The sequence below is a fragment of the Sminthopsis crassicaudata genome, chromosome 3, assembly GCF_048593235.1.
Source record: "Sminthopsis crassicaudata isolate SCR6 chromosome 3, ASM4859323v1, whole genome shotgun sequence".
Lineage (NCBI taxonomy): Eukaryota > Metazoa > Chordata > Mammalia > Dasyuromorphia > Dasyuridae > Sminthopsis > Sminthopsis crassicaudata.
Genome location: NC_133619.1, coordinates 607,795,079 through 607,937,821, shown reverse-complemented (window position 1 = coordinate 607,937,821; position 142,743 = coordinate 607,795,079). Strand labels below are relative to the sequence as shown.

At 45.4% G+C, this 142,743-nt stretch overlaps 3 protein-coding genes across 11 annotated transcripts; all 3 read right to left on the bottom strand.

Annotated features, from left to right (window-relative positions):
- Positions 1-4,278: 4,278 nt before the first annotated feature.
- On the bottom strand, positions 4,279-18,073 carry ZNF436 (zinc finger protein 436). Of its 8 annotated transcripts, none has more exons than XM_074305890.1 (4): positions 18,015-18,073; positions 13,699-13,783; positions 11,031-11,157; positions 4,279-8,884 (listed from the first exon to the last, which is right to left on the bottom strand). In XM_074305890.1, exons 2-4 carry the CDS (start codon positions 13,729-13,731, stop codon positions 7,635-7,637), a joined length of 1,410 nt encoding a protein of 469 aa, XP_074161991.1. In that variant the 5' UTR covers positions 13,732-13,783; positions 18,015-18,073; the 3' UTR covers positions 4,279-7,634. The 8 variants fall into 8 exon arrangements, with proteins under 8 accessions (XP_074161991.1, XP_074161990.1, XP_074161998.1 ...); XM_074305889.1 differs by lacking the exon at positions 18,015-18,073 and adding an exon at positions 16,328-16,643; XM_074305897.1 differs by lacking the exon at positions 18,015-18,073 and adding an exon at positions 15,756-15,789.
- A 14,722-nt stretch (positions 18,074-32,795) lies between these two features.
- On the bottom strand, positions 32,796-65,324 carry TCEA3 (transcription elongation factor A3). Its single transcript, XM_074305887.1, has 11 exons — positions 65,121-65,324; positions 59,439-59,501; positions 58,080-58,185; positions 54,380-54,518; positions 53,217-53,306; positions 42,937-43,100; positions 42,421-42,477; positions 38,203-38,357; positions 37,517-37,663; positions 35,867-35,938; positions 32,796-34,906 (listed from the first exon to the last, which is right to left on the bottom strand). Exons 1-11 carry the CDS (start codon positions 65,187-65,189, stop codon positions 34,898-34,900), a joined length of 1,071 nt encoding a protein of 356 aa, XP_074161988.1. The 5' UTR covers positions 65,190-65,324; the 3' UTR covers positions 32,796-34,897.
- Positions 65,325-67,013: 1,689 nt separating this feature from the next.
- ASAP3 (ArfGAP with SH3 domain, ankyrin repeat and PH domain 3) lies at positions 67,014-135,571 on the bottom strand. Of its 2 annotated transcripts, none has more exons than XM_074305885.1 (26): positions 135,238-135,571; positions 106,692-106,764; positions 106,382-106,527; positions 104,787-104,861; positions 100,144-100,193; positions 94,431-94,542; positions 93,635-93,720; positions 93,228-93,303; positions 92,011-92,097; positions 91,724-91,833; positions 90,041-90,110; positions 89,682-89,769; positions 88,202-88,250; positions 87,759-87,952; positions 85,646-85,779; positions 85,436-85,530; positions 85,030-85,207; positions 83,646-83,731; positions 83,417-83,532; positions 83,029-83,096; positions 82,819-82,926; positions 75,547-75,757; positions 71,051-71,315; positions 69,838-69,940; positions 68,631-68,774; positions 67,014-68,437 (listed from the first exon to the last, which is right to left on the bottom strand). In XM_074305885.1, the coding sequence occupies exons 1-26, from the start codon at positions 135,370-135,372 to the stop codon at positions 68,363-68,365; spliced, it is 2,934 nt and encodes a 977-aa protein (XP_074161986.1). In that variant the 5' UTR covers positions 135,373-135,571; the 3' UTR covers positions 67,014-68,362. The 2 variants fall into 2 exon arrangements, with proteins under 2 accessions (XP_074161986.1, XP_074161987.1); XM_074305886.1 differs by having other exon boundaries at positions 91,724-91,836; positions 135,238-135,537.
- Positions 135,572-142,743: the final 7,172 nt, after the last annotated feature.

Sequence of the window (142,743 nt, the reverse complement as noted above, 5' to 3'; positions counted from 1 at the left end):
TGAGAGAAAGCACATAGATTAGTGGGAAAGGGATAAAGAGGGAGGGAAAAGTTGGGATGGGATGTGGTGGGGTATAGAAAGGTGTGTGGATTAATGGAAGTAAAATAAGGTGTGGAGCTTAATGGTAATAGAATAAAGAGAGAGGGAAAAGGTGGGGAGAGAAGATAAGGGAGGGATCCTTAGAGGGGCTCTAGCAGAGAAATTAAGTAGGGAAGTAATAGCAAAACAAGTGTGGGAGTAAAATAGAAGAGTTAGCCGGGATAGGAAAAAAGAGATATACACAAGCAACAATGATCAAGAGTGGAATTTATTAGAAAAAATAGGGGTAGTAATAACTGATTACAAAAGTCAAACTTTAAAAAGATTCAATCAAAAGATAAATTTACATTATATATCAGCCATATTAATATTGTTTTAGATCTAAGTGTATGTATGTGTATATGCATGCATATAATATCTATGTATGTAGATAAGTGACATGTGTGTAACTGTTGGGGGAGAGGGGAGAAGAAAACAGCACAGCAGAAAACAAAAGAAAATCTACAAAGAAGCAGCAAAGATGCTGTTATGAATACAATATCTACTATTATTACACATGCTCTCTTGAAATGGAAATTTATTGTTACATATTTTGAATCCTCCTTATGTTCTGCTGGACTCATGACAATGTTTTCTTTTTTTGTCTTTGTTTTTTCTTATTTTGTATTTAAGTTTTAAACAAATAAGTACATTTTAAAAATGAAACAAAATAAATAAAAATAGCATACAGCATTAATTTGTGGTTTTCTAATTCATTGTGCAGCCACAGAGATCCAGTTCCTCTTAAACCATTTGTAAAGATCCATGTGGACTACATATTGACTTAATCACTATGAATATTATCTATGTTTGATTATGTTTTTATTGATTTTGTTAAATGTTTCCCAATTACAATGTAAATTGTTTTATTGATCTGTTATTTGACATTTCTGCTGCACCGTTTGGTGGATTTAACTTGAGTGACTGAGTGGGAATGACAGAGGAGACAACCTGCTGCAATGGAGTGGGATCCCTTGTAGATGTAGATGAGTTTGCTTCGGTAAAGAAGAGTCGCCTCTTTATGTGAGACAACTTGGGGTCATGATTTTCTCCAGCTTAGTTCAATAGAATATGTGGAAAAGCAAAGGCAGTGGATGATGTCACAAATCTGGGCTGAGGCTTGTCCGGGAAATATCTACAATATAAAGGAGAGAGCCTGAGAAAGAACTGGGCATTGTGGGAAATTGGAGGTCACAGTGAGGATGATTCACTTCAGAGAGACTGAGCTGAATTTCACGTTCCCAGAGTCTCAAAAGATGTTGTAGGACATTAAGTTTATTGTTATTAAGTCGTTTTTCAGTCCTGTCTGACTTTCCGTGACCCTTGGGGTTTTCTTGGCAAAGATACTGAAATGGTTTACCATTTCCTTCTCCGGTTCATTTTACAGATGAGAAAACTGAGGCAAAAGGGTGGAGTGACTTGCACAGGGTCACACAGACTCAGTGATCTATCCACAGTGATACCTGCCATCCCCAAAAGCTAGCCTATACAAGGCACAAGCACTCACCTCCTAACCTCCCAGGAAGCAGCCTAACTACCATGTTACCTTTGGTTTGCTGAAGACTGGGATAATTGTGAGTTTAAGGCTTTTATTTGAGAAGGTCATCTATCTCTCTGGTGGCTGAGATTGAGGCCTGAGACAGTTTAGAACAGCCGCTTTTAAACTACAAGGTGATTCAAAACAATTTCAATAGATTTGCGATGGAAAGCACCATCCATATCCAGAAAATTATAGAAACGGAATGTGGGATTCTGTGAGTCCACCTTATGTTTCTGTCATCTCCCTTCTTCCTCCACCCCCAACACTTAGCACAGCATCCAGTTCATTTCAGAGAAGTAAATGTCTATAAATATAAGCATGAATGTCATTTTTACAGCAATAAACACATTTTCAATGGCTTATTTTTATTTTGTTGTTGTTCTTTGTTTGGTGAGGCAATGCTATTAAAAAGCCAATCTATCTAAAACTTTCTGCAGAAACATGGGTGAAGTTCTTCATTTGAATAATTTTGAAATGTTTACCACACCTTAGTTGGGTAGTGTGGAGTGTCTCCAGTGGTCCTTTTGAATTCTTATTTTGTGGTACCTTTGAAAAAGTGATAGAGGGATGTTTGCTGGGAGATGTTAGGTAAGTAAATGGGGAATAGAACACTGGGCTATGGCTTAGAATACCTGAGCTATATGACCTTTCAGCTTCAGATTCCTCACCAACCTTAAAGCCCTCATAATGTCTTAGTCATATAAAGCAGCCTGATATAGGCGATGTCATACTAAAATTAGGAAAGTTCATGTCACTGACAGAGTCTGGCTTGAGGACCCTTAGCTCTTAGCACAATGCCTGGCCTGTAGAAGGCACTTAATGTTTCCTAACTGGACAAGGCAGTGGCCATAGTAGCTCTACGTGACTATTAATTATAGATAAGTTACTGATCTACATTGAGAGGAAGTTCCCTCACTGGGAGGTTCCCTACATTGATAAAATCCAAAATCTGAATCAGGCCCCCATTTCTAGCATCTCCCCCCCCACACACACACACAAATAAATAACAACAACAAACAAACAAAAAACTAACCAGAGAAACTGCTGGCTGGGGAGGTATTATTATGGAACTTAAGAGTTAGATTCAGGTGCAACCCCAGGCTCTGCCATTTACTAGCTGTGTGACTTTGGCCAAATTACTTTCCCTCCTCATCTCATTTGCAAAATGAAGGCATTTGACTTAATGAAGCCTGAAGTTTCTTCAGCTCTGCAGTTTAGAGTAAGATCATTTCTATTGGTTTTCTTTCTCAGAGTTGACCCTGAAACCTTTCTTCAACAACAAAAACACCGAGAATGGCAGGAGTGTTATATGCAGTGGCAGAGGTTAACTGAACATTCCTCCACATGTTTTAGGACTATAAGAATAGCTCACTTTCTCCCTAGGCTTTAAGAAAAACTCTTTGAAAGCCACACTCCCCCTTTCTTGCCTAGGGTATCATTAGCCAATTACCATTCCTCAAACAGTAAATGGGTCTCTAATGGCCCAATGGATTAGACTGACTGCTCCTAACTAACTACATTTACAAACAACCAAAAATTAACACATCAAATAGGCTTTTGACTGCAGACTTTTAATTAGCTATTTCCCCCTCTCCCAGACTCTCCACTTTCACCCCACTAGAATTAAAGCTTTTCATTGTGGAGCAAGGAATGGGTCCAGTAATGGAGAGCATGGAGTCCAAGAAATCAAATGTCTTGATCTGATGGGTTTCGTGATCAGTAGTGTAGAACGTTGGCAAACCACAGTCTCTTTCCCCATGTGCAAAACGGGGTTACTACTTAGAAATCAGAGTATTTTCAAATTTGTTTTGGTGAAATTGATGAGATCCTGGGTAGCTAGAGAGGTGTTGACAGAGAGCCTGAATTACTGGCTACTCCCAGAGGCAAGTTGGGAGGCGCTCAGATAGGAACTCTTCAGTCTTTAAGGGGGCCTTTTGTTTAGCCCAGGTGGAGATCACTGGAAATGCCCACCCTTACTACATCCAACCAGAAAGTAAATTCACCGCCCCACTCCCACCCTCGGTTATATTTTGCCTATAAAAGGACTTGACTTTTATCTTACTAAGTTGCTAACTCCTTTATAGGGCTAGCTTAGGACTTTTCCCCTGGATAAAGCTAACTCCATGTAGGGGTTAATCCCCCTGCTAATAGCTAACATATATTAGGACCCTAATTCCTTTTCGGGTTACCCATAATCCCCCACTTGCCATGATTTAATAGGATCTTCCTCCAGTTTGTGACTTCCTCTAGGGAACTTGTCTTTTCCCTTCTTAATTGCTAAAACACCCTTTCCTTGTTATAGACAACTATGGATTTAGCCTCTTTTGTAGCATAATAAAACCTTGATTTGAAGGTCTATGCCAACAAATTCTACAAATGAGCACCTTTTTGGGTATCTGCATTTGGAGATGGGGTGGGAGAGAACTGGATTTGAATCCCATTTAAACTTAGACACATTATTTCCATACATCTCATTTGCTGCATGGACAAAATGAGGTTGGATTAGATGAGCACCCTCCCCCCCGGTGCTTGATAGGTTCTGTGTTCCATAGGCCTTTTTTCAAAGAGCCAAATCATACTACCAACCTGAAAGTTGACTATATCTTTTGTTTCCCACCCACACCAAAAAGGGAGAGAAAAAAAGGCACGAGAACAGGAAGTTTCATATGACAATTTTAATTTTTAAAAATACTTTGAAAATGTCAAGCCCCTGGTGCTGCACAGCTGGGGTTGGGCATTACCTTATGCCTGCATATCTCTGGGTGTGCACAGTGCCCTTCCCACTTGCATGAACCATCTCAGTCTTAGTGCTCAAGGGTCCTACTTGTATACATCCTGGGTTTTAGTGCTGGAGGCTGGTATTCCAAGGCATCTTCCTGAAACAGCAACACCTTTCTTTTGCAAATTTGATCATTCCCTCTCCGCCCCCCCCCCAAAAAAAAATTGGTGAATCACCTATACCCAACTCTTCCAGTTGATTTTGCCACCAGCACAGCCTTCACAAAATTTTATCAGGCTTTGCAAGCTGCCTGAGAAAAGGCAATAGTTTTTTCAAGTTTAAAAAGTAATTCATCCAAATATAGTATTCTCTGGAAATCTCCACAAAATTGGTGTCCCTATTGCACCTCTGTAGAACAGCCAACCACTTAGTGTATTATTAAGAGCAGTAGATTTGGAATCAAAGGTCCTTAATCCAAATCCTGGACTTGGCTACTTACTGGCTATGTGAATTTGGACAAATCATTTCACCTTCTTAGTCCTGTTTCCTCATATGTAGGATAAAGGATTTGGACCACAGCCTCTAAGGTTCTTCCAGCTCTAATCTTTGAAGTTCCTAGCATCTGGATGTGTTCATGCTGAGCTTTAATGTATTTGAAGCAGATAATACTAACCAGGGCTGAGTTACTAAAATGATTTTCAACATCTTCTGCATTTAAAAAGTATATTTTCCATTATAGAGTATTGTTAGAGTAATACAAATGTAGATAAACACTAGGATAACTTTTTACCAATACCTTAAAAGCAAAAACTGCCCTACTTACTGGCTCACTTATTCTCCACAACTAGAGAAACCAGGCACAAAGTGTTCAGAGTGTGGGCAGAGGCAGTCAGGAGCTTGGGGGGCACAGGGCATGCAGAAGTCACCACAGAAGAAATTTAATGCAAAACTTCTACTCAAGAAAGCAGATGACGGATGACAATGGTGGGAGCAGCACCTGGCAGAGGGAGGTGTGGTAGGGGACAATTTTGAGTGGCCTGTCTCTTATTCCTTGCCCTACCCCTTCCCCCCAAACCAAAACCTCACCAGCAGGCATGCACAAACTATGGGAAGTGACTGGAGCCTTCTGAGCCCCTCACCTCCAGCAAGAAGCCAGCAGCAGCAGCAGCAGGAGGAGGAGGAAAAGGTGTAGAAGTGGAGATTTTGGCCACCCCCAAAATGATCGGAGGTGGGGTGTAGAACTCTTGATTTTCATTACAATTATCGGGAACACTGATGTGGAACAAAATGTATTAGCTTTAGTGTCAGAACAGAGATCTCCCAGAGTAATTAGAATACTTGAGTGGCACCCCAAACAAACTAGGTGTTTCTTGAAAAAAATAAAAAAACAAAACAAAACAACAAAACCAACCCATAAAATGGGATTCCTGACCTTTTAGGAACTTATGCTTAATGAAGCTAGGCAACCTAAAGAAACATGTGTTATATATGTGGCTGTAGATCTTGTGGTTTGGTCTGGAGGTTAAGTTTCATAGAAAGCAATAGAATCCCCAGGCCCTTAAAGCTCAAGGTCACAATGATTCAGTTGAGCATTTCATTTCCAAAGGGCTTACTTGCCCCTAGAATACTCCAAATAGAACAGAAAGAATTTTTTAAAAACAGTACAACGGTCACAATACAGAACATAAAAAGTTAGGGGGATTCCTGGAAAAGAATCCAAATCTTTCCTTTTCTCAGTTCCTACCTCTCCTCCAGTGCCATGTCTGAGATTTAGGAATGGCTCTAAAATCTCACCCTGAGAGAGAGGGGAACTCAAACCACCTGTTGTAGAATTCTTCTATCCACCTGTATTTTTTTTTTTCACTTAAGACAGTAACAGATAAAAAAGGCCTGCCTCGATTTACCTGTTCTTTACTAGAATGATGTGTCCAGCTTCCTGTTTTGTTTTCAATTATAGTACTGTATCAAAATGTTCAGGTAGTCATCCCCCCAACAATCTAGCTACACAAACAAGTATATGCTAGCCTCTTACATGAGAGTGAGTCCTAGGGCACCAGTGTTTTAAAAAAAAAAAATCCATAAAATTTCTCACCCCTCTGGGTTAAATTCAGACATCCATCACATGAAAGCATGTTGGTTTCAAACCATGCTGACACTGTGTGATCCTGACAGTTTCAATTGTCTTGTAGAACCATACCCACACATAAAGGGTTGATGGTATGCCTATAAGGCCTTATGCAAGAAGTACTAGAAACCATCCCTCTCAAGGCCTAGTTAGTACTGAGGACACTGGGAATCCAGGCTCCTTATTTCTTAGATCAATCAACAGTCAGGAATCTGAAAGGGTGGAGGAGATAAAGCACAAAACACCAGTACTTCACAGGAGAAGGCAGACACCTTCCTTCCTTTTTCCTCTAGAGTCCATTTTCACCTCTTACCGCAGCTGTGGTTAGATTCCATTGCCTTGTTTTCTTTGAAGATGGTGCCCCCCCCCCAACTATTCCCTATAGTCATCCCAAAAGATAATTAGCAAATTGTGATTAATGATGATAGTAACAGAGCAAATTTTGGCAGAGTCACTTAATGGGAGCAGGAAAGATATCATCTTTCCCAAACCCCATTGCTCACTTTCCCTTTTGATCTTTTTTTCCTTAAAAGTGTTTTAACAAAAGGTAAAATATTATAATGAATAAATAGAAATGAAAACAGGAAGGACTGCAATGACTGTATCCATTGTGCAGAGTCCTGCTCTTGGGAAAGCAGAGGAAAAACTCCATATGTATGGCTATATGGGCAACTCAAGAACAAAGCCCTTGATAGGAGAGGATGTTGAATTAACAAGGCTTGTATAGGCATGGTTATTCAGGGAAGCGTTCCTGATCGCCTTCTTCTAAGGCAGTTCAACACCTATTACAACCCCACATTTTCCTTGGGGGATATATGTGAGCTAGGGGAGTGAGACAAAGAGCTGCTGGAACATTGTCATTGCAGTCCCTGGTCCCAATAGCCACAGTAGCTAGTGTTTCCTCCTGGGACTGCAGATCTTCAGTCGCTTGGTTTGTACTTTTAACTGAGCAATTCATTAATGTTGAATTTAAAAGGATTATGATTGGTTATTTCTAAGGAAGAAGCCTTAGATCAGAGCTCCAAATGACTTCATCTTCTTAGAAATTTAAACTATGACTCACAACTAGAAAATTTAACATAGTGAAAGGAGCTTGACTCAAAGGGAGCTCACTACTTTCAAATTTTCTGTTCTTTGCCAAATTCAATCCCATGTAATCTCAAGTAAGGGAATCAGTCTGTATGAACTCTCTTATGTTTAATAAGAGCTGAACTTCGACTGAAACTTTTGTCACATTCGGTGCATTCATATGGTTTCTCTCCAGTATGAACTCGCTGATGTGTGATAAGGTTTGAGCTCTGGGTAAAACCTTTTCCACATTCCACACATTCATAGGGCTTTTCTCCAGTATGTGTTCTCTGGTGTTTAATAAGATCTGATCTCTCACCAAAGCTTCTCCAACATTCATTACATTCATAGGGCTTCTCTCCAGTGTGAATTTTCTGATGTGTAATGAGATGGGAACTCCGGCTAAAGCTTTTACCACACTCATTGCATTCATAGGGCTTTTCACCAGTGTGGGTTCTCTGATGTTGAACCAAGTGTGAGATCCGGCTGAAATTTTCCCCACATTCATTACATCTATATGGTTTCTCTCCTGTATGGGCTCTGCGATGGCGAATGAGATCTGAATTCTGACTAAAGTTTTTTCCACATTCATCACATTTGTAGGGTCTTTCTCCTGTGTGGACTCTGTAGTGCTTGATAAGATCTGATCTTTCACTGAAGCTTCTCCCACATTCATTACATTCATAGGGTTTCTCACCAGTATGTGTCCTCTGGTGTTGAGCCAGATGAGAGCTTCGGCTGAAGCTTTTCCCACATTCCTCACACTCATAAGGCTTCTCTCCACTGTGGGTCCTCTGGTGCTGAATAAGGTGTGAGACTCGACAGAAACTTTTGCCACATTCATTACATTTGTGGGGTTTCTCTCCAGTATGAATTGTCTGATGTTGAATGAGGTGTGAACTTCGACCAAAGCTTTTCCCACATTCACTGCAGTCATAGGGTTTCTCCCCAGTGTGTGTTCTCTGATGCTGAATGAGATGGGAGCTTCGGCTAAAGCTCTTTCCACAATCATAACATTTATAGGGTCTTTCTCCGGTATGAGTCCTCTGATGTCGATTCAGGTCTGAGATTTGATTGAAAGCCTTTCCACACTGAGAGCATATATGGAATCTTATATCTCCATGGACTTCCTTGTGGACCAGGAGATCTGTAACTTGTTGAAGAGGATAATTTACCCACTCATCTCCAGTTAAATCTCCCCACTGTCCTTCTGACTTGTCCCCACTTTCAAAGCCTTCTTCGCATTCAGGATTCTGGTGAACACTCTCAATCGGCCTTCCTGATATGTCCCCAAATTCTATATCTTCAGATATCACCTTTGGATTTGCGTCATTCTCACTTCTGATATCAAAATCTGAAATAAAATGCAAATGTAGATATCATACAGGCTTCATGCTAGGAAGGAAGGAAAGAAAGAATTAAAGAAAAATAAAGATAAAATTCTTAGAAATCAAAACATAATGGTTAATGTTTTATATATTTTAAGTTTTAAGCTTAGACCATTCTTATCACAATCAATAAATATTTATGGAAGATCAATTATGTGCTGAATTAGCCATGCAAAGAAAAAAGTAGATTTTTTTTGTTGTCAGTTAACTTCTCTTACAAGTCAATCAAAGCTAAGACCATAAAAAATAGCTGTCAAAGATTCCCTATTCCTTCTCAGTTTCTTTGCTTTTTTAAATTAAGTTTATGAAAAGAAGAGGAAGGTAGGGAAGACACACAGTATGGCATTTCTCACATTATTGGCCAATTCAATGCCAAGCAGGCATAAAGATTATACCAAATACATAGTTGCTATCCCTAGATACTTCTACAGTCTGAAGAGACTGATGACCTTTCTGAAAGATTTCTCTCATTGACTGCACAAGGTCTTTTCCTTGTTCTCACACCTACCATCTGATCAGTTTCTAAAACTGGCCAAGGATCTCTACTGTTACATCTTTCCACACTTTCTTTTAAAGGGTCTTCATGAAGACCAAGTGATCTCATGAAAAATGCACTGGGTTTCAAATCAAACCACTGACATATGAAGAAATCACTACCTCACTGACTCAACTTATGCATTTATAAAGTAGAAGAAATACTTGTACTTTCCTCATGGAGCTATTATGAGACTCAAATGAACAATATACACAGAACACTCTGAAAATTTAATACTCTGTCAACTATTATCATTGGGGAAGAGCAAAATATAGTGAAAGGATTGACGAACTAGGGAGCTAGGAAATCTGTGTTCCAGTCAACACTCTTGATGACTCTTTGCAACCTCAATTAAATAATTTTCCCTCTCTGAGGCCTCAATATTCTCATCTGTAAAAAGGAAAAGATTGGACCAAATGATCTCTAAAGACTTTACATCACTAAGAGTTGATGAGCTTGTCTGCATTTAATCATGAATGATTTTATGAGGGAGTAGTTTATGGAACATATGACTACCAAAAGGCCATAACTTAAACATCCAAGGTAAAAAAGGGTGCTTTCCATATGTAGAAATCCTGTGAAACAAATAGCCTAGTTAACTTCACATTACACACATCCTCTTTCTCAAGTAGTTTAGTCCAGGATTCCACTGAAGAATCTTTCCTATTCCTTCCCTACCTCTGCTTATAAATAAAAGATTCTATAAGTTTCCAATCCTGGAGATGCTCTAATAGGAAGGGTACTGGGGCTATTCTGAATCCTTGGAAAAGCAGCAAGAAAAAAATGAATGTTATGAATCCTTCTAGTGAAATGGTTCTGACTACAGCTTTCCTTGTAGAAAAGGACATTTACATTCTAGTATTTAAAAAAAGGGGCACCATTTGCTAGAATATTTTATACTGTGGTCCTTATTATTATGTAAAACAAACTCTGAAACTTTCTACTATCATGGAAAGAGCCTGTGATTTGGAGTCAGAAAACTGAGATTTATGTTTTGGCATTAATAAATTATTTACTAGCTGTGGGACCTTGGATAAGTCACCTTTCCTCAGATTCTTAGTATCCACAGGTATAAATGGGGAGAAGTTTACTTGTAATAACAACAAGAAAAAAGAAAACATTCTGAAAATTTTAAAGTGCTACATTCATTCAAACTTTAGGGATGTAGTTTGTCTTCAGTCTGTAAAAGAACCCTGTGGGAAGAGGAAAGGACTGTTGATGACAAAAAAATCTAAATAAATTTTGGAATCTACAGAAGCAGTTCCCTCTCTTGTGCTGAAATGAGGCTGGATATATGCACTTTCAAAGCTTTGTGAGTCCACGAGGGCCAAAGTCCCAGGGGGGACTCCACCAGTCACACACTTACCAAGTGCTGAGAATGGAGATGGGGTCAGCAGTGAAGAAGTATCTGGAATAGAGAATCTGGGCAGAGCCCAGCTGTGCTCACCAAGGTGGGTCATTTGTTCTCCTTGAGCCTCATGATAATGATAGGGTAGACTGGGTGAGCTCCAAAGTCCCTTGCAGTTCAAAAGATCTAAGTTACAAATCTGGAAATGGAACCAAGTCAGAAATCTTACCTAAGGAAACTACATTTCCATAATTCTCCTGCATAACATCCCGGTAAAGGTCCCTTTGTGTTGGGTCCAGAGGCCTCCATTCTTCCCGAGTGAGATACATAGCCATATCTTCAAATGTCATAGGCCCCTGAAATGAAACATATCCTACTGTTACCAGAAGGACAATACCATGCTATCTGTAGAAAATAATCAAAAATGAGAAAGGACATGTGTTTGGTACAGCTAAAGCTAAGGAGGATACAAATAAAGCTGGAAAAATCTGTGAGGAAATCGTCACCGATGTTGATAAACTAGAGATTGTCAGTCAATGAATGCCCTTGCTGGACAAAATGGTACAAATCCAGAACAGGGAAGGAATGTAGGAGAAAAAACCATGACATGGGAAGGCAGAAAATGTAGGTTTCAGCCTCAGCTGAGTCACTTATTCATAGAGTATGAGTAAGTCACTTTCCCATGCTGGGATAGTTTCCTCAGCTGTGGCCATTTGGCTAGGGGACATGCTGAGAGCTATGATAGCTTCCAGCTCAGAGGTGGGCCAGAGACTCAAGAAGACAATGGATGCTGGAAAACTGGTTGGTTTGGTGGGCTTGCATGTTTGCTAAACAGAGTTGGGTTTGCTACTTTAAAATAACAGACGTGATACATGTGCTTTGATTGATTCAGCTTTTTCTGAGAAACAGAAACCTAATGAGGATTAATTCTTTGCTTTTGGTTTATTCTTTTTTTGTTGTTGTTTGTTTGTTTCATAGTTTTTATTTACCAGATATATGCATGGGTAATTTTACAACATTGACAATTGCCAAGCCTTTTGTTCCAATTTTTCCCCTCCTTCCCTCACCCCCTCCCCCAGATGGCAGGTCGACCAATACATGTTAAATATGTTAAAGTATAAATTAAATTCAATATATGTATACATGTCCAAACAGTTGTTTTGCTGTACAGAAAGAATTGGACTTTGAAACAGTGTACAATTAGGGGCAGCTAGAGGGTGCAGTGGGTAGAGCACCAGCCCTGAATTCAGGAGGACCCGAGTTCAAATTTGGTCTCAGACACTTAACACTTCCTAGCTGTGTGACCCTGAACAAGTCACTTAACCCCAGCCTGGGGGGGGGGGGGAGAAAGTGTACAATTAGCCTGTGAAGGAAATAAAAAATGCAGGCAGACAAAGACATTTTGGCTTATTCTTAATATCACTTTGTTCATAAAGCTGTTGAGGTAGTTTGCACTGATGTATTTTATAACTTTGCTATTTATACAAGAAATAAATGAAAGGTGTTTAATCTTTCCTTCCTTCTTCCCTTCTCTGCTATATACTTCTCAGTCAGAAAGAGGATCTATTAAAAAGAGAAATTGTAAAGCTATCAAAATGTTTTACCTATTAGAGAACTAGGGTGGCTGCTATAGTTAATGAATAGTGTAAAAGGTGTCTTGTTTCTATGACATGAAAAGAACTTTGATTTTTGTTGTCATTCCCCTCGCCCCACTCCATTCCACCCAGTCTTCTTGACACAGAAAGACCTCTCCAAGCCTTGCTAGGATTGGTGTCACGAGCTGCAAAAGTGCCAGTTTTCTGTGGAACCGTCCCCTGGCTTCCCCAGCTACTTCTGTCTCCAAATTAGTTTGCACTTATTTATAATTTGTGCATACTTTGCACACACACTTCAATAGACTGGAAGCTCTTTGAAAAGGACTGTTTTGGTTTTTTGTCTATCACTCAGTCAACAAACTTGTGGTGAAACGTCTCAAATTCTTGGCTAGGCTGATGAATTACAGGCACCTTGCTTTGCTGGGTCAATATTCAAAACTTGCCCTACTTGGTGAAAGAGATTCTTTGCCTCAATTCTTACCCAGCCTTAATCACTGAGTGAGTGCGGCCTCAGTCAAACAGAGACCTGCTGAAGATCTTAGCTTAAAAAGTCAAGGGTCTCCCATTGAAACCGGGACCACCTCCAACCCTCCTGATCTATGTCTGGCCACTGCACCCAGATGCTCCGGAGGGGAACGAGGCAGGTGACGTTGCACAGCCCTCCCTCCCTCAAATCCAATCCACTTGTTTCTCACGGCATCATCTCCTTAATGTAAAGGTCCTCTTTGAGACTGAAGGACAAATAACAAAGCTAAACCCAATGGCTCAGTCTAGCCCTGACATTCTGGGGCCAAAGAAGCCCTTTCAGAAGAATGAAGGGACAACTTAAGTTGAAAAGTCCCTCCAAGTTGTAGTAAGTTCTAAAGGCCTTTCTGGATCTGCTTACTTTGTGCTCTTACATTTCCTATTCTAATATTCCTCCCAGCTCTGACCTCCCGGGTTCTAAGGGCCCTCCCAGATCTGACATCCCAGGTGCTAAGGGCCCTCCAGGCTCTGACATCCCAGGTGCTAAGAGCCCTCCAGGCTCTGACCTCCCGGGTTCTAAGCTCCCTCCAGGCTCTGACCTCCCGGGTTCTAAGCTCCCTCCAGGCTCTGACCTCCCGGGTTCTAAGCTCCCTCCAGGCTCTGACCTCCCGGGTTCTAAGCTCCCTCCCGGCTCTGACATCCCGGGTTCTAGGACACACACCCCCTCCCCCGCCTGGCCATCCTCTGTTCTCACCCTTCCCCACGGTCCCCGATTCGGGGCCCGCCCGTTGGGCCTCTGGGTCTGGCCGGGCTCGGAGTCGTTCCCTCGCCACTCACCTGGGAGCCAGCCATGAGGAGGGTGGCCGCCATGGCAGCGGCTCGGGCTCTGGGCCGTTCCAAGCGGACAGACACAGGCAGCGCTCTAGGAGAGACAAGGAGACAGCTGGGAGCTACAGAAAAGCAGGCCCTGCCCACTCCCTGGGGTGACGCGGCCGGGCGGGGCGGGGGCAGCGCCCTAACATCCCCGCCCAGTGTAGCCAGCACAGCCGGCCCCGCCCCGGCGTCCGGAGACACGTACCGAGGCTGGTCCTCTAGGTGGAGGTGGCTCGGGCTCTCCCAGGGCCCCAACCTAGCTCAGTCTCCAAGTAGTCCCCGCCCCAGTAGCTCCCAAAGCCTCTACCCGGCCGCAGTCCCCCACAGCTCGGCCCCTTCCGGCTTCCAAATCCAGCTAATCATAGAGCCGAGACCCAGGAAGTGTTAGCCAATCACAGCCCGGATCAAAGGTCTTTTCCATCCCCCTCGGCCAGTGTGGCTAAAAAGAAATCTGCGCCTGCGCCAGTCCCGGGGCCCGCCGGGAACCATAGTCCGACCATAAACCAAGGCCACCTTGAGGCCAAGCGCCCCTGAAGGACAGGTTCCAGCTGGGTAGCTTCTGGTTTCGGATGCTTCGGCTCTTGGACGCTCCAAGGCGCGGAAGCTTCCTCGGGTCCTGCCCAGGCTGAGCCTCCCTAGGCACGTGCCTACAGCGCTGCGGGGGTGGGGTGGGGGGCTGCTTTACCCAAGCCCGCCCGTTTCTCAGCCGCCGCCCTGTGAAGGGACCTGAGACCGAGGGACAGCTACTCGGGCCAACGCCCACTCACCCACTCCGCCAAGCCCAAGGCCACTGGCTGGGGCTGGAAGCTCCGCCCATGCACTACAGCTCCCGGCCACCCCCACGGTACCCTCCCCAGACTACACATCCCAGCAGTCCCCTTCCTGTCAGGCCGGGGATTGAGCCGGGGGCGTGTCCAGGAGGGTGCCTGACCTGAGGGGGCGGAGCCCGGCCGGAAGGGAGAGGCCTCAGGCAGTGGTGAGGCAATAATAGTCTGAGTACCCCAAGTCTGTACAGAGAAAAAGTCAACCTGCCCGGAGCCTTAAATCTTCTTGTTAGGGGAGGGGGGAGTGGGGTGGGGCTAGAGAAGGGAGGTAGAGAGAAAAGGAACTGAGAGAGATTAGAGAGTGAGGGAAACAGAAATAGACAAAGAGAAGGAGAGAGAGTGATGGAGAGACAGAGACGGACAGAGAGACAGACGGACAGAGAAAGATGAGAGACAGTGACGGAGAGATAGAGAGACAGTGACGGAGAGACAGAGAGACAGTGACGGAGAGACAGAGAGACAGTGACGGACAGAGAAAGATGAGAGACAGTGACGGAGAGACAGAGAGACAGAGACGGACAGAGAGACAGGGAGACAGATGGAGAGAGAAGGGAAGAGACCCCTCACACAGTCACACACACAGAGGAGAACAGAGAGATGGAAAGACAGACAGCCGGAGTCACAGAGAGAAGAGAGGAGATGGAGATTCCCAGAGACAGAGATGAGGGAACAGATGCAGACGGTGGGGAGAGAGACAAGAGCCGCGCGCTCTCTCCAGCGCCTCCCTGCCCCGGTCTCCACGCCGCTTCCTCAGTCCGCCTCTCTGCTCTCTGTTTTTAATCTATAAGATGAGGCCCTCCCAGACCTCCCCCCCCCACCCACTCTGCGCCTGACCTCCCGTTTAGACCAGTCTGTGGCCGAGACCTGCCCCCTCCCCAGGGCCCAGACGTGTCCTTTGCCCTCACGTCCGTTGCCCAGGAATGTCTTTTCCGCCCCGTCTCCCTCTCTGGTGTCTCCTCTCCACTCCAGCCCCTCCCCCATCTTTTCTCCAGTACATTATTAGGTCTCCTAACTGGTCTCATCTCCCCCTTCTCTAAACTCCCCAAGTCTTCATTTCCAAATACTTTTTTTTTTCCTTTTCTTTTCTTCCCCCCCCCCCATTATTAACAGAACTTTCAGTGTCCCACTAACTCACCAAAAAATAAAACATATTTCTGGGTGACATTCAAAGCACTTCCCAGTCTTGCTCCAACCCACCTTTCCCCTGCACGCTTTCCGGACCCCGGCCACCCTGAAGTCCCCTCTCTCAGACGCCCCTCCCCAGGCCCGCCTTTCCTTCAAAGCCGGACAGCTCCCGCTTCCCCCCAGGAGCCTTTCCTGACTGCTCCGGAAAGATCCCTCAACCTTCAAGTTCTTGAGTGAAAGAGGCTCAGAATGGGGGCGGGGGGAGAGGGGGCTGCAGAGCTGGGCTGGGGCAGTCCCATAGACTGAGAGAGTGGGAGAGGGAGGGGATGGGCGGGCAGAGCCCACAGCGAGAAGGGACTGGGAAGAGAGGGACTCCCAGGCAGGGACGGCCCTGGGGGAGGGGGAGAAAGAGTCCTAGGGAAGGTGGGCGGGGAGGGGAAGGAGGTGAGAGCAGGAGTAAGCACCGAGGAGCCCCCAGAACGGGAGGGAGGAGAGGGGCCTGCCCGTCAGGGGGCAGAGGGAAGGGGACCGCCCGCAGCAAGCCTCAGAGCAGAGGGCCAGGGGCTGGCGCCCCTCAGCATCCCTACTGCCCCCGAGGGACCCCTTTAAGGGCCAGGAACTCGGGCTGGGAACGGGCCACTTACCTCCTCGGCCCAGGAGCGGAGTCGGGCGACCCGGTCCGCCAGACCGCAGCTTCCAAGCCCGACAGAACCCAGAGATTGAATCAGCTCGAGGGGAAAGGGGAGCCGCCCAGGAATTCCACCACCTTGGCTCCCTGCAGCTGTCCTTCCCCTGACCAGGGGCTCCAACAAGGCCTTCCCTCCGAGCAGCTGAGGAGGAGCCAGGCCCGGCACCGGCCCGCTGGCCTCCTGACTGGGAACCTCTCCGGCCGCCGCCAGGGTGGGAGAGGGGGAAGAGGTGGGAAAAGGCACACGCCAGCTTATTAGGGACTCCCACCCTCTCCATGTTATAAATATCTCCGGAGCCTTGGCCAGCTGCCCGGATGCCTATTGTTTCTAACTGCACAGGGGACGTCTCTGAGCTGGGAAAAAGGGGTTTTCTTTTGTTTGCAGACACTCTGATCAATTTAGTAACTTGATTTTTTTTTAATCTGCCTCGAGGCCGGTAGTAGTGTCCTTATTCTCAGGGCCCAACATTTATGGCTGCCCTTAGACGGCACCTCCCCCAGTCTCTTAGTTTTGTGGAGGAAACAAAGCCAGAGAAGAGATTTTCCTCTAGGGTACACACCCGGTGAGGAACAGGAGCGGAGTTAAGGCCCAGATCTGCTGACCACACTAGGTGGGACAGTGGAGAGAACACCAGGCCCGGGATCAGAAAGAGCCCCCCCCCCCCCAGTCCCGTTCAAAGTCAGCCTTGGGTATTTAGTAGCTGGGTGACCCAGTCACTAAACCTCTCAGCCTCAGTTTCCTCACCTGTAAAATGAGGATAATAGCACTCACCTCACAGGGTGATTGAAGATCATAGATATAAAGACTTTGCAAACCTTAAAGCTAACCCTTATTTTTAGTTGTTAGACCCTTTCCCCCCTTTCGTGCTCTTTGCTATACTGAAATGTTGGACTCCAAGCCCTCTAATCCAATCCCCTCAAGGCTTAGAGAGGGAAAGTGACTTAAACTGAAAACAAAGTAGGGGCTGGAAGAGCTAAAGGGGAAGTTAGAACCCAACATGTTATAATTGACAGGACCTTAACACAGATACCACAAAATACAGGATAATGTGATAGAAAGGCCAAAGGACATTGACAAAAACGTGGGCTCAACGTCCATCTCTGACACCATTTCACAACCTCACAGGCAAAACACTGAGCTTCATTTTTCTCGTGTGTGAAGTGAGTATAAAAATACTGTGTCTTCCCTGCTAGGTTTTTGTGAGAATCACATGAAATAATATTTATAACCTGTTTTAGACATCTTAGCCCAACTCACAAATGTCTGCTATTATTAACATCAGAACTAGAAGCAGCCTAAGAACCCAGAGGCTCAGAGCTGAGAGAAGCCTTAGAGCATAACAGGTCAGAATATGTCCCTTTCTCTACTCCGTCACCATTTTAGACACTCGGTAACTGAATTATTGCAGGACTTTCTCCACTGGTCCTGCTTCACCCTTCCTTGCTCTTAGACCCCCCTTCATACCTCCCTATCCGCTTCCACCCTCCCTGCTGACTTTCCAGGCACACATCCCAGCTTCCTAGTGGGATATCCCTTACACCTTTTATACTCAACATATCCAAAATTGAACTATTTCTCTTTCCCCCCAAGTCATCCTCTCTTTCTGGGTTCCCTAAAACCGCTAAGGGCACCACCAACCTACTTTCAGGTTCCCAGATTTGCAGTCAAGGAACATCCAGGACTCTTCCCTCTCATCTCCCCAACTCCTGTTGCCAAGACCTGCTGATTGCACCTTTATAACATCTCTGACACTGTACCCCTGATGTACCGCACATGGCTTGATTATTGCAAGGACTTGCTGGTGGATCTACCTGTCTCTCTCACGCCAATGCAGCCATCATTCAGCTGTCAGTGATTTTCCTTAATCGAAAGTCTGGCCATGACTCTACTCAAACTCCTCTAAAATCGGCGGTTTGACTTTCAAAGCCTTCATAGCCTTGCATCCTCTTCCCTCCCCTCCCCGAACTTTCCAGCCTTTCACACCTTACACCTCCCACACCCTCCACAAGGCACTAACACTGGTCTCCTTGTTCCTCCAACAAGCAGGGCCATCTCCCACTGGACTCCCTGGGAACTCTTCCCTCTTCAGCTCCTCCTCCTGGCTTCTCTTGACTTCAAGGCCCAAGTAAAATTCCACCTTCTATAGGAAGCCTTTTTCCATCCCTCTCATTCTTAGTGCCTTCCACCTGTTGATTACCTCCTTGTTTATATATGGTGGTTCAGGTGTTTTCTCCCCTATTAACCATGAGACAGACAAACTTTTACAAGTTAAAGGCCTGCTACATGTTAGGCACTACTGTGGTATAAACGAGGGAAACAAAGAAAAGTAATTGTCTGTGTGTGTGTGTGTGTGTGTGTGTGTGTGTGTGTATAATATAGATCTGTTCTCCTGAGTGGATGCCCATCAATTGGAGATTGGCTGAATAAATTGTGGTATATGAATGTTATGGAATATTATTGTTCTGTAAGAGATGACCAGTGGGATGATTTCAGAGAGGCCTGGAGAGACTGACATGAACTGATGCTGAGTGAAACGAGCAGAACTAGGAGATCATTATACACGGCAACAAGATTATATGATGATAAATTCTAATAGCTCTTTTTAACAATGATGTGATTCAGACCAGTTCCATTGTTTAGTGATGAAGAGAGCCATCTGCATCCAGAGAGAGGACTGTGGGAACTGAGTGTGGACCACAACATAGCATTTTCACTCTTTTTGTTTGCATTTTGATCTGATTTTTCTTGCACAGCATGATAATTGTGGAAATATGTGTGGAAGAATTGCACATGTTTAACATATATTGGATTACTTGCTGTCTAGGGGAAGGAGTGGGGGAAGAGAGGGGAAAATTTGGAACACAAGGTTTTGCAAAGGTGAATGTTGAAAATTATCCATGCATATATTTTGAAAATAAAAAATCTTTAATAAAAAAAAGTTTATAAATTCTTGGCTTTAAAATCTTCCACAACTTTTTGCTGCCTCTGGAGTAAAGTTCAGATTCCTTTACCTAACATTCAAAGCTCTTTAAAAATCTGGCATTACCCCCAGCCCTTTCCAATCATCTCATATTACTCCTCTCCTATACATTCCGTGCTCCAATTAAAATGTGCCATGTGCCCACCCCTTACATTCCCTTTGCCTGGAATGTGCTCCCTCCCCCTTCCCCTTTTGCCTGTTGAATTCATACCTATCCCCTAAAGTGTATTTCAAAAGCTACCTCCACTAGGAAATCTTCAAAAACCCCACTGGACAAGATTTAATTTCTCTGAGCTTCCTCATCTATAAAATGAGAAAGTTGCTCTGGATGACCTCTTAGGGTCTTTTTCAGTCCTAAATTTACAATCTACCATCCATGATCTAGCCTCCATCCTTATTTAAGGACTTTTCTCCTCTGATTTCACAAGCAGCTTTGTTGTGCAACTGTTCAATGAATTTGTCCTAATATTCCACGTTTATGATTTTTTTGTATATTTCATGAGATCAGCAATTGAGACTGAAGTCATATAAATGTTTATACACAGGAGTAGTTTAAAACACGTTGAATTGTGTGAATATGATGACCAAGCTTGGTCCCAGAGATGGGATGAAAAAGAGCACCTTCTCTTCACTGAAGTGGTGGGAAACTGGTGGGGCATTGGAGAAGCCCCAAATATAGCTTCAGGTTCAGTTAATGAATGTATCAGCTAATTTTACTAAACTTTTTTTCTTCTTTCTTTTTATTTCTTTGTTACAAGAGAAGGCTTGCTTCGTAGAAGAGCTAAGAAGGGTGTGTTCAGATATGAAGGTAATGTAAAAACAAAAACAACAGATATTAATTTCAGAAACTTTAGAGAATTTAAAAAATTGTATAATTTCTGTTTTAGAAATTTTTTTATCCATTCAGCCATCCTATAAAATCCTGGGATTTTTTTTTACCTACTTAAAGAGCATATAACAGTGGTGATGAAGTCACTGTTTCATGTGTTAAGTGCTTATTAATGTTGAGTCTTAAGCATTTTATTTGAAATTAAAATAATAAATGTTGTTCAGTCAAAAAAAAGATAAAATTCTAAAAATTTTAGGAAAAAATTGTTGAATAGGATTTAATCTTGGAAAAGACTTTCAAACATAGAATGTTAGAACATGAAATGTTAAGGCTAGAAGGGATCCTGTTACCAACGGGTAGATCACTACCCTTACTGCCATCATCTAGGGAAGTAATTCTTGTGGAGAAAGAGCCAGTAAGTCCCAATAGGTGCCAAATGGCTATCATATACAGGGTAGGCAAGCTAGCCTAAGCAGGGCACCTGAGAGAGAGAGACAGAAGGCAGCATGTGCCAGGCCAGTCAAAACAACACACCTACCTTGACCATCATGTCTCCTCAGACCCCAGTGAAGACAGCCCAAGACTTTGAAGCTAAGCCTTGGGAATATCAACACCTCCAGTCCAGTACCCTCTGCCATCATCCTGGGAAACACCCATGGAGATGCAGCCTGGTTGCTGCTCCTACAGCTGCTGTTGCTACAGCCACTAAAGACACAGAAAAGAAGTCTTTGGCTTTCTCAAATGATTCACTGTCAAAAACCGGTGTGATTTTTATCAGTGGAAAAGAAGAGGAGTCACTATCTCATAACCCCAGGATTGGGGACCGTTCCATCTGACTTGGAGCCGAAACCCTCCATATATGTAGAGTTCCATTAGCAGAGTTCCATTAGCATGTGAATTTGATCCTCTTGTGCAGCATGATAATTGTGTAAATATGTATGCTTATATTGGATTTAACATATATTTTTACCATATTTAACATATATTAGATTACTTGCCATCTAGGGGAGAGAGTGGAGGAAAGGGGAGAAATGGGAACCCAAGTGTTACAGGAGTCAGTGTTGTCAAATTATCCTTGCATATGTTTTGAAAAAAGCTTCAATGAAAAATGTTACTACCAAAAAACAATGGAAGTAGGCTCTTGGAAATGGAATAGACCTTAGAACATAAAACGTTGGAGTTGGGAGAAACTTCAGAATGCAGCATGTAGTGAGGAGCCACAGGTGAGAGCTGGGGACAGGTGAATACCAAAGGTGGATGAGCATCCCTGAAAAGGGTCAGCAAGTCCTTACACCAGAGGTTCCAGACCTGCTAGGGAAAGGAAGATGGTATCAGCACTCAGCCTACATTCCTCTAGGGCAGAAAAGAACCAAAATGCAGATAGAACAGCTCAGGTCCTAGGCCACCTTCAATGACTCCTTAGAGAGGCCTCCTGGAAAAGAAATCAGCCTTCTTCCTCCCTGACTCCCAGCTTGTTCCATTATAAAATGGAGATGATTCTTTTTTCCTTCCCATCTATCTGCCTCTACCGCTCCAATGGGTCTGTGGCCACAGGTGAGGGAGCTCCCTGTAAAGATGTGGGTCAGTACCCCAGAAATGCTTGCCCATTGTATACAGCTCTTCATAGTCCAGCCCATCTTTTTTCTCCAGATGTGGCAATATCTGGAGAGCAGGAGTTCTTAATCTGGGACTCCCCAGGGATCTGTGAATTTGGATGGGGAAAATGTTTATGCCTTTATTTTCACTAAACCAGTAATAAATTTAGCATTTCCTTTGATTATTTAAAGATATTATTTTGAAACGGGGTCCCTAACATAAAAACATTTGAGAACTGTTGGGCTAGAGAGTTGACTTCAGGAAGTACGAAGGCCAGGGTTCAAGTTCCATCCCTAATTCATACTAGACTGGACAAGTCACCTATCTTCTTAATGTTCCTGGTGATTCTCTAAGACTATACATTGTAGACAAGGAAACAACTTGGCTGAGATAGGGAGTTTCCCCATCCTGAATTAATCAAATCACCAGTTTAGTCTTTTATCCCCTTTGTCTCTCTGATGATATTGTTTATGCCTCTACTGATAGTGTAGTTCCTTTTTCTAAGGTGATATGTCTCAACAATTCAGTTAAATTCAATAAGCCTTCTTTTGGAAATTACTTATTTTTAACATTCTTCTTTTTTAAAATTTTGAGTTCCAGATTTTCTCTCTCCTCCTCTTCCTCACCTATTGAGAAAGCAATCAATATGATATCAATTATACAAATGAAATCAAGCAAAAGATATTTCCATATTAACCTTTTATCAAATTTTTATTTATACAATGTACTGTTCTTAGAACTTGGGAGAAGAGATAATAAGAATATAAATGAGATATAGTCCCCTGCCCACCCTGACCTGGAAGCTCTGGAATTTAGCTATAATACTCCTGGGAGTTTTCATTTTGAGATTTCTTTCAAAGTGATCAGTAGATTCTTTTAGTTTCTATTTTTATCTTCTGGTTCCAGGATATCAGGGCAATTTTCCTTAAAACTTTCTGTTAGGTTCTTACTAAGTGCTAATGAGATAATGAGATGATAGGTTCTTACTAAGTGCTAAGTCAGTACTTAACAATTCTCTAGTTCTGGCCTTTAGGGGAGTTTTACCCCTGTGAAGTCCTGGGGAGGAGCTTGCATGCTTAGGAGAAGCAAGTTCATTGGTTGAAGTAATTTTTCCCAGAAGCCCTTGAGTTATCCCATGCCCATTCTCTGGGAGGATAAAAGAAGACACCATTGAGCAAGGACAGAGTCTTGTCTGGGCCAGAGTTGGGGTGGCTCTCTGGAAGAAGAAGTCTCTACTCTAGGTTAGAGTTGGCAGCTTGCTACAGGAAGAAAAATCTGGCCGAGAGATTGAGTGGAGACAGCAGATCTCCTCCCAGAGAGCGATCAGCAGTTTCTGGAGACAACAGAACTTTACAACTTTCTTTTTTTTAAATAGCTTTTTATTTTTCCAAATACATGCAAAGGTAGCTTTCTTTTTTTATACATGATAAAACTTCCTTTATGTACATGGTGCATAGTTTTCTGCTTTGTTATCTTTTATTTGATCTTTGTGACAAGTCTTATGGTTTTTAGTAATTTGGAATGTTCTTTTTTTTCTTTTTGTAAATAATAGCTTTTTATTGTTTCAAATACATGCAAAGATAGTTTTCGACATTCACCTTTGCAAAACCTTGTGATCTAAAATTTTCTTTTTCCGTTTTCCTCATTTTCCTCCCCTAGACAGCAAGCAATCCAATATAGGTTAAATATATGCAATTCTTCTATACATATTTCCATATTTTTCATGCTGCACAAGAAAAATCAAATCAAAAAGAAAAAAAACAAGCAAACAATAACAATAAAAAGGTGAAAATTCTACTCTTTGATCCACATTCAGTCTCCATAGTTCTGAATGCAAATGGCTCTCCATCACAAGTCTACTGGAATTGATCTGACTCACCCCCTTGTTGAAAAGAGCAATGTCCATCACAGTTGATCATCACATAATTTTTTTATTGCTATGTGCAATGTTCTATTGATTCTATTCACTTTGCTTGTCATCAATTCATGTAAATTTTTCCAGGCTTTTCTGAAATCAGCCTGCTCATCATTTCTTATAGAACAACAATATTTCTTATTCATTTCCCAACTGATGGGCATCCACTCAATTTCCAGTTCCTTGCCACTACTAAAAGGACTGTCACAAATATTTTTGCACATGTGAGTCTTTTACTTTTTTATGATCTTTTTGGGATACAGATGCTGCTGGGTCAAAGGTGTATGCACAGTTTTATAACCCTTTGGGCATAGTTTCAAATTGTTCTCCACAATGGTTGGATAATTTCACAACTTCATCAATAATACATTAATGTCCCAGTTTTCCCACATCCTTTCAACATTTAGCATTATCTTTTCCTGTTATTTTAGCCAATCTGAGAGGTGTGAAGAGGTACCTCAGTTGTCTTAATTAGCATTTCTCTAAGCAAAAGTGATTTAGAACATTTTTTTTTAATATGACTAGAAATGGCTTTAATTTCTTTGTCTGAAAATTCTCTGTTCCTATCCTTTGATTATCAATTGGGGAATGGCTTCCTTCATAATTTCTTGAAAGATGATGTCTAGGATTTTTTTTTGGATCATGGTTTTCAGGTAGTCCAATAATTCTTTTTTCCCTCTGAGGCAATTGGGGTTAAGTGACTTACCCAGGGTTTCACAACTAGGAAGTGTTAAGTGTCTGAGAACAGATTTGAATTCTGGTCCTCCTGACTTCAGGGTTGATGCTCTATCTAGTACACCACCTAGCTGCCCCTAGTCTAGTAATTCTTAAATTATCTCTCCTCAAGCTAATTTCCAGTTTGATTGTTGTGGAAAAATATTGGAAAATATTTTCTTTCATTTTTTCATCCTAATGTTTTTGTTTTATTGTTTCTTCATTAGCTTCCATTTCCAATTATAATTATTTTTTTCTGAGCTGATTATACATTTATTTATTTTTATTAAAGCTTTTTATTTTCAAAACATATGCATGGACAATTTTTCAACATTGACCCTTGCAAAACCTTGTGTTCCAATTTTTCTCCCCTTCCCCCTAGACTGTCAGCACTCCAATATATGTTAAAGATGGTAAAAATATGTTAAATCCAATATATGCATACATATTTATACCATTATCTTGCTGCACAAGAAAAATCAGGTCAAAAAGGAAAAAAAATGAGAAAAATAAAATGCAAGAGAATAATAACAAAAAGAGTGAAATTACTATGTTGTGTTCCACTCTCTGGGTGTATATGGCTCTCTTCATCATTGAACAACTGGAAATGGTTTGAATCATCTCACTATTGAAGAGAACCACGTCCATCAGAGTTGATAATTGTATAGTCTTGTTGCCATGCACAATGATCCCCTGGTCCTGCTCATTTCATTCAGCATCAGTTCATGCAGATCTTTCCAGGCCTTTCTGAAATCATCCTGCTGATCATGTTCTTACAGAACAATAACATTTCATAGCATTCACATATCACAACTTATTCAGCCATTCCCCAACTGATGGCATTCACTCAGTTTCCAGTTTCTGATCACAAGAGGGCTGTCACAAACATTTTTCCACATGTGGAGCCCTTTCCCTCCTTTAAGATCTCTTTGGGATATAAGCCCAATAGTAACACTGCTGGATCAAAGGATATGCACAGTTGGATAACTCTTTGGACATAGTTCCAAAGTGCTCTATAGAATCTTGGATCAGTTCACAACTCCACCAACAATGTATTAGTGTCCCAGTTTTCCCATATCCTCTCCAACATTTGTCATTATTTTCCCTGTCATCTTAGCCAATCTACAAGGTATGTAGTGGTGCCTCAGAGTTGTCTTATCCAATCATAATTTTTAAAGAAGCATTTTCTTCAGTGAGCTTATGTACTTTTGTACCTTCCTGAGCACCTGGCCAATTTTGCTTTTTTGGGGGGTTCTTCCCTTCAGTGGATTTTTCTGAACTTTACTAAGCTCTCTTTTCGTGATTTTTTTTTTTTTTTGCATCATTCACAGTAGTACCAATTGAGCAGCTAGATGATACTGTAGATAGTGAACCAGGCCTAGAATCAGAAAGATCTGAATTCAAATCCAACCTCAGACTAGTTGAGTGACCCTTGGAAAGTCACTTAACCCCTATTAACTTCCCCATCTGTAAAATAGAAGAAGGAAATGGCAAACCGCTGCAGTATATTTGCCAAGAAACTGTATAATTAGATACCACTGAATAAACAACAACAGTACCCAGTTGAAGTATCCGTAATACCCATAATATTTCTGTAGCACCACTCAGTTCTATTCCTTCAATCTGTACTGCGTTCCAAGGTAAAATAACTATTTTTGGATTCTAAGGACCCTGTGGATCCTTACTACTGACACTATAGGTCACAGACTGGTGGTATATTTCTCATTAAAATCAGCCAGAAAACAATATTTAGTTCTTGGTAAAGGAGTTTACTACTATAACGAAGTAAAAATGGTAGCTAAGAAATGTCAGTCCTATAAACTTGAGGCACAGTGCCCCATGAATACATGTAATATCTATGGGAAGAATGGATTCAAAGATATGAGATGCATTTGTGACAAAGGCAACTCTTCCTTGGGAACTTGATCCAAGGGTCTGCTCTTTTACAGACCAACTCTCTTTTCAGGTGCCAGGGGCCATTCTCCTTGAGGCTATTTAATCATCCTTGGATATCTCTGTTTCTGTATCCATATCTGCCTAGAATGCATATTTCTACTCTCCCACCAGACATAATTAGTGGGCCCTGTTGTCTAATAATTCCCCTTCAAAGCTATGTGGTTAAATTGGAAGGAAGTGAGAACTTCCTTCTTTTACCTCCCCCTCCTTGGGGGTTTCTTCCCCTGGCAATTCTCAGTTTTAAATCTTCTTCACTTTGGAACTGCTGCCATTTGACTAGAGTTTTGCTATTTAAAGCCCCCCAAGCTATGGTTTAGTTTTTGCATCCAATCATAGTGTTCTCTTCTTGACATAATCAGCCAAATATTTATATCTCAAAAAAAAAGACAGCATGTTACATCTTGCTAACACATTAAAGTCTGGGCCTGCAAGACTACATCTCATGGCTTCCTCAGCTGAGGAGTATTTGGAAGGTTGATGGTGGAGGGAAGTAATATTTCCTGGCTCTAACCCTTTTTTTAAATTATTAAAGCTTTTTATTTACAAAACATAGGCATGGGTAATTTTTCAACATTGACTCTTGCAAAACTGTTCCAAATTTTCCCCCTTCCCCCAACCACCTCTCCAGATGGCAAGTAATCCAATATATGTTAAACATTAAAATATATGTGTTATATTTAACATGTATTGGACTACTTGCCATCTAGGGGAGGGGGTGGGAGGAAGGAGGGGAAAATTTGGAACAGAAAGTTTTTCAAGAGTCAATGTTGAAAAATTACCCATGCCTATGTTTTGTAAATAAAAAGCTTAAAAGGGGACAGTTAGGTGGCACAGTGGATAGACCACCAGCCCTGAAATCAGGAGGTCCTGAGTTCAAATGTGATCTCAGACATATAACACTTCCTAACTGTGTGACCCTGGGCAAGTCACTTAACCCCAGTTGCCTCAGGAGGAAAAAGTATTCTATGCTCATCAGTTTCTTGTGACTAGCTTTCTGCATTGTTGCATAAGAACCTGTCAGAGTTTGTACTCCATTAATTTGCTCATTCATTCATCACTTACTATATGTGCAATTGAAAACAACACTCTATACATTCATTTTTTAATTAAAATACTTCTTGTTTTATTAAATACTTGCTAGTGCAAAGCACCCTGATAAACACTAAGGATATAGGGACCCACCAAAAAAATTAAACAGCACCTGCCCCCAAGGAGATTACATAGAAATAACAAATTAGCAGAAACATATAAGAAAATACCTAATATATTTAAAGTAATTCCAGAGAGTACTCATAAGCGGGAAGATCAGGAAAGGCTGCAAGTAGGTGACATGGAGTAAGCCTGAGCAATCATGAGGGAAGCTGGGCAATCATGGAGTGAGAAGGGAGTATGTTCAGGCACGCAGGACAGAATGTATTCAAAGGCACTGGGCCAGGAGATAGGCTATCATGTCTGAGGAACAGGCTGGAATACAGGCTGTTAAAAGGGAAGCCAGCCTTCTGAAGCCCTGCCTTCATCTTGCCTCCCCGCCAATTATCCTTCGAGATCTCTCCTCCCTTTTGTGGCTCAGCTCCTTGACAAAGTTCCCCCCCACTTGATGCTTTTTTTCCCTTTTCTCTCTCATTCTCTTTTAAATACTCCTCCAATCTCATCGTTCAGTTGGCATTGCACTCTCCAAAGTTGACAGGTGGTGGATAGAACACCTGTCCTGGAGTGAGGAGTTCAAACCAGCCTCAGACACTTAACCCTTCCTGGCTGTGTGATCCTGGGCAAGTCACTTAACCCCAATTTTATCACAAAACCACAAACAAAACCCATTGCCAAACCCAGCAGCCTTTTCTCAATCCTGACCCTCCTGATCTCTTTGCATTCTTCTCTCTGGGTGATTATGCGAGTTCCCCATACCCTTCTTTTGACCTGATTTATCCTCAGTGTAGATCTTTATCAATGTCCCATTTAATAAATGCCTTCTGATTAGTTGATTAGTAGCTAGATGACTATAGAAAGTGAATTACTATTACTTTACTCACTATGGGTTTCCCCCAAGCCTCTGCCCTAGACCCTCTTCTCTTTCATTTTATACTATCTCACTTGGCAATAGCATCAACTCCCTTGGGTTCCATCAACTGCCTACTGTCCCTTTTGATCTAGTTAGGTAAGTCCAACTGCCCCTTGGACAAACCACATGTTTAAACAACTCATTACCTTTCTCCCAAAACCCTCCCAAGTAGCTCATAGTTTCCTGGACGTAGTTATTTCCATGTTGTCTTTGATATTAAAATATAAGCTTTTTGAGGGGAGGTAATTTTTTTTTGCCTTTGTACCTCCAAGGCTTAATACAATACTTGATATATATAGTAAGTGTTTAATAAATGCTTGTTGACTGACTGATTAATAAGGTCCTTAATGGCATAGCCTTGGAATAGCACCTGATATGGCTCTTGGTAAGAGGATGAAAGGGGGAAGTTCATTTCAAAGTTTGAATAAACATATAAATGTAACCATAATGCAGTATAATAAATGTATAATAAAGATATAAAGGCATCAAAGGAATGAAGAGACAAGGAAAGGCTTGATTTTTGAGCTGAGCTTTGAAAAATGGGCAGTGAAAGTGTAAAAAAAAAAACATATAAATGCAGCCATAATGCAGCATAACAAATGTACACTAAAGGCCCAAAGGTATCAGAGGAAGGAAGAGATAAAGCTCATTTCTAACTGATAAGATCAAGAAAGAAGACTTTTGAGCTTACTTTTGAAAGATGTGTAGTGAAAGTATAGAAAAAAACAGTAAAATATACTGATTGAATTTCTTTAAAATTGTCGCTAAACCCTTATAACTTTAGTGTTAATTCAAGCTACATTAAGGTTCAAAGAGCCCAACAAAGGTGCATTTGTTCATTCATTCCTTCTTTAAACAAACATTGGCGGAGCCCCCAGTATATTTGAGGTCTTGTTCTGTGTTCTGAAGGATATAAATATGAACAAAAATCCACAGTTGGCCTACCGGGCTCACTTCTGGGACTGAATTTTAGAAAAAAAAAAAAAAAGTTAAGCTAGGGAGCATCCAGAAGAGAGTGGCTGATATAGTGAAAGGCTGTCAGAGCCTGCCATATTGGAGCTGGCTGGAAGATGTAGGGGAGCCCCAATACATTGTAAGCTCCTTGAAGGAGGGGACTATTTTTTGCCTCTTTTTGTATCCCCAGCACCTGTAGTACCTGACACAATGTAGGCACTTAATAGAAGTGGACTGATTGATTATTGACTCTCCTCCACTATTTAAAACTATGACTTGTGGAAATGGGATTGAACTGGCTCTGCTTGGCTTTATAGAGCAACGGGTAGATATTGTAGGGAGGTAGATTTAGGTTTGCTGCCAGAAAAAAAAAAATTCTAAAAGAGACATACAAACATGGAATAGTTCACCTCAAGAGATAAAGTTACTCAGAGGTAATTGTTACTCAATGGAAGTCTTTAAGCAGAAACTGTATCATAATTGTTGGGTACATTGTTGAGGGAATTCCTCTAGAGACATGTGCCCTCTTAGGAGACTGTAGCTCAGAAATGTAAAGGGCAGGGCTAAAACTACAAATCTGGGAGTCATCCTTGTAGAACTAATTGATAAAGTCATGTGAACAGATGTACCGGATGAAGGAAATGGCTACATGTTTATGGCAAATGACCTTTAAGGCAACTTGTTTAAAAAAAAAAAAAAAAAAAAAAAAAAAAAAAAAAAAAAAAACTCTGAAATTTCACTTTAATTGTCCAAATTGGCAAGATGACAAAACTTGGGAAGAATCAATGATGAAGGGGACGTGGGAAGACAGGCCCACTGATAAACTGCTAGTAGAGCCATGGGATGGTCCAACTATTCTGGGCAGTTAGATGGTGCGGTGGATAGCATAAAAGCCCTGAATTCAAGAGGAACTGAGTTCATTTCTGGCCTCAGACACTTAACACTTCCTAGTTGTGTGACCCTGGGCAAGTCACTTAACCCCAATTGCCTCAGCAATAAATAAATAAATTTACTACAATAAAAAAGAATGGTACCAAAAAAATTACACATTGCTCTCTCTATATATACAGATATATTGTGCATTTCTGAGATTTTACACTGTTTCTGTGTTGTCTACTGGCCTTTGCTTGTTGTTCTTGGCTTCTGCAAAACTGAAAAGTGTCCCATTAAATTTCTTATGTCTTCCTGCAATATATAAAAATTATAATAGAGGGGGCAGCTAGGTGGCGAAGTGGATGGAGCACCAGCCTTCAGTTCAGGAGGACCCGAGTTCAAATCTACTCTCAGACACTTAACACTTTCTAACTGTGGGACCCTGGGCAAGTCACTTAACCCCAGCCTCAGGGAGGGGAAAAATTATAATAGAGAATCACAATGGGGAATGGATAACTATAGCATTATATCAATTATGTTACATTATTTTACTAATAGATATTTTAATATATATAGTATGTGCAGTCCCACTTCCACAAACAAAAAAAAAAGTATCTTCTTCTGTTTCTTTTTTGGAGCCACGCTTGGTCACTGCAATTTATACAACATTCAGTTCAAATTTCTTTTGGTTCTTTCCATTTACGCTGTTGTGTCAGGTGTTCTGTGTTTCTATTTCTGACTTTTTGACCTCCCATCAGTTCACAAATCTTCTCATTTTTCTAGTAATTGGAAAGTCAATGTAGACCCAGAACAGATAGTGAAACCCTTGGCACAGGGGTAGGTGAGAATCCCATTTATATTGTTAAACAGGGTCTTCCTATGTCATGTTTTTGCTTAAGTTTTTGGTCACAAGTGTGGAAGGAGTGGGTAGGAGATGACTATAAGGTTAGGACAAAAGGCATCCATAAAATACAGTAAAATAGGTTACACTAGGCCTATTTTTGTGCTGTTGTTGGACAGACCTCTAAGAATTAAAAATTCTGGGCTTACAGTCAAGTCTATTTAAAGTTTCCTTATTTACTCTAAATAAGTTATTTTCCTTCTGTCTACCAGTTCTTTCATCTTTCTGCCTTAGGGCAGGTATAGTAGATAAGAGTACTTAACTTGGGAGTCTAGAAGAGCTGGGTTCAAGAGTTGCTTTGACACACTTATTTGCTGTGTGCCCCTGAGGCAACAAACAACCCTTTCAGAACCTGTTTTCTTATTCATAAAATGGAGGTAATAAAAGCCATCAATCATGGGGCCATTAAGAATAACAAATGAGATGAGGGATGCTACCTTAGAGAATAGATAAGCTATTGTACTCTCTAAATGGGGAGGATGAGACCTGCTTTTCACTTCCGGCCCTAGTACACTGGAGACGGAGGAGATGGATTGTGATTTGTGTATTGGAGAATGGTACTAAGAAGAGATTTTAAAAATTATAACTGATTAGAGAAGTACAAATTAAAACAGCTCTGACCTACCACCTCACCCCTCTCAGATTAGCGAATATGACAGAAAAGAAAAATCATAAATATTGGAGAAGAGGTGGGAAATTTGGTACACTGATGTATTATTCCTGGAGTTGTGAACTGATCCAACCATTCTGGAGAGCAATTTGGAACTATGACCAAGGGACCATCAACTGGCCCAGCTGTGTCTACTGGGGCTGTATCTCAGACTGTAAAAAAGGGGAAAAACCTGTAGGTAAAGACATATTAAATAACAGCTTTTTTTTGTGGCAGCAAAGAATTGGAAATTGAGGGGATGCCCATCCATTGGGGAATGACTGAACAAGTTGTGGTGAACGGATGGAATGGAATACTATTGTGCTGTAAGAAATGATGAACTGGCAGGTTTTGGAAAAACCCGGAGAGACTTACACGAACTGATTCTGGGAAGCGAACAGAACCGGAACATTGTGCACCGGAACATGGAATCGGAATACGGCTCCGTGACAACATTGTACAATGATCAACTGTGATAAACTTAGTTCTTCCCAGCAATGCAAGGATCGGAGACAGTTCCAAAAGTCTCGTGGTGGAAAACCCCGTCCACATCCAGAGAAAGGACGATGGGGTCTCAGAGCAGAGATTTGTACTCTCCCCTGGGTGTTTTCCTGTTGCTCCATTTCTTCTTTTATGCTATGACTAATCTTGATATACATGTACAGCGTCTTGGAGAAGGAGGCAGGGAGACAAACTGGGAACTTGAAATCTTATTAAAAATGAATGTTGAAAGAAAACACGTTTAAGGTAATTAGGTAATTAATTAGGTAATTTAGGTGATTAAATGGCCTGCCCAAAGTCACCTGGCTAGGAAGTGTCTGGGGTCTGATCTGAAATTTGGTCCTCCTGATTCCAGGGCTGGTGTCTATCCCCTGCTCCATACTCGTGAGAATACTGATTAATTTTGCTTCTCTTTCCCCTTGCACACACCCAGCACACACCCCCTCTCCCATCCCCATTCCAAATACTACGTACAAGAATAGAAATCAGAGCCAGGTTTCTGTACAGAGTTTATTTACAGGTTGGAGAAGATGCCTGGGGTCTCCATTTCAAGGGAAAGGGGTACTTAGTGCATTCTGGGGGGGGATGACAGGGATCACTATGATCTCTTGCCTAACTCGCTAGCTGCTTGGCTTGGGCGCGTTCCCTTGTCTGGTCCCCAAGAATCAGTTGGGGAACAAGCTCATCTACCTGAGCCCCGGGGGGGCTGCTGCTTTTCAGCCATGGGCAGTTCTCCGGGGGGGACCAGAAGAAGGGTCCCCAGAAGTCTGCTTCCTGGTGCACCACTGCCCAAATCATTGCACTAATTAGCAAATGCAGTAAGGGGAAAGCTTGGAAGGAAGCCCCACCTGTCAAGTGTCCTGCCCCTTATGTAGTGGTCAGGGAGAGCCCCATGCCAGGCTATGGCTCCTCGGAGAGATATGACCTCGCTTAGGAAGCCAGGGGCGGTTCCTGATTCGAGGAGTCTCCCAAAGGCCCCCACCCAAACCAAATGGCAATAAGGGGCCATGAAGACCAGGAGAGGGAAGACTTGTGATTCATGGAGGATTCCCAGTTGTCACATAAGCCTAGACAGGTCGAGTCTAACAGAATAAACGAATCTAAGAATCAGGAGGACGTGGGTGGGTACACACGCTGATGTGCCATCAGGACCTAGGAGCCCACTCTTTTCTCTAAGTCTCAGTTTTCTCATCTGTGAAATGGCCAGAGTATTCACGCTTCCTATCTCACAGGATTGCCAAGGGGGCCAAATAGGAAGACATAAGTGAGAGGATTTTGTAATGCTAATGTGATATATAAATGGAACCTCGTGGGATCACGAATTTTGATCTGGAAGGAATATCAGAAACTAACTAATCCAGTCTTTCCATTTTATACTTAGTGATACTGAGGCCCATGGAGGGGAAGGGAATAGGCCCAATGTCATCCAGCAGCAGAGATGAGCTTTAAGCTGGTGCAGTGGATAGAGTGCTGGGCCTGGAGGCAGCAGGGCCTGAGTTCCAATCCAGCCTCAGATATTTCCCAGCTTCCCAGTACTTCACCCTTCCTTCCTTAGTTTCCTCATCTGTAAAATGATCTGGAAAAGGGAATGGCAAATATTTCCAAGAAAATCCCAAAAAGGGGTCTGAAAACTACTTAATGACGACCCCTGAATCCAAAGATTGGGATCTTATCGAAGCTAATATTAGACCAAATGAGGTACTGGTTGCTAGGTGAAGGAAGTGATGGAACAGACAGGGATGTCACGCTTGCCAGCCTGGTATTTTTGAGAAGAATTAATCGCTGGCGAAGGATTCAAATGCCTGTGTCTTTGCAGTCATTCCCCAGGGGCAGAGCCCAGACCTGGATATCTGGGGTACCAGTGCCCAACCAAGCTGTTTCTGCCATCTAGAGGATGGTATGGGGCTGAGCTCTGTGGGCATCTAGGGTACCAGTGCCAAACATGAACTATCTCTGCCATCTACAGGATGGAAAAGGGCTGAACTCTACTGTGGGCACCTGGGGTACCAGTGTCTAACACAAGCTGTTCCTGCCACCTAGGGGATGGTATGGGAGCTGAGCTCTGTGGGCATCTTGGGTACCAGTGCCTAATATAAGCTATTCCTGCCACTAGGGCATGGTACAAGGGCTGAGCTCTACTGTGGGCACCTGGGGTACCAGTGCCCAACATGAGTTGTTCCTGCCATTTAGGGCAAGTAGCTCTTCTCTGGGCCTCAGCTTTTCCCTCTATCTCAAAAATCCTCCCTCCCCACACCTTTAGATACTCCATGTCCAAAAATACCTCTCATTTTGGGCAGCCTAGATTTAATTTCTCTGGTAGTTTGGGCATTCTGTGGGAACCTTAGAGTCTGTATTTCTACTCTGCTGCAGGCAGGATCTGAGGGGCACAAGCACGGGTCGGAGCTTAGCCATTCCGGGCTTCCCAGTAAAAATACCCTTTCTAACCCGCTGGGAAAGCTGAGGCCGGAGCCGGCTGTGGATTCAGGGGAGGCTTCTCTGCGCAATCCCTTATCTGGCATCTCTGGCTAAGCCCCAGGCAGGGGCCCAGCGCCTTCTCCTTCGGCCTTGTCCAGCCACCACAGGCCCGGCCGGAGCCACTCAGCAGAACTGAAAGAGACAAAATGTGCCATTGTGGCGCTCCTGGGGCCGGTCAGGACGCTCTGTCCTCACAGTCCCAAGTCACATCTTGCCTCTGACACTCAGCTAGGGTCCTGTCCCCGGGCAGGCACTGGAACTCCGTCTGCCTCCACTACAAAGCGGACATCCTCCTCCCAGGATCGTTGTGAGGATCAGAGGAAGCTTTTATGAGGTATATCTAGTACACCAACCTGCCTTCCTCCCCCTTCCTTTCTTCATCCCTCCTCCTATGCTTTCTTGCTTTTTTCATCCCTCCTTTCTTCCTTCTGATGTGATACTGGTCTGAATAAAATGGAACGGGAAGCGTCTTTCCTAACTGTCCAGTCTCAGTTTTCTCATCCATCAAATGGGACATGACTTAATGGAATCAATTGGGGGAAAAAAATCAATCTATGGCAATAGGACGGAGCTACCTTTCCCCTGAGTCCGGGGGTCTCACAGGGGACCCTTGAAGAGAAAGGCTTCCCGCCAGGACCCTCTCCCTGTGGCTCTGCAGGGATGGAAGCTTCCAAAGTACCAGCAGAGAGCTTGGGATGGGGGACGCTCTGCGGCCTGTGTGGCCAAGCTAATAAAGGGACCGGGGTTCCTTCAGAGCCTCCCTGGCGGGTCAATGGGAGGCCCAGAGAAGTCAGGAACCTAAAGCCCTTGGTGCTCTTGAGCCGGAGAGAGGAAAGGAAGATGGAAGGAGGACAACATGGGGGCAACCCCAGATGGGAGCCAGCTTCGAACCCTAGCTTTGCTGTTCCCTCTTTGGGCAGCAACATCCTCCTCTGCAAGGGAGAGGAGTCGGAGCATCTCTGAAGTTCCCTAACTCCAAATCCTGGGACCCCACGAGATGTGAATCGGGCCCAGTGCACGCGGGCCCCACAGCCTGACTGGGAAAGGCCATCGGCCGCCTCGGGGGGCTATGGAAGCAAAAGAAGTACAGACCTTCCAGCGGTTGCCGCATTCGTTGCATAAGACAAAAGTGGTCATAGGCTCATCAGCACTTCGTGTCTGCACCTGAGAAAGCAGAGTCATGGAGTCACTCCCCTGCTCTAGAATCTCCCATGACTCCTGCTTCCTGCTGGAACCACTCGCTTCCTTCCCTACACAGACCTCTCCCACCAGCCTCACCACTTGAACTTCCCACCAAGGCCCCATCACTGCAGGAGCCACCTCCACCCTTTCAGTCCTGTGCCTTACACATAGAGGAAGTTATTAAATGTCCGCTGAATTAAATGGAAAGATAGAAAACAGTTCTTTTATTTTTCTGACCTTAGGACCTTTCCTGATGCTTTTGCCCTCACCTGCAATGCCCTCTCCCTTCCTTTCCACCAGTTCTGGGTTTTATATCCTTCGATGGACGTGAAGATGTTGGTTCCAGTCTTGACTCCGCAATTTACTTACTGTGAGGCCTTAGGCAAATCACTTAACCTCTATGAGGCTCAGTTAATTGTCTGTAAAATGGGTATAATAATACTTGCACTACTTACTTCACAGGGTTTTTGTGAAGAAAGTTTGTAAAGTGTAAAGCACTATCAAACTGTGATCTTTGACATATGTTTAAAACAAATTTTTCCAAGAAGTTTTTTTATCAGGACCCTCTGATCTGTATTGTATGGGCTAAAGGCCCTTGAGCCCTGACATCCTGGGCTCTAAGCTGTAGAGAACTACAAGAACTACCCATACTTTACACTGTTTCCTCCCAGCTCTGACCTCCCGGGTTCTAAGGGCCCTCCCAGCTCTGACATCCTGGGTTCTAAGGGCCCTCCCAGCTCTGACCTCCTGGGTTCTAAGGGCCCTCCCAGCTCTGACCTCCTGGGTTCTAAGGGTCTTCCCAGCTCTGACCTCCTGGGTTCTAAGGGTCCTCCCAGCTCTGACGTCCCGGGTTCTAAGGGCCCTCCCAGCTCTGACATCCTGGGTTCTAAGGGCCCTCCCATCCTGGGTACTAAGGCCCTCCCAGCTCTGACCTCCCGGGTTCTAAGCCCCCCCCCCCCCCAGCTCTGACCTCCTGGGTTCTAAGGGCCCTCCCAGCTCTGACCTCCTGGGTTCTAAGAGCCCTCCCAGCTCTGACATCCTGGGTTCTAAGGGCCCTCCCAGCTCTGACATCCCATGTTCTAAGGGCCCTCCCAGCTCTGACCTCCTGGGTTCTAAGGGCCCTCCCAGCTCTGACCTCCCGGGTTCTAAGGCCCTCCCAGCTCTGACCCCCTGGATTCTAAGCCTCCTTGTTGCTTTGACAATCTGTAACAATAATTGGTCTCCATGTCTTATTTCCAATTTTCCCTTGTCCATCCCTGTAGGAAAACAAGTGCCATCTGGTCAGTATGGAGATGCCCTGCACTCACTATAAAACAATGGGACCCTATTCCAGAAGTCCCAAGAAAACCTCTCCCTTCCTCACAGCTGCCCCTCTGACCCCCACAGAATGTCACTAAGCCATCTCATCCTCTCCCTGTGCCCGCAGTCCCAGAGCCCCGGTGGACTGTGCCCTTCCCCTCCCCCATTCCTTGTCTCCCAGATCTGTACAGTCCCTCTCTAGTCTAGGACAGTGAGATTCCTCCTAGTCTCTGCCTGCAGCCTCCACCCTCTGGTTCCCACCTGATTGTAAGTACAATTCTTCTTTTTACACTTGCTGCACTGGAAAAGATCGGTCGTGGTGCCCCCGGTCTTGGCCATCTGGTGCTCTCGAATGGCTTCCAGCGTCATGGCGTTCCTTAGCTCCTTCAGCTCATCACTCGCCATTTCCTGGGTGAACCAATCAAGAACACTCCAAGATGTCTGAAGAGATGCTATTTCCTATACTGCAGGGACACCGTCACCGGACGGCTCGGGCTGGGAATAAGCTGGAGCTAACAATCTCAGACCAGAGTCGGCCAAAAAGCCCTGCTTCTGCCACGGAGTGGCCGGGTGCCTGTGGCAGGGCCATGTCCTGGAGGCCCTCACGGTGCCCTTGCTGCAGACAGATTCTGGGTGCCTTCCTCGTCCCAGTCAGAGATCTCTACAGAGATCTCTCCCTCCCAGGTCACACCACGGCAGGACCAAGGGCCCGCAGCTCGGTTTTGTAAAAGGACACCATAGAGTGCCATAGATCCTCACAGGAGATGATCATGAAAGGGACCAACATCATTAGGGGTACAGGATTCTATTCTGCATCAGTGAAATTCTGGTACTGTCTCGGTATTCTGGTAGCACACGGGGGAGGTTGGGTAGCTTCCCACACTGAGCCTGCCTAACCCCGACCCAGGGCTCAAGAAAGATGCCAGCTTCAGAAACGGCTCCCTCACCTCGGCCGTCATCCTGGCAATGAGGCTGGTGGAAATGGCCCCACAGAGCACGTTCCGCCGCAAGCTGGGGTTCCTGGGGTCCTTGAGGTTACTGATTCGGCTGCGAACCCGGTTCCGATACTTCATGTCTGTGCCCTTCAGTTCTTGATATATATGTGACATTGTCAAGGAGTCACACCCGAGATAGCGGCGAGGAAGTCTCTCTGCCCTCCCACCCACGGCCCGGCGTCTAATGCAAATATATTTGGAGGCCAGGGAGTCCCGATGCTTCTCCTGGGTGACTCTGGCCTGGCGCTCTCACACCTCTCCGTGTTATTTTACAGATGGGGAAACTGAGACAAACAGGGATTGTTTTTGTTTTTTAGAGAGGAGTCTGGTGTCTCAGAGTGCAGGACTTGGAGTCAGGAGAATGGGGGCCAAGTTTCATGCCTGCCACTTACTGGATGTTGTGACTAGGGGGTGATGTGGTCGCTCCCCCCCCACCAGCTGCCATACGTGGCAGCCTGCACGGATCCCTGCTTTAGATCCAGTGTCTAATTGGATCTAAATTAGTCCAATCTCCTCCATTTATCAATGAGGCCCAAAGGAGCAGAAGCAGGACTCAGAACTGGGTTCTTTGCCTCTGCCACTGCCCCACTGAACCTCACTGCCTCCGAGGGTTGTGAGCTCCTTAGAAATCAGAGTCTCACCCCCCCATTTGACAGATAAGGAATCTAACCTCAGCTTACTCAGGGTCATCCAGGACCCAAGTTCAAATCTCCATTTTCCGCAGGCTATTTTGGGTAAATAACTTCCTCTTTCCCAGTCTGTTTCCTCATCTGTACCAGGAGGGAGTCAGACTACATAAGTGATGTCACACCCAAATAGAAAGGGAGGGTCACTAAATGGTACAGAGGGATCCCAGCTGGCTGCACGGTGACTCAAAAAACCACTTGTTAACATTATCTATGTTCTATTGTATTTTTTTTATTGTTAAATATCACTAGATTACATTTTTAATCTGCTTCAGAACACTTTTGGACAAGATGACCTTAAAGGTTCCTTCAAGCTCTAAAGAAATCTATGATCCTAATTATTCCAGCTCAGCTTCGTTCCCAAGACTGCTGGGAGGCAAACAAAGCTGGACTGTTAGATTACTCTTCTATGAAAGGAAAGGGTCAAGAACTTCACAGGATGAATGGGGGCAGATGGGGGGCGAGCTGGAGGCAGAAAGGAGAAAATCTGGGGCTGAAAATAAAATAAAATCGAGTGTTAGAAAATCTATCCATAGTAACCTTGGGGGGGTGGTGGACCTCAGAGTCTACTCTTGTGAGAAACAAAACAGCTCTGAGCAATTAGGTAATGCAGTGAAGGAAGCCCTGGGCTTCAAATCCATAATCTCAGACATTTACTAGCTGTGTGATCCAGGGCAAATCACTTAACCTTATTTGCCTCAATTTCCCCATGTGTTAAATGAGCTGGAGAAGGGAATGGCGAACCACTCCAGTATCTCTGCCAAGAAAATTTTAAATGGGATAACAAAGAGCGGGATATGACTAAAACAGCTGATCAATTAACATAGACTTCAGTCACCTGAACCCAGATCAACGTGGGTTTCGCCATCTTACCCAGCGCCTCTGGGAAGATACCGGAGAAGGAGGGGCTGGGGGCCGGGGTGGGGAGGGAGGATGGGAAACTGAGATAATGAATGAAAATGATTATGAAATCCTTCCAGCTATTGTTTGAAGCCCAGCTGGGGGAGGAGGCCAAGAGACAAAAGCAAAGGAACTGCTGACCCTCTGCTAACCAAGATGAAGCTTGTGATAACTCAGGGATGGAAAGCATTGTGCTGGTAGGAAGTGGGCTCTGAATGGGGCTCACAGTCTAGGATCCATCTGGCAGTAATTAAATGGAGAAAACAATGAGTATCAACCCAGGAAAGGCTTGGAGCCAGGCTCGGTCCTCAGTGACATTTTGGAGCAGCTAGGCCCATCTTCTGTGCCCCTTCTGGGCACCCCTCGGCTCCCCTCCCCCTGAGACTTGGGCCCCCCGCCTTCTTCTCTCTCCTTTCCAGATTTCAGGGGCAGGGTTCTGATATCAGTCATGGATGCCATGATGTACATTTAATCCTTTATGTTCCTTATATCATAAATATTCTGAGCCTTACGCCTGAATGTAGAATGAAAGGTCTGGTCACTTGCCAAAGGAACTTTAGGTATCATAGACACATAGAATGTTCAGACCAGAAGGAATCATTGACTAGAGAATATCAGAACATAAAAGAGTTGGAAGGGGGCTTAGAGGGGGCTTAGAACCTAGGAGGTCAGAGCTGGGAGGGTCCTTAGAACCTAGGAGGTCAGAGCTGGAAGGGCCCTTAGAACCTAGGAGGTCAGAGCTGGGAGGGCCCTTAGAACCCAGGAGGTCAGAGCTGGGAGGGTCCTTAGAACCTAGGAGGTCAGAGCTGGGAGGGCCCTTAGAACCCAGGAGGTCAGAGCTGGGAGGGTCCTTAGAACCCAGGAGGTCAGAGCTGGGAGGGCCCTTAGAACCTAGGAGGTCAGAGCTGGGAGGGTCCTTAGAACCCAGGAGGTCAGAGCTGGGAGGGTCCTTAGAACCCAGGAGGTCAGAGGTGGGAGGGCCCTTAGAACCCAGGAGGTCAGAGCTGGGAGGGTCCTTAGAACCCGGGATGTCAGGGCTGGGAGGGTCCTTAGAACCCGGGATGTCAGGGCTGGGAGGGTCCTTAGAATCCAGGAGGTCAGAGCTGGGAGGGTCCTTAGAACCCGGGATGTCAGGGCTGGGAGGGTCCTTAGAACCCGGGAGGTCAGAGCTGGGAAGGCCCTTAGAAGATGGAACATCAGAACCAAAGGTTCCTTATTATTATCTGATCCATTCCTCTCATCACACAGTGGAGGAAGCCAACATGAGAGATCAGGGTGGGTCCAGAGCTTACAAGATCACAGACCTCCTGCTGAAGGGACACCTCATTCACCCCTCTGATTTTACAGAACCCTGCAAGGTGAGGGACTTGCCCACAGTCGCACGAGCAATAAGGGGCTGAGCTGGGTTAGAACTCTGCTGTGTTCTTCTCTGCACCATGTTGCATCAAGGGGGACAGGGAAGGGCAGGAGGTTCCTTCCTGAATGAGGGCCCTTCCTATGTGCTGTGCACACGGTGGCCTTGTCCGGCATTTCCAGAAGAGATTACGGGTCATCTGTCCTTGGGGACAGGGACAAGTGGGGGATTCCAAGAAGTCTGCTCCTTGTCTGGCAGGAAGGAAAGGGGAAGAGCTAAGAGGAGCTGAGCAAGAGTGGGAAACAGGTTGCAGAGTCAGGAAATCCTTCCCTTCTCAGACTCTCCAATGCAGGGAGTGATGTGGGCATTCAAGCACATCTTAACATCCTCATGTCATCCCTTCTCCATGCTCTGGAGAGGAAGGACATACATAATGGAGAACACTGTTCCCAAGAAGCTATGACAACCCTTGGCTGTCCCTCCCTGCCACGCCTCTGAGTGACCCAGACCCAGGACTGCTTTGTCCCAGCGAGGTGACATCCGTGTTGGAGCACAGGGCAGGAACAGCGCCTTAGTATGTGAGAGCCCCTGGGTGAGTCACGGCCCCATGCTCTGTTCCCTCATCTATACTTCTTTGCCAAGAGGTCTCTTACAGCCCTAGATCTGTAATAATAATGATGATGATCATGGCAGTTCAATTATAAGAGGTATATAGCAATTACTGCATGCCAGACACTGTGCTAAGGGCTTTTGAATGATTGTCACTTGAATAATAATGATGATCATATTTACAATTATTATCTCACTTGATCCTCACGACAACTTGGGAAGCGGGTGCTATTATTATCCTCTTTTTACAGATGAAGAAACTGAGGCAGGGTAAGTGACTTGTGCAGGGTCGCACAGCTAGGAAGGGTCTGAGGCTGGACTTTAATGATCCCAGACCTGCCTGGCTATCACTCCCTAGAGAGAACACCTTACACTCCATTCCTGGTCCATGCAGCCCAATGGTAGCACCATCCCTGGGCCACCCCCTCTGGGGGCTCTTCGCCATGGTACTCATTTCCTGGGCCCCCTCTCCCCCTCCCCCCCCGAGCCTCCACAAGGCCAGACCGCTACAACTGGCCCGACTTCAGCTAGCTGACCTCCACGCTGCTCTGCTCAAGCAGGTGAGTGTTCTTCCCTGGCAATACCCAGCCATGCCCCTAGAACGATGGAACCAAAGGATATGATCTTCAATCTCTGATGCCATCTTGTCACAGTTGACTCCATATTCTTTGTAATCACCTAAAAAAATAAGTAAAATCCATGTTTTATCTGTATTGGCAAAGAAGCCAAGTATAACCCGGAGGAGCAGCGTGTGGGAAGGAAGGGCAGTAATGGAGAGAAAGGTTCCAGCCCCTGCTCCTCCCTCCCAGCTCCAGCAGAGGAACCAAGGACAAAATAAGGGCATTTTCTTCCTAGGCCCCAGGGAACGCTGGCTCCTGTTTTTTTCTCTTTTTCCTACAGATCAAAGTCTGAAGGGACTAACACACACCCGGCAAGCAGCCATTAACCCTTCTCTTGAAGCCCTCCAATGATGGGGAACTCACTACCTTTCCAGGCAGCCCAGTTTACACTTAGTGAGGAAGTGTCTCTCCCCCCAGGACTTAAGCCTGCCTCTCTGTAACTTCCATACCAGGGTGGGGCCGAGCAGGACAAGGCCAATCCCCTTTCCCCAGGAGGATGCCCCCCAGACCCCCTCACCATCCATCTTCAGGGCCGCTGAGAGCATCTCCACGCATTTATCCCGGACAGAGTCTCCTGTGAGGTAGCAAGGGGCCAAGAAGCAGCTTGATGGAGAAAATGTAGGGGAAGAGGGGCTGGTGGGTGTCTTTGGGGTCTCCACTTTCCCTTTGCTGCTGTTAGATCTGAGGACAGAGGAACAGGAACGGTCACAGCCGGCTGTGTCTCCCCGGGACACCTCACTCTTCCTGGGGCTGCCATCCCAGGGGGTAAGAATGCTGGACCTGGAGTCAGGAACACCTGAGTTCCAGTCCTCAGATGCATATGACCCGCGTGACCCGGAACAAGTCACTTAACCTTTATCATCCTCAGCTTCCCCACCTGTAAAACGGGGATAATAATCAAATCACCTCCCAGCGTTGCTGCAAGGATCAAATAATATATTTAGAAAGCACTTATAAAACCTTAAATCAGTTCAGTTCACTCATTTTTCAGCCGTCCTACTTTTTGTGACCCCATTGGGGTTTTTCTTGGCAAAGATCTTGGAGTGGTTTGTTATTTCCTTCTCCAGCTCGTTTTACAGATGGTTAAACTGAGGCAGGCATGGTGAAGGATCCCAAGTTGGGAACTGTCTGAGGCTGGATTCGAGCTCAGTGCTTTGTGCACTATGACGTCCCTTAAAGCTCTATATAAATGGGCGCCACTTTGGTTTTGGCTTCCACTAGAAGTGGGACTCAGGCCATCTTGAAGCTTCTGCAGGCGGGTCTCAGAAGGGTCCCTAAAGGATATCCAGGCCGGCCCTCTAAGCCATGGCCCAAGTGCTTGGGGGCCTCTCTTTGGGGTGTTAGAGGTGCTCTCCCACACTGCTGGTCAGCTCCATTGGCCAAGAGCTTCCATTAACCCTACGCCCCCTCTGGCCCCTGCAGCCACCACCCACTTTTCTGGTCCTGGACAATGCAGTCCTTCAGATACCTGAGCACAAGCATCGTGGCTCCTCCAAGACCTCTCCAAGGGTCACCACAGGACTCTCCTGGTGGGGGCTGTTTCAGATGGTTCTAGCTAACAAGTAACATTTATACAGCACTTATTATGTGCTGGGCGTGTGCTAAGTGCTTTACAGGCATTACCTCACTTTATCCTTATAACCACCCTGGGAGGGAGTGCTTTTTACAGGTGGGGAAACTGAGGCAAAAAATGTTAAGCATTTTTCTTATCTGATGGCCAGTAAGTATCTGAGGCCATATTTGAACACAGGCCATCCTGACTTAAGGCTGATGCTCTCCGGGGCTTCTTATTCTACTCTTAAACCCTTTTTGCTCAAGAAATTATTATGTGACTCTGAGTATATAGGTATATAAAATAGCTATATTCAAGCCAAAGTTTCTTTCTTTCTTTCTTTTTTAGCTTAGATTCTCATACTTATTGGTGTATAATTGGACAAAATATTTTCTTTTATTTTTTTAATTAAATTTTTAAAGTTTAATTTTAATTAAATAAAATCCTTTTATTTTCAAAATCTAAACGTGGATAATTTTTCAACATTAACCCTTACAAAACCTTGGGTTCCAATTTCCCCCCTTTCCCTCACCCCCTCCCCAGATGGCAAGTAATCCAATATACAAATATTTATTTCTAATACAGAATAATTTCACATTCACTTATGAGACCCCCATATAGGGCTCTAAACCAGTTTAAGAAGCTGGACTCTACCAGTGTACCACCTAGCTTCTCCATGCTTGGGGGATTCAAGCCATGCTTCTCCACCTTCCAAGCATCTGCCCTCTCCTTCCCTGCCCACCATCACCCTGCCCCTGATTTCAATTATAATTTTCTTTCTTTTTTCTTTTTCTTTTTTTTTGATGAGGCAATTAGAGTTAAGGAAGTCTTATGTGTCAGAGGCTGTATTTGAACTTGGGTCCTCTTAACTTCAGAACATTTCACTAATTTGCTGCCCCTTGAATGATAATTAAATCAGTTCCCTCGTTCAGTCCTTCTCAATGAAATATCCTCTGATCACCTCCTTGCTAATGAGATTAATCTGGAGCTAAGTATTGCAGAGGATAGAGCACTGGGCCTGGAGTCAGTAATTTCTGAGTTCAAATCCAACCTCAGATGCTTACTAGCTGTGTGACCCTGGCCAAGTCATTTTCCCCATTGCCTCAGTTTCCTTATCTGTAAAAACAAACTGGAAAAGGAAATGGCCAAACTAGTATTTCTGCCAAGAAAACCCCGAATGGGGACATGAGGAGCCAGAAACAACTGAAGCACAATAAATGCTTGTTGGCTAACTTTTAAGACCTGCAATGGCCACTGCAAAGGCAGGGTTGCCTGGGGAGCTCTGAGCTCACACCCACCTGGCTTGGAATCCCTATCTCCCTTCCTTCCTCTGTGAGGCTTTCCTAGATCCCCACCCATTGTCATGTTCCCTAGTACTTACTCATGTTCAGGTTGCCTATCTCCAGTAGACTATTCCTTAACCACAATATAATAATCCCTTGAGTAATTTTTTAAACGAGTCTGTTTTCATTGGCACAAGGAGCTCCTAGCAGGGAAATTCCCTCTACTGATTCAGATAGACATCTGCTTAACAACTGATAGTCTTTAGAGGACCATTCTTGGAAGGGGGACTTGAACCCAGGGCTTGCTGACTCTGAGTAAGAAAGTTCTTTATCCATTAGACAGAGTACTTACTGCTCCTCAAGCCTTGGCCACAGTAGTTCCTTAATAAATGCTTGTCAGATTGAACTGAATTGAGTTGAAATGAAATGAACTCATAATATTTGTGGAAATACATAGAGAGGAACTGCACATGTTTAACATATATCGGATCACTTGCCAACTAGGGGAGGGAGTGGTAGAAGGGAGGGGAAAAAACTAAAACACAGGGTTTTGTAGGGGGGAATGTCTAAAATTATCCATGTATATATTTTGAAAATAAAAAGCTTTAATTGAAATGAAATGAAGTGAAACACTGGCTCTTTAGGAGCCTTCTTTGGCCCTAGACCCGGTCTTCTTGTTTGAAGGTGTGCTGACCCTGCTTTGCTGACCCCCTTAATTCCAGCTCGTGCTGCTCCAGCATCCCTGTGGGAGCCCCAGCAAGTCTCTGGGCCTTTATCTTTTTCTCTAAAATAAAGAAGTCAGATCAGATAACATTTAAGGCTCCTGGCGGCCCTAATCGACCTGTAGCAACTCCAGCCAGTTGTAACCTGGATTTTTGGCACTTAGGCCTCTGGAAAACTCTGCACCAAAGGAGAGATTTATTTTCTACACACAAATGAAAGGCTAACACACAAAACACACTGACACTAAGGCCAAATAGAATCCATTGAGTCAGTAACTACAGTTCTCCTCAGAAAGCAAGCATTTCTTAAGCACCTACTACACGTCTGTCAGGCACTGTGCTAAGGGTTTTACAGATAACACCTCATCTGATCTTCCTCACAACCCTGTAAGATGAGAAGAAGAAATCAGGGCTGCTTAGTCCTCCTCCAGAATAGCAGACTCCTCTTCTGGCCCAGGTATCAGAGTATTCAGCCGCCCAACAGAACTCCATCCTTCATTCTCAGATCTACCTGTCCAGCCGTGTCCCCAATCTTGTCTCTGCAAGTGCCTTCCAGCTATCTCAGCCTGGAGGTCCAGCAGACACCTTAAACTCCCTCCGTCCAATGCAGAACTTATCATCTTTCCCCCTACTCCTTCCCAGTTACTGCAGAGGGGACCACAACCTCTTGGATCCTTAGGCTCCCAATAGAGGCATCATTCTGGGTCTCTTTCTCTCCTCTGACACTGCCCTCACTCTGGTACAGACCCTCATTATTATCATTCCTATTATAACCTGGCAGAGCTAGGATTCAAAGGCAAGTCCTCCAATTCCCAAATCCAGAGCCATTGCTCCACAAGTGCTCCCTGAGCAGACTTCTGACAGATCAGTTAATTGTTTGAAACAAAACTTCTATTCTAATGGACACAACACCACCGTTGGCTACCAGACTATGGCCAGCCTGCCTCATAAACAAGGTGGGAGGGGAGTCCTCTCCGGCTGAGGAGAATGGCCAAGGCCACTGGCCACGAGCCACATCCGAGGATGTACGGATGCTTGAGTGAGAACCAGATGGCAGGAGGATGGGGATGGAGAAGGTCTCTGGTTCTACTGGACAAGAATGACAAACATTTATTAAGCACTCCTATAAGCTGGGCACTGGGGACCCAAAAAGGGCAAAGGATAGTTCTTGCTCTCAAGGAGCTTCCAGTCTAAAAGGGAAACAATACGTTAAATTAGGAACACAGATGATATCTACAAAGTGGAAGGATGAGGAGGGACTAGATGGTCCCTTCCAGCTCTGTCACAGAGATGGATGCCTTAATTCCCTCAGTCATCCCGCATCTTTGTCTTCCTGTTCCATGTTCTCTTCTGCACTTGGGTTTTGCAGTAGGGAGAGATCCTCTGCATTCAGGCAGCTTGCCCACTCTTGGAAGCTCTAGGTGGGGTTTTGATCCCATCAAAAGATGGATGGTTTCTGTCCAGAAGCTTTTACCAGCATCTTTGCCAGTAATCCCATTCCCTTCCAATCTATCACCCGGGAGGAAGCTATTAGCAGCTGAGGGGATCTATGAGAAGGTAGAATTTAAGTGGAGGGCTAAAGGAAGCCTGGGAGTCCAAGGGGTGGAGATAAGGAAGGGTATTCCAGACATAGGGACAGCTGGTGAAGGTGGGTCAGCATAGCAGTAATAGATAAATGGAGGGAAAGAACACTTGAGAAGCTTGGGAAGGCAGGAAGAGACCAAGTGGTGAAGAGTTTCCAATGACAAATTAAGGATTTATATTTTAATCCTGGAGGCAATAGAGACCCATTGGAGTTTGTTTAGTGGGAGAAGGGGACTTTTATTTTTATTTTTGAACTTATTTAGTATTTTATTTTCCTCCAGTTATAGGTAAAAACAATTTTTTTACATTCATTTTCAAAACTTTGAAGTTCCAAATTTTCTCCCTTCTTCCTTCCCTACTGCCTTCATTGAGAAAGCAAGTAATTCAATATAAGTTAAACATATAGTCATGCAAAACATTTCCATTTTAGACATATTGTGAAATAAAACATAAACTCCGCCCCCAGAAAAAAAAACTCAAGAAAAATAAAGTTTAAAAAAAAGCATGCTTCCATCTGTTTTCAGACACCATTAGTTCTTTGAGGATGGATAGCATTTTCCACACAAAGTCCAGAATTATCTTGGATCACTATATACCTGAGAAAAGCCAAGTCAGTCACAGTAGATTATCTTGCAATATTGCTATTTACATTGTATACAGTCCATTTCACTTTGCATCACCTTCCAGAAGTTTTCTGGGTTTTTCTGAGACTATCCTGCTCATCATTTAGTATTCCATCACAATCACACACCACGGTTTGTTCAGCCACTACCCAATCGTTGATCAAATTAGTTCTTTGCTACTAATAAAGAATTGCTATAATTTTTTTTTTGTATACAGTTTTTTCCTTTTTTGTTTTTCCATCCCTTTGGAGATAAAGATCTAGTGGTGGTATTGCTAGGTCAAAGAGTATGCATAGTTTTATGCAATTTGGACATAATTCAAAAATTTTCCACAGAATGGCTGAATCAGCTCACAACTCTACCAACAATGTATTAATATCTCATTCTCTCCATCATTTGTCATTTTCCTTTTCTGTCCTATTAACCAATCTAATAAATATGATTTCAGAATTGTTTTAATTTGCATTTCTCCAATCAATAGTGAGTTAGAGCATTAAAAAAATGACTGTATTTAACTTTGATTACTTCATCTGAAAACTGTTCATATCTTTTGATCATTTGTTAATGATCAAAATTTATTAATTTTATTAATTAATGATCAGCATGAATGGCTCTTTGTTATAAGTTGACTCAGTTCTCTATATGTTTGAGAAAAGAGGCCTTTATCAGAGAAACTTGCTTCAGTTTTTTTTTATAATTACTATTGTTAACCGTATTTCTCTCCATCATATTCCCTCCATTTATTGTATTTTTCTCTCCTTTCACCTTGTCCTTCCTCAAAAATGTTTATTTCTGACTACTCCCTCCCTAATCTGCTCATTCTGTCTATTATCCTCTCTATTAGCCCCTCTCATATTCAAGTAAGATAAGATAGGTTTTTATATTCAATTGAGTGTCTTTGAGCCAATTCTGATACTAAGGTTCACTCAATCCTCTTCTCTCCTTCTTCTTCTCCTCTATCATAAAAGTTTTTTCCTGCCTCTTTTTTATGATATAATTTACTCCATTCTACTTCTCCCTTTCCCCTTCTCCCAGTACATTCCTCTTTACCCTTGATTTTATTTTTTTAGATATCATCCCTTCATCTTCAATTCACATCTATATCCTTTGTCTATTTATACTTCTAATTTCCCTAATAATGAGAAAGTTCTAAGTTAAAAGTGTCATCTTCCCAGTTTAACCTTATTGAATCCCTTATAAATTTCCTTTCCTGTTTACCTTTTTATGCTTCTCTTAAATCTTGGGTTTTCAAGTCAAATATTCTAGTCAGCTCTCAGGTATCAAGAATGCTTGAAAGTCCTTTTTTTCTTTGAATATCCATTTTTTTCCTCCTGAAGGATTATATTCCATTTTGCTGGGTAAGTGATTCCTACTTATAATCGTAGCTTCATTGTCCTCCAGAATATCATAATTCTTTAATGTAGAAACTGTTAAATCTTGTGTTATTCTGACTGTGGCTTTAAAATACTTGTTTCTTTGAACTGTTTGTTTCTGTCTGCTGGTGATATGTTGTTCTTGACTTGACACTCTGGAATTTGGCTATAATATTTCTGGGAGTTTTCATTTTGGGATTTCTTTCAGGAGGTGATTAGTGGATTTTTTCCAATTTCCACTTTACTCTCTGGTTCTAGAAAATCAGGGCAGCTTTCCTTGATAATTTCTTGAAAGATAATGTCTGGGCTTTCTTTATGATTGTGGCTTTCAGGTAACCCATTAATTTTAAAATTATCTCTCCTGGATCCATTTTCTAGATCACTTGTTTCTCCAATGAGATATTTTTCATTGTCTTCTATTTTACCATTTTTAAAAATTATTATTATTATTTCTTGATGTCTCATCAAGTCATGAGTTTCATTTGCTCAATTCTAATATTTGAAGAATTATTTTCTTTAGTGAGCTTTTGTATTTCCTTTTCTATTTGCCCAATTCTGCTTTCTAAGGTATTTTTTACCTCATTGGCTTTTTATACCGCTTTTACCATTTGGCCTAATCTGTTTTTTTAAGGTGTTATTTTTTTCAGTATTTTTTGGTGTCTTCTTTGGGCTGACACATTTTTTCATGATTTTCTTTCATCATTCTCATTTCTCTCCCCAGTTTTCCCTTTACCTCTTACTGAATCTTCAGCATCTTTTTCATAGCCTGAGATGAATTTATTTTTTCTTAGTTGCTTTTAATGTAAGAGCTTTGACTTTGTTATCTTCTCATGGATCTGTATTTTGATCTTCCTTGTCACCATAGTAACTTTCTTTCTTTCTTTTTTTTTGTTTTTTGTTTTTTTTTTGTTTTTGTTTTGTTTTGTTTTGTTTTTTCTAAGGCTGGGGTTAAGTGACTTGCCCAGGGTCACACAGCTAGGAAGTGTTAAGTGTCTGAGACCAGATTTGAACTCGGGTCCTCCTGAATTCAAGGCTGGTGCTTTATCCACTGCGCCACCTTGCTGCCCCCATAGTAATTTTCTATAGTTAGATTTTTTCTATTGCTTTTCCAGTGAGATATTTCACATTGTCTTCTATTTTCCCATTATTATTAATTATTGTTTCTTGAGTCTCATAGTCAGTTTCCACTTGATGAATTCTAATCTCAGTTCAATTTTTCAGTCTATTTCTTGACTTTTAACTCTCTGTTAAAGTAGGGCTCTGCTTCCAGCAAGAAGGGTGCACTGTCCCGAGCTTTAGGGATTTTGTGCAGCTGTTTTCGGAGACACTTCCAGGCACCTATGTAAGTTTTCAGTTTTTCCAAGTGGTATCCTCTAAGGGGATATGTGTTTATATTCTCCTGGCTTGTGTTCTGGTCTGTGGGAGACCACAAACACTCTTTTCTGCCCTGAAACTGTGACAAGGATCTCTGCTCCACTATAGCTGCAAGTTCTGGTTACTGGCACTTCTCCTCATCCCGAGATTGCTTCTTAGGACTGAGACCTGGATCCGTGTATGGACAAAGACTCCTGCCTCTGTGCTAATAAGGAGACTCCTGTAATCTCCTCCTGACCAGTTGTTTGACCCCCTTACCATCTGTGGGCAGAGAGCTCTGGAAGTAGCCAGTGCTGCTGATGATTCAATGGGTCCCAGGATTTTCTGGGTCTGGCTCTGGCTCTGGCTCTGGCTGGCTCAGCCTGCACTAGACTGTGCTCCATTCTTACTCAGGTGTGACAAACCATTCCTGCTGACCTTCTAAGTTGTCTTTGGCTGGAAAATTAATTCAACCTGTCCTTTTTTAGGGACTCCACTGCTCTAGAAATTATTTTATGGAATCATTCAAAGGTGTTTGAAGGGAGAGTTCAGGTAGGTTGCTGCCTTTTCCCCACCATCTTGGCTCTGTCCTGGGATTTTGACTTAAGGAAAATAATTTTAGCACCAGTATAAAGTGGTGGGATCAAATTTTATGGAATCACAGCAGTGATCACATATTGACTGGTTGTTCAGTTGTGTCCAACTTTTCACAACACATTTGGGGTTTTCTTGGTTCAGATCCTGGAGGGGTTTGCCATTTCCTTCTCCCACTCATTTTACAGATGAGGAAACTGAGAAAAACAGGGTGAAGTGATTTGCCCAGGATCACACAGCTGAGGTATGAGGCTGGATTTGAACTGACATCTTCCTAACTCCAGGCCTAGCTGCCCACAGAGTGGCTCAGAAAACCACATACTACCATTATCCATGATTTACAGTGTTTTAATTTATTTTGTTAAATATTTCCTAATTACATTTCTATCTAGATTGGGCTGCCCTCCAGTGTTGTGGGCTGAATGCCAGCAGTGAGTTTGACACATCTGACTAGAAGAGAGAAGGGAGGGGGCAAGACTAGTGGCAAAGCCCCTGTGCAGAAACCATCCCTCCTTCGATGGGCTCAAACCCCCTCCCCCCCAGAGCCACCAAGAGAGGGAGGCCACCTGGACACAGGAGGTGTCTCTGCTCGCATGTGGTCTTGATTTCTGCTGCCTCGGCTCTCCCATGGCCAAAGCCAAGTCCAGAAGAGAAGCATGAAATGGGAAGATAAAAAGAGGGATGCTGGGGGATGACTGAGGGAATTAAGGCATCTCTGTGGACTTGGAGCTAGAAGGCAGCTCAGAGGTCATCTAGTTCATCCTCATTTTACAAAGGAGGAAACTGAGGGCCAGAGAGCCAAGTGAACTTAATTCAATTTGCCAGGTACTTGTGAAGGGCCGAGTGCTGTGCTACTGACTGGAGAAGGATGGAAGGAAGGGAGGGAAGAAAGAAAAAAGGGAGGAAGACAGGAAGGAGAAAGGGATAGAAGGAAGAGGGAAGGAAGAAAGAGAAAGAAGGGAGAGGAAAATAAAGAGAGAAAAAGGAAGAGAAAGAGAACTAGAAAAGAAGAGAGAAAAAATAAAGGAAGGAAGGAAAAGAAAAAAGGATGAGAGAAATAGAAAGAGAGAAAAAAGAAGGAAGGAAAGAAAAAAAAGGGTGAGAGAAATAGAAAGGAAGAAAGGAAGGAAGAGAGGATGGTCGAAGCTGGATTATAGAGGGCTTTAAGGGGCAAACAGAGGAGCTTGTACCTGATCCTAGAGGCCAGAAGAAGCACCAGCTCTGTGCTCAACACTGGGGATTCAAAGCAAAGGCTCTCCAAAGTGGAACAGGTAACACATCTCTGGGCCACTAGGGGCGTCACAATGCACAGAGCTGAGACCTGGAATCAGGGAGACTCAACTTCACAAGTTCAAATCCAGCCTCAGACAGTTAGAGCTGTGTGACCCTGGCCCAGTCACTTCACCCAGCCTTAATCCACTGGAGAAAGCAATGGCAAACCACTGCAGGATCTTTGCCCAGAAAACCCCAAAGGGGGTCATGAAGAGACTGACAAACAGCTATGATACAATACAGTAATACCTGTCACTTCTCCAGAGGGGCACCCTCTGCCCAGAGCTCGGGGTGTCTGGATCTGATCCCCGCACCCCACGCTGGGCAGATCTCCGATGGGGTACCCAGTCTTGATCTGCCTGGCTCTAGAAGCCTCCATCACCCCCTAAAGGAACAGATGAGGGTTGATGAAGAGATCCTGGCCGGGAATATGGTACCTACCTTTCCACTGGTCTCTTCTGAGGAGACGAGGAGGAGGAAAAAGACGGGGAGGAGACTGTGGAGGAAGACCCTGATTCTGACGAGTCTCTCCTGGAAGAACCGAGAAGTTTGGGGTGAGGCGCTTTATAGGATGATCCCAGCATTGGATGATGGGGAGATCACTGCCCTGGGTTTGTTTCACCTCGAGACATGCTGGCTGTAGGACCCTGGACAAGTCACATAGATGCTGATCTAGTGCTATAAAGTCATAGGGAAGGCATCAACCTGTACTAGTGGGGGAGCTCCCACTTGGGATATCCCTCTCTATCCATAGATCACAGGTCCAGGCTCCATCCCTTAGCTCCTACCTCCCTGAATGTTAGGCAGGGTGGGGCCTGAGGGTTTTACCTCCAAGAAGACCCATTCCCTGAAGCTGAAGTGACCAGGATAAGGTGTGCAGATAATAATAGCAAGAATTCATAACAAGTCAGTGAATCAAGTGTATAGGTGCTATTATTGTCAGAGAAGGAAACTGACCCATTCCCTAAAGCTGAACTTAAATGACTGGGAGCTCTGAAAAATAATAATACAAATACTACTAAAGAAGGAAAGTCAATGAATCGGGCAGTACAGGTATTATTATCTGATTTGTGAGAAGGAAACTGATCCATTCCCTGTAGCTAAAGTTAAATGATTGGGAGCTCTGAGAGATAATAATATAAAAACTCACAATAAGTCAATGAATTGGGCAGCTTAGGTACTATTATCTGATTGTGCAGAGAAGGAAACTGACCCATTCCCTAAAGCTAAAGTGACCAGGATAAGATATATAGATAAAAGTAGCAATTATTATAATAATATTATAATTTCAGTCAGTAAATCGGGGAGTATAGGTATTATTATCTGATTGTGCAGAGAAGGAAATAGAGTCACAAAGGTGCCACAAAGGAAGCAAAGGTTAGAACTCAAATATAGATGGCTCGCTTCTAGATCTAGTAGGTTCCTTCCCATATTGTGCTGGTCCAGCACAGACAGTGATGGGACACAAATAGGGTCTCGATACTTCCATTAGGGAAAGTCAAAACAGAGACAGAGAAGTATAGAGCGGTCTCAGAAGTGATGGCGGGCGTGCAAATTACCGAGACACCAACAGCGGCCTCATGGAACCCCTCCTGGCAACATACCTGTCCTTTCCTTCTTCCCCTGGGCTTTTGTTTTGGGTGGGGAAAGCCCCTAGTGGTTTCCAGTCAGAAAGGTCAACCCCTTGCTCTTTCTTCTTCTCTTTTTCTTTTTCCATTGATTTCTCTTTCTTCTCAGGGGCATCTGGAAGGAAACAAACTGCAGGGTCACCTTGCTGTAATCCCCAGGTGCATCTCAAACAACTGTCTTTACAGGAGGCACTTGATGAATATTTGTGGAATGAATTCACTGCCTCAGTTTTCCCACCGTGGCAATAAGAATGGAGACTCAAGGGTCAGGGGATGGAACTAGCTAGTTAGGGATGGAACTGCTCAGCAGACAGAAAGCACCCCCTAGTGGTCACCATTCCTGGATACGTGTAGACTCCCCAGGTCATGGGGTTAAGTCAGGGACCCTAAAAACTGGCCTGGGTAGTGGGGTGAGGGAGCTGCCTGGGACAAGCAGCGGTTATCCTAGCTGCAGTCAGGGGTCTACTGTGGGCCGGAGAGTCCTGAGGACCAGAGACAGAGAGAGATGAATTTCAGGTCCCCTTCTAATTAGGAGATAAATAACCCCAAGCTTGACACTTAAAAATTACCCAAGAGCAGATCCGATTTTACAGCCTAGAAATACACCCATTGCTTTCCAATGCAGAAGCCTAGAAATCCAGAAAATCTCAGTTGGATTCCATGTGCCTCAGTGTCCCCCGCAGTAAAACAAAGCCCTTCCGGCCCTAAATACATAATCCTGTGATGTCCGAGGTCATCCAGCCTCCCTCTGAAGCTGTCCAAGATGAGCCCAAGCAATGAATAGCTCACAAGGCAGGCGGGATTCTGGGAGGCTGGAAGGCCTGATAGGGAAGCAGTTAATTGGCTCAGGGGTTGAAGACTTGAATTCAAACCTCACCCCAGACACTTATGAGCCCAGGCAAGCCTGCCTCAATATCCTCATCTGTAAAATGGGGATAACAGCATCTATAGCCCAGGGTGATCTGGAGGACCAGATGTTTGGAAAGTCCTTTTGAAAACTTTAAAGGACTCCATACATTTTAGCTATCATCATATACCAAGCTGGTCCAAGTAAGAACTATGGACCTCAGGAGAGGAAAAGGAGAGAGGTCATTATAGGGAGGAAACAGATGGGAAAAGTGGTATAGGAAGAAAAGAAAGAAAGAATCATTTATTAAGTGCTCCCTATGTGTCAGGCACTGTGCTAAGAAAAAAAAAAGAAACAAGCACTTAATAAATGCCTACTATGTGCCAGGCACTGTGCTAAAGAAGGAAAAAAGCATCTATTAAGTGCCTACTATATGCCAGGCTTGTGCTAAGGAAGAAAATAGCATTTATTAAGTGCCTATTATGAACCAGGTCTCTGCTAAAAAAAGGAAACAAGCATTTATTAAGTGCCTACTATATGCCAGGCACTGTGCTGATCAGCAGCTGGCGAAGGCCGGGACCCCTGGGAAGTCTGCTGAATGACCCCCCCCCCCTGTCTTCACACTCTCATCAGTTCCCAACTAGAGATAGAGAGGGAGATCTGACTGATCTAAACCTTCATCTCCCTGTTAAAATCCTTCCAGCCTGACTTTCTTTCCCATCTCCCTGATTTTACTCCCCCTTTCTCAAACTCACATACACACCTGAGTGAATTTTTTCTTTGTTCCTGTGAAAACAATAACTGGCATTTGTATAGCACTGGAGGGCTGCCCATGGGTTTTACACATTTTCTCATTTGATCCTCATGTTCATCATTCCCATTTTACAAATAAGGAAAGAAAGGCTGACTTGTCCAGGGTGACAGTCAGAGCCTGAGCTCCACAGAAGCTGTCACTATCTGTGTGCCCCCCCGTACTCCTTCCCATTCTGAGAGAGGACCTGCTTTGTCTCCATCTTTGTGGCTCTAACCCACAGCCTAGGCCTAATATTCCTTAATGGTCGGCCCTTTGTCCACCTGACCTGTTCCCGGTGGTTTCAGAGCAGCCACACTGGCATACGGGGATTTTCTCCCTGTTCTAGTAACCTAAACTCCCTTGCACTAATAAACAACGAAATGATTCAAGGAGGGATGAGGAGGAGGGACACCCAGAGAGCCAGGAGCAGAGTAAGCCACAGGCAGGAAGGGGCCTCCCTTCCCTGTTCAGGGCCTGCAAGCTGGAGGGACCCCAAAAGTTCTTCGTCACAAATTGTACTGGAAATAATGGCTCAGGGGGGCAGGGAAGGTCATTTAAGGATGTGCTGCCTCAGGACATCATCTGCTCTTAATCTGCTCCTGGTCTGCAGCCCATTAGAGGACAATAAAAAGCCTGGACAGAAGCCCTTGCGACCTCTGGCCAACCATTTCATCTCAAAGAGACTCAAGTTTTCTTTTTTTGGAGCCTTAATTTTCTCCACCTTTAAAATGGGGATAAATATACTTTTCTTTCTTTCTTTTTGCTGAGGCAATTGGGGTTAAGTGACTTGCCCAGGGTCACACAGCTAGGAAGTGTTAAGTGTCTGACGCCAGATTTGAACTCAGGTCCTCTTGACTTCAGGGCTGGTGCTCTATCCACTGCATCCCCTAGCTACCCCTGATAAATATACTTTCATTACCTCAGAAGGCTGTGTGATAAAAACGTTAATATTATAGCTGTTCACAAAGTAGATACTTGATCTTAAATAATGTTTTCTGTGGAATCTGGGAAAAATTGTCCTGTATGCTTGAGGGACCCCACAAAATTAGAATGAGAGATGTTTTCAATTGAATACAAAAAAAAAAAAAAAGTACTGGGCAGTCCAGTTCCCTCCCCTCAAGCCTGGCGGGGGGGGGGGGAGTGGGAGTCAGATATTACTATATGGTCCTGTGGCCCCTTCTCCTTTTGCTAATTATGGCTCTGGCTTTCAAGACCTTCAGTGGATAGAGCTGTGTGCCTGGAGGCAGAAAGACCTGACACTTATAGACACTTTCTAGCTGTGTGACCCTAGACAAGTCACTTAATTCTGTCTGTCTCAGTTTCCCCACCTGTAAAAATGAGATACAGAAGGAAATGGCAAACCGCTCTAGTGTCTTTACTAAGAAAGCCCCCAATGGGGTCACCAAGAATCAGACACAACTGAAAAGTGGCTAAATAACAACAAATTATGATTCTTGGTGTGCGATCATGAGCATATTTGTTGTACAAGGCACATGTGGATTTTTGTGTCTACACAGAAGCGTATGGCCAACCTCATAATGTCTGACTGTTAGTTCTTATGGGAAACCAGTCAGCAACATGGGGAGGTGGGGTCTATGTTGTTTTCTGAGAAGCCCCAGAGCCTAATGAATAAAATAATGTTAATAAGTGTTTTGCAATACTATCTCATTTAATCCTCATAACAACCCTCTAAGGGATATCGTTCCCATTTTACAGATGAGGGAACTGAGGCAGACAGAGTTAACTGATCTGTCAGGGTTCAGATTTGAATTTATAATGATTATTTTTCTTCATTCCAGGCCTGAGACCCTATATATTGCCCCACCTAACCAGCCATGTTTGTATGTACCTACGTGGCTAAAAGGGGGAACTAACCCCAACTTTTAAACCAATAACACAAATAAAACAGACTGCCCTGTTCCTAAGTCTCAGTGAGCTCTGTGTAGGAGCCCTTCACGGAATCAGAGGGCCCTAGCTCTGCCAGGGATTGAGGGGTTCTGACCCCAGACGGTGGGTGCACGGAGAGCTCCCCTCACCCAGGAGCCGCTTCCAGTTCTTGATGAGAATTTTGGCTAGCGCCACCACCTCCTTATCCAAGCAGTGCTTCCGGACCCCATTGACAGCAATCCCAATCCTGGTGGTCTGGAAGAACAAAAAATTCAGGAATAGCCTCCAGGCTCTACCGGGGCCCTACCTGGGCTGAAGCTGGAACAAGTATCTGACTAAGGATGCTCCCTAAGGCTGGAGAAGATATATTCAAATAGCTGCCCTACCTGTGCATCTCCAGGTGTGAACACTGACTAAAACTCTGACCCACAACCTATCCAATAACTGAGATGCTGGACCTTTTAATATCCCATCTATGGGCTTCTGCACAGGCTGTTCCCACCATGTCCACTATGAGCTCCCTTCTTCTTGCTGCCTATTAGAATCCTAATTTTCTTCAAGTCTGGTGCTAGGGACAATTTCCTGCATGATCTCTGCCATTGCTAGTGCTCCTATCCCCCTAAATTTAACTTATGATTGTCTATCAACACACACTGTAGAATGCAAGTTTCTTGAAAATCAGGAGCCTACACTCCCCTGGGAGAAATAATAGGATTTTTTCTTTTTCTGCTTTGTATCCCTAGCACTGAGCACAAGGCCTACTACTTTCTAAGTGATCAATAAATCCTTCCTAATTGATGAGCCCTGATTGAAGGCTTGACCTCCCAACAATAACTAAAGGCCTGACCCCAGTGCTAACCAAGACTTGTCTGCAAGTCATCCACAGGACAGAGCTGATGGCAAGAACAATATCCCTTTAGAAACACTGTCCTGGGGCTAAAGAGTGGGCCTGGAAAGGAGGGCTCTGAGAACTAAGGGGCTTCCCAGGAAAATCTGGCCCCTATTGTGTGGGGCAGACTGGGGAAGGGCAGGATGCTGTGTTTAAAAAAAAAAAAAAAATGGAGCTTCTGACCTCCCCTGGAAAGGACCTGACCTGAGAGAGCCTAATTCTGATGCTAATTTTCCTTTAGGGACTAGGTTCCCAGGATCCTACCCAGTTTTTCAACATAGAGAGAGTGCTCAGGACCTCCTAAAGGGCCCTCTCTACCCAGAATCCCTCCTAGAGGGCCATACACTTGTAGGACCCTCCAAATAGAATATATCATGGCAATCACTTCCCTTATCTCTTATGTAAAGCCCTTTCTACCCAGGCTCTCTGTTACAGGGGCCCCCAAACATGCCCTTCAGGATCTCTCTTAAAATGGCTCTGTCCTCTCCTAGGGTCTCTTATGCAGGGCCCCCTCTCTTTTCCCTCTCCCCAGTTTTTTCTTGAAAGGTCCCTACTTCTCCCAGGCTCTCCCCAGCAAGGTCCCCCAAACCAGGGTCTAGCCCTGTCAAAAACTGCCCACCTGCAGTAACTGGATTGACATCTTGTAGCCATTCAGTTTCTTCAGGAGATCCAGGGCTCCTTCCTGAAGGAGAGCACTGAGTCAGTATTATGTACCCTGACCTTAGGTAAATTTTAAATTACCTTATAGACAAGTAAGATAAAGTAAAAAGATAGGGTAAGTGGGAAAGGGCCTCAGTTTCCTCATCTGTAATAAGCCCCATTTCAATATTTCCTTGCAATTTATAGAGGTGGTTAGGGTAAATGTAATTCCCACTCAATGCCAAAGCTGTAAAAGATCTCATGGAATGCGAAACTAGTAACTTTTCAAGAGTCAGAATCCCAACTCTTATCTCCAGATTCCCAAATCTTCTCTCATCTTAACTCATTGTTCCTCTCCATTAAAGGGACTGGATTGGACAATTTCTGAAAACAAGGGAATACAGGGGAACAGAGAAATGATAACTATCTTCAAGCATGTGAAAGGTTGTCAAATGCCTTGAGCATATAAATCCTGCTTTTAATTCAGGATTAGACTTGTGTGACCTTGAGCAAGCTTTTTCTGGGCCTGGTTCCTCATGTGGAAAAGGTTATACAAGATGTTCCCTTAGCTCTCCTTTCCAGTTTAGATCTATGGTGCTTTGTGGAAGTGGGATGGAATGCATTCTCTCTCAAAGGATAGCTCCATGGGAATAGCAAAAGAACATTTTTTAGTTTTGAAGCTGTCCAAGAAGTGAATTACTTCTCCCTTAAGGGAGGTCTTCCAACAGAAACAAATGAATGTTTAGTGGAGCAGGGATTCCTTTTCGGATATAAGTTGAATTAGATAGATTCCATCTCAAGAAATCATCCCCAAAGCCATTTTAGGCATCTTGTATTACAGAGCCACGGGAGGCCATTTCTAGTCTCCAGAGGTCCCTATATCCCAGGAAGGAAAGTCATCTGGAGCCCTGGCTAACCTTGAACCACAGCTCCCAGCCCACAGAGTACAGCTTTTTCTGTTTTATTTTAGAAAACAACATAGAGGTTGTCAAACAAGATGTTCATACTGGGCTACTTGGAACTTACTCTAAGGAATCTCTCAGAGGATCTCCAACCATTTTCAGAGTAACTATCATTAAAAGTAAGGGCTTAAAAGAAACTTAAAAGAGGTAATAATCATAGGAGAAAAGCACTTTGAAGTATAGAATGGCAAGTCCAGGAAGGGCCTTAGAACAGAGACTATCAGAGCTGGGAGGGCCCTTAGAACCCAGATCAGAGCTTGGGGGGCCTTTAGAACTCAGGAGGTCAGAGCTGGGAGGGCCCTTAGAACCCGGGAGGTCAGAGCTGGGAGGGTCCTTAGAACCCAGGAGGTCAGAGCTGGGAGGGCCCTTAGAACCCGGGAGGTCAGAGCTGGGAGGGCCCTTAGAACCCAGGAGGTTAGAGCTGGGAGGGCCCTTAGAACCCAGGAGGTCAGAGCTGGGAGGGCCCTTAGAACCCAGGAGGTCAGAGCTGGAGGAGTCTTAGAACACAGAATATCAGAACTGGGAGGACCATTAGAATCCAGAATGTTAGAGCAGGAGGCCCCTCAGAACTGGGGATCCTTGGAACACAGGATGTCAGAGCTGGGAGGGGTCTTAACATAGAAATGGGAGGGATTTAGAACATGGAAGGTCAGAGCTAACCTGAGAACACAAATGATTTTAGAGCCTAACATGTCAGAGCTGGGAGGAATGTGAATTTAATGTATAAGATGGAAAGTCTGAACTAAAATGATCTCTCTCCCAATTCTAAATCTAATAGTCCTAGAACCTAGGGGATCATCTGGCCCAGACCCCTCATTTGGCAGTGCTAGAATGGAAGCCTCAGAGAAACTACTTGCTCAGTATCTCTCAATGTAACTCATGGAGATAATGACCAAACTGTATCTGTCCCACGAGACTTTTGCAAATGTATGTATATGACTTCAGTTCCTATATGTAGCTGGATTTCTGGATGTGGGTGACTAGGTAAGTTAATATGTAACCATACTAAGTTCAGATCCCTTTGGTACAGGAGAGATACAAAGTTTAGATGAGACATAATCTATCCCTTCCAGGGTTGGGGGGAGGGGAGATTCATGCACAGATAAATTACATCTGTTTTATAACTGACAGAAAGAGCTCCCTCCATCAATACAGGCTGAGGCCACGGTTACAAAATTGCCTAAAGTAAAACAGTTAAGGTCATTTGGCCAGTATCAGAATACTCGAACCCAGGTCCTCCTAGCTGCAAAGGTGCTTCCCTGCTAAAAAAAAAAAAAAAAATTATGTGATGAATATAACTGAAAGGTGTCTTGAAAATGTGATAGCGAATCTACTGGGAAAAGGTAATTAAAGAGGGGAACAAAGCAAACATGCTACAGCCTAGAGCATGAGTTGTTATTTCAATAGAAACATGACTGGGAAGGGCCCTACAGGAATTAGGCTCCTTGTGGATAAAGGGATGTATGTGTGTGATGAGAAGAAAAAGGAGGAAGTGAGAAAAGGCAGAGGACACAGACATTCAGGGCCTTGGAGGCCCTCAGGGTAAGCTGAGGCATTAACATACCAAGCAGAGTCTGAAATTTACTCCAGTAAAATTTTGCCAGGAATTTGATTGGACATTGTATGAATAAGGAAAATGTCTGGCAGTAGTATAGGGGATGTTTGGGAGGAGGGATGGCAAGACCTGGCTTCGTGTCAAACGGATGGCTCCAGGAACATTTTATTCTCTAATGCCAACCTGATGGTAAAAAGACCACAAGCCAGACATGGGCTGACGAGTGGAAAAGTAAAGTCTGGATAAATTTTGTGACTGCTGAATTGGCCAGGCCTTTGGAGAGACCAGACCCAGAAGCACGGCCAAGGTAAACGTAACGGCTCATAATGAGACTGATTGAGTCCTGCAGACTATATAAAGGCTGCATTGTACAGGGAGCACCAATTAGGACTTTCCTAGCACCTCACCCTGCTCGGGGGACTGAGATGCTTTCATACGAAAATACCTCCTTGGGGACCAAATGCTTGACCACAGTTATTTCTCACTGTGGCTGTAGGGCATAAATGAAACTCCAGGCCTCCTCAATTAAAAGCTGGGAAACAACCAGAGGTTTGAAACCATCCTCATTAGTTGGTCACACTGAAACTTTTAAAATGTCAGGCTAGAGTCAGAATCCCATTCAATCCCTCCCTCTGAACCTCACTTTCCTCATCTGTAAAATGAGAATCACATCTGTGTTGTCTCCTCGAGGGGTTACTGCGCCTCTTAACGAGTTCAGGTATGTGCTACATCAATGTCAGTTAATAATTATTATTCCATCCCACTGACCTGAATCCTGCGGCATTGGGAGCCAGCCCTTTCTTAAGCAGAATTTTGCTTCACTTTCCCCGTTTGATTTCATGTTTTATTCAGTTCAATTCAACAGCTACAGTGTTTAAGGTAAACAATGGCTAGGGGGTGCTCAGAAAGTCAGACAGAGCTCAATGAGAGAGCGGGCTGGGCTGGGAGAGTGTGAAGTGTCACAAAGGACTTGTACATCTGCATTAGTGAGTGGGGCTTCCACAGAGGGACTTGTGGAAGGAGCTAAACCCTCACCATGTGTACCCGTGTTTATATGAGTACACATATGTGTAATGCACTATCAGAGCCTAGAAGTACAAAAAGCCTATGGGAATACAGCCTACAAGTAAACAAGGTAATTTAAGGAAGGGCTGAGCACTCACACCTGCAGATACCAAGAGAAGCTTCAGATTAAGCTGGGCTTTGAAGGATCCTTGGGGCAGACGGGGAGGGCATCCCAGGCCTGGGCGGCTTGGGGTCAACGAAAGGGCAAGACAGTGCTTCTTTGGGCTAGCAGAGAGGTGACCGGTAGTACGGTGAAATAAAAGTGGAGAGCATCTAGTTCAACACCCGACTCCCCCACTTTACAGAGGAGGAAACTGAGGCTGGGGGAAATGACCTGGAATAAATGGCACACGGGGGAGAAGGGAGAGACAGCCGGTGTGGTAGACCCCCTTTCAAGGGCTCCGGCAGCGATCAGAACTGCCTCCAGGATAGACAATTTCCAACTCAGATTGTTTCTTTATGAGTGCGGCGGACGGCTAGGTGGGTGGAAAGGCGGGCTTGGGCTAGGACGGGGTGGACGTGTTTGAGAGTGTCTGGGTACACACGTTCCACCCACAGCCAACTTGGAGCCGGAGCTGCAACGTGGTGGAACTTGGGTCTTATTACTGTGGGAAACTTTAGCCCTCCTTCCTCTTCCCAGCCTGCAGAGCGACCCCACCCTCCGTGGGCGCTGACACGTAGTGGGATCCAGGCGAGGCTGGAGGATTCCCAGCTCGTCCAGGGCTCCCTCGTTCCCGGCCCCTCCTAGGGACCCCGAGGAAATTGACAAAGAGGGAGTTCCCGCCTTGGCGGAGCTCCGCAGAGCTCGCTGCCTGTTGCCAAGTGAGATTCCACCCCCTTCCCCAAAAGAGGCGGGTGGGGCGCTAGGGCCCCTGACCCAAGGACCTCGCTGCTCGGTTCCACCCCGCCCCTGGCTGGGGCCTCGGGGAGCCCCCCGCTCGGCCCCCGGCCCGCTCCCGCCCCGGCCAAGTTTGTTTTGGCTGTCTGAGTCGAGGCAAAGAGCAGATGGAAAGTCAAACATTAACTCCCAGCTGGGCCGCAGCTCGGCTCCCGCTCCGTCTCGCTCCAAATTTGGGAGGGGAGAGGGGAAAAGAAAGGGGGGAAGGGAGTTTGTGTGCGTGTGTGTGTGTGCACGCGCGGGCTGGAGGTGGGGGAAGGGCCCGGCTCACTTCCCCTAAAGGAATCTCAGTCTCCCCTTTCCCTTACCACCCCCTCCTCAGCCCCTCCCCCAGCCCGGCTCGCTCCACGCCCCTCCCCCCAGGGATAGAAACTTTCTTCCTGCTTCCCCGCGCCTGCTCCAGCCTCTCAGGCGGGCGGCTCGGAGCCGTTTGGCCCCGCGCCCAGTCCAGCCGGGCCTCCCCCCCTCCCCCCGTCCCGCCACCCCCAGCTAGGACGGGGGCTGGGGCCCCGGCCGAGCAAGCTATATCTGCCCAGCACCTGTTCTGCCCTTCCCCGGCCCCCGGCCCAGGGCCCCACCCGGGGCTAGAGTCGGAGAGGAGCCCGAGGGCCCCCCTCCCCCTTCCCGCCGCACCTCCCCTCGCCCTTCCCCCCTCCCATCCCGATCCAATGCAAACCAACAAGTATTTATTAAGCGCCTACTACACAAGCCAGGCCCGGAGCCGCAGGCAGGGCTAACAAAAGCGAAACAAAGTCCTTGCCCTCCGGGGGCTTCCATTCTAGCCCGCGCGCGCCCTTTCTCCCGCCCCTCCCTCCTCGCGTCTTCCCGCGCCTCCACTCCCGCTCCCCCCACCCCCGGCCGCCACGAGGGCAGGGAAAGTTTCCGAGAGCGGCGGCAGCCGGGCGGGGTCCGGGGGTCGAGGCAGGCGGCGCGGCGGCGCGGCGCAGGGCATGGCAGGGCAGGGCAGGGCAGAGGAGCCAGGGTCTCTGCGCTGCTCCGCTCTGCTCTGTCCGGCGCCGCTCGGGTCCGGGCTCCGAGGCTGCTGCGGGGCTGGGGCGGCTGCTGCGGCGGCGGCTCGGGCTGCTCCGGCTCCGCTCTCTGGGCCGCACGTCGGGGGGCCTCGCTCTGCTCCGGGCCGGGGCCCTGGGGGGCTGCTCCCCGCCTAACCCAGCCAGAGCTCACCGTGTGCTTTCTGGACACCATTTTATCCAGTTTCTTGGCGATTCTCAACAGCTCCTCTTCCTGCCCCATGCCGGCGGCCTCTGCCCGGGCTCGCGGGGCCGCGGGAGGACGGCGATGTGGCCCGGGCCCGGCCAGGGGGTCCTCTGCCTCCGTCGGGCTCCCAGGTCCGTGGCCAAGGCTGACAGCTCAGCACAGACACCCAGCAAGGGGGGCGGGGCGGAGGCGGGCCGGGGGCGGGCCCGGCGGGGGGCGGAGCTCCCGGGGCCCACTGGGCTCTCCGCCCCGCCCCCCCGGCCTGCGCGAGGGGAGGCTAATTATAGGCTTCAAGGACTAAGGAGGGCAAAGATTGCAGCCTGCCCCAGCGGGGCGGGGGCCGGGACCGGGGTGGGGGCTGGGGGAGGCGCTGGAAGGGTCCCAGGGTCATGGGTGTGGGGCTGGAGGGGCCCGGGAGAGCCTCTGCCCCGAGCCCGGGGGTTACCTCATCAGCTCCGGGCGTTCTGAGATCGGGGAATCACCGTCCGCATCTCCCGGGAATCGGTTTCCTTTGTGACCCTATGGATTTACTTCAAGCATCTAAAAGTATTCTGAGAAGAGGTCCAGAGGTTTCTGGAGAACGCCCGAGGGGGCCGGGACACACACACACACACTCTCTCTCTCTCTCTCTCTCTCTCTCTCTCTCTCTCTCTCTCTCTCTCTGTCTCTGTCTCTCTATCTCTCTGTCTCTCTGTCTCTCTATCTCTCTCTGTCTCTCTCTGTCTCTCTCTTTCTCTCTCTCTCTCTGTCTCTCTCTGCCTCTCTCTCTCTCTCTGCCTCTCTCTCTCTCTCTGTCTCTCTCTCTCTGTCTCTGTCTCTCTCTCTCTGTCTCTCTCTGCCTCTGTCTCTCTCTCTCTCTCTGTCTCTCTCTCTCTCTCTCCTCTCTCTCTCTTTCTCTCTCTGTCTCTCTCTGTCTCTCTCTGTCTCTGATTATAGGGGTCCAGGATATACACACAAACCCCCAACCCTAGGGATCCGAGATACACACACACCATGTTTTCCTTTATTTAGGACTTCCTCTGTCCTTAATTTGGGCTCCTCTACAAAAAACTATGATAGAATGTTAGAGTTAAGAGGACTTAGAGCATAAAGGATGACAGCCAAAATGGACTTTAAGGCTTAGAAGGTCAGAGCTGATCCTCCTACTCGTCGAGGTTCTAAGGGCCCTTAGAACCCGGGATGTCAGAGCTGGGAGGGAACTTAGAACCCGAGAGGTCAGAATTGGGAGGGCCCTTAGAACCCAGGAGGTCAGAATTGGGAGGGCCCTTAGAACCCAGGAGGTCAGAGCTGGAAGGGCCCTTAGAACATAGGATGTTGGAGCTGAACTTTGACCAGGACTTCTCAAAGTGTGATCCTGAGATCCCCTTTTCCAGGGCTCACATGGTCCTATAATAAAACTAAGATATTTTCATTTCCACTATAGCAAACATGAATAGATCCCATAAATCAGAGCTCTTTGGAGTCTATCTTTTTTTGAAAATGTAGAGGGATCCTGAGACCAAAACTTTTGGGAACTACTACCTTAGAAAATAAACTCTGAGAGCCGAGAATAACTTGAGAACACGGAATGTTAGCAATGGAGGTGACCTCACCAACCATCCCTTGTAACTCTCCCAATTTACAGATGAGGAAGTTGAGGTCAGAAAGAAGTCTTTTGCCCTAAGTCACACATCAGGTAGAGTCAGGGACCAGGGATCTCAGCCTTCTGACTTCTAGGGTGCAGTGCTTATACCTCCACACCCCAACGCTTTGCCTCCTCTGTCCATCACTGTGAGAAAAGGGGGTTTCCTAGCATCTGGAGTCAGAGATGGCCCCTTCCAGATATCAGTGACTTTAACAAATTAAATTAGCACAATTTACTAAAAATAACAATGATAAAGTCTTTATTCCAAGTCAGTGAGACAAAAAGTCTGAGATGAACAACATGAGAGTATCTCGGTCCTCCCAGAGGCAGGGAGCCAGCGATGTCTGTAAGGGTAGCTGGTGTAGAGACCCAGATCTCTACATAGCATCCACTCTCTGCTAACAGATTCCTATGAAGGTCCCCTCCTATCTTTTATTCCCCCTTCCAAAAGTATCTGAATGTTCGCTGGGAGTTCTTGGGGACCCAGAAGCCTTTAAAATCCCTAAGGATTTCTCATGGTAGAATACTGGACACTGGGATAGACCATAGGGAGATCTTTAATTTATTCCCTCACTGCCTCTGGGGTCACATCTACCCACATCCACCCCTTCCTTTTCCTTCCTTCCTCCCAGGCAAGAGAACTCTGAGTTGGTGAAATCAGGACTGGCTGGAGGAGGGGGATGACGGGATTCAGAGAAGGGTGACCCACACGTTCTTAGTTTCCCTTCCTCTTTTCTTCCTCTCTCTAACCTGAGTGCTGGGGGAATATCTTCCTATTTTCTGCTATGGGGGACAGAACTCTGGCTTTGCTTACCCACTGCTGGCTAAGCTTTCTGTCTGATAACGCCAACCTTGTCCCCCTTTTTTTCTTCTTCACCTGCAGTGTTCCATGACCAGGGTTTGAGGACCAGCCCCAGAAACAGCCAAGCTGGAATAATCTCTGAACCCAGAGGCTTTTTTTCCCTTGGACCTGATGGAGGAGACAATCCCTACCTTCTGGACAATGTAAGCTTTCCTACAAAATCTGAGGGCAGAGATTGATTCCTCTGTGTAAGGTTCAGCACAAAGAAAGGAGTCAAGAGAAACGTTTGTTAAATGAATAAATGATGGGGAAAACAGAGCCCCATATTTGATGGAGTCGGTGTAGTTCTTGTCTTAGGGAAAGGGAGATGGGGAAGAGAATCAGTTTTTAGTCTGTTAGGGGAGAGTCCGGCAGAGCAAATTCCAGTAACTATCCTTGAATCCACTGTCAAAGCCTCGATGGGAGAAAAAAAATTAGCCAAGACTGGCCTCTCAGCTGGGGTTGTCACACTGGTGATGATGGTGAAACAAAAACAGAAATCCAAGGATGGGAGGGGGGGGCCTGGACACAGCCTGAAAGTCCACCTCAACCCTCCCCGGTCGCCACTGCCTCAGAATGACCCCAGGTAGTCCTCTGCCAGGATGTGGTCAGCAGGAGGAATTCGGGACCAAGCGCGCCCCTGGATCGCTGATCTGCTGGGCTGACCATTGGTCCCAGTCCCAGCCAGGGATCTTCTCTGATAGGGATGGCCCAAGCCCCGCCTGGGCAGGGTATGGGAGGGGGTCAGTCCTGTGAAAGCTTCACGGAACTGGCCAAGAGGAGTCCAGTTTTGGAGCCGTCTACTTCAGTGCCGCCATCCTGGGGAGAGGAAATTTCAATAAACCAAGGCTGCAGCTTCCTGCCACCCACCTCCCGAGCCTGGGGGTTTCTGAAAGTTACCCTGGGTCCCTGGCCAGCCCCTACTCTCCCCAATTCACTCATCTAATCAGGAATCTTCCAGAAAGTTTTATATATATATACACATCTTCCCAAGTCAGTAAGCATGGCTTACCCAGCTCTGCTCATCCTCAGCATATGGAGCCCCACTCCCGTCCCCCTGGGAGCAGGTGGGGGGGGATCGGGTATCCTCCATCCGGCCGTCTGTCAGGGACTTAGTTCTTTTGGATTTCCCCTGGGGCTGGCTGGGAAGGGGGATCTGCATAGGTATAGGAGGAGAGAGGTGGGCAAAAGTTCCAGAGCGTGCCCTACTCCCTCGCCCTCATAACTGGGGGGTAGTGTGAAGCCCGTGGATGGAAGAGACCACGAAGTGTGTCTCCAGCACTCTGGGCTCACATCATCAGTAGCCACGCCAGAAGCTGGATTCCATATCCCCAACACTCCCTAAGACCCTGAGACTAGTCCCCAAAGGCTCCTCAACTGCTGCCGTGCCCTCACTTCATACTCTCAATACCATCACCCCAACTTCCAACAATTTATCCTCAGTCCCAAAACAGAAGGACAGGATTTTAGATTTGGAAGGTTAAAAATAGCTGACATTTCCATACTCTTCTAAGGTTTTCATTTCCTTACCATCACAATCCTGTAAAGTAACTGGTTATTTTTATTTTACACATGGGGAAACTGAGGCATTTAACTTTCCCAGGAAACATCTGAGAGCGATCCAGGGCTTGATGCATTATATCAAGCTGTCTCAGACCTCATCTAGTCCAACCTATAGTCCCCAAAGAATCCCCACTCCACCCACAGAGACGCTGTCTCTCCAACAGCATTCTGGTCCACTTATGGACGCTTCTCATTGTCATGAGGCCTTTCCTTGGATCCATGCCAAATTTGTCACTGCTCCTTCTGCTCATTCTTTGGACCCGGTTCTGTCCTCTGGGGCCAAAGGGAACAAGACTAATCCTTCTCCCATGTGGTGACTACCCTTCCAACCCTTGAACACAGTTCTCAGGATATTCCCTGGGGCTTTTCTTCTCCAGGAGAAACATCCCTTATTCTTTCCACAATCCTCTCCCATGATGGAAAATCAGAGCTCTTCACCATCCCAGTTCCCTTGTGGAAACTCTCCAGTTTATCATTTCCCTTTCTAAAATGGGGTGCTCAGGACCAGACCCCAAGCAACAGTTAAATCTCAAACCCCAAATTCTCAATCTCTCCAAGTGACTGAACATTCCCCACACTCCCTCCATTTTCCAGCCCTCCAATCCTCAGCTCCCCTAGCTTGTTCCTCCCCAAAAAAGTTGTTCTAGGTTTCATACCGATACAGCTCTTCTGGCCAAAGGCCCAGGGGGCAGATGCCTGGCCACAGGGGTGTCTTCCAGGCCTCGACCACCACGGCGATAGGACCGAGTGCTCTCTGAGCTAGAAGACAAGAAGGGGTGGAAGTGATACTGGACACGGTCAGGCAGAGCCACAATACAGAGGTCGGGGAGGGCTCTGGGATGGGGTCATAGCCCAGGCTGCCCAGGGTTGGGTGGCCATAGTCTTTGTCCAGGAATTCCTGGTGAAAGCAAACAGGGAGAGGGACAAGTTCTCTTCTGAGGGGGAGGGAATTATGGCTCTCCTTGCCCCCTCCCCAAACACTGGATAACCTCCACCTCCTCTCCTCTGGGATCACTGGCTTTACAATTAGAAGGGGCTTTAGAAGCCATCTAATCTAATACATTCATTTTATAGAAGAGGAATCTGAGTTCCCAAAAAAATGAAGCAGATTTGTCTAAGATATAAAAAGAATAAATAGCAGGGTCAGACTTAAAATCTTTGGGCCTCCTGACTCCAAAATTCTTTCCCAATACACCCAGAGCCCCCTTCTTTCTTTGCCCATTTAACCCCTTTCCATCCTCTTTCCTGTCATTTCCCCATGAGGAGTACGGTATAGTGGATAGAGTGCAGGAACCCAGGTTCAAATACCACCTCTGATTTCTGAGTAGCTGTTTGACCAAAAGCAATCTGGAATGTCTTTGAATTTCTTTCTTTTCTTTGGCAATCAGGGTTAAGTGACTTGCCCAGAGTCACAGAGCTGGTAAGTGTCTGAGACTAGATTTGAACTTGGGTCCTCCTCACTCTAGCACCTGTGCTTTATTCACTATACCAGCTATAGGCTCCAATCTCAGCATCTCTAATATGGTAGTTCCCACTGCCCAGGACTGATGTGAGGTTCAAAGAAGAAAATTGGAAACTTCAGAGCATTCTATGAATACCAATCATCAATCTCACAATTTCTAGGGCTCCCCTGGGAACCTGATTTCCCTGTAATCTGTAACAACCACGGGGAGAGAAACTTAAGGACTTCCTTCCATCTACAGATGATGGATGCTGGACCAATGGATCATCTAGTCTATTCCTTTGACTCTGGGCAGGGAAGATTGGGCAAATTAGAAATAAATAGTTTTCAATCTAAATAAATGAAAAAAAATATTTTTCAACATAGGCCCAGTGTGTCACACTGTGAGTTAGTTGGTCCTTACTTACCTGAACCTGACTGGAGGAAGCTGCTCAGGAGAGGTGGTCCCAGAGGGTGGGAGAGGAGGAGCTGTTCCCAAGGCCTCCCAGAGATTTTCCTCCGAGCAGGCCTCGGTCTGGCCTGGGACTCGGGAGCCTGAGGAGCTACAGCTGGCTGGCCTGGTAAGAATACTCTCTGAGGGACTGGGGATGCTGGAGGTGGACGGACTGAACACAGATGGTGACTCCAGGGATCCAGGTGGTTCTGAGCCCGAACTGAGAACTTCTGGGCCATCTGTAAAAGTAATAATAATAAGGATGATGATGATGATGTTTCATCCTTTAGCCAACATATTACTGTGAATCAATAGTAGAATATCTCCCCCACCCATCCCATGCCCTACTTCCTTTCCTTGCCACCACAAACACCAAATATTTGACTAAATGGCTCCACCAAGTACCAGGAGCTGGCAGGACTCAGAGGTCTTGTTTCTAGCCCAGCTCCAGAGCCAGAATCCAGGGAAGCAATCCCCACAGAGATGCAGCCTGGCATCTACTTCTCTGGCTCCTGAAGACCCAGAAAGGACCACTCAAGTTCTTGGTGCTGACAAATGGATCGGCTTCAGAATACGGCACAACTTTATCTGTGGAAATGGGAATTAAGGAAATGGCGCTATCCCCCTCTGCTGTACCCTAAGGATCATGGGACCTTTCAGCTGAAAACTATGTGCTGCCTCCTATTATTTGAGTTGATTGAGAGCGGGGATTCTCTGGAGGTGTGAGATGAATGAATATGAAGGTCAAGGAAGACAATGCAGGTGCAAAACTGGGAGAGGGGCTTCTGACTCTCCAGGTTTCACCTTAATACTCCCAACTGGGTACCTTTTCCTTCTATTTTTCTGACCCTTTTCAGCTTCCTCCTTTTTTTTTTTGGCGCAGGTATTTTCTTCCTCCATTAGAATAGAAGCCTCTTAAAGGTATTATCTTTCTTTTTTATTATATTTATGTTGCTAAGGCTTAAAACACAAAAGTACTTACTGCATATTTGGTTGCCTTGCCCTGTCACACTCTTAAAACCCTTCTTGGTTGAACTGATTTATCTCTTCAGTTTTAGTCTCTCTCTGTGTCTCTGTCTTTCTCTCTTCTTCTCATTTTCTTTCTCTCTCTCTATCTTTCAGCATCTGTCTCTTCTCTCTTTTCCTTTCTCTCAATGTCTGTCTCTGTTGCTGTCTCTCTCTGTGTCTCTTTCTCTCTGTGTGTCTGTTTCTCTCTCTATGTCTCTCTGTCTCTGTCTTTCTCTATCACTGTTTCTGTCTCTCTCACCTAAATTTTAAGTCTGAATCATCAATTGTCTATTGGACATTTGACTTACCCCACAAGCATCTTAACTCAACATGTTTCCCCCCATTCCCTATTCTGTTGAGGAAGGCTTATTCCACCCAGCTTTTTAACCTTCATTCTTCATTTTCAGTCATCCCCCATAAGCAATCTGTGGCTAGAACACGCCACTTCTACTTCCCATAACATTACTTTTGGGGGGCCCTTTCCCCTCACATGGCCACCATCCTCATCTGCCCCCTCTTGATTGGGCTATCCCGGAGCCCTCAGACCGATGCCCCTTGTTCCAGTCTCTCCTCGCTGCAGTCCATCTCTGTGCTACCAAAGTCAATTCCGAAAGTACAAGTCACTCCCCTTCTCATTAAACTCCAATGACTTCCTATTTATTCTAGGATCAAATGAGAACTCCTCTGTTTGACATTTAAAGCTCTACTTGTCTTTATTTTAACTGTCCTGTACTCTGCCTTCTACCTCCAGGCTGTCACCCATGCTTGGAAGAGATGTTCTAATCCTGCCCTTTACCTCTTAAAAGTCCTTGTTTCCTTCAAGGATCACATCTAGTTCTGTGTTCTGGAGGAGATGTTTCCTGGTCCCCCTCCTCCCATCTGTTAGGGCCTTTCCTTCTAAGAAAATGGTTCTCAAACTTTTGTTCTCAGCATCTTTATACTATTAAAATTATTGAGGATCTGTCCAAAGAGTTTTGATTTCTGTGGGTTATATTTACAGATATTTAATATTAGGAATAAAGACATTGAATTTGTAGAATCTTTGGAAGGAGTCTCTGCACCACACTTTGAGAACCACTACTTTAAGGCAGGGGTTCTCACTTGGTTTTTTTGCTCAATGAAACCAGGTGGTGGAATGGATAGAACACTGGACCTGGAGTCAGAAAAATCAGAGTTTAAATCTATCCTCTTACTATCTGTGTGACCCTCCGCAATCTGTTTCAGGTTCCTCAAGTGTAAAATGGAGGTAGTATTAGTCCCTACCTCCCAGGATTGTTGGGAGGGTCAAATGAGATATCATTTATAAAATGCTTAATTAAGACAGTGGTTAAGTAGTGGGTGCCTCAAAGTGTTTTTTCCTGTTCCCTTTCCTTTATTCCCACGGACCCTTCGACAATCTGGTGATATCTACAGACCCTTTCTCAAGATGGTGTTTTTTGCCTGAATTCATAATTGAAGGAAAGGCCAGATTTCATTTACAGGTTAATCAAAGTCAAAATAGAATTTAGTTTTGATACAATTTTACATATTCTCTATAATTTTCTTTCTCAGTTTTCGATCTACCTGGTTTAGGTATCAGTACCATGTCTGTGTCATAAAAGGAGTTTGGTAGGACTCCTTCATCCCCTATTTTTTCAAATAATTTATATAACATTGGGACTAATTGTTCTTTAAATGTTTGGTAGAATTCACATGTGAATCCATCTGGCCCTGGGGATTTTTTCCTGGGGAGTTGATTAATAGCTTGTTCTATTTCTTTTTCTGAAATGGGACTATTTAAGCAATTTATCTCCTCCTCTGTTAATCTAGGGAGCCTATATTTTTGGAGGAAGTCATCCATTTCACTTAAATTATCAAATTTATTGGCATAAAGTTGGGCAAAGTAACTCATTATTTCTCTAATTTCCTCTTCATTGGTGGAAAGATCCCCCTTTTCATTTGTAAGACTATCAATTTGATTTTCCTCTTTCTTTTTTTTGATCAAATTTACCAAAGGTTTATCTATTTTATTGGCTTTTTCATAAAACCAACTCTTGGTTTTATTTATTAATTCAATAGTTTTTTTACTTTCAATATTATTGATTTCTCCTTTTAATTTTTGTATTTCAAGTTTAATTTTTGGTTGGGGGAATTTTACATATTCTCTTGAAAACCATTCGTGGGCCTCCCAGGTTAAGAATTCCTTCTTCAAGGTTACCTTGTGTCCACTTTTGTATTTATACCTGCACATATATGTATTTTCTCACCTATTAGAATGTAAGCTCTTTGAGGGCAAGGTCAATTCTAATTTTGTCTTTTATAACTTAGCCCAGTACCTAGTATAAGCTCGGTGCATAATAAAAGCTTGTTGGCTGGTTAACTGTTTATCCGATTCTGGGGCTATCTCTTGTTCTCTAACTTCTGATAATTGCTTAACATTTTACATGTGTATTTAAACATTTCACCCAATGCTTTTAGCGGAACTGCCCTTATGTAAACAGTGTGTGCTCAAGCTATCTCACTCTGTTCATTTCCATGAGCCATATTGGAAGGAGGGCATGGATAATTCGGGGTACATCCTGAGGAGGCTAACCAAGGTGGTACCAGGAGGGATTGGGGATTAGGCCCCACATGGAGGGGGGAGGGAGGGATACGGGGGATGCTCAGCTCGGAGAAGCCCCAGGGAAGGGGACAGCCGTGTTCACGTTATCTGCAGGGCAAGATATGGACAAGGGGTTATGCTTATTCTGTTTGGTTCCAAAGGGCAGAGCCCGGAGCAGCGTGGGGAAGCTGCCTCGAGGCAGAGTAAGCCCTGGTATAAGAAAAAAGGAATAAAACTGGCCACCCCCATAGGCAGCGGGTTCCTATCCCTGGAGAGGGTGTGGGCTGGTCCAATCAGCAGCGGAGGTCTCTCCTTAGGGATTCTTAGATTTTACAACTAAAATCTTAGATTCTTAAATCTAAATTCTTAGATTTTGTCCACTGTACTAGCACAGTAAGGATATGGCAGAGATGTATCCTGGGCTGAATGGCTCCTATCATAAAATACCTTTTGGTGTCCTACCTCCTTCTGGTCTGTGGGCTTCTCAGGGACAGGGACCAGGACTTATCACAACCAGGACCTCTCCACCAATCTAATAGGGGAAGCTCTGCACACAGCAGGCACTTAATATATGTTTGTTGTATTTGTATTGGTCTCTCCCCAAATTCCTAAATGCAGAGACTTAAAGAGAAGAAATTGTGTAAAGTTAAAAAAAAAAAAAAAAAAAACTTCAACAAATATTTATTAAGTGCTTTCTGTGTGCAGGATTTTGAAGACAGGTTTAAATGACCCAAAAAGCTTAAAATATCTTTTTTTTTTTTTTTTTTGGTCTCTTCCACAGAGACAGGTATACAGTGGATGCTCAGCAAAGGAAAAAATCCCTTTGAGAAATTACTAATCCCTTCCCCAGCATTCAGATGGGACCAGGAAGGATACCTTACCTCCACTCCCATGTCCTATCCGACCTTGGGAGGAGGCCCGGGAAGGGCTTTTGACAGGGAGAGGAGGAGGGAGCTCTTCTGTGTGGGCTCTTCTGCTGTTGGTCTGCGTGGGGCCCAGGCTGACGATGGTCTCATAGGTCTTGTTGCTTATGTCCAGACCCGAACAGCCCCATCGGGGCCTAGCTGGGGCTGGGAGCTTGATGGGACAGCGCTGGGAAAAAAAGAGCCACAAAATGTCAGTTAGAGTGACGTTAGAGCATGGATTTGTCAGGTGTAAGGAAAGGATCTTAGAACCCAGGAGGTCAGAGCTGGGAAGGCCCTTAGAACCCAGGAGGTCAGAGCTGGGAGGGCCCTTAGAACCCGGGAGGTCAGAGCTGGGAGGGCCCTTAGAACCCGGGAGGTCAGAGCTGGGAGGGCTCTTAGAACCCAGGAGGTCAGAGCTGGGAGGGCCCTTAGGACCCGGGATGTCAGAGCTGGGAGGGCCCTTAGAACCCAGGAAGTCAGAGCTGGGAGGCTCTTAGAACATAAGATTGTCTTATAAAATTGTTCTATTTCCATGACCTTGAACTCCACACTTCCCTTTTGAACAGTCTCCTCTTCTTGCTCCCTGCCTCCTACTGCTTCTCCCTTCCTCAAACTGTTCTTCATTCCCACCACACTCTCTTGTCTCCTTCCCTCTCCTCCCCTGCCCGTGCTGACCTAGTTAACCAATTCCACCATGAAGGCCCTTCTACCCTTGAATCCTTTTGCCCTTTGTCCCTCTGCCAAGGCTCGATCCTGGGCCAGTCCGGCCACCTGCCTCATCCATTCCTATTCCCAAGCAACTGGACACTGTGGGAGGAAACCAGGGAGCCCGCCACTCCAAAACCACATGAGCCAATCTCACTTTAACACGACCATCTTTGTAACCTTCCCGAGATGACTCTCTCACATATCAACTGCTTCTAATCTTCTTTCCCTGGAAACATCCTCCACCACCTCTCTTTCACTTGACTAAGAAAATTAAGGGGATGCACCTTCCCCTATTCCAAACCTCAGAACTCTTACAAGTCTTTGCCTGTCCTTTCTCCTCCCTCTCACCAAAACTGACCCTTCCCCTTGTACCCTTTAGCTGTTCTCCTCCCTACCACTCTCAGTGGATCCCTGAGTGGACCATTTTCCCTGCCCTATAACCCAGCCACGTCTCCTTTTCTGCATGTGCTCTCTTTGCCCATAACCTTCTGAAATATGACAGCTAAACTAAATATAATTAGATATTGACATTACACGCTCACTGTATTCATGATGAGCTCACTGATGAGCTCTTTATTATCTACTAACTCCTTTGGTACTGCCTAAAAACATGTAGATTCCCTCTCCCATTCTCCAAGCTTTGAAAAACTTCCTACAACTGCCATCCCCGCAAGCTATCACCTTATATCCCACCTTCCTTTGGATGCTAAATTACTAGGGGCAGATGCCCATAGACACTGTATCTTCTTCACCCTCATTGCTGGACTTGAATCAGGGCAGTGAATGATCGTTTAACTGTTAAACAAAGTAGGCCTTCCTCAGTCCTCAGCCTCCTTGGCCACTCTGGAAGTACTTAACCCCTTCCTTCTGGTGATTCTGTTCTCCTTTTGGTTCTAGGATAGGGCTTCTCCATCTACTCATCCAATGTCTCCTTTATTATCCTTTTTAAAAAATAGGTTAATTCACAACATAGTATTTTCAGTTTTTGTTGTTTGCTTACTTTTCTTTTTTTTTTCCTTTTTGATCTGATTTTTCTTGTGCAGCAAGATAATTGTGGAAATATGGATAATAGAATCGCACATGTTTAACATCTATTGGATTACTTGCGGTAAAAGGGAGGAAAGGGAACGAGAAAAATTTGAGACACAAGGTTTTGCAAGAGTGAATATTGAAAACTATGTTTATCTTTTGGAAATAAAAAGCTTTAAAAATTGGATCATTATCCATCTCCTGTCCCCCATCCTTGTTCTTATTTTTTTTCACTAGACTCTCTCAATGATCTCATCCGCTTGAGAATCAAAGAACCACAGAATGCGAGAACTGGAAGGGACGTCATTGGCCCATATCTAAAAGGAATTCCTACTCTAACATACCTGACTAGTAGTATCTGGACTCTTTGAAGACTGCTAATGACATGGAGCTGATTCCTTCCTCAAGTACTCCTATTCTACTTCAGGACAACTCAAATTATGGAAAGTTTTCCCGTCATATTAGAAATACAGGTATTCCTTCCATCCATCCCTGAGCCCTGCAATCTGGAGAATCCACATAAAACATATTGACTCTTCTTTCATACCAGAGAAGAAGTCTGAATTTTTTCTTTTTCTTTTAAGGGGTGTTTATAATACCTTATTGTAAAATTTGGGTTTAGCATTTAGTCAAGTGTATCTTCTGGCCTTGGAGGGTAACATCTATTGTTTCTGCAAAATGCCTAAAACAATTGTCATTTATATTAAACTTTGATGGAGAAAGTCACAACGTGGAAGGGATGAGCTGTAATTCTCTCTCTTTGCAATGTTCACTTCCCTCCTCAATTTTGATTGTTCATGAGCTTTCTATTCATACCAAATAAATACAAGGTTCATTAGACAGTGTTGGCCACTTACTCTGCCTGCCTACTTTTATTTCTCTGGATTTTCATGATGCTTTTCTCTCCTGGTTCTTTCCTTTATTTGTCTGACCGTCCTTTCTCTCTCTCTCTCTTTTTTCTGAGGCTGGGGTTAAGTGACTTGCCCAGAGTCACACAGCTAGGAAACATTAAGTGATGAGGCCAGATTTGAATTTAGGTCATCCTGACTTCAGGGCTGGTGTTCTACCCACTGCATCACCCAGCTGCCCCCCACCCGTTCTCTCTTACTGTTTTATTGTCTAATCACTCCCCCCCAGTTATGGGTTTCCAAAAAGCTTCCATCCTGAATCCTCATCTATTTATACAATCAGTCTCATTTTTATATATTTATATCAGTTTCTTGCATTTATTTCATTATAATCTCTATGTAGATGACTTACAGATCAATACATTTAGCTCTGGTCTCATTCTGGAGTTTCCGATCCTCATTCCCAATCACCTATTGGTCAATTCAAAGTCGCTGTCCCTGAGAAATCTCACCTCCAATGTATTCAAAACAGAAACCGTTATCTTTTCCCTCAATCCTGTCTTCTACGGCATTTTCCTGTTTCAGTGGAATACACCATTTTTCTTTTCCTAGATTTGTAACCTCACTATTATCCTCCAATTCTCAATGTTCCTCACTTCTTATATCCAATCAGGTGCCAAATCTTGCCTTTTCTACCTTTCCCACATTTTCCCATCAGACTTCTTCTGTCTACTCACACAGCTCTCCCTGTGGTTAAGGCTCACATCATCTCTTGCCTCCAAACGGGCCTCCCTACCCCAAATCTCTTGCTATGTCAGTGATTTTTCTGAAGGCACTGAATGGACCAGGTCACTCCCCTACTTAATATACGCCAGTGGCTCTCCATTGTCTTTAGGATCCAATAAGTATTCCTCTGCTCATCTTTCCAAGCCCTTCACAATGTGGCCCTGACTTATGTCATCCTTTTCATTGGCTCTTACTCCCCCTCCCACCTCCATCATCCCGCCAAAGTGCCCTTCTCCGTTCTTCACCCACAGCACTCCAGCTCGTTTGTGATTTTGCACTGTTTGTCTCTCTGATCAGGAACGTATTCCCTCCTGACTTCTTCCTCCTCCCTTCCAGGTTCACCTTGAGCACTCCCTTTTCCAGGAAGCCTCCCCTGATTCTCCCTCGAATCTCACCACCCTCCTCATTGGGGACATCCCAGACGTGAGCCCCACAAAAACTTGGGTTTATTTGGCATTTTATTATACGAGTTTGTGTAATTCACAAAACTATCCTTCCTAATTTTGGCTGACCTCCGGGCTTTGTTCCTTTGGGATGAGAAGGTCTCCGGCTGCTTTTGGCTGGTCATAAGGGAGAGCCCTGAGTGGGGCTGGGTGTTCTAACATGAGGAAGCATCTCGTACTAACCATGGAACAGGAAGGTCATAGAAACAGGAAGCTCTAGAGCTAGAAGGGCCCGACTCGATTTAGGCACAGATGGGTGTCTTGCCCAGGGTCCCACACCAGTAGGGGCCAGGGGCCCGTCTTTCCGGCTCCAAGTTCAGACCTCTATGCACTCTGCCACCAAACTGCCATAAAAAGCTAATGACTCAGTGGACCTTTAAAAAGGGGGATGACTTCACTCCTGCTGCTCTTCTTCCTTGGACTAACCAAGTGGCAAATAGCTCTCCCATGAGGAGAGGGGGAAGGGCTGTTTTCTTTTCCCCTCCCCCTTCGCCCCCAGCAGAAATAGCCAACTGCTGAGCACATGGCAGCTAGACAAACCTGAGCCTGGGTTGGGGGGGGGGGGCTTCTATAGTTCTCTCCTGATTTCAAGTGAACTCCAGAATCAATTCCAAATTGTGCAAGATTTGGGGACGGCCCCGCGAATTCGAAAAATTTCAAGATACCGAGTCCTTTGTTTGCAAAGAATGTTAGGAGTCTCTGGAAACTCCTTTGGTGCTTTTGGAGCAGATGCACCCCAATAAGAGTATGACTGGTCCCCAATAAGAGGGCACAGTGAGGAACTAAAGTGAAATGTAAAATGCCCACCCCGTCAGTAACCCTGAAAAATGCCTTATTGATTCAATGATGTTTAGGCAGCTGGGTGGTGCAGGGGATTGAGTGATGGCTACAGGCCCATGAGTTCCAATCTGAGCTCAGACACATAACTAACTGTGATGCTGGGCCAGTTATTTAACTCCCAATTGCCTCCGTTTCTTCATCTGTAAAATGAGCTGGAGAAGGAAATGGTAAAGTACTCTGGGATCTTTGCCAGGAAAAGCCCAAATGGGATCATGAAAAGTCAGACATGATTAATCAACTACATAACAACAATCAGTAATCCTGAAAAATGTCTTATTGTTTAAGCAAGGTTTAAATATCAACCTCCTGGGAGGGTGGAACAGAAGTTATTACTACCACCTGTTCAAATTTGTGTTTGCCAAATGCGTGCTTGTAGAGTTTTTGTGTTTAGCATTTCTTTTCCATTTAAAACATAAATTTCTGTCCTATACCTGATTCATATAAAAAAATCACCTTTCTACTTTTCCATTTGGGGAGATCCCAGATACAAACCCAAACTAAGCAAATCATCTCAGGTTACAAGGATGGGTGGGGAGGATGGTGGAAGGAGATGAAGGATGGGAGTAAAAAATAACCTAACCTCTCTCATTAGAGGCCAGGCTCCTTTCTTAACTCTAGCCTGCTTAGGGGCGGTGGGGGAGACGAAAAGGAGAGAAAAAGAATAAAGTAAAGTAAGGTGCACAGCAGAGAACAAAAGAATAATTTACAAGGAAGTAAAGAAAAGTTGGATGCTCATAAATATAATTTCCTCTACTAAAATATATATATTACTTTCTCAAATTGATATTTGTTTTAATATCTTTTGAATCCTCCTTAATGTTCTGCTGGGCACATGATAATGTTCTCTTTTCTTTTGTTTCATTTTGTTTTGTATTGCTTTTTTCTTTTTTTATTCTATTTCTTCAAATAAAATAAATTTAGAAAATTAAATTATATATGTGTATATATATATATATATATATATACATATAATTAGAAAATTAACAAAAAAAAAGTTTCAAAAGCAAAAAAAACCATAGGTAGAAAGACCTGATCTCTATATTTGCCAAGGGAACAATGATTAAATAAGTAGAAATTACCTGATATAATTGGTCCAAAAAAAAAGAAGTAACACAGGTCTGAAGTGTATGACTGTGTGTATAGAGTAGACTCTCCCTTCTCGGTGGAGAACACCTCCAGCTGGTGGTACAGTGGATAGAGGATTCGCATGGAACTGGCCTGAGTTCAAATCTAGTCTTTGTGACCCTGTATAAGTCACGTCACCTGTCTGCCTCAGTTTCCCCGACTGTAAAAAAGGGGGGAATAGTAATAGCACCTACTACCTGATAGTAATTGCAACATTGAGGGGGGTTCATAAATACTATTTTTAGAAGCACTTAGCACAGTGTTTGGAGCATAGCTGGTGCTTAATAAATGCTTGTTCCCTTCCCCTTTGACAGATTCTCAAATGGCTCTTTGGGGTCCCGGCTGCCCTTCTCTCTGGCTTACCAATATCCTTTTTAAATCGTGGCGCCTAGAATTTAAAAGACTCCAAATGTGTGCTGGTGAGTTGAGGGCAGAGTGTTTGATGGCTTTAAGTATCTCCAAGGTTTTGACTTTCCTTCACCCCCGAATATATAATCAGTTTTTCCAAATTCTATCAGTTCTACTGGGGTAATAAATCTCTCCTTTCCTCTTACACAACTCCTAGCTTTGAGACATCCCCTCATCCTCTCTTGCCTACATGCGAGTGTCAAATGCTAATAGACCAGGGGGCCACTAAAGTGTAATAAGATCCCATATTTTATTAATATGCCAACATATTAAAATTGCCCAGAAACGACATTTTAATCGGGTTCAGGCTGTACTTGGCAGCATTCTGGGGAGCAGGGCAACCTTGGCTGATGTTTGACCATGGCTCAGACTATTATAAGTCTCCTAATTGATCTCCACGATTCCTGTCTTTCTGCCTTCCAGTCTGTCCTTCTCACAACTGCAAAAATAACATTCCTAAAGCACCTACCATTGCCAGCTCAAAACTTTCCTGGTTCCCTTTGCCTGGATGCTAAAAATACAAAGTCCACGCCCCGGCCTTTAAAGCCCTCCGCCATCTGGCTGCAACCTCCAGACTTAGTCCCTCTGTCCCCCTTTCTCTGCTTAACACCGTGACCCTGACCCTCTGCTGATTCCTGGCTTGGGGGGTGATTTATGAACCCATGATCTTTGGCCTAAGGGCGGGAGAAATGGAAGGAGGGTGTAGAAGGAAGGACTAGACCACAAAGAAAGATGGGTGAGAGGAGAGACTTTGGGAGGAGATAACCAGAAGAAGGGACCAACAGTGGGAAGAAGAGAAAACCTGACCATGACCATGAAGCCTTTCTCACAGAGGAGTCTGTTCTTGTCAAGATGAACAGGAGAGCCATGGGAAAAAAAAAAAACAGGGCAAGAGGGCAGTCCTGATGGTCCCCAGAAAGTGGGGGCGCTTTCTGATGGTGGTCAATGTAACTATCTAGCTGTAAGAGACTTAAAGGGATGCTTTCCTTGTTCAATTCCCAGTCACCCAGCGGCTCAAGGGCCCAGAAAGTCACTGAAGGGGGAGATGAGGAGGGGCTCACCTTATCTTCTTCCTCCTCCTCACTCTCAGATCCAGGATCCGGGGAAACCCCCCAGGGGTAGTCTATGTGCAGTGGGAGGATGAGGGTCCCGGCCTGGGCCTGCTCCAGCTGCCACCAGCACAGAGGGGAGAGAGGGGGGAGTCAGAAGGAGATCCGGGAGGGGCTCGGGACCACCCCCACCCAGGCCCGGCCTCTCCGACCCTCACTCACTAGATCCTCACATTCCTTGTGTCGGATCTTCCGGGCCACCTCCAAGGCAGTCTCACCAGCGTCATTCACTGTGGGGAATTCACAGGTCATTCTACCCTCACTACCAATGGAGAAGCGTTCTTTAGGGTTTAAAACGCAACCTGCCATTTCCTCACAACCGTAATTGTCTGAGGGTGCCCCATTTTACAGATGAGGAAACAGAGGCTCACTAAGGTCAAGTGACTTGTTAGTAGGTATCAAAGTTAAGATTTAAATTCTGAATCTGTAATGAGAAATCTTTCTACTGCACTGGGAGAGTAGACAGATAGCCCCATGGAAGAGTTCTCCACTTCCCTTCTAGGACTGTCCCCTCCCAAAGAATGCGCAGGAATGGAGGCCCCAGCCTCACCTGTGCCCACGGAGGCTCTCCCTTTGAGTAGCAGCTTGAGGCAGTCGGCCTGGTTGTGCAGGGCCCCGAGGTGCAAAGCCGTGTTCCCGTCTGGAGCCTTAGCATCCACATGGCCTCTGGGGAGGATGGAAGTCAGCATGGAGGAGGGGGCGGGTGCCAAGGGCCGGGGGAAGGAGGAAGAGGGCAGAGCTGAGGGTCAGAAAGGGAGAGGGGAGGGGCTGCTTCTCACCCATTCTGAATGATGAAATCCACCAGGGGCAAGGAAGTCTGGTCAGCAAGGCGGACGGCCAAGTGCAGGGCAAGCTCTCCAGAAGGCTAAAGAACCATCAAACCTGTCAGGTCTCCTATCTCAATGGCCCTACCCCCTCCAGGGCAGCCCAGCTGCTGGGAAATGCTGGGGGGCCAACCCTGAAAGGTCAGACCCAAGCCTCTGTTGGGAAGGGGCAGAGTTTTCACAGGGAGGGGGTCCCACCTGTCCTTGGACTCAGGGTTTCCACTGTTCTAAATTCGATGTTCTAAGGTCCTTGCAGCATTAATATTCTGTTTAAGATCTCTTACAGCTCCCAAATCTGTGATCTAAGGATTTTCCCAGTTCTGTAATGCTATATTTTATGTTTCTTCCTAACTCTCTCAGCTCTGACATCCCGGGTTCTAAGGGCCCTCCCGGCTCTGACCTCCTGGGTTCTAAGGGCCCTCCCAGCTCTGACATCCTGGGTTCTAAAGGCCCTCCCAGCTCTGACCTTCTGGGTTCTAAGGGCCTTTCTAAGTCTGATATTCCGGGTTCTAAGGGCCCTTGTAGCCCTGACATCCTGTGTTCTAAGGGCTCTTCCAAGTCTGACCTCCTGGGTCCTAGGGATGCTCCTTAAATTCCCAGTCCCAGGTTCTAACTTCTCTTCCTGCCTGATTAGTCAGTATTCCCCCATGCCCAGTTTCCAGCCCGCTTTGCTACTTCCCTTCTTTCAATCCCACTCTCACTCTCAGTTATCATTTCTATGTGGAAGAAATTCAGCTCCACATTTCCAGTCTTGACCGCTTCCCAAACCCCAGCCCTGAATTTTGCCTCCTTCCCAGGGGTCTGCACCTGAAACTCCCACCAGAACCTCTACGTCAGACTGTCCAATACGGCATTCATTGGCCATACTTGGCCCCAGGTCCCTAATTCTGACATCTGCATTTCAGGGAACAGAAGCCCCGGGTCCCAGGGCTCCAAGCTGCGTTTGAGCTGTTCCTTCCTCTGAAGCCCAAGCAGGAGGTTACAGTCTCTAGCACAAAGTCTCCACTCAGGCTCTCCCTGCCTTCTCTTAACCTAGAGAATTCACCTCACCCCTTTCTCCCTCTATGTAGTTTATTGCTGCCTTTCGGAGTCTTCTCCATCCTCCGAGGTCCAGCCCAAGCTCTGTTTCCTCCAAGAAACCCCCTATGATGACCCCATCCTCTCCTGACTTCTCCCTCCTCTGTCCAGTGTTGGGCACATAGTAGGTGCTTAATAATGACATCTTGGGTCACTTAATTGTTAATCAGTTTTTCCCAGGCAAGATTGAGTCATATCAGGGGTGACAGAGAACCAGGGATGGACCAAGATGGAAGGTCAGAAGGAGGGAGGAAGGGCTTACCTGCCCATCTGGCCGAGGCAGTGGCTGCCCAAAGTCCAGGCCATTGGCAAAGGCTTCCAGGACAGCCGGGAGGTCCCGGTTGCAGATTGCTGTCCAGAGTCTGTGGGGCTCGTACCCGCTGCGGCGAGCAAACCTGTGTTCCACATACTTGGCCACAATGTAGTTTCTTCGGGTGCTCCTGCAAGACACAGTCCCCCGCCCCGGGACCTCTAGACCTGGTCCCTCTCCTTCTCCTGAATCCCTCCACCAGAGACTCTTGGATATAGGCTCCCATACTCCCATCCTCTCCCCTGGAGACCCGTGGACCTGGAGCTGCCACCAGTCCTGCTCTGGACTCCTTCAGACCTGGAGTCTGCTTCCTCCAAGAGGGATCCCCCTCCCCTTGATGCACCAGAGAGCTACTCACATGTCACTCTCACTGGAGGGTTTGATGGCACCATTCAAAGTGAGCTGGGCTTCCATAATCTCATTGAACTGTGTATTTCCAATGCCAACAGCCAGCTGCATGTGAGGAGGGGGTGGGCTTTGTCAGGCCAGGGAGGGGACCATTGCCAAGGGCTGTGGGGTGGATAGTCCCCCCCCCCAAAGTTTCCCCATCTCATCTACCGCCACTCACCAGCAACTCTGCAGGCCCAAGCACGTCAAGGGTGAGCGACTGTATTCGGGAGAAGCGCACACCCAGCTCCCGGTGGACTCCTGAGCACTGGATGCAAGTGAGGATGCCCAGGTTGGTACTGAGCCACGTGGGGTCTGGAAGGAAGAGCAGCATCTGCCCGAGGGGTGGGAATGGCCCCTCCATCCACACCCTTTGCCTGACGCCTCCATGCTCTCTCCTAAAGATATCCCCACTTCCGAGGCTTCCTCTATATATTCCTCTCTAAGAAGTTAAGAAAAAATAGACAGCAAAACTATACTAATGGAGGATCTCAACCTCCCTCTATCAGAAATAGATAAATCAAACCACAAAATAAACAAGAAAGAAATTAAGGAGCTAAGTAGAATTTTAGAAAAGTTACGTATGATAGATCTTTGGAGAAAATTATATTAGTGGGGGAGCTCAATCTTCTTCTATCAGAACTAGATTAAAGAGCTAAGTAGAATTTTAGAAAAGTTAGGTATGATAGACTTTTGGAGAAAAGTATACTAGTGGGTGTCTCAACCTCCCCTCTATCAGAACTAGATAAATCAAGCCACAAAGTAAGCAAGAAAAAAGTTAAGAACTAAGTAGAATTTTGGAAAAGTTAAGTGTGATAGATATTTGGAGAAACTATACTAGTGAGGGAGCTCAGTCTCCCTCTATCAGAACTAGATTAAGGAGCTAAGTAGAGTTTTAGAAAAGTTAAGTATGATAGACTTTTGGAGAAAACTATACTAGTGGGGATCTCAGCCTCCCCTCTATCAGAATTAGATAAATTGAACCACAAAATAAAAAAGAAAGAAGTTAAGGAACTAAATAAAATTTTAGAAAAGTTAGGTATGATAGACTTTTGTAGAAAGTTGAAGGGGACAGAAAGGAATATACTTTTTTCTTGGCATGTATGGGAAGTACATGGAACTTACACAAAAACTGACCATGTATTGACGCATAAAAACCTCAAATCAAATGCAGAAAGGCAGAAATAGTAATTGCATCCTTTTCAGATCATGATGCAATAAAAGATTACAAGTAATAAAGGGCCAGGGGAAAATAGGCCAAAAATTAATTGGAAACTAAATAATCTAATCCTGAAGAGTAAGCTGGTGAAAAACAAACTATATACTCCCCCTCTACATACTTCATCTTGACTAGACTAGTCAACCTGGCCTTCTTTTTGGCCTGAAATATGACTTTGGCTTTCAAACAGTCTCTCTCTCTTTTCTACCTGAGAACTACCTTCAATCAACCAATCAGTGACTAACACAAATTTGTTAAGTGTCCACTTTATGCCAGGCCCCGAGCAAGGTGGTGGAGACACGAACACAAAAATGAAGCTACCCTGTCCTCCAGAAGCTTATATTCTAGTAGGAAGACAACATATATGCAAAATAGAGACAGAACACATTAAAGGACTTTGGATGGGAGGGACCAGAAAAGACCCCATGGGGGAAGCTGGAGGCTGAGTTGAATACTGAAGAATCTAAAGACTCTACAAGGTCTATGTGAGAAGGGAGTGCATTTTGGGAATGGGGTGCAGCCAACATAAAATCAAGTTGGGAGAAATAGTGAGAAATAGTCCAGTTTGGTTGGACTATAAAGTTTGTGACCCCATTTAGGGTTTTCTAAGCAAAGATACCTGAGTAGTTTGCCATTTCTTTCTCTAGTTCATTTTACAGATGAGGCAGACAGGGTAAAGTGACTTGACCACAGGCTCACACAGCATGTGAAGGAGGGTCAAGAAACCAGGAAAACTATAAGGGGCTTCGAAGGCTAAAGAGAATGAGCCACCCTCATCCTTCAAAGACCCATTCAAATTCAGTTTTCTCCAGGAAGCCTTTGTTGGACACGTCCTTCCTGCTGGATGCATCATGGCCGCGTGGCTGGGGCCAGTGGATTTATTCACGTCCACTACAATTATCTATGGTTTTTCCTTATCGCCCTATTGGATTCTAAGTTCTGTGAGATCACATCCCAGTGCAGCCTCTCCCCCAGCAACTAAGCATAATAGACGCTTAATTAATAAGATTAAATTAATTAAATTTGCTAGATTGTGTTTCAATATGCATCCATCCCCAGCTCCCTGCCCACTTACCTGAGGCTCCGCAATCACAGCATTGACTGTTTCCAGGTCTGCTTTTGATCTCAGCAATGATCAGCCTGGTGAGGTCCCGAAGGTCCCCATCCAACCCGGGCCCCACTGGGCTTCCCTGAAGTCCACCTCCTGACTCCCCCTGGAAGGCGCTGCTCAGGGCCTCATCTTTGCTGTTCTGTAACACGGACACCCACCTGGAGGGGAAACCAAGGCAAGGGCTACACCTGAAGGGACAGGTGACGCACCTGGGAGGGCCATGACTCTGCCTTGGGGAATGGAGAGCCAATCAGCAGCCCCCTTACCTGGACCCAGTGACATTCTCAGCTCTGACCAAGCCCCTTGAAGAACTCAAGACCTGCCCTGAGATAAGTACTCAAGACCTGCCCTGAGATAAATGAGGGAGATTGGGGGAAAAGGTAAGAAGTCAGAGGAAAGCTACTTACGCCTCACACTCATGCTCATCTTCAGCCTGAAAGTGGTATGTCCGGTTATCTACAAGGAGAGGAAGGAAGAAGGCTGCCTGGAGCAGCAGGGAAACCCCCTCCTCTGAACCCCAGTCAGGGACCCCTGAGTCAGGAAAAGAATGGCAGTGTCTTCCCCTGAATCCTGGGAGATTCAGGACTGGAAATCCTAACACTGTTGCTAACATGGCAGTCACTTGTAAATAGTTACTTGCTTTTTAAAAACTTCCTTCCTAGTAAAAAGGTCTTAAACTAGTCTCTAAGGGCCCTCCCAGCTCTGACCTCCTGGGTTCTAAGGGCCCTCCCAGCCCTGACCTCCTGGGTTCTAAAATCCCTCCCAGCTCTGACATCCTGGGTTCTAAGGGCCCTCCTAGATCTGACCTCCTGGGTTCTAAGGCCCTCTCAGCTCTGACCTCCTGGGTTCTAAGGGCCCTCCCAGCTCTGACCTCCTGGGTTCTAAAATCCCTCCCAGCTCTGACATCCTGGGTTCTAAAATCCCTCCCAGCTCTGACATCCTGGGTTCTAAGGGCCCTCCCAGCTCTGACCTCCTGGGTTCTAAGGGCCCTCCCAGCTCTGACCTCCTGGGTTCTAAAATCCCTCCCAGCTCTGACATCCTGGGTTCTAAGGGCCCTCCTAGATCTGACCTCCTGGGTTCTAAGGCCCTCTCAGCTCTGACCTCCTGGGTTCTAAAATCCCTCCCAGCTCTGACCTCCTGGGTTCTAAAATCCCTCCCAGCTCTGACATCCTGGGTTCTAAGGGCCCTCCTAGATCTGACCTCCTGGGTTCTAAGGGCCCTCCCAGCTCTGACCTCCTGGGTTCTAAGGACCCTCCCAGCTCTGACCTCCCGGGTTCTAAGGGCCCTCCCAGCTCTGACCTCCTGTGTTCTAAGGGCCCTCCCAGCTCTGACCTCCTGTGTTCTAAGGGCCCTCCCGGCTCTGACCTCCTGTGTTCTAAGGGCCCTCCCAGCTCTGACCTCCTGGGTTCTAAGGGCCCTCTCTGAATTCCCCATTCTAAGATTCCATGCAGCTCTAAGTTTATCCAAAGGGCCCATCTGGTCCCAATATTATCAGCCTTCATGGATGTCCCTGGACATCTGGCCTCCCCTCCCCTGGCCCTCTCTAACCCTTTACCGTCCTCCTCTTACAGTCAGCCTATATTTAAAAACTCGCCTTCATTGTATTAAGACATGCCATTGGCTCTAACAGACAATGCCCTACTGGGTCAGAAGCTGTCTGTGGGCAGGGACTGGGTCTCCTTTATTCCTGAAGCCCCCCACAGGGCCGGGCAGAAAGTCCTTGCAGGAGGCTGGAGCTCCCTCTGGGAGCTGCTCTGGCTCCCTATGACTGGGGCTGTCTACACTTGACTGTGCTTGCTCGGGAAGAAGGCTTTGAAGCCAGGGCAGGATCCCACTTCCCCAGACATGGGAGTCCCAGGGAGGACGAGGAAGGCAGCTTCCACTCACGGGTCACTAGGTCAAAACACTTCTTCTCCTCAGTGCTCGGTCTCACTTGGCAAGTCAGCAGCGTCAGCTTCACTGGCGGCCGATTTATCTGTGAAAACGTGCAGAGGGAAGGAAGAAAGACACGAGAGCTCAGGTGAGGGGGCTCTGCTTCCTTCTCAGATGTCAGGTTGGTAGGGTATAGAGGTTTCCCATCTATAAAAATCCACACACCCCTCCCAGCCTGGCTCCAGTGAGCCCCCAGCTGGACATAGCCTGGGAGGACGAGGCCTGGCTATGTCCATTCGGCCTGCTCAAGCCTAGCCTCACGTCCCCTGCCCCAAGGAAGTGACCATTGGTCCGCAGCCCCTTAGGCCCCTCACCGTGCTGTGAGAGATGGTCAGGCAGCCGTACTTTACTCCACACTTCCTCTTCTGCCAAACTCTCCGAATCCTGGGGTCCAAAAGGGGAAAGAAAGCCCAGGATTACAGCCACACCAACTACCACCTCCAGGGAGAAGTCAGGCCCCTAGCTGTCCCCTCCACCCTTATACCTCCGGAAGCTCCCATTCTTGGGGGGAGGGCAGGGACGAAGCCCTCACGGGACCTCCAGGCAGAGGACACAGTCCCAGTCCTGGGAGACTCTTAGATCCGAGGGGACCCTGATCTGTTGGGGCAGAGCCAGCCCCTTCCCTTAGGGAGCCCAGGTCTGAAAGGCAGGCTGCCCACAGACATCAGGTTTGGGCCACAAGTTGGGGACCTGTCAGAAGAACTACCGAGAACCCAGGAGGACAACTGACAAACTCCTGAACCGTGGCTGTATTCCTATTTCTTGTGTTCAGAAGAAGGATACGTTGCTTAATGGGATATCTGCCCATCACAGCTGACTGGGGGAGAAAAACGTGTTTCCACGTCATTAGTGCTGAACGGCAGCTTTGAATTTCACACCAGAAATAAGGCAAAATCAGGAGCAACCTTTCCTCCGGGACGCAGCCAAGGTGTCCTAATGCCTCGGCTTGTTGATAATAATGTGGAATAATGTGTATAATTATATATAATATAATAAATAATAATTCAGAAAACTCTCTCCCTAAAATCTCATCTACAGGGAGCCTTCCCCAGCCCCTCTTAATTCAGGAGCCTTCCTTTGTTGGCTCTTTCCTAATTCTGTACATATCTGGCTTCACAGGGTTGTTTGCATGTTATCTCCCTCGCCCATTAGATTATGAGCTCCCTGAGGTCCTTCTTTCTATTCCTACTACTAAGCACAGTGCCTGGCACACAGGAGGCACAATAAATGCTTCTTTCCTTTCTTCTTTAGCACAGTGCCTGGCACACAGGAGGCACTTAATAAATGCTTATTTCCTTTTTATTTTAGCACAGTGCCTGGCACACAGGAGGCACTTAATAAATGCTTATTTCCTTTTTTCTTTAGCACAGTACCTGGCATATAGGAGGCACTTAATAAATGCTTATTAGTCACAACATCGCCAGAGAACAGACAGATAAATCCTGCTTCAGTTCCATAATCTCTGAGCGGCCCCAACCTGGTCTTAACTTTTGCAGAGAAGTTGCCCATTTGCATTGTTAGAAGGAATTTCCTTACCCAGAAGTTCCCTCCACCAGTGAAATCCCAGGTCCAGTCCCCATTTCCAACACAAAATACTTGTGAGCTGGACCCTCCTGAGATCATTCTTTCCATTTTCCAGGTGAAGAGATTGAGGTTCAGAGAGGACACATGACTGGTCCTGACCAGGGGCAGATCTTCCTCACTCTACCCACAATGCTGTTGGTTTTCCGAGGTCCCCAAAGTCCAGGTTTGAGCCCGTTCATCCTTACTGTGTGAGCCTGGACCAGTCACTCCCGTGTCCAAGGAAACTCCTTAGGACCGGGGATGGGCAAGAAGGCACTGGTGGGGGAAGCTCCTGCCCCCATGGCATCGCAGGCCCATTTTCCCGACATGGAGACGAGCCCCCTGGACCCCCGAGCACTGAGAGGTGGCCGGATGCTCGGTCCCTTTGTCCGCCAGCCCCGGGACAAACACCAGCCACGCTCCTCCACACTCACCCATCGCTTTTCTTGTACAGGAAGCCTGACTTCTCCGTGCCGAACTGCTTGTTCCCCTGGTGCTGGTGGAGGCTGTAGCTGCCCCCGGAGTTCTTCCGACTTGCATTTTCCTGCTTCAGAGGCGGAAGATTAGAGGGTCTGGCTTGGTGGGGGTCACTCTGGGAGGGAGGAAGGGAGCTAGCTTTTCACTGGGACAGAGGGTCATTCAGGAGGGCCCTGATTGTCCTGGGGAGGGGGTGCTGGGGAGGAGCGGGGAGGGCTCGGGAGCTCTCGCTCAGGGGCCTGACCTCTCTGCTCTCCAGCTGCAGGACACCCCGGAGAGAGTCCCGGATCTGGGTCAGCTTCTGAATGTCCTCCTCATGGGCCTGGTGCAGCTGGGGAAGGAAGAAGTCAGGCAGCAGCTGCCAGCCCCGGCCCCGGCTCCCACCTCCCTGGCAGCTGCCGCCTGGAGCCTGCACAAGGGCCGCCTCAGCGCGTCTGTGGGGAGGATCGCCCCCGCGGACAAGGACTGCACTCACTGGGCCGATGGGGGCTTCCCACACATCTGGGGGGAGACAGTTACCATGGCACTCCGGCCAGACGTTACACACACTGCACACTGCCTCGTTTTTCAGCACAGGAACCAGATTCATCCCTCCCTCCATCTTTCCCTACATCCCTCTCTCCCTCCTATCCATTCCTCCCTCTTTCCCTCTATCCATCCTTCCATCTCTCCCTTTTCTCTCCTCTTAGTCTTTCTTTCCTTCCATCTATCCTTCCTTCTCTCCTTCCACTCATCTTTCCATTCATACATTCCTCCTTTTCTCCTTCCAAACAACCATCTATCCTCTCCATCATTCCATTCATCCTTCTCTCCATCTATTTTTCCCTTCCTACCTCCATTTCTCCCTCCCTTTCTCTCCTTTCATCCAACCTCCTATCTATCTATTACTCTCTTCCCCACTCATCCATTTATTTACCACCATATTAAAAAAGACCCAACCATTCTTCACCTCCATCATGACCAGACTCTTATCTCCATCTTCTTCCTTCTTCTTCTTGGCTACCATTTTGCCATCTTGGAGAACCCTTCACTCTGATGTCCTCCTAACTGGCAACTCCCATCCCAGGACTCCCATTTTAGGAAGACCACAGTCATGTTTCACCTCCAGACTCCTATTCTTTGCCTCCATCGTTGTCCTAATTTCAGACTCTTCTTCCCCCACCCCCTGCTTTCCATGTGGACAGGGACTGTCTTTTTGTATTTGTATTCTCGGTGCTTAGAACAATGCCGAGCATACAGTAAGTGCTTAATAGATGCACATTGACTTGTCTTGCCATCTCCCATTAGTGTGTGGGCTCCTTGCTGAGTAAGGACCATTACATTTGCCTGCCTTTATATTTACAGTGTCTAGCACAGTGACTGGCACTTAGTAAGTGTTTAATAAATGCTCTAAGCAGTCATCCATCCATTGATTCACTCCACAATGACAACTGACCATCCCCCCAGGGGAAAAAAACCTACCGAGTGTACCGAGGCTGCCAGTTTCTCAATGAAGGGAGACAAGCTTTGAGCTGCCTTCCAGCCATCTTGGAAAAAGCTGAGGGATTTCAGAGGGCGAAGGGGGGGGACAAACAGATGGGTAGATAGACAGAATGAGAGACAGAGATCAGATGGAGGAAAAAGGAAGGGAGCGTACCTAGGGACATGCCCCCCCCAACCAGGGCAGAAATGGAAGGGAAGGGGCACAGCCCCCCCTCCCCCAGCACTGGTCCCCACCATCCACCCCCATTACCAGCCAGAGCTAGCTGACTAAGGTAACCAAAACGGATTTGTGGGTCATGGTCCTGGGCTCCCAATCCCTTCCTGGGGCAGCTGCTGGCCCTGGAGGGGTCCGGATGGGGAGAGGGGAGATTGTTCAGAATACCTACTTGTGCTGGGCGTGGAAGAACTTAATGAGGCTCTGGAGGAAATCAGGACCTTGTTTCATCTGGTTCTCGCTGGCTTTGAGCAGGTACTGAGTGAGAGGAGGCCGGAGACATTAGCCAGAACACTGGTTCCCTCACCTTTGCCCCCTTCCCATTTTCCCCAGCCTGGGTCCAGGAAGTGGCCAGGGCCGGGGGCTGGAGAGCCAGGGTCCCTGGTGGAGGGAAGGGCAGCGGTCTCTGGAGAGACAGGCTTGTGGAAAGAGCCTGGACCCTGGGGACTGGATCTTGGCTAATGCTCCCCCCTTCCTTTATGAGAGTCCTCATCTCTAAAAGAAGGATAATAACCTTTGCATGAACTACTTTGCTGGATTGTTAATTTTTTTTTCTTTGTTCTTTTAAAACTATTTTTGCTGGATTGTTATTAGGCAAGTATAGATCATTATTATCATGGAAAGGATTAAGAGACTGCAAATAAGCCATTTGGGCCCAGAGGCCGGGATGCTGGAACGGGAAGCTCCCCTCTCAGCTTCCATCCTGGCTCCGTGAGCCCCTCTCCTTGTGCTGGGAAAGGGAGACACCACCCTTCTCCGGCCCCAGGTCTTCTGACACTGAGGGGCAGAGACATCCCTGCCCGAGGACCTTAGGATCACAGCCTGGGAGCAGATGAGCAACTTAGAGGTCAGAGCCTGAGAGCATGGGCCTCGGATCCCAGGCCGTTGGTCTCCTGGGCCCACTCCGAGATCCGAGATGGGCCCTTTGACATGCCCAGAGAGCATCCATCCTAACCACATCAGCCCACCTCACACATGTGCAGCTGGAAGACTCGGCGCTCTCGCTGGGTGTCCTGGGCAGCCTCTCCAGGGCCCCCTCCAGTCATTCTGGACCGCTCCTTCTCCTTCTCCAGCCTGGCCCTAGAGACCACACACAGAGAAAGGACTGAGAGAGCCTGGCTAGTCTCAGCTCTCACCATCTCTAGCATTAATTCTTTACTGATGCACTGAATAAGGCCAGAAAAAGCACAGAATGTCAGAACTAGAAGGGTCCTTAGAACCCAGGATGTCCGAGCTGGGAGGGCCCTTAGAACCCAGGAGGTCAGAGCTGGGAGGGCCCTTAGAACCCAGGATGTCAGAGCTGGGAGGGCCCTTAGGACCCAGGAGGTCAGAGCTGGGAGGTTCTTAGAACCCAGGAGGTCAGAGCTGGGAGGGCCCTTAGAACCCAGGATGTCAGAGCTGGGAGGGCCCTTAGAACCCGGGAGGTCAGAGCTGGGAGGGCCCTTAGAACCCAGGAGGTCAGGGCTGGGAGGGCCCTTAGAACCCAGGAGGTCAGAGCTGGGAAGGCCCTTAGAACCCAGGAGGTCAGGGCTGGGAGGGCCCTTAGAACCCGGGAGGTCAGAACTGGGAGGGCCCTTAGAACCAGGAGGTCAGAGCCAGGAGGGCCCTTAGAGCCCGGGAGGTCAGAACTGGGAGGGCCCTTAGAACCAGGAGGTCAGAGCCGGGAGGGCCCTTAGAACCCAGGAGGTCAGAGCTGGGAGGGCCCTTAGAACCCAGGAGGTCAGAGCTGGGAGGGCCTTTAGAACCCAGGAGGTCAGAGCTGGGAGGGCCCTTAGAACCCGGGAGGTCAGAGCTGGGAGGGCCCTTAGAACCCAGGAGGTCAGAGCTGGGAGGGCCCTTAGAACCCAGGAGGTCAGAGCTGGGAAGGCCCTTAGAACCCAGGAGGTCAGGGCTGGGAGGGCCCTTAGAACCCGGGAGGTCAGAACTGGGAGGGCCCTTAGAACCAGGAGGTCAGAGCCAGGAGGGCCCTTAGAGCCCGGGAGGTCAGAACTGGGAGGGCCCTTAGAACCAGGAGGTCAGAGCCGGGAGGGCCCTTAGAACCCAGGAGGTCAGAGCTGGGAGGGCCCTTAGAACCCAGGAGGTCAGAGCTGGGAGGGCCTTTAGAACCCAGGAGGTCAGAGCTGGGAGGGCCCTTAGAACCCGGGAGGTCAGAGCTGGGAGGGCCCTTAGAACCCAGGAGGTCAGAGCTGGGAGGGCCCTTAGAACCCAGGAGGTCAGAGCTGGGAAGGCCCTTAGAACCCAGGAGGTCAGGGCTGGGAGGGCCCTTAGAACCCGGGAGGTCAGAACTGGGAGGGCCCTTAGAACCAGGAGGTCAGAGCCAGGAGGGCCCTTAGAGCCCGGGAGGTCAGAGCTGGAAAAACCTTTAAAACACAAAATGAGACCCCTGAGTTCTAACTCTACTTTTATCATATCTTAGCTATGTGACTGTGGGCAAATCATTTAACTGCTTTCCTTACTTGTAAAGAAGGGATAACATTACTTACAAAAACTCTTTTAATAGAGAAGTTGTGGAACTCAAACAGTAACTTATATAAAGAACTTTGCAAACCTTAAAGTATTATATAAAAGTAATTATCATCATCATCATCACTTCCCATATTAACCCATATTTCAGAAACTTGGTTTTATTTTTTTTTTATTTGTATGTTTTTCACTTTGACCATTGTAGTTCCACATAATTTGGCTTCCTTTCTAATCTCATGTATTTTGTCCTAGGTATTTAAAAATATGATTCCAAGTTGGGGTTCCTGGCTTTCCCAGACTGCTCAAGCAGGGGTCCAAGATACATAGAACAGGTTAAGAACCACGAGTCAAATCAGGGGATTTCACACAATGAGAAAAACCGAGTCCCTAGAGTGGCTTGTCCGACTGACACAATAACTGGCCACCATATAGGGCTTACCATCTATTGTCAAATTTAAATATTGTAATAATCCCATGATGAAATTTTTGTTTTTCATTCATTTCAGTCATGTTTGCTTCTTTGTGAGCCCATTTGAGGCGTCCTTAGCAAAGATACTAGAGTAGTTTGCTATTTCCTTCTCCAGCTCATTTTACAGATGAGGAAACTGAGGCAAACAGGGTTAAGTGACTTAGACAAAATCATCCAGCTAGCAAGTATCTGAAGCTGCATTTGAACTCGGGTTTTCCTGCTTGCAGGCCTGGTGCTCCAGCCATTGTGCTACATAAATGCTCCATCATTAAGTGTTACAGGTAATATTATCTCTATTGTACAGATCTGAGGCTCAGAGAGAGCTCCACCAGCAATCTTCTTCCTTATTCTTTTTTTGCATCTTTTCCCTCCTAGCCCTGATCCTGACTTTTTGGACTGCAAAACCATGTTCCCTTCTCTACTTATACTTTCACTCCTCACTGTCCACCTCCTTATAGCTGCCTTCAATGTATTATCTTCCCTTAGAATTAAGATCCTCAGAATAGGGCCTGTCTTTTGCTAGGATTTGTATCTTGACTGACACATTAGACCATAATCTTCTTTCCTTCTTCCCTCACTTCCTGCCTCCCTTCTTTCTTTCTTCCTTGCCCTTTTTCCTTCTTTTCTTCCTCCCTCTCCTCTAATTTCTTTTCCTTTCTTTTCTTCTTTCCTTCCTATCTTCCTTCCTTTCTTTCTCATTCTCTTCTTTCTTTCTTCTCTCTTCTTCCTTTTTTCCTCATTTTCCTTTCTTCTTTCCTTTATTCCTCCTTCCCTCCCTCTCTTTTTTTCTTCCCCTTCTTCTCTCCCTTTCACACTCCCTTCTTTCCTTTCTTCCTTTTTTCTTTTTTCCCTTCCTTCCTTCCCTCCTTCCTTCCCTTTCCTTCCTTCATTTCTTCCTTCTTTCCTCTGTCCCTCCCTTTCTCCCTTCTTTCTTTCCCTCCCTCCTTTCCTTCCCTCATTCTTTCTTTCCTTCCTTCTTCTGTTCCTCCCTCTTTATATTTATCTTGTATATACCAATTTATGCATGGTCCCCCCATTAAAGAACCTAAGCTCAACATAGGGATTGTAGCCCTGGTCCCCAACACAGACCCTGGTTCCTAGTAGACCCTTAAGAATTCTTTGCTGATTGACTGATTTGTTGATGATTGCTAAAATCATGATAGAAAAGAAAATGTTTTTTAAAGCCCCCTCCCCCAGCAGCCGGGCTGGGAGGCACATTTCCCTGCTCTCTCAGGCTGTCTGGGCCCCAGATCCGGCCCCACCCTCCTGCTCGCCCTTGGAGCCGCTGCCTCCACTCCCGCCACCTGTTGCAATCAATCTCCTTCTTGGAGGCCCAGCATGGTCACCAACTGCTCCAGAAATCCTTCCCCCAGCTGGAAATGCTCCCTTTCTCCTCCCAGCTAGCACTCTCTTTGCACTATTTTAATAATCTATTTTTATTTGCATTATAATTAAAGCATAATTTTAAAATAGGAGGCTGCTGGGGGGTGGCGGATGGAGAGCTCATCCGAGGGGGTCGCAGTTCCCTTCTTTCTGTGTGTCCTATGCAAGTCTCTATAACAGGCCTCTGAAGTCACAGAAGATGTGCCAATCTGTATTAGTAGAGGGATTTTCCTCACCTGGGAGTTCCCTGGATCACTGAAATCCCAGATCCAGCCCCTGTTCTTATTCCTGTAATTAAAGTGGAAAGGAGGCCAGGTTGGGAGTCCCAGGTCCCTGCTGCTAAAGTGATAGGGAGAAGGCCCCGAGCCCCTCTGGGCCACAGTTTCTCCATGTGGAAAATGAATGCATCGGAGAGCCTGGGGTCTGGGGCCCGCTCCGGCTCCTGCTCACACAGACTTGTGTCCACATATTATTCTCTTCCCTACTGGACAGCCACCATGCGGGAAGGTTAGACCAGAGTCTCCTTTATTTTTGTCTCCCCCAAGTGCCCGTCATGGGTTTTTACACAGGCCTGCTTAGTAAATTCCCTCCCCTACGCCCCCAGCTGGCCACTTCCTTCTGAGACCGGGGCCAGAGCGGGTAGAGGACAGTCATGGAGCAGCTGGAGCAGAAGCTCTCAGGATGTCTGCTGGGGCCCACTGAGTCAGTACCCCATTCCGGAACATGGCCGGAGACCCAAAGATGCAGGACTCTGGGCCCTGCATGGGGAAGAACTGCCAGCAAGATGGATTAATCCATCGCTATCTTTCTGTGGGCTCCGTGATCCTGAAAGCAAAAATCAGGGGCCTGGGCCTTGATCTCTGAGAGCTCCCCCCATTTTGGACATTGTATAGACTAAAAGTGTCATTTGCTGGGTTCTAAGGGCCTCCCAGCTCTGATATCCCAGGTTCTAAGGGCTCTCCCAGCTCTGATATCCCAGGTTCTAAGGGCCCTCCCAGCTCTGACCTCCTGGGCTCTAAGGGCCCTCCCAGCTCTGACATCAGCATTATTATCGTTGTCATGGTTTTTAGCATCATCATTGCTATCATTTATATAACATTTACTATGTACCTAGCACTATACTAAATGCTTTACAGATATCTCATTTGATGAGCAGAACCAGTTCATTATACATGGCAAAAACAAGATTACACAATGATTGATTCTGATGGACGTGGCTCTTTCCAACAATGAGATGATTCAGGACAGTTCCAATGACCTAGTGATGGAGAGAGCCATCTAGATACAGAGAGAGGACTGTGGGAACTGAGTGTGGGTCATACACAGCATTTTCACTCTTTCTATTGTTGTTTGCTTGCATTTTACTTTCTCATTTTCTCCCCTTTTGATCTGGTTTTTCTTGTGCAGCAAGATAACTGTATAACTATGTATGCATATATTGGATCTAACATATTTCTACCATGTTTAACATATGTTGGCTACTTCCATCTAGGGGAGAGGGTGGGGAGAAGGGGGGAAATTGGAACACAAGGTTTTGCAAGGGCTAATGTTGAAAAATTATGCATGTATATCTTCTGAAAATTAAATCTTTAATTAAAAAAATAAAATATTAATGCTAAAAAAGCAAATATCTCATTTGATCACAGGATCACATATGTTGAGTCATAAGAAACCTTAGAGGTCATTTCATTTTACAGATAAGAAACTGAGACCCAGAGCAGGCACCTTGCTTAAAGTCACACAAATAGAAGAACCAAAAGTAGAATTTGAATCCAGTTCCTCTTACCCCAAAGCTGGCCTCTAGAGGCTTCTGGCTCTTTTGATCTTACCATGGATAAGCTTGCAGCCCAGATCCCCCAGGAAGTAGAGGTAGGAACCCAGCCCCAGAGGGGCCCAAGGCTTCTGATGTTCCTACCCAACTCCAGGGAAGTCGCAGGCAGCCAGAGCAGCATTTCTGCCTTCTTTTTATTTGCTGGGCCACACTGGGCACTCAGTGTCCCAACATGGCTGCTTTTCTGCCTCAGAGAAGGAAAGCATGTGTGACCTTGCCAGGTGACATAGCTCATACAATCAGGAAGTTCATTTTCTGCCTTTTAAAAAAATTTTTTTCTTCTAAATCCCTCCTAAGTCCAGGAGCCATCTCTGGGGCCAGGAGCCCAATCAGAGAGAGAAGAGGCTCAAGCTCTGGTCAAACTCTGAGACTCAGTTTCCTCATCTATAAAAGAGGGTTATCAAATGTCATAGTGCTATATAAAGGTGTGAGGCACGGGCTTGTAAGCCTTGGAGGTCACCATCATCATTATTATTATTGCTCTGAGAAAGTAAGTGGCAGGTTCTTGGGCAGCCCATCTCCCCGGAGAACTTACATTTTGGTCTCATAGTCTCTCCAAGCCTTCTCCACCTGCTTCCTGGAATCCTGTGGTTCAAGGAAAGGAGGATCAGAAAGAGTTTTATCAGAACAACTCTCGCCCCTTTATGGGGTTGCCCCATGACATGCTTCCTGGAGTCTGAGAGTGACCCCCTCCAGACTCCTGGGGACTGTCTTCATCCCCCACTCTGACCCATTGCCCAAGTCCTAAATCCTCCCCCAAATAAACCCCATCCCTCCACCGTACCTGTGGGATGCCCAATGGTTGTTCCTCCCCTGTAGCTCTCTTGGCTTCCTTCAAATACTAACAAAAATCCAGCCTTCTACTGAAAGCCTTAAGGTTACTGCCTTCTCTTGGATGATTATCTCCAATTTATACTAAATATGGTGTCTTTGGAAGTAATTGCTTGCATCTTGTCTCATTCACCATTAAACTGTGAGCTTCTTGAGGGCAGGGCTGTCTTTTGCCTTTATTTATATCCCCAGTACTTGGCCCAATGCCTGGCATCCAGTAGGTACTAATGCCATCCTCCTCAGTCTAGACCTGTGGACCCTCAAATCTGATCTTTTCCTCTACCCAGATTTTTGCACTCATGTTCCTAGTCTTGACATTGATGCCCATAAAACCCATCCCTCCAAATGAATCCATTCTGAACTAATCCTTCCAATCAACTTGATCTTGCTCCTAGGTAGGAAGACCTAGACCTCAGCAATCCTCTCTCCATCTTGCCTATTTTAGTCTGAACTTTGCCATGTTCAGATAGTTAGCTAAGAACATAGGATCATAGGGAATAAGGAACGAGAGGGAATTTAGGACACAGAATGTCAGAGCTAGGCAAGTCCTATACAATATAGAATATCAGAGGTGCTGGAAGGGCTCTTAGAGCAGAGAAGTCAGAGCTGAGAGGGCCCTTAGAACCCAGGAGGTCAGAGCTGGGAGGGCCCTTAGAACCCAGGAGGTCAGAGCTGGGAGGGCCCTGAGAACCCAGGAGGTCAGAGCTGAGAGAGCCCTTAGAACCCAGGAGGTCAGAGTTGGGAGAGCCCTTAGAACCCAGGAGGTCAGAGCTGGGAGGGCCCTTAGAACCCAGCAGGTCAGAGTTGGGAGGACCCTTAGAACACAGGAGGTCAGAGATGGGAGGACCCTTAGAGCACAGAATGTCAGAGCTGGGAGGGTTCTTAGCACATAGAAAGCCAGAGCTACAAATGACCTTCCCACATAAAATATCAAAGCTAGAAGAGATCTTAGGATAATGGCTCTTGATCTGGAGGCTGTAAACTTTAAAAAAGCCTTTTCACAAAAAATCAAATGAAGGTGGACTAGCTGTACCTTATTTAGAACTATATTATAAAGCAGCAGTCACCAAAACCATTTGGTATTGGCTAAGAAATAGACTTGTTGATCAGCGGAATAGGTTTGGTTCACAGGACAAGATAGTGAATAAAAATAGCAATCTAGTGTTTGACAAACCCAAAGATCCCAACTTTTGGGATAAGAATTCATTATTTGGAGGGCAGCTAGGTAGCACAGTGGATAGAGCACCAGCCCTGAATTCAGGAGGACCCGAGTTCAAATCTGGTCTCAGACACTTAACACTTCCTAGCTGTGTGACCCTGGGCAAGTCACTTAACCCCAGCCTCCCAAAAAAAAAAAAAAAAAGAATTCATTATTTGACAAAAACTGCTGGGAAAACTGGAAATTAGGCATGGACCCACATTTAACACCACATACTAAGATAAGATCAAAATAGGTCCATGATTTAGCCATAAAGAACAAGATCATAAATAAATCAGAGGAACATAGGATAGTTTACCTCTCAGACTTGTGGAGGAGGAAGGAATTTGTGACCAAAGGAGAACTAGAGACCATTATTGATCACAAAATAGAACATTTTGATTACGCCAAATTAAAAAGCTTTTGCACAAACAAAACTAATGCAAACAAGATTAGAAGGGAAGTAACAAATTGGGAAAACATTTTTACAGTGAAAGGTTCTGATAAAGGCCTCATCTCCAAAATATACAGAGAATTGACTTAATTTATAAGAAATCAAGCCATTCTCCAATTGATAAATGGTCAAAGGATATGAACAGACAATTCTCAGATGATGAAATTGAAACTATTTCCACTCATATGAAAGAGTGTTCCAAATCACTATTGATCAGAGAAATGCAAATTGAGACAACTCTGAGATACCACTACACACCTGTCAGATTGGCTAAGATGACAGGAACAAATAATGATGAATGTTGGAGGGGATGTGGGAAAACTGGGACACTGATGCATTATTGGTGGAGTTGTGAAAGAATCCAACCATTTTGAAGAGCAATCTGGAATTATGCCCCAAAAGTTATCAAAATGTGCATACCCTTTGACCCAGCAGTGCTACTACTGGGCTTATATCCCAAAGAAATACTAAAGATGAGAAAGGGACCTGTATGTGCCAAAATGTTTGTGGCAGCTCTTTTCGTAGTGGGTAGAAACTGGAAGATGAATGGATGTCCATCAATTGGAGAATGGTTGGATAAATTATGGTATATGAAGGTTATGGAATATTGTTCTGTAAGAAATGACCAGCAGTATGAATACAGAGAGGCTTGGAGAGACTTACATCAACTGATGCTGAGTGAAACGAGCAGAACCAGATCATTATACACTTCAACAATGACACTGTATGAGGATGTATTCTGATGGAAGTGGATATCTTCAACATAGAGAAGAGCTAATCCAATTCCAATTGAGCAATGATGGACAGAATCAGCTACACCCAGAAAAAGGAACACTGGGAAATGAGTGTAAACTGTGAGCATTGTTTTTTTTTTTTGTTTTTTTTTGTTTTGTTTTGTTTTGTTTTGTTTTGTTTTTCTTCCCAGATTATTTTTACCTTCTGAATACAATTCTTCCTTTGCAACAACAACAACAAAATTCGATTCAGAACATATATATTGTACCTAGGATATATTGTAACATATTTAATATGTATGGGAATGCCTGCCATCTAGGGGAGGGGGTGGAGGGAAGGAGGGGAAAAATTCGGAACAGAAGGGAGTACAAGGGATAATGTTGTAAAAAAAAAATACCTATGCATATGTACTGTCAAAGAAAATGTTATAATTATAAAAATTAATAAAAAAAAGATTTAAACTGTAAGAGAAAGCACCACAGACTATCCTGTCCCATTCTCTCAAAGCAAAACAGGGCATAAGTAATAAAAGGAAGATTTTAACCCAGAGCATTTAACTCTAAAGCCGGAGATCTGTCTCACAATTCTCTGACTACATGATCAGGAAGGTTTTGGAATCTAAATAACTGTCTTAGGTTCACTGGGGCACTTCAGTCTCTGATGAGGTTCTGAAATCTTTCCCAGATCCCTAGTCCACTCCATGGCACTGCCAAGATCCCAAAGGAGAGGCCCTCCCCACCCCCAACTCTCCCTCATCCCCAACCCCACCTTCCTCAAAGAAAGCTGCCTGTCTGGTTTGGGCTGTTACCTCTGACTGGGAAAAGGCAGACTCAGGGCTGGAGTAAGGCCTTAGGGAGGTAAACACAGCGTAGCTCTAGAGCTGTCAGCAGAACCCTTTGCCAGGCAGCTTTCTCCCTAGGGTCCTTGGAGTACAATTGAGTCTCCACCCTCAGAGTCTGCCCTCCCTTTCAGTCTAGTCCTATCAGGGTAACTTTAGCAGCCCTCTGGCTGTTCTGGGGGTGATGGGGCTGGGAAAGCTCTAGCATCCAGACTCTTCTCTTGCCTCCAATTTTTTTCTTTTTTTCTACTGATATTAGAGTTCATGTTTCATACAGTCTTGCAATGGGCAGGAAGACCTTAGAATATAGAATTTCAGAGCTGGGGAAGAAGAAGTTGGGAGGGCCCTTAGAACCCAGGAGGTCAGAGCTGGGAGGAGCCCTTAGAACCCAGGAGGTCAGAGCTGGGAGGAGCCCTTAGAACCCAGGAGGTCAGAGCTGGGAGGGCCCTTAGAACCCAGGAGGTCAGAGCTGGGAGGGCCCTTAGAACCAGGAGGTCAGAGCTGGGAGGGCCCTTAGAACCCAGGAGGTCAGAGCTGGGAGGGCCCTTAGAACCAGGAGGTCAGAGCTGGGAGGGCCCTTAGAACCCGGGAGGTCAGAGCTGGGAGGGCCCTTAGAACCCAGGAGGTCAGAGCTGGGAAGGGCCTTAGAGACCATCTAATCTAACTTCTTCATTTAAAAATGATAAAACAGAGGCTCAAATATGACAAATGGCTTGCCCAAACTTGCCCAGCTGATTAGAGGCAGAGCCAGGGCCAGACTCCATGCCTTGGTCTTCTTTCTGTCACTTCCACCCTTGCCCAAGCCCTGTCACTTTCTGCTTTCTCTGTGCCAGGACAGCCCTCCATGGCTGTTCCCTCCTGGCCTTTTCTTCCTCATCCAAGTAGAAAAAGAGATGCTCTAAAAGTTATTTTCTCACTGGACTTAGTGTAGTTGAGAGTGTTTTTCAAGACATAAACATCTCAACTAGGTCTTAATATCACCAATATACGTATCCTAGGAGATAATTTGAGGGATGGGAGACACTATGGTGACCTCTCTAAAAAAGCCCTTGCCCTGTGCCTGAGGAGAGGCCAACTGGCTGCAAAGAGTCATGTATCTTTTTATTTCCCCCCAAAACTCACCTGTCGACCATCCCTCAGCTGCCCCTTCAGCAGGCTGTCCAGGGGGAAAGAGACAATATTATTCAGGTTCTGCACCTGGAAGAAACAGAGAAGGAGAAAAAACCATATATGATTATAGATCCAGGAGTATTAGTCCATTTAATAGAAGAAGAAACTGAGGTTTGGAGTGGTGATGGAACATTTATATTGTCATATACCTAGTAAGTGTTAGAGCCAGGATTCAGAGGCCAGGGTCCCATCACAAATCTAATACAAAAGTAGGGTTAGCTTTATTTTGGGGCAGACTATTGGCCTTTGCTTCCAATCTGCTGAGGCAGTATGGAGCCTGTTGGGAGCTCCCTGGCTTCCCTTCACCCATCCAGGCAAGGGATCCTCCCCTTCCTCCTCCTCAATAATAATTTACCCAGCTGTTACCTTATATTTACTTTGTATATACTAATATTTATATGTCCTCTTACTTGCTAAATTGTAAGCTTCTTGAGAGCAAGCATTATTTCATTTTTGTCTTTGTATTTCTAGCACTTAGCATGGTACATCAGTGACAAAAGCTTGCTGAATAAACTGAATCGAGTTGAACTATCCTGTCCAAACCCCCATTTTACAGATGAAAAAGCCGAGGCCCAGAGAGGGAACATGGCTTTTTCAGATCACATCTTCCCAACGCAGGAGAACTAAGCTTGGAGCTGAGTATCTGGGCAAGAAGGACCCTCCTGCCCCACCAGGATGCCTCCCCTCCAGATTTCTCACTTTAGCACATGTGGCTCCCTGGGATGGATGCCCTTCTTCCCACCTATCTTTCAACCTAGAACTCCTCTCCAGCTTCCCCAGGCCACCTTCAGCCTCCCTGTTCTCCCTATTTCCTCCCAGCCCATACAACTTAGCCCTGAACCTTCGTGTCATTGGGTAATGTCCCATGTGAAGAAAAGGAAGACCACGGTCTAATCTTGCTGCTGACACTTCTCAAATTCGTGGCTGTGGTTGGAACATTTCCTCTCTCGAGGTCTCAACTTCCTTAATTGTCATGAGACTTTCACTACATCTCTTACAAGGCATGGTTTAAATAGGACTTTATAAGCCTCATGGGGAAATGAACAGAAGGCCTGGGTTCTAATCTTGCTCTGCTACCTGCTACTCCAGAGATTTTCCCCTCTCTTAGAGGCTTTCTCTAATAACAATAATGGCTAGAATTTTTATATGGTGCTTTGAGGTTTGCAAAACACTTTTTATATATTATTCCTCTTGAGCCTTCATAACAACTCAGGCAGAGATGAGAAAAATGGGAGAAAGTTCTGGGTTCAAATTCTTCTGAAATACTTACTAGCTCTACATCACATTATGGAGATTAGGGACTTGTACAGGGACACAGAAGTATTCTGAGCTCAATTTCCTTCTCTGTAAAGCGGCCATTCAACTTTAAACCAATCTTGTCTTGTGCTCAGTTAGTAAACACATGAGGAAGGATTTGAACTCAGGTCTAGCACCCTATCCACAGCCCACCTTGAAGCTCTCCATCTTTGAAGCTCAACTAGACCCTGGGTCCTCCTGAGGCAGGAAGTGAATAGGATGGCAGGCCAGTACACCTTCTCTGCCCTTACCAGATTCTTGAAGAGGGCAGCCACCTCCCGAGTGAACACAGCCAGGTTCAGGAAGCCTGTGGACAGCTCGTGGTTGTTCTGGGAGAGGTGGCTATTACCGAAGGTCTCCAGGGCCTCACTGTACTGTTCCTCATTCTCCACGTGGGCTGGGAAGGGAAATCGGTGGGTTAGCCATTGGCTGGGCCAGGGAGAGAAGGTCTACTAAGTTAGCTGGAGGCTGGAGGCTGGTAAGGGGCACGGGGGGGCTGCTGGATGTCCCCGCTTCCCGCACTACCACCAACGCAGCCACTGAAGCTGCCCCTTCACTCACCAAGGCCAGAGCTATGAATCGTCCGGACTGATTTCTTAATTCGCTGCAGGATGGCCTGGTCCCCTTCAAGGGCCTAGGAAACAAAGAAAGGATGTTCTGCAAAACATCAACAAGGCAAGGGGCCTTTCTTTCTGAACTAGGGCCCAGGTCCCCCCACAGGGTCACACATGGACTATAGACCTTCTCCTCGATCCAGGAAACAAGAACCCTTCCCCCACCCTCACAGAATCACAGGATCTGACCCAGGAGAAACTCAGGAAGCACTTCGTCCAAACTGTAACTTAAAAGAAATCCTCTTCACAACATAACCCACAAGTGGCCGTATAGTTTTTACTTGAAGACCACTAGTGATGGGGCTCACTATGCTTCTGGGCAGTTTGCTATGGTCCTCCTGAGCCTTTTCCATCCAGTACAGAACTATACAAAAAGCACTTAATAGTGCCTACTGTATGAAGAGCTCTGTACTTGTCCCTAGGAAAGATACATTTTAGATGAGACTAAATAGCCCACAAGTGGTTATATAGTTTCTATTTGAAGTCCACTAGAGATGGGGACTCACTATGTTTCTAGGCAGTTTACTACACTCCTCCTGAGCCCATAGAGGTGACAAATGCTTTCCTTCCAGGACAGAACAATACAAAAAACACATATTAAATGCCTAGTGTATGAAGAGCCCTGTACTTGTCAATGGAAAAGATAGAGTTTAGATCAGATTAAATAGCCCACAAGTGGTTATATAATTTCTACTTGAAGTCCACTAATGATGTGGGCTAATTATGTTTCTAGGCAGTTTACTATGGTCTTCCTAAACCTTCTCCATCCAGTACAGAACAATACACATATTAAGTATCTACTGTATGAAGAGCTCTGTACTTGTCACTGCAATGATGAGACTAAAATCCCTGTTTTCAAGCAGCTTACAGTCAAGTGTATAGGCTAAAACACCCACACAAACTACTTAAATCAGGCAATATTTGATTATAATATTTCCACATAAGAGAACGCAGACCCTCCATTCAAGGCTATGCTGGAACCAATTTGAGAGTCAATTGTTGAATTTTCAGTGTGAGTATATTCACCTCAGAAATGACAATCATTCCCATCAGAGTTTGATTAATATTATTTCATTGATTATACTGAATAATAAAGAAAATGTTAATAATGCAGGTTACATTTAAAAGCACCTCATGAGTATATTCTTTGTTCTAGAGACCCATTTAATAAACATTTACTAGTTCACCGGGTTCTTATTCCACCTGAGGCCACATCTTCCTTCCTCTGGATCTAGATGTATGTGATTACTAAATTCCTTAACTTTGGGTTGGTTACTTCACTCCCCTCCCTCAGTTTCCTCATCACTAAAATGAAGGAGAGACCCTAGCTGGACGCTGAGGTTGCTCTAGATGCATACGCTTATGATTCCACATCAAATCTGGATATATATATATATATATATATATATATATATATATATATATATATATATATATATATATTCCACATCAAATCTGGATATATATATATATATATATATATATATATATATATATATATATATATATATATATGCAGCAAAATGACAGAAGTCAGACATTCCTGGAAGTCTGGGTCAGGGGCAAGTTAGCCATGTCCGTGGTTTGATTACATAGTGAAGATCCCTCCTTTCCATCCATCTGTGTGTATCCACACAGGATACACACAGGGCAGAGACTGAGAGCTCAATTCATCTAGAATGGATGTCAGAGGAGGAGATGGTGACTTGGAAGGAGATCAGAAAAGTAATCTCCATAAGGTGGATGAATAAGAAGTTCCTCTTTATAGATGGAAACTCTAGCCAGATAACATCAGTCCTACCATGGGGTTTGGAGATGTGTGCAAAGCTCTTTTATGGTTGTGCTTTAGAAAAAGCCAGTCTCAGATATAATCATAATTCAAACCAGTTCCAATTGTTCAGTAATGAAGAGAACCAGCTACACCCAGAGAGAGAATTATGGGAAAAGAGTGTGGACCACAACATAGCACTCTCACTTCTTTTGTTATTGTTTGCTTGCATTTTGTTTTTCTTCTCAGATTTTTTTTCTTTCTTTCTAGATTAAATTTTTCTTGTATAGCAAGATAAGAATTTAAATATGTATACATACATTGGATTTAACATATACTTTAACATATTTAACATGTATTGAATTACCTGCCAGCTAGGGGAGGAGGTGAAGGGAAGGAGGGGGAAATTTGGAACAGAAGGCTTTGCAAGAGTCAATACTGAAAAATTACCCATGCATATATCTTATAAATAAAAATCTGTAATAATAATAATATGAAAGATACAATCATAAAATGTCAGAGCTGGAAGAGACTTCTCAGAAAATAAAGGTTCAAATGTACACAGTAACGGTGATATTTTAAGACTTGGCCATTCTGATCAAGACCATTCCATTGTCTTGATCCAAGACAATTGTGAAGGACCCACGTTAAAAAAAATACTTGCCACCTCCAGAGCAAGAACGGATAAAGTCTGAATGCATATTGAAGAATAATTTTTAAATTTTTGATTATTTTTCTTGGGATTTTGTATGTATGTATGTTTTCTTTTGCAAGGTAGCTAATGTGGAAATATGTTTAGCATGACTTTACATGTATAATCAATATCCTATTGTGTACCTTCTCAAAGGATAAAAGGGAGAGAGAATATGGAATTCTGAATATTAATAGTTAAAAACTTATTTACATGTAATTAGGAAGTAATGAAATATATACATATATATGCATAACCACACACACTATATATATATGTATATATATATATACATATATACATATATATATGTATATATACATAGATATGTTTTGTGAAGCATTTGGTGCCAAATGATTTGCCTAGGATCACACAGCTATTTTGTTAAGTGTTTGAGGTTAGATTTGGATCCAGGTCCTCCTAACTCTAGCTCTGGTGCTCTATCCTCTGCATTATCTAACTAACCCTAATTAAAAAAAAAAAAATATATATATATATATATATATATATATATATATATATATATATATATTTTAAAACGTTTGCTGAGGCAATTGTAGTTAAGTGACTTGCCCAGGGTCACACAGCTAGGAAGTGTAGATTTAAACTCAAGTCCTTTTGTATTCAGAGCTGGTGCTCTATTCACTATGCCACTTAGCTGCCCCCTAAAATATATTTTTAAAAAAGAAAATGAAGGTTTGTAGGATGAAGGATCTAAATCTGGAAAAAACCAAAGTTTAAGACCCTCATTTGATAGAAGAAGCAACTGAAGCCCAATAAGATTAAATAATTTGTGTAAGATCATACAGCTAGTATCAGAGATGGCATCTGAATCCAGATCCTTTGACTTCAGAATCAGTACTTTTCCATACCTCTGGTTTTCTTCCTGACTCAGCTCAAGCACCAACTCCTATCCGGAGAGTTTATTGATCCCACTCTCTACAAATGTTGGCCCCCCTCCAAACACTTGAATGTGTCTTGTAGTTAGTTTGTATTTCTTGTTTCTAAACATGTATTCTCTCGCATTAGATTGGAAGCTCCTTTAGGACAAGACTATTGCTCTTTTTGCATTTGTATGTAGCAATGGGTGCTACATGGTAGCTACTTAATAAATATTGATTGACTAATACCACCTCTTCTCTAATATAAAAACTGGGAACATTCTTAGAAAAGAGTGTTAGACTTTGTATATATATTGTATTTAATTTATACTTTAACATATTTAATATGTATTGGTCAACCTGCCATCTGGGGGAGGGGGGAGGGGGAAGGAGGGGAACAGTTGGAACAAAAGGTTTGGCAATTGTCAATGCTGTAAAATTACCCATGCATATATCTGGTAAATAAGAAGCCATATAAAAAATTACTCTACTGAAGAAGTGGGGGAAAAAAGAAAAGAAAAGAAAAGAAAAGAGAGTATTAGAATAAGGTGATTCAGGCCAATTATAATACACTTGTGATGGAGAGAGCCATCTATATCCAGAGAGAGGCTTATAGGACTGAATGTGGATCATAATATAGTATTTTCACTCTTTTTGTGGATGTTTGTTTGTTCTTTCTCATTTTTTTTTCTTTTTGCTCTGGTTTTTCTTATGCAGAGCAAATGTGGAAATTGTTTGGAAGAACTGCACATGGTTAACATATATAGTATTACTTGTTGTCCAGGAGGGGGGGGGTGAGGAAGGGAAGAAGAAAAAATTGGGATTTTTTTTGGCAAGGGTATATGTTGAAAACTATCCTTGAAAGTATTTTGAAGGTAAAAAATTATTATTAAAAATTAAATAAAAAAACCAAAAAAAATGAAGAAAAGAGAGTATTAGAGCTGTAAAGGTCCTTAGAATAGAGTCTGTAAGAACTGGGAAGAGTCTTAGAACATAGGCCATCGGAGTAGGAAGGGATATTAGAAAAGAGAATGTCAGAGTAGGCCTTTAAACAAAGAATGTCAGAACAGGGAGGCCCCTTACAACCCAGGAGGTCAGAGCTGGGAGGGCGCTTAGAACAGAGTATGTTAGAGCTGGGAGGGCCCTTAGAACCCAGGAGGTCAGAGCTGGGAGGGCCCTTAGAACCCAGGAGGTCAGAGCTGGGAGGGCCCTTAGAACCCAGGAGGTCAGAGCTGGGAGGGCCTTAGAACCCAGGAGGTCAGAGCTGGGAGGGCCCTTAGAGCCCAGGACGTCAGAGCTGGGAGGGCTCTTAGAACCCAGGACGTCAGAGCTGGGAGGGCCCTTAGAACCCAGGAGGTCAGAGCTGGGAGGGCCCTTAGAACAGAGTATGTTAGAGCTGGAAGGGCCCTTAGAACCCAGGACGTCAGAGCTGGGAGGGCTCTTAGAACACAGATGTCAGAGCTGGGAGGGCCCTTAGAACCCAGGACGTCAGAGCTGGGAGGGCCCTTAGAACACAGATGTCAGAGCTGGGAGGGCCCTTAGAACCCGGGAGGTCAGAGCTGGGAGGGCCCTTAGAACCCAGGGTGTCAGAGCTGGGAGGGCCCTTAGAACCCAGGAGGTCAGAGCTGGGAGGGCCCTTAGAACCCAGGAGGTCAGAGCTGGGAGGACCCTTAGAACCCAGGAGGTCAGAGCTGGGAGGGCCCTTAGAACCCAGGGTGTCAGAGCTGGGAGGGCCCTTAGAACCCAGGAGGTCAGAGCTGGGAGGGCCCTTAGAACCCAGGGTGTCAGAGCTGGGAGGGCCCTTAGAACCCAGGAGGTCAGAGCTGGGAGGACCCTTAGAACCCAGGAGGTCAGAGCTGGGAGGACCCTTAGAACCCAGGGTGTCAGAGCTGGGAGGGCCCTTAGAACCCAGGAGGTCAGAGCTGGGAGGGCCCTTAGAACCCAGGGTGTCAGAGCTGGGAGGGCCCTTAAAACCCAGGACGTCAGAGCTGGGAGGGCCCTTAGAACCCAGGAGGTCAGAGCTGGGAGGACCCTTAGAACCCAGGGTGTCAGAGCTGGGAGGGCCCTTAGAACCCAGGAGGTCAGAGCTGGGAGGGCCCTTAGAACCCAGGAGGTCAGAGCTGGGAGGGCCCTTAGAACCCAGGAGGTCAGAGCTGGGAGGGCCCTTAGAACCCAGGAAGTCAGAGCTGGGAGGGCCCTTAGAACCCAGGAGGTCAGAGCTGGGAGGGCCCTTAGAACCCAGGAGGTCAGAGCTGGGAGGGCCCTTAGAACCCAGGAGGTCAGAGCTGGGAGGGCCCTTAGAACCCAGGAAGTCAGAGCTGGGAGGGCCCTTAGAACCCAGGAGGTCAGAGCTGGGAGGGCCTTAGAACCCAGGAGGTCAGAGCTGGGAGGGCCCTTAGAACCCAGGAGGTCAGAGCTGGGAGGGCCCTTAGAACACATTATCAGCACTGGGAGGGCTCTTAGAACAAAATATTAAAGAAAGTTAGAGAAACTGAAAATCTAGGCAAGGCCCCAAGAAAGCACTCAGCTGAAGTAGACTGAGGTTGGACAGGGAAAGGACTTATTCAGAGTCCCACACTGACTCGTGGCAGAACCCCCCAGCAGAGACCTAGGGCTACTTCTTGGAAGGCTGCCAGGAAAAGGAGGAGGGGCCCTCAATGACAAGTGTGCTCCCCAAGGGGGCTGCTCTGCCCAGAGTCTAGAAATAGGCCAGTGGAAGTGAAGGACGTGTGGGTCAGGCTGTCCCCACTCTCCACCTGTCCTAACTCCCCAAGAGAAGCAGGAGTACATGGCTGCTGCTGGCTGCTCTTCTCAGAGGGGTGGGGGGTCCAAGCTTTGCCAAGCAGGGCCCTTGGGGCAGCCTTGCTCCGGGAGGCCCTGGCCTGCATTCCTGCCTTGGCACTGCCTCTGCTGCCCTGGCTCCCGCCCCTCCCCACTCCACAGCCTTGCAGGAGAGAGTCCCTGGGCATCTTCCAGCTGCCTCGTGACTCCAGACTCATGGGCAGCCCTCAGAGACGCAACAATTGGAGAAGCGAATGACTTGGTCTAGTGAGAAGAACACAGAATTGGGAGTTGGGCAAGCTGGGCTAGTGTCTCCAGAGACTCTACCTCTTAATACCCAGGAGACCTTACCAAACCACTTAAACCACCGTACAATACAACACGATGAACATTTATGAAGAGCAAAGCATTGTGCTAAGCCTAGGGATTTTAAAAAAGAAGCAAGTAACTCTGGGCCTCAGTTTCTCCATCTGTAAATCTGGAAGAGATTATAATCTAGTTCTAAATCGTATTATTTTATCATTATGAACAGATGCCAAGAATTGGGAAGGCCCTGGGTGCTAGAGTTGAGGGGAGCTTCTGTCATCAAAATATTCATGCACTCTGTGCCCTTTTAGGCTTCCCCAAGGGAAAAGCAATAAGAGAAACTTTTTAAATGGCCTGTTACAATGAATTTGAGTCAGAGGACCTGGATTCAAATTCTAACCTATGCAAGATTGAGAGAATCACTTAATCTTGCTGAGTCTTGATTTTCTCATCTATAAAATGGGTTCCTAGTAGATAACCTGGAAGATTCCCTCTAGCTCCAAATTTTATAAGAGGGGTACCTGCATTTTTTTTTAAAGAAAAGACCTGAAGAGCCAAGGTCTTAACTCGAGCATAACAGTAAATAGCTTACATTTGACAGCAAATTTTATGGTTCATAAAGTGATTTCCCTTACAACAACCTTATAAATAGGGAGTGCCGGTATTATTGTTCCTAGTTATAGTTATAAAATTGAGAGTGAGCAGGAGTGTGCAGTATGCTAGCTTTCCTAAGATCATACAGCTAATAAGGGACACCCCTGGACTTCAAAGCTAGGTTTTCTGACTCTAAACATGGTTTGATTACTATGTCACTTTACATATTTCAGAGAATGAATGGTAGAATTTCAGAAAACAACATAAGCAAGCAGTTTAGTCTTGGTTAATAATACAACTGACATTTGTATAGTATATCAACTCTGCAAAATACTTACAGGAGCCTCATGACGATCCCGTGAAGCTGGAGGGGGGCCCCTTAGAACCCAGGAGGTCAGAGTTGGGAGGGCCTTAGAACCCGGGAGGTCAGAGCTGGGAGGGCCCTTAGAACCCAGGAGGTCAGAGCTGGGAGGGCCCTTAGAACCCAGGAGGTCAGAGCTGGGAGGGCCCTTAGAACCCAGGGGGTCAGAGCTGGGAGGGCCCTTAGAACCCAGGAGGTCAGAGCTGGGAGGGCCCTTAGAACCCAGGAGGTCAGAGCTGGGAGGGCCCTTAGAACCCAGGAGGTCAGAGCTGGGAGGACCTTTAGAAATATTAGAATTGGGAAGATTCTGAGAGCACAAAATGTCAGATGTAGGAAGGCTTTTAGGGCAGGGAATGTCAGAACTAGGAAAGGTCCTTAGAACACAGAGTGTCATAGCTGAGAGGGTTCTTAGAACATGGAATATCACATCAGAGAGGGCCTTTAGGAGAGAGAATGACAGAACTGTCAAAGGTCCTTAGAACACAGAATTCCAGAATCAGGAATAACATTACAATGTCAGTTAGAAGAAATATGTTGAGAAATATAAAGAACCTCAACATCAGGATTCCTTTCTGTGTGAAAGGAGTTCTCAATGGAAATAGAATCAGTATTGCAGTATCACAAGATTCCCTCAGGAGAACCAGGTTCTAATTCCAATTTTGATCCCTTACTCTCTGATCTTGGGCCATTCACCTTGAGTCCAGGTCTGCCACATGAGGATCACAGTATTTTCATGAGTTATCCCACAGGGCTGCCATCTACGTTTGAACTGCTAGTGGGAAGGCCTCAGAAACTTATTCCTTTACAGAGAAGAAAATCCTAGATAGAAGTGGGACAAGCTAGTCATGGGCAGGGCAAGTCAACTTTCAGGCTCCTGAACCTTTCCCTACATGGCACAGTTGGATTGGTCCTTTCAATCCAATAATCTATTTATAATGAAATAATTCTCTTTAAAAAAGTTTTCTTTAAATCAATATTATTTTATTTTTACATTAACTTCATTTATAAACATATCCCTCTCTCTTCCTCTGCCCAGTGAGACATTCCTTGTAACAATTTTTTTAAAAAGAAAAAAAGCAACTCAGCAATTAATTTTGACAATAGATGCCCTGTTCCATACCCATAGTTCCCCACTTCTCCAAAGAAGGGAGGGAGGTATCTTTTCTCTTCTCATATATAATAAGGAAGCCTAGAGTACTGAGTCAGAGAGTAGCTTTTTCAACCTCTGACATCGCCTGGCTTATCAAGCTCTTATCAAGATCTGAGCATCTAGAGGTGAAGTGGGCAGAGGACTCGCAGTGGAATAGCAGTGGAATAGCAGTGGAACAATTCTGATTTGACCTCAGACCTTATTAGCTTAAATATTTTAGCTGTGTGTTCTTGGGAAAGTCACTTAAACTGTCTGCCTCAGTTTCCTCAATTGTCAAATGAAGATAATAATATCACTTATCTCTCAAAGTTATTGTGAGGATAAAAATGGCATATTTGTCCAGTGTCTGGATAAATGCTTATCATGATCATGATCATGATCATCATTTGCTGACAAGACTTGGTAAAGAAAGTTTTTTTCTCTATGAGAGCTTTCTGTACCAATGAAGTCTAGATCCAGACCCAATTTTCCCTCTGGAAAAGCAGTGTAAGCTTGAAATGTTCGATTCATTTTTGGTATTTTTCTTTTTCTCAGCCCACCCACCCTTCCTGGCCCAGAGTAAGGAGGGGGGGATTCTCCAGCTCCTCTGTGGGTGGCCAAGGCAGGGAGAAGGTGGGGAGTGAAGAAGGTACAATCTTCCACCCTAATGACTTGGCAGTCTTTGCCAAACCCAGCCAAGCCCTGCCCATCATCTGCTCATTCCCCCTCAGGAGAAAAGCGAGAATGCTGATGGCTCCAGAGAAATCCTTCCAAACCCAACTTTCCCTGCTCAGACTCCAAAGTGCCCCTTCCACCCACACGGGAGGAGGAACACTCTTGGCCAGAGTTGCCTCTTCTCCTGGGGTGCCAAGGGGGAAGAATGAAGGGAGGGGCTGGACTCTGGGGTCCAGCATCCAACTAAACAGTTCTCTTTGGGGAGCTACAGCAGGCAAAGGAGGAAGAAACTGAGAGAGGAATATTGGACTGCTTGCTGTTTTGGGGAGGCAGGACAGGGGAGAAAAATTTGGAACACAAAGTTTTGCAAAGGTGAATGCTGAAAATGATCTTTGCATGAATTCAGAAAAGTAAAATACTATTGGAGATGAAAAAAAAAAAGAAACAGAGAAGAGAAGGGATTATAGTGGAAGAAATGGGAGGGGGGCTTCCCAGGGGCAGTGAGTGGACAAGGAGAAGGCCTCAGGGCTGATTCAGGATGGGAAACTGTAGAGAATCCCTTCTCTGGAAGCAACAGAGATGCTAAATTAAGTGGTAGGGTTTTATTTCTTTTTAAACTAATCAGGGATTCTGAAGTACCATTTTTATATCCTTTCTCAGGGTCAGAAAATCCAATTCCTCAGGGCTGTCTAGCTCTGATCTGTGTTCTAAGTTTCCTCCCAGCTCTGACATCCTGGGTTCTAAGGGCCCTCCCAGCTCTGGCATCCTGGGTTCTGTCCTTTCTAGCTGGATTCTAAAGGCCTTCCCCCTGACACCCTACCATCTAAGGCATCCTCTGGGCCTAGGTATCTCCCTAGCCATATCAAGTCTTTAACAGAACTCATAAAAATCTGAACTGCAGAATGGCAAAAAATAGCAAAGACAGCAGAAACCTTCAGGAACTGCCAAATAGTTTCCTTTTAGATACATCTCCCCTTCCCCCCTGAACGAGGCAGAGCAGGCAGGGCCCCTTGGTTTTGGGGAAAACTCAGAACCCTTCCCGCACGGCCCCCCCTTCCCGTCCAAAGGCCGCCCGCTCCTCTGGACTAAGAAGGCTGCATTCTCTCCCAGCCAGGACCCCACCCAGTATCCTGGCTGCAGCTTCCTGTGGCTCCCAGCTCTCTGCCTTGCCAGGAACTGCAGCAATCAGAGTGGATGGCCTGAATCCTGGAGCCAGGCCCCCGACCCTCAGCCCCACTCATATTTCAAGAGGGAATCCAGAGTTGGGAGCCACGTGGCCAGTCTCCTCTGCTGGCCCTCCCCAGGGAACCCAGGCTAGCCTTGGAAAACAGCAGAGGAAAGAAAGGGGGACAGGAATTTCAAGGGGATTTTTCAAAAGATGTTTGCAGATATTGTTAGGACAGTAGGAGACCAAAGTCTCCAGGTAGGGATTTTCCCAGAGCTGATATCTGGGAAGCTTCGGCCTCGGTTTCCTGATTTGTAAAAGGAAGGGGTCTGGGTGGAGACATACAGGAACACAGCAAGGCATGGGCAGAAAGAACGCTGCCTGGAGTCAGAGTGTGAACGTCAAAGGGGCCATTTAACTTCTCTACATCTCACACAGCCTCCCAGACTTAGTCATTTTCCTTATTTGTAAAGTGAGGGGATCGGACCAGACAGCCCCTGAGGCCTCCTCTGGTTCCAGTTCCAAATCCTATGATCATTTAGTGTTTTTTAAAATCAGGAACAGTAGTAGTCCAGTGAATAGAGCACTGGCCCTGGAGTCAGGAGGAACTGATTTTAAATCCAGCTTCGGACACTCTATACTTACTAGCTGTGTGACTTGGGGCAAGTCACTTAACCTTGATTGCCTTGCCAAAAAAAATTTTAATAAAAATAAATCCATTTTTGGTAATCCCTTTTGTTTTTCCATTACCTAATTTCCCACTTATATCCCTTTCCCTCTCCTTTAATAATGACAGCTAGCATTTATGTAGCACTTACTATGTGCCAGGCTAAATGTACTAAAGGCTCACATTTCATCTCATTTGCTCCTCACAACAATCTTGGGAGAGAGATGCTACTATTATCCCCATTTTAATGATAGGGAAAGTGAGGCAGATAGAGGTAAATGACTTGTCCAGAGTAACACTGCCAGTAAGTGCCTGAGGCCATATTTGAACTCAGGCCTTCTCCAGCCTGAGGTTTTTTTTTTTATCCATTGCTTGATCCTTTTCCAGGCAGCCATTCTATATAATACGTAAGGTCATTTAATCTTGATGAAAAAAATCTCATAATTACCCATGTTTAACATATATTAGATTACTTGCCTCTAGGGGAGGTAGTGGGGGGAGGGAAAAAATTGGAACACAAGGTTTTGCAGGGGTGAATGTTAAAAACTATCTATGCATATGTTTTGAAAATTAAAAAAAACTTTAATAAAAAAAATAATTAACATGGAGTGGCTAGATGTTCCAGTGGACAGAATACTGGCTCTGGAGACAGGATGACCTGGGTTCAAATCCAGCCTCAGATACTTAATATTCATTAACTGTGTGACCTTGGGTGAGTCATTTAACTCCAACTGCCTTGCCAAAAAGAGATAATAAATAAAATAACATAAAATGTATATTTTTTAAAATCTCATAAATGATGGAGCCTCAAAATCCCCACTGGGCCTTAGTTTCCTGATCTGAAAAATGAGGAATTTGAACAAGAGGATCCCTTCAAGCTCTAAATTCTGTGATGGTATGATAAACTCAAACTTAATGAACATCTGTTAAGCCCCCACTGTGTGTATAAGGACCTGGGCTTGGGGATGAAAGAGATGGGGGAGAGAAACATCAATCCAGGGTGAGGGCAGGGGATAAAATGTGTATCCATAAGAGGAACCATACACATTCCTAGGATCTCTAAAGCATTTTGAGGACAACAGCCCTGCTGGGTAAGCAGGGTGACTACCACTGTCCCCATTTTACAGTTGGTAAAACTGAGATCTAAAGAGGTTTGCTTTTGTTCACACACCCAGAATTGTTCCCTGAGCCCAGATTCTCTTAGGCCAGGGCAGCGAGGTGGGAACGGGACTCAGGCTCGGATCACACAAAGGGAAAAAGCCCCGAGAAACCGGAGCTGGCCGGCTGCTCTGGCATTCCTCTGGGCCCTGGGGAGGGCCCCGCCCGGGCTAGCCCCTGCAGCCTGCGGCTGATGAAGGCCAGAGGCCTGCTCCGAGGGGCCTCCTCCCCAGCCCGGTTCTGGGCCTTGGAGGAGGAAGAACAGAAGGAGGGAAGGGGGGCAGGGCAAGGGGGCCCAGCCCTCCTCCCTCTCCCCTGGAGGCAGCTCAGGATGGGGCAGAGTGGCCCCCTTCCAAGGCCCACCCCCACTCACTGCCCCTTCAGACCCCCCCAAAAGCACTGCCCGGGACAGGGCCGAGGGAACTCCCCGGCGAGGAAATGCCCCTTACCAAAGCAGGTTGGCACCCCTCTCCACAGCGAGACAGCAGTGACCGCCATTTGTCACACAATGGGGCCCTGGGTCCCTGTCGTTAACGTATGTGTCGCTGCCGCCTCAGCTTCCACAGGATCAGAATCTCCAGAAAAACAGGGGCTGTGCCTTGGCTAACTCTGCAACCCCCCATCCCTCAGGCTGCCCCCCCCACGTGCTCTGTCTGCTGAATCCGTGAGGTGATGGCTGCTGAGCAAGGGCGGGAGCCAGGGCGGGAGCCGGGGCTTCCCTGGGGAGACCACCGTGCCCTCGGCCAGCCCTGGGGCTCTCACCCTCAGGCAGCAGCACTTAGTGAGTGCTGCCTGAGCCAGGTTCGAGGGTGTCGTGGCCATGGCACCCGCAGATGCTCCCACACGGGTCTGGGGGTGGTGCATGCGTGTTTGTACAGAGAGAGAGAGACAGAGACAGAGAGACAGAGACAGAGAAATAGAGACAGAGACAGAGAAATAGAGACAGAGACAGAGAAATAGAGACAGATACAAAGAGAGACAGAGAGAGACAGCAACAAAGAGAGACAGAGACAGAGTCAGAGACAGGCAGAGAAAGAGAGAGACAGAGAGACAGACAGAGAGACAGAGATAAAGAGAGGAATGTTGTTTGTACTCAGGAGCTGAAGAGGAGGAGGAGGAGGAGGAGGAGGAGGAGGAGGAGGAGGAGGAGGAGGAGGAGGAGGAGGAGGAGGAGGAAGAGGAGGAGGAGGAGGAGGAGGAGGCTCACAGAGGCCAGGACCCCAGAGGCCAGCCTCTCTCACCACCCCAGACAAGAGCACAGGTAGAGGGGCAGGGCAGCCTCGGACAAGATAGCTTAGGGAAGAGAGTTTAGGTCTTCCTCATCAGCCGTGCCACTCTGTGACTTAGCTGCTTAGCTTCTGACTCTGTTTCCTCCTCTGTGAAATGGGGATAATAATAGCCCAGCTCCCGAGGTAGGACCACAGGAAATAACACGAGTTAATCTACATGTGAGCTATTATTATCAGCAGGCCTGGCTCTGTACTAACTGGTAGTAAGGGCCCTGTAAGGGCAGTCCTAGTCAAACAGCTCCTCCTCGAACCTTAATCTCTTCTTCCGTAAAACCAGAAAGACCGGCCCCTTTCAGCCCTTTCAGTGTGGGGGATCATGGCCGGGCAAACACAAACTATTTCTATTTACCACAACCGAGGGGCGGTTAGGTGGAGAAAAGCTGGAGTCAGGAACACTCATCTTCTTCCTGAGTTCAAATCAGGTCTCAGACACTAACTAGTTGTGTGACCCTGGGCAAGTGACTTAACTCTGTCTGCCTCAGTTTCCTCATCTGTAAAATAAGTTGGAGAAGAAAATGGCAAACCACCCCAATATTTTTGCTAACAAAACCCCAAATGGGATCATGAGGAGCCAGCCATCCGCTGAATAACAAAAGAGCTTATTACACCAGTCCTAGCTGAGTGTTCCAGAATAGAACACTCCACTCTATCACTGGTCATTTTTTCACTTTTTGTAGGGTGTCCCAAAAGTCTTCGTGCACTTTTGAAGCTAGTAAAGTGGTGAAAAACTGCACTGAGATTTTTGGGACACCCTGTATTTATTTTCTATACACTCACATATTGTTCTCCCTCTATCCTTCAACCCCCAGCAGGGGAGTTCCTTAAGGCTGGGGACTATTTTGTCTTCATATCCCTAGCACCCAACAGCTGGCTTTGTGCACTCATTTATTAAATGAGTTGTATTAATGTTCCAGGCTCGGAAAGACCATCAGCAAATGGTCACTGGATTGAAATAAATCAAGATGTTCTCCTGAGCTCACCAATGAGGAAGTGGGAGTTTAAAAAGCTAGTGCTGAACCTCCGCTTTGATATTTGCAAGTTGTGTGAGTTTGGGCAAGTCAAGATTCTCCTCTGGATGGCCGTTTCCCATCTGTAAAATGGAGATGATATTTGCACTTCTCTCACAGGGCTCTCGTTATGGAAAGTACCTCGTAAATATAACATACTTTAGAAATGGGGAAAGTTTTCTGAGTAACAGCGAAGACTCTCTCTTTTCCATATTCATTGGACCATAAAGTCTAGAAGCAGAAGGGATCTTAGAAACATCATTCTTCTGACACTTGTCTCTATTTTACAGACGATCAAAGGCAAGCTAGTATCCTACTTCTTTCACCAATGACCAAAAAGACAGCTGCCATCTATACCACCATATTCACAGAAGAGTAGCAAAAAAATGGAAGAGAAAATGGGAAAAATTGGGAAATGGGGGTAAGCTGAGTGATGCAGTGGATAGAGCACCAGCCCTGAAGTCAGGAGGACCTGAGTTCAAATCTGGCCTCAGACACTTAACCCTTCCTAGCTGTGTGACCCTGGGCAAGTCACTGAACCCCAACTGCCTCAGCAAATAAATAAATAAATAAATTGGGAAATGAGCAAAAAAAAAATCATTCAAATGGTGCTTGGCAGAGAATAGGTGCTAGATGGGTATTTGTGGAATGATCGGCTCTTGAACGGAATGGAATATTGTGCCTTAAGAAAGGACAAAAAAAAGGAAGGAATTCTGAGAAAAATGGGGGAAGATGGATGGCAATTGACAAAGAGTAAAATAAGCAGGACCAAGAGACTGAAATAAACACACAGGGACTGCAGAATGTCACGGAAACCAGGCGCCCCCTCTTCCTTCCCTGTCCAGGAAGCTCTAGCCCTTCTTGCAGGGGATGGGGCCATCAGAATGACCCCTTTGAGTTCTGGAGAAGGAAGGAGGTCATCCACCTCTTTTCTTTCTTATGAGAGACCCTTGGGTGCTCAAGGCCAGTACAGGGGAAGAACGGCTGAGTGGGGGAGGAGGGAAGGGGAAGATCGAGTCTATTCATAAATAACATGATGTAAAAACAAAAGGCAGAATTATTATTTTTTCTTGAAAGAAAGAAATAACTGAGGCCCAGAAAGGGGAAGTCATTTGTGCAAATTCAAACAGTAGCAGAGCCAAGATTGAAACGAAGGGGCTTGAGTTTTCTCTTAACTCAAACTTCCTCTTTCCAGCCCTAACATCCTCTTCTAATGAATGTGACTTGTGCTCTCAGGATTCCCCAGCCCCACCCCATTTGTAGATGAGAAATCCAACATATATTAAATATTAAATATCAATTATTATTTCCATTTTGCAGATGGGAAATCCAATTTATATTAAATATCATTATTGTTCTTCTCTTTTTATAGATGGGAAACACATATTCTAAGACAACCTCCCCCCCACCAGCTCTGACATCCCGAGTTCCAAGGGCCTTCCAGTTCTGACATTCTGGGTTCTAAGGGCCCTCCCAGCTCTGACATCCTGGGTTCTAAGGCCCTCCCAGCTCTGACCTCCTGCGTTCTAAAGACCCTCCCAGCTCTGACATCCTGGTTCTAAGGGCCCTCCCAGCTCTGACCTCCTGGGTTCTAAGGCCCTCCCAGCTCTGACCTCCTGGGTTCTAAGGGCCCTCCCAGCTCTGACATCCTGGTTCTAAGGGCCCTCCCAGCTCTGACCTCCTGGGTTCTAAGGGCCCTCCCAGCTCTGACCTCCTGGGTTCTAAGGGCCCTCCCAGCTCTGACCTCCTGGGTTCTAAGGGCCCTCCCAGCTCTGACATCCTGAGTTCTAAGGGCCCTCCCAGCTCTGACATCCTGGGTTCTAAGGGCCCTCCCAGCTCTGACATCCTGGGTTCTAAGGGCCCTCCCAGCTCTGACATCCTGGGTTCTAAGGGCCCTCCCAGCTCTGCTATTCCATGTTCTAAGGTCCTTCCTATTCTGGTAGCCTGGAAACACTGTATATTTAGTTAAGAGGTCCTGGGTTCTTTTCTTCCTACCGACTAACTGGCAAAATCCCTTACCTCTCCTTGCCTCATTTCTTCAGCTGTAAAATATAGGGGGCTGGGCTCAGTGACTTCTAGGCCTCTTCTAGCTCTAGAACTATGATCCAGGGACTTGGTTCAAATCCCGTCTCTTCCATACTCCATACCTGTGCAACCTTAGTGAATAGTTTTACTTCCCTGAAGCTCAGTTTCCACAAAATGAGGAGATTGGATGAGCTGATCTCTCAGGCCCTTGACCCAGCTTCAGACCTAGAACTCCACATTCTCAGTTATGTTCTAAGGTCCCTTGTGTTTAGTAGATTATTATATACTTTGCTATAGTTTCTTCTAGTTCTAAATTCTATGATTCATAAGACATTATAACATGAACTCCTTGAGAGCAGAAACTTTTTTTTTTTTATCTTCAACCCTTAGCATAGTATCTGGAATACAATAACTATTTAATAAATGCTTGTTATCTTGATTTGACTTAACCAATCTGTAGGTCTGGACAAAGCAACCCATTCCAGAATAACCGGTACCCAGGGCATTCATTCACCTGTGACCCTCCTACCCCAAATATTGTGAGCCAGGCCACAGTTCCACCTCTAAATCAAGCTCATTGAGATGTTGAGGGACAGGAGTAGAGCCAGCCCATTTGTACAAATGTACCACAGAACTGTTATAATAATTAGTAAAAGCCATCACATTTATATTCACAGAACCACCATAATAATGATTAATAAAAGCCATTATATTATTTATGCAGCCCCTCATCTGATTCCTCCAATACCTTAGGAGGTAGATGGTGTAGCCATTACTAACGCCAACACCCTGATCCCATTACAGATAGGAAATCTTGAGTTTGGGATTTGAAGTCAGGAGGATCTGAATTCAAATCTCACTTGGGAAATTTTTTAGCTCTATGACTTCAAGTCCTCAAGCAAATCACAATTTCTCTGAGCTCCCTCCTCTGTAAAGTACCGAAGATCCTATTTATCTCACCGCAAAATTCCCATATGGTAACATATGCAAAGTGTTTTCCTCTCCCCTGCCTGGTCTTGCTGGGAAAGCCCAGTTTTTGCTTAACCTGCTTTAGTCAAAATCGACAGACTAGACACTTAGGCTGTTTCCACAAAGACTCCTGCAAATATGGAGGGATAACTATATATTCACACTCTTCTCTCTCTAATCAGCAAACTGAATAACTGCCCTTCCTTTTTATTCTCTAACTCAAATTATAGTCATGAAAAATAAGTGATAGTGTGAATTAACTCTTGGGATGTTGTATTGCTACATATGTGTGTATGTATATTCTATGAGAGAAACTTTGATGTGGTGATGAAAATCTTTGATTTAACACACAGAAAAAGATTCAATTTTAGCCTGAGAACTTACTAATTATGTGGTGCTTGTCTCATTTCTGTCAGCCTGTTCCTCTCTCCTCAGCAATGAAGAGAGCACTAGACCTGGAATCAGGCAAATCTGAATTCAAATCCAACCTGAGACATTTCCTAGCTAATTAAGTAATTTACCATGTGCCTCCTCATCTGTAAAATGGAAATAATAATAGCATCTCCTTCCTAGGGTTGTTATGAGGATCAAATGAGATAATATTTAGAGTGTTTAAAAACCTTAGAACACTGAAATATTTTATATTTAATATTATGTAAATATAATGTGTTAATAACATTTAATATTAAATTAATTCCATTAAATTGAATTTTATTATAATTAAATATCAGTTATTTTTATTCTCCAATTTTATCGATGGAAAATCCAGCATGCATCCAATATCTGTTATTATCATTCTTATTTTATAGATAAAAAATCCAATGTACATTAAATATCACTGTTATTCTTCCCATTTTACAGATAGGAAATCCAACCTATGTTAAATATCAATTATTATTTCCATTTTACAAATGGGAAATCCAACATGTATTAAACATCAATTATTATTCCCATTTTATAGATGGGAAAGCCAATGTATATTAAACATCGTTATTCTTCTTCTCATTTTGTAGTTGGAAATACAATGTATATTAAATATCATTATTATTCTTTCCATTTTACAGATGGGAAATCCAACACATATTAAATATCAATTATTATTCCCATTTTACAGATGGGAAATTCAATGTATGGAGAATTTGGCCCAACACAAGTGGCGTGTATAGTACAGCTGGACCCAGAGCCTGGACTATCTGATTCACCCACTCTGGGCCTTTTACCATTTACACCAGTCTGACATTCATTCTGTCCTTCACATGCTTCATTCCTCTTCTCCGTGCCGTTGCCATAGCTGTCTCTATGCCTGGAAAGCCTTCCCTTCTTGCTACCACCTCCGGGAATCCTGGTTTCCTTTAAGTATCAATTTCTGCATGAAGCCCATTCTACTCCAATAGCCCATAGCACCTCCCTTCCATTCTCTTTACCTAGAAGAAATAATTCTTCTGCCTATAACGATATATACGCATGCAGTTTTCCCTTTTAGAATGTAAACTTTCAGAGGGCATTTGGGTTCTTGTATTCCTAGCATCGAGAATATAAAGAGTATTGAATCAATTCTTATTGCCAATCAGGTTGCCAACCAGAAAAGCTTCTCTTTCAATCAGCAACATGGAATCTAGGGAGGCTGGGCTGGGCACTGACCTAAGCAGTCAAGAGAAACATTCTGCCAGCCTACCCCCTCACTACAAGGATTTTCCAAGACTTGCCAGGCTGGGTTTGTCCCTGGAAGAATCAACAATTGTTTTTGGAGAATGTTAACAAAATGAGTTCCTATCAACTGAAGAATAGTGGAATAAACTGTTGCCCATGAAGGGAATGGATTATCGTGGCACTGGGACTAGAGGAAGAGGGACTGGGAGGAAAATCTAGGAAAATATGTATGAGCTGATGTAGAACCGAAAAGGAAAGCCAGGAGAACAATTCATTCAATACATTCATGAATGAAGTTGATGTATTAATTATTCTGTTTTATCTATTTCTCTTTGTTACAAAGGAGGATTCAGTTTCCTGTTATTTGTCCTTTGTTCTCTAAAAGGACCGCGACATCAGGGATGTGACACCATGACATACAAGTGAAATGGATTTAAGTGGGGGGGGGGGGTTTCTGCAGAGTCACCCATCTCATTTTCCCCTCCAGAGCCAGCTGAGTCCAGTGGCAAGGTATAGATCAGGAGACTGGAGGTGGCCTTGGATGCAGTGGGAGAAAAGTGGGTTGTTTTTTTTTTTTTTTTAACAGTTTGACTGAGGCAGCCACCCATTCAATGATTAAGACTATCCCAGTGGATATCCCAGTGAATGGAGAGGAAAAAAGAGAGGTCTAGAAATGACTGTGCTAGTGATATCACCTTAAAATTTAAATATAGACGCTATTTCTTCCTCCTTCACCCCTTCTTAGAACATGTTCAGTTGACATTCCTGGTTTCAAGGTTGCCTGGAACCCTTAATAAATTGCAACTAAGCCTGCCTAGGGAGAGTTTGGAATTAGCTATTGATATACTTCCCCCCCCCCCCCAGTGTATTATTTTTTAAAAAGAAAAGAAAAGAAGGTCCATTATAGGGACTATCTCTCTGGATAAGAGATGAGAGTTCTCTTCTCCCCACCGCTAGTGCCTAACCATTGAGATTACCCACTATTTACACTATATATATATCTACTATATGTATCATTCTCTGTACATCAATTCTCCCATCAGAATGTAAACTCCCTAAAGAGTTTAAACTTCTTTGTCTCCTTTGCGCTTACTTAGAACAGTTTTTAACATAAAGTCTAGCACTTCAGAAATGCTTGTTGACTGGCTAACTGAAGGTGATATAAAAACAAAAGTTATCGATAAAAATTGAAAAACAAGCATCAAATTTTAAAAAGAATAATGTCTTATGGCATAATGGACTAAAGGTTGTTTTGTTTCCTGAAGGGTTCAAATCCTCCCTCAAAAAAGCAGCTAATCTGTATTGGAAAGGGAGTTTCCATACTTGAGGTGCAGTCAGTAGTACAGACCAAACTGCTGTTTTCTCATTTGATCTTTACGATTGTGAGGTCATAACCACAAAGACAGTTTTACAGATTTTAATGAAAAGAAAACTGAGCAGCGAAGGAATTTACCCATTATCAGGTAGCTGAGAACAAGGGGAAGAGGAGAAATTACATCTGCAATGGGCTTTTGGGATGGGAGAGTGCTTTACATAAACTATCTCAGGGGAGCTAGGCAGGAGAAGTAAGCAGCAGGCAGGGATTCAAGCCATTTCTCCTATACCATGTTCTGGTAAAGTCTTCCTGGGATCCAGGGGAAAGATGAGGCTCTAGACCAGGGGTTCTCAAACTACGGCCCGTGGGCCAGATGCGGCCGCTGAGGACAATTATGCGGCCCGCCAGGGTATGGCAAATGGGATGAGGGACGGAGGCAGAGTGTGAGCTTTTGTTTTTACTATACTCCAGCCTCCAACAGTCTGAGGGACAGTGAACTGGCCCCTATTTAAAAAGTTTGAGGACCACTACTCTAGACCTACTACAGACCCCCCCCCCACTCCTTCTTGGCTCACCAAAAAAAAAAAAAAAAAACAGCCTAGATGAGAAGCTATAGCTTGAAAAGCCAGGGACTAATTGGCTCTTCTGGTTCACAGATAAAATGGACAGCCAGAGATGGCTGAGAGCAATAGACATTTACTGGCTGGGTAGCTTTTGGCTAGTTTATTTTAGCCTGGTTTTCAGGCTTGGTTTCCTCATCTGTAAAATGGGCTATAATAATAGCACTTGATTTCCTGACTTCAAGAATAGAATTCTATAATCTGGGCTATAATAATAGCACCTGACCTCAAGTATAGAATTCTATAATTGTAAATTGAGCTATAATAACTTCCTGATTTCAAGTATAGAATTCTAATCTCTATACAGCTCAGTGAGGAAACAGAATGTTGGACTTGTAAAAAGGAATACCTGAGTTCAAATCCTGTCTCAGATATCTAATCCTTTTTAATTATGGTCCCTTCGCTCTTTTAATGATTTCCCATTTATCTTGCATAAGGCTTGTCTCTATATCTTGGTGGACATGTTGTCTCCCCTTGAGGGCAGGGACTTTTTTTTCTTTGCCTCTTTTTGTGTCTCCAGAACTTAGCATAATAATAATAATAACAATAATAATAATAAGTGACCCTAAATACTTGACACTGAAGATGTCAAGACCATCCGATGCATCTAGGGCTATCGCCAGTCATAAACCAGGACTTTTGTCTTGTCACTAAGTTTCAATGCTCTGGAAGAGAGATTGAGGTTGATAACTTGGTACAACTCTACCTCCCTTAAATCCAATTCAGACCCAAGTCAAGATATCACTTTGTGATATCACTAATCTTCTTTGAAAATGAAAGATGGGCAAGTCACTTAACTGCCAGAGCATCGTTTTTCTCATCTGTAAGATGGGTACAATAATAGCACCTCCCTCCTGGGGTTGCTGTGAAGACAGAATGAAATAATAATTGTAATTGTAATAATTTGCAAATGTTGAAGCTCTATATAAAAGTTTGCTGTTATACTATTATTAACACCTTCCCACAAGGTACTTATAAGAACAAAATGAAATAAAGTATAGCACTTTGTAAACCTCAGTTATTGCTCTTATTACAAATGAGAAAACCAAGGCAATATCAAAGCTGGGGTTTGACCCCAGATTCAGCATTCTTCCCATGTTAGAGGTCAGACAAGAGAGACATGGTGGGCTTACTGATACCTTTCTGGAACAGGTATAGATGTGCTGGGCTGTGAATGGTGGGAGTGCCCTCATCACAACTAGGTAGGGATGGGAATGGGGGTTCTGGGTTTTGCCCTGAAAGGAGACCCTTCTGACAGATGGGGAAGCCCAGGAAGCTGAAGTGATTTTCCAAGATCACAGAGAACAGCATGGGAAGGAGGAGGGGCAGGGAGAAATAAGCATTTATTAAAAGCCTACTGTGTTCTGAGAGTTTTACAAATATGATCTCAAATGGGAAGTATTTGCCACACAAGGAGAAAAGACGGAGCTGAGAGCAAAACTCACCTATACCACGTGACCACTTCCCTCTGGGTCTCAGCTTCCTCTTAAGTAGAGGAGGTTGAGCAAGATTCTTTTTAATCTAAAGATCCTGGATCCTGGATCCTGGCAAATAAGAACTGACCCTTTCTTTTACCTCCCCAATCCTAGGTGTTCTCAACCAAAAGATGGGATTAATACAATTCCAAATATCTAGCCCATAGGGTTGTTGTAAGAAATACATTAGAAATACATTTTTGTAAACCATAAAAGTCTGCATAAAAAGTCTTTTTTTTAAAAAAAAAAGCATTAACATTTAAAAATATATTCCATCAATAAGTTTGTTTTTACATCCTCCAAATTTCATCCTGCTTCCCTTCTCTTCCCTTCCAGAGAGCCAACTCCTTATAATAAGGCATTTACAGTCTTACTATTACAAACAATGGCCTTAGCCTTTTCATGGGATAAATGGCAGAAGGCACTTTCCTGCCACAATTCTTCTTAATTAATTATTCTGCTGACCTTCGAGCAGGTGGATGAAATGACTTTCCAGTGGTCAAACAACTGAGTGATTGGGGTGTAGGCTATTCCTTGAAAGCATCTTGACACAGGGCGAATAGAAGGCAGCATGACCAGGGTATTATGTGCCTCCTCATGTTTCCACGTGCTTTTGATGTTTTCCTGTTAGATCGCTCAGTTGTGAAAGTTTTCTTTTACCACCTTGGAAACTGGGAGTATTAGCTGTGGTGACATCTTTTAAAAATGGCACTCATAACTATTAATTATATTATATTATTTATTATTATTTTATTATAATATATTAATATATATTAATTATGATAGACTATTATATAAATGATTCCTCTATTGAAAATAAGAGACAAAGGGCAGTAAGGTGACAGTGGCTGGAGATCCAATCCTGAAGTCAGGAGGATTTGAATTTAAATCTGGCTTCAGACACTTAATAGTTGTATAACTGTGGGTCAGTGGGGAGAGATAGAGACAGAGAAAGAAAGACACAGAGACAGACACAGACACAGAGAGAGAAACAGAGACAGAAACAAACAGAAAGATAGAGATAAGAGACAAAAAAAGACAGAGACAGAGAAACAGAGAGAGAGAGAACAGATTGACAGTCCAAGCATCCTCAAATATCCTAAAAGAAGAAGAGGAAGAGCTCCCAACCCCACCCCAGAGATGGGCAGAGTAGGTCTTATTGTTTTCATTTTTGCAGAAGAAAGTGAAACTCAGAGACATTAAGGGACTTTCTAAAACTCTCTAAAAAGGAATCTCTACTTGAGATCACAATCCTTTCAGGGAGTTAGGGTGGGTCTTCCCAGCCCACTTTACAGAATAGGACCCTGAATCTCAAATACATGGAGCCACTTTCTAGAAATGACTCAGGAATTCTTATTTAAGATAAGAGCTCTATGAGGGAGGCAGGGCAGGTCTTACTAATTACATATTACAGATGAAGAAAAAGAGTCAGGGTCGAGGGGGAACCTGAAGGCCTGAGATGAGGGAGAGCTGGAACAAGAGTGTGGGAGAATGAGGTTCCCTAAGAACAAAGGCCCAAGTAGAGGGCACGAGCCCTAATGAGGAACGGGCCTGTTTCTTTTTCTGGGGCTGAAGGGGCAGATGTCTCCGAGGCTCAAGGAATGAGGTGGGGAGAGGGAGGGAGGCAAGAAGAGGCTGGGGCTGCTCACATCAGATGGCCTCGATCTTTTCAGTAGGTGGGCTGGGGATGGAGGTGGGGTCGGGGCCTAGAGGAGAGAAGAAAAGACTTGGCAGAGAGGAGAAGGAGATAAGGAGCCAACAAGCATAAAGGAAGAAGTTTTTTTGAGCAGAAGCCAGGGGCCGAGCTGAGGGTGAGGAACCATGAATTTGTGGTGGGTGAAACCAGCTTGATTTCATGATTGCCTCCAGTGACGCTCAACCATGTGGGAATGGGAGCAGACAGATCAGAGATCTGGATGGCAAGGTTACCCCGAGACGAGGATCCCAAGGTCTGGAGCAATGCACAGCTCAGTAGGCATATGGGCCTATTAAGTGCATAAGGAGAATAATAAAGTCCACATTGGGAGACCATACCCAGAAGAGTAATAATAACAATAGTTGACATTTAGAGGGTTGCAAGATTTCCCTTTCCTGTCTATAGTAGAAATGCAACCTCCTTTGATGGGAGGGGCTGTTTTTGTTTTGTCTTTGTACTCTCAGAACCAGCACCTAGTAGGTATTTATTTTATTTTTTTGCTGAGGCAATTAGGATCAAATGACTTGCCTAGGGTCACACTGCTAGGAGATGTTAAGTGTCTGAGGCCAGATTTGAAATCAGATCCTCCTGACTTCAAGGCTGGTGATCTATCCACTGTGCCACCTAGCTGCCCCCATGAACTGGATTGAATACAAACAAAAGAGGGGAAAAGGTAGAAGGATTGGAGGTAGCCAGCGGGGAATGGTGTTTCAAAGTTCTGGATCATAGAAATAAGGCAGTCCTTGAGATGGAAACAAGAACATATGCCCAGATTTATGTTTTTGAATCTAGGTTCAAAATCTGATTTGTCTGCTTGGAAATCTGTGTGACCCTGGGTAAGACAATGTGACATTCAAGTCTCAGTTTCTTCATCTATAAAATGAAGGGATTGACCTAGATGACCTCTGACATTTCACCCCGCTGCTTAATGCAATATCTGAATTTAGTAGGTGCTTAATAAATGCTTGTTGACTGAATGCATAACTAAATCTATTATCTTTGAGTAATCACTCAAGGCAGATCACTGGAGGCCAGGACTGTTAGAGAAAGATTGTCAATATACATACTGAAGTTCCAAGGATGGAGACTGGGGGACGAGGAGGAGGAAGGGAGAAAGATCATCAGCTGGGGATGACTGGGGGTAATGTCATAGAACAAGCTTGAGCAAATGTTTTGGGAGTGATAAGTCTGGGTAAGTGATATCAGTGGGGATAAGGAGACAGGGGCCAGGGCCATCAATCAATGGGAGGCTCATCCCCCAGGCCTCAGGTTTTGTCAGAAGAGATAGAGATAATACTTATTGAAAGGCTGCCAAGTCCCCAAGCCAAAGGGGGGACCAGTATGGCCTGGTTTGAACCAGGCCATAGATAGCAAGGTCCTAACCTGCCCCTGCCCTGCTCTGTAGCCCTTTCTAAGGGCTTCCTCCTTCTCCTCCCTTCTCCTCCCCCAGCACATAGAGGGCCAGCCTTATGCGTGAGTACAAATGGACACTTCTGCCTACAGAGCAGTATTCATAGCGTGGCCGCCCAGGGATGGGGGTTGGATGAAGCTTATTTAATATTTTAACAAATGATCTGGCAGAAGGAGCACTCAGTGAAATCCCCACGGTGCTGGCTCTGATGATGACATTCAGCTCTTATGCATGGAGAACAAGAATTTTAGACCTCTTTTGAGGGTGGGAAGGGAGACATCCAGGCCAACCCAAACCTGAGAAGAAAGCTCTAGTCATCCCCCGGAGATGAGGAGCTCACTACCTCCCAAGGTAGTTCTGAGGAAGGTTATTATATGAGGTGAGGCAGAAAAATAATCAGTGATTGCCAAGCCAGAACAGTAAAATGTATTAAGAATGCCTCATGAAGTCAGGAGGACCTGAATTCAAATCTGGCCATAGACACTTAATACTTCCTAGCTGTGTGACCCTGGGCAAGTCACTTGAGAAGGAGAAGGAGAAGGAGAAGGAGAAGGAGAAGGAGAAGGAGAAGGAGAAGGAGAAGGAGAAGGAGAAGGAGAAGGAGAAGGAGAAGGAGAAGGAGAAGGAGAAGGAGAAGGAGAAGGAGAAGGAGAAGGAGAAGGAGAAGGAGAAGGAGAAGAAGAAGAAGAAGAAGAAGAAGAAGAAGAAGAAGAAGAAGAAGAAGAAGAAGAAGAAGAAGAAGAAGAAGAAGAAGAAGAAGAAGAAGAAGAAGAAGAAGAAGAAGAAGAAGAAGAAGAAGAAGAAGAAGAAGAATGCCTCATGGCTTGGTGAAAAACATGATGGATTTAGATATTCTCAGTCCAGAGGTCACCTGGGGGATCTTCAACACTCTCTTGATTTCCCTCAGCTCAAAAATGGTAGAATTAAGGTACTTTGCACTAACACATCACTGATTCTATATATCCCTATTTAATTTCATTTTGTTAAAATAGCCCAGTGTTCTGGCCTGATCTGCTATTCTTCTCTATAGTCGGCCCCCTCAACCCCCCCAAATACACAGTGGGGAAAGGCTCACATACAGGATAGACCTTATACCTGAATAAAAATGATTTTTTTTTTTTTTTGGATACTGACTCTGTCATCCAGGAAGTTAGCTAAGTGCTCCCAACCTTGTGTCACCTGCAAATCTGAAGTGCATGCATGCTTTTTTTCCCAAATCATGGACAAATATGTTAAACTAACAAGGATTGAACACAGATCCCATTTCCTTAGAGACTGCCAAATGGACAATGAAGAATTTTTTTTGATGCCCCCTCTTATATTTTTATGAAATGATGTGGAATGAAATAAGCAGAACCAGAAAACAATACATAACATAAAACTACATCAATGTCAATAAAAAGAAGTATAAAACAAAACTAATTTCGTGTAATCAAGATAACCAAGCTTGATCTTGGAGATGACAAAAGAAAATGTACCTTCCTCCCTTCATTGTGGAAGTAGGGGACTATGGGTGAGAAATAGTGCATATACTATCAAACCAGGTCAGTTGGTTGGTTGTTTTTTGTTTTGTTTTGTTTTTTTGGCAAAACTGCTTTTTCTTTTAACATCTTTGTCACATTTACTATGTGCAGTCAAGGATTAAACCTAAATGAGAAATAGTACATATATTCTCAAACCACGTCAGGCTGGTTGGTAGGTTTTGCAAAATCGCTTTTTCTTTTAAAATCTTTATTACATTTACTTGGTGCAGTTAAAGATTAAGCCTGTCAATTTTAACACAACTGCTGTTACATCTGAAATAAACTTAAGTGATGTCTTCTTCTGGTTAAAAAAAAAAAGTCTTTGTTACAAGGGAAGTCTTGCTGCTTAAAAGGAGAAGTTGGGAAGATGTTCAGAAATGAAAGGGATTGATAAGTAAAAAGCGCCAATAAAACACAGGAGTGGGGAAGGGAAGGTAGACACCTCCAGACTATTCAGGCAGGCTAAGTACTAATTTCACTACAAATGAAATGTGTTGTGGGCCCAGGCTGGCTGGGAGGGAATGGGGCAGAGGGTCTTGGGAGGGCCAATGCCAGACAGAGAAAGGTACCGATCCTACCCTCAAGTCACTGACGGTCTAGCTAGTGCAACAAGACAAAACATGACTAAGAATAGCAGCCAACATTTAGAAAGCACCTGGAGATTAGGAGAGACCTGGTATCTCATCTGACCTCAGACAGTGCTGGAAGGTGCATGCTATTATTATCCCCGCTTTATCAATGAGAAAACCCACTTAATTTCTATTAAGGGACTTGTCCAGGGTCACAAGGCTACTAAGGATAGAGGCAGGATTTAAACTCGGGTCCAGTGCTCCAGAAGTCAGTGTAAGGGAATTCAGAAAGATGACCATGAGCTGGAGTTAAGCCAAACAGGCTTCATGGAAGAGGAAGCTCAGGCCTTCAGGTGGGCAAGACCCAGCTGGGCTTAGAGAAAGGGGACTGGGTTTGTAGCCAGAAGACGTGAGTTGGGGATCCCCGGCGTGCCACTGAGTACCTGAATGACCTTAGCTCAGTCAGTAGGCTTGTTTTCTGATCTGTGAAATGGCCCAGATGGTCACTACAGCTCCCTACATCTTTGAATCTGTGGTCCCATGAACTGTCCCCCGGTCTAAGACAGCCTGGGACGCTCTGGGCTTTCCCATTCCGGATGACCTTACCTGCTCTCGGATGCACAGAGGCCGGGGCACAAGCCGGGCATGGACCGGCCTGGCAGGCCCAGAAGGTGTCCGGATCGGGCTCTGCCCCTCCACCCCGGCCCCCCGGAGAGGGAGGGACCCTTCTGGTGGGACACGCCCCCCCTCCCAGCGTCTCCCCCTCACCTCCTCCCGGGCCAGCGCCGCCCCCCGGCACCGGGGCATCTTGGCGGCGAAGGCGAGCGCGGCGGGGCCACTCGGGGAGCTCAGGTCGTCCGCGGTGACCGCCAGGAACTCGGCGACGCTGAGCTGCTCGGGCATGACTGGGGCTGGGGTCCGGCCCGAGGCGCGGGATGCGGGACTCGGGGGACGGGCAGCAGCGCCGGCTGGGTCCGACTGAGCCGTGCAAGCGCGCTGCGCCGGGCGGCCCCTTGCTGCCCTGCCTGGGCACAGTCGGAGTCCAAGGACCCGCCCCACCCCCTTTCTCCTCCTACGGCCAGCCCCTGCGAGCACCCTCCGCCACCCCCGGCTCGGCTAGGTCCGCCCCCTCAAGTCCCCATTGCCCTTGGCCCCCCATTTTGCCCCGCCCTCACTCCCTAGACCTCCCAATTCCTTCGCCAGCTCCCCCGCCCTTCAAGTCCCTCCCACTCCCGCTCCAAGTCTCTTATTCCTCCGGCAGCCCCCCAGTCCCTTCTTGCTCCTCCCCAGATCCCCCATTTCTTCTTCAGCCTTCCCATCCCCTCCCACTCCCGCCCTCAATTCTCCCCATTCCTCTTGCAGATCCCGCCCCTTCTAGTCCCTCCCCCCCAAGCCCCACCCCCTTTCTCCCAGGTCTGCCCCATCTCATCCCGCCCCCCATACTCCCTCTTGACTCTTTAAGGCCCTCGACTCCACCTCCCGGCCACCCCCCATTGGTCCCTCCCCTTTCTAGACCTCACGAGCCCCGCCCCCAGGTCCAGTCCAGCTCCTTCCCCTTTCCCTAGCTTCCCACCTGGGCCCCGACGCCGGGGCCCCGCCCTTTGTCTCCCTGCCTGGGCTCCCCGCAGTCACGTGCGCTCAGCCTGTTTTCCCCCACCCCCCCTCCCGATCCGGCCTCTCCGGACTCCTGCCCCGCCCAGCTCTTGGCCCCGGGCCCGGGAACCCTGCCGCATCCTCCTCCTACCCAACCGTGCTGGCCCAACTTCTCCGGGACTTAGGGAGGTTCTCCCCACCCCTTAGCCCGTCCCGTCCCTTCCCCCCACAAAACAGTCCTTGCCCTCTTGGGCCCTCCCATCTCTCATTTCCAGGCCTTTTACAATTTACAAAGTGCTTTTCACAAAACGGGATCTCTGGGCCGGTTGTGACTGCTAATGTCCTCACTTTACAAATGTGTAAACTGAGGCCCAGGGAAGGGACGTGCTCTCGGGACTCACAACCCGTAATTAGGGTAAGCAAGGACGAGCCCAAACCTCGTGATTTTCACTGCAGACCCCGAGCGTTAAGTGTCCTCCCTTCCCCCAAAACAAAAACCAGCCTCCGGCGGCGACTCCGGACTTCTCCCTTTTTGCCTGAGGTTCCCCCACCCCCACTCTCGTCCCCCGGCTAGGTGAGCTTTGACTCCTCCTTTTCCAGTCTGGTCCATGCCCACAGTTGCCCAACCCACAGCCCAGCTCCTTTCCCCATTGGGTCACAAGACCGATTCAGAGCCGGGAGGCTCTTTAAGTGTCCGAAATACTCATACAGCAGACCAGGAAACTGGCCCGGGGTGGGGAGGACACTTGTGTAAGGTCAGTTAGTCAATCAAGCATTTAGTAAGAGTTTATTATGTGCCAACAACTAAAAAGGAAGACAAAATCCTGATCCAGGCCTCAAGGAGCTCACACTCTAAATTGGGGAGACAACATACAAACCCTAGTGGGGACAAGGTATAGGGTAGAGGGAAGGTAATCTGCGCGCGGGGTACCAGCGGTAAGCAGGGGAGGGACAGAGACAAACCTTCTCCAAAAAGTGAGATTTGAACTGCATCTTGAAAGTCAATAAAGTAGGAGTTAGACATGAAAACGGAGAGCACTGCAGCTACAATCAGTGCAAAAGCTCGGAATCTGGAGATGAATGTTTGTGCCTTCGGAACAGCTGCTGGATCAGAGTTTATAAGGGAAATAATGTGTAAAAATGTGGAAAGGTAGGAAGGGGCCAACTTGTGAGCTAACAGGATTTTATATGTGATCCTTGAAATAATGAGACCCAGGGTTTATTAAGCGGTGCTGGCGATGACACGGTCACATCTTCCCATTAGGAAAAATGGGTGGTTGTGGGGAGAGACTTGAGGCAGAGCCCAATGCTATTTACAGTGGTCTAGGTGAGAGTTAATGAGGAGGAGCAGAAAGGGACAGACACCAGACAAGTCAGAGTAAAGATAAAATTTGACAATAGATTATAGATATGAAGGATGAGCATGAGTAGAGGGTCTTGTCTTGAGCATGATACTGAAGACTAGGAGGCTAGATTGGAGTGCCCTTAACAGAAACAGAAAAATTAGGGAAGGGAGGTAGGTATAGGGAAGAAAGAGTATGAGTTCTGTTGAGTTAGTAGCAAAACCAGGGGACTAGATTGGGGTACCCTTGACAGAAACAGAGGAGGTGGGCTTAGGGAAGAAAGATTATGAGTTCTGTTGAGCTAAAAGTCCCTACCACATAGCCAGAAGCATTTAGTGATATTGGACTAATATTCAAGAGAGAAATTAGGATGAGATATGTAGAGATGTGGGAATTGTCTGCGTGGAGGTTGAACCTGTATGAGTGGATAAGATATCCTGCAAAGGAGACCAAGAAGGAATGATCAGAGAAGTGGAGGAGAACTGGGAGAGAGAGAGAAGCAAGAGGAAAACCTTGAGAAGGAGTGTCCAGGAGAGGAGGGTGATCAGCAGTTTCCAAGGCTGAAAGAGAGGTCAAAAAAGGTGGGAATTGAAAAAAACGCCATTGGATTTGTCAATGAAGAGACCACTTGGAGAGAGCTGGTCCAAAGGAAGGATGAGGTCAGAAGCCAGTTAGCAAAGGGTTTGTTGTTCCTTCTTAATTCTAGAAGAGGACCTATGACATCAGGAAAATGCTGACACGAAAGTGGGATTGAAGTAGGGAGGGCTGTCTCACCTTCCCCTCCAGAGCCATCTGGGACCAGTGGCAAGACATAGAAGTCAAGAAGATTGATGATGGGCTCCTACCAAGGGTTTAGAAGAGGGTGGGAGGAGAGGAAACAGAAGTATCTAGTGTAGACAACTTTCTAAAGGAGTTTAGTCATGAAGGAGAAACGAGATACAGTATGGTACCATTAAGGAAAAGATTTTTGGTTTAGTTGGGGAGCCCCAGGTAGCAGACCTAAGACTCAAAAGCATACAATTAGATTCCAAATCATTTTGGCTTTGTATGACTTCTTAACTGGTCTCCTTGCACTCCCCCCGTTCCAATCCATCTGGTGCACATGACTAGATTAAATTTAGTGCTCAGGTTTGACCATATCCCTCATCACATCATTCACTGGTTCCTTGTGAGCTATGGACTAAAGTCTAGTCTTTAAGCTTTCTCCCAATGCCCTGCAAAATGTTTTATTTATTTTGATTTTATGTATAACTTATCTAATGATATATAAACTCCTTGGAGGCAGGGGTGCTTTCATTTTTTTGTCAGTATGTCTCCAGAGGCCCCTATTAAACACACATGCTTATTGACTTGTAGATAGATTAATTGATTGAAGACTTGTTATTTCTTCTATTCAATCCTAGGCTTTCCTGCCTCTGCTCATATTCTCTCACTTAGAGTGTTAGGAGTCAAGTTTAAGGGGAGAGACCATGTTAAATCTTGTCCATCCTTTGAGGCCAAATCTTTACCCCTTGCCTTCTTTGGTCGCTCAAGTGCCATCTCTTCCAGGCAGCTACCTCCCTGAACTCTGAAATATTGGAGCTCCTGGTACTTCTCCTAAAGCTTAGGACATGATGGTGCACTCACTGCTTCACTTCTAAAACAAAAACTTCTCGAGGCCAGGACCTGCGTCTCATTTTCTGCCTTCCTGGTGTTCAGTCCAAGACTCTGCTCATAATTGACCCACAGCACATGTTTGCTCATCATTCTCGTGATGCCATTGGTGCTCTTCAAGAACAAAGGATGTATAACAACAACAGATCAATTAATTGAAGGATGATAAGAGTTAATATCCAATGTAGTGTTCATATATGTCTTAGAACTGTACAATCTAGGTGTCCTCTAAAATCCATTCTGATTCTAAATCTTATAGCCACAATCCCAGAACTCTTAGAGCTCTTCAACCAGGGAGAAACAAAATTTTGTCATAAGTTATGTAGTTGGTGATTGAAAGTTAAATATACCCAGAAATGACAAGATTATATGATGATCAACTACAATCTTGGCTCTTTTCAACAATGAGGTGATTCAAGGAAATTCCAATAGACTTGGGATGGAAAGCATCCAGAGAGAGACCTATGGAAACTGAATATGGTATTTTTACCTTTTGTTGTTGTCCTTGTTTGCTTGTTTTTGTCTCATGCTTTTTTTTCTTTCACCTTTTGATCTGATTTTTCTTATGCAGCATGATGAATATGGAAATATGTTTAGAAGATTTGCACATGTTTAATCTGTATTTCCACTGCTTGCTGTCTATGGGAAAGGGTGAGGAGAGGGAGGGAGAAAAATTTGGAACACAAAGGTTTGCAAAAGCAAATGTTGAAAACTATCTTTGCATGTATTTGGCAAAATAAAAAGCTATTAAAATAAAAATAATTTTAAAAAGAAAGTCAATTATTCTGTACCCCCCATAGCCATCCTGGCTGAAAAGTCTTAGACACACCCAGCCACTGACCAAGCTTTGCTTTTGATCCTCACTCCAAACTAGACACTCTACACTTGCCTTTCCTTCTCACTCTCTGCCTTTTACTCATGAAATGAGTGCTTATTTGGCAAAAGGAACGACAACCTGTTATCCTACAAATCCCTATAATTCAGTCATGGGCTGCTCAGACCAAACTTGGCTACTATGTCCTGCTTCCTCATACCCATCCATTTCAATCCCATCCCGTGTGTGTTCCCATGCTAGTCTCAGTGATTGAAATTTCCATTGTGCCCTCTGGAATTCCTGTTCCATTGACAACAAACTGCTCTTCCTGTTAGAGCTGCTTATCTCAGACTCTCCAGTCATGGTTCCCTCTAAAATCTGTACATCCTTGGCCATGTTGTCCAGCCTTGAATATACCTTTACCCTGCCCCTCCAACACACTAGTCCTATTCTTTATTGCTTCTAAGATCTCTCCTCCTTGAGGTTCATCCAAACTAAATCCAAATTCTGAAGTCTTCCCAGTCTATAGGTCATTCTTTCTTCTTTCTCAAGGTATTCAGTTCCTGGCTCATAGTTTTCCTATATCCCAATTATCCCCTCCCCCTAGACTTGGGGATTTAACTTTACATGATATATTTCCTTAAATACCATGCCTTTCAAGTTCATCAATATCCCCAATACGCACATTTTTCACCTTCACTTTGACCTCACATAAGCATGGTCATATGTCCCTCATCTCATTATTCACAATTTTCCTACGCAACCCTACAAGAGGGACAGAAGCGGCTTTTGAACTGAGTCTTAAAGGGAGCCAGATAGTCTAAAAGTCAGAGGTTGAGAGGGAGAACATCATTCCAGGTATAAGGAACAGAGAGAGGAGATCAAATATTGTGTTTGAGGAAGATCAAGAAGGCTAATAGGGCTAAATCTTAGAATATGTCAAGAAGAGTCAAATGAAAGAAGTTTAGAAAGATAGGAAGGAATTAGGTTGTGAAAAGCATTAAATGCCAAATAAATGAAATCACATCTGATCCTAGAGATAATGGGGAGCCATTGCAGTTTATTGATCTGGAGAGTCATGTGGACATATCCATACTTTAGAAAAGTCATTTTGGCAAGTCAGTGAAGAGTAGATTCAGTGGACTGGGACTTGAGGCAGAGAGACCAATTAAGAGGTCCTGCTCTCAGGCTTGGACCTTTGCAGTAGCCTGCTGATGGGTCTGCCTACCTCAGGTCTCTCCCTAATCCAGTCCAGCCTCCAACCAATTACCAAAGGAATTTTTTTTTAAGTACAGGTCTAATCATATCACCCCCATCTCCCATTTAATAAAGTACTCTGGCTCCCTTTTGCCTTCAGGATCAAATACCAATGGTCTGTTAAGCATTGAAAACCTTTTCCTATCTAGCTCCCTCCTATCTTGATTCCCTCTCCACATTCTCTGCCATCTAATGACACTGATTCCACAAACCAGTTCCTGGCTGTTCCACAAACAGAACATTCCATCTCTCTGCTCCTGGCATTTTCTCTGGCTTGCCCCATGCCGGAAACACTGTCCTTTCTCTGCTTCAACTATTTTAAATCCCAACTAAAATCCTCATGTTCTACAGGAAGCCTTCCCTACTTAAGAAACACTCTTAATTCCAGTGCCTTCCCCCTGTTAATTATTTCCTTTGTATCTTCTATGTAGCTTGCTTTGTATCATTTATTTGCATATTATCTCTCCCGCCAGCTTGTGAGCTCCTGGAAACCAGGAGCTCTTTTACTACTTTTTGTAGCCCCGGCACTTAGCACAATGCCTGGCACAGAGTAAGTGTTTAATATTGTTTATTGATGGATTCTTGCAAGAGTCCACCAGAGAAATGAGTATGGCAGTGAGTATGAGTGGAGGAGAGGATATATATAATGTTGCAGAGAGAAAAGACAAGATTTGGCAATTTCTGGGATATATGAGAGGGATCAAGGAGACAAATTGAGGGTGACCTTCATGCAGGGACCATCAGACTCTGGGACCAAGGCTTCCTACCCTCCCTTTTCATGATGTCATTTTATTGCCCTCCCAAATCCATTCTCCAGCCTTCTCTTAATCTCCAGGCTCTCTGCCCCTTTTCCGGCTTTCCCAGCCCCCTCTGTGCAGTCTCACATTCTTCCCTCAGGATCTTCACCCTCACTTAACCGGGTTCAGGCATACTCTGTCCCCTGTCCTTAGGGCTAATAATAACATTTACATCCAAGGCTTGTCATGAGCAGCCAATGAGATAATAAGTGTAAAGCATTTTGTAAGCTTTGGAGCACTATTTAAAAGCTAGCTATAATTAGCAGTGTTCCTTTGTGTTCCAGTGGGTAAACACACTGCACAACAATCCTTCTGCATAGGGTTGTGCTTTGCACCAACTTGATGTTAACTTAGATCTGAGTGCAACAGGAACACTCTGCAGGTCCTAGTTTCTCATTAGCATGGATGAATAGAATTCTACTGGCTTGTAAAAAAACCAAAAAACCAAAAAACTAAACAAACAAAACAAACAAAAGAGGGAGCCTTGATCAACACTACTAAGTTCTGGCCACCAGAGGGCGGTGATCTCCACAATCTGGATTCACACAATCCCTGGCCTTGGTCCTGGCTAGATTTGGGGGGAGGTAGAAGAGAGCCTGATGACAGCAACCTTATATTACCCCATGGCTGAGAAAGGCCGTGCCAGGACCTCGAGTCAACTCAGCTCTGGCTGAGTTTTAAAAAAATAAAATAGAGTTTATTATAGAAGCATCTATGGTGGTCATTCAGCCAGCTGTGGTCAGTGCTGATGGTGATCTTTGGTCAAGGTCAATCATGGGCCCTCACAGGAAAACAGGTCCAGTCCCAGCTGACGATG

What these genes read in the sequence shown, in the direction of transcription:
- ZNF436 (XM_074305888.1), bottom strand. Translation starts at nt 14,551, where the DNA reads ATGGGCGGAGCTTCCAGCCCCAGCCAGTGGCCTTGGGCTTGGCGGAGT. An exon ending in CCTTGGGCTTGGCGGAGTGG is followed by an intron (nt 13,784 to 14,501) that starts GTGAGTGGGCGT and finishes TGTCTCTCCTAG; the next exon opens with AGCGCTGCCTGTGTCTGTCC. An exon ending in TGGAAATGTAGTTTCCTTAG is followed by an intron (nt 8,885 to 11,030) that starts GTAAGATTTCTG and finishes ATTTTATTTCAG; the next exon opens with ATTTTGATATCAGAAGTGAG.
- TCEA3 (XM_074305887.1), bottom strand. Translation starts at nt 65,189, where the DNA reads ATGGGGCAGGAAGAGGAGCTGTTGAGAATCGCCAAGAAACTGGATAAA. An exon ending in CAGAAGAGACCAGTGGAAAG is followed by an intron (nt 43,101 to 53,216) that starts GTAGGTACCATA and finishes CTCTGTCCTCAG; the next exon opens with ATCTAACAGCAGCAAAGGGA. An exon ending in TTGCCAGGATGACGGCCGAG is followed by an intron (nt 37,664 to 38,202) that starts GTGAGGGAGCCG and finishes TGGTTCACCCAG; the next exon opens with GAAATGGCGAGTGATGAGCT.
- ASAP3 (XM_074305886.1), bottom strand. Translation starts at nt 135,372, where the DNA reads ATGCCCGAGCAGCTCAGCGTCGCCGAGTTCCTGGCGGTCACCGCGGAC. An exon ending in AGGAGGAGGAAGAAGATAAG is followed by an intron (nt 75,758 to 82,818) that starts GTGAGCCCCTCC and finishes TTTTTTTCCCAG; the next exon opens with CGCTGTCCCATCAAGCTCCC. An exon ending in TGGCCAGAAGAGCTGTATCG is followed by an intron (nt 68,775 to 69,837) that starts GTATGAAACCTA and finishes ATACCTATGCAG; the next exon opens with ATCCCCCTTCCCAGCCAGCC.